This window comes from Lepidochelys kempii, chromosome 2, assembly GCF_965140265.1.
Source record: "Lepidochelys kempii isolate rLepKem1 chromosome 2, rLepKem1.hap2, whole genome shotgun sequence".
Taxonomy (NCBI): domain Eukaryota; kingdom Metazoa; phylum Chordata; order Testudines; family Cheloniidae; genus Lepidochelys; species Lepidochelys kempii.
Window position 1 is genome coordinate 55,962,707 of NC_133257.1, and position 130,268 is coordinate 56,092,974.

The following is a 130,268-nucleotide window of genomic DNA, read 5'->3' on the forward strand; positions in this document are numbered from 1 at the left end:
TTGAGTTCCTTGATCTAATTTAGCAGCTCTGTCTCTGTGAATGGCTAATCAAAGATGAGAATGGTTTCCCATGTGCATAGCTACCACACCAATTGCTGTGGTATTAGATAGCTATCTATTGTATTTAGATGGACCACTTTAGCATAGAACATGAGTACCTCACAGTCTTTATTGTATTTGTCCCCTGATGCCTTCTGAAGTAAGGCAGCATTATTATCCCCATTATATCCAGTGGGAATTGAAGCACAGAGAGACACACTAACTTGCCCAAGGTCATCCAGGAATCCTGTCACAGAGCAGGAAGTTGAACACAGATCTCCCAACTCATAAACTAGTGTCCTAACCACAGAACCATCTTTGCTCACTAGAGAAAGGAGGGGAAGAGAAAATGTTATGGTATTCGTTTTCATTAATCATAATGGAGTTTGACTGCCTCTAATTCAAAAAAAAATGTCTTGTTATCACACTTTCACACTTTCAGGTTGTTCAATATTTATATTTTTGAAGAAAATATTTTGTATTTGAGAAAAATGATTAGTTATTTTTGTTATGGTTAGTTTTGGGGCCCAATCAAGATCCCATTGACTTCAGCAGGAGCAGGGTCTCTCCTGTAGGGTACCTTAAACAGCCTGGAACCCTTCTACCATACTGCTGCGGCATAGATCAGCAGAACTGCTCAATCTGCACTTGGAGCCTGATCCACTACCCACTGACATCAGTAGAAAAGCTCCCACTGAGTATGTCTATGCATCAACTATGCATCCACAGTTGGTCTGAGCCAGCTGACTTGGTCTGGCAGGGTTCGGGCTGCGGGGCTGTTTCATTGCTGTGTATACATATGGGCTCAGGCAGGAGCCCAGGCTCTAGGATCTGCGAGGTGGGAGGGTCCCAGAGCTCAGGCTCCAGCCCAAACCCACAGCCCAAGCCCCGCTAGCTTGAGTCAGCTAGCATGAGCCAGTCACAGATTTTTCTTTGCTGTGTAGACATACTCACTGACTTCAGTGGAGCTGCATCAGGCCCATGATATGTAAGAAAGAGAGGTTCTGGCAAGGATGATTTCTGGCCCTGATTCAGGAAAGCATTTAGCTCATGCTTAGCTTTAAGATTCTGCTTAATCCCCTTTAAAGCAACAGGAGCATTTGTTGGACTTCAGTGGGTGCTGGATCAGACCCCAAGGGAGCAGCATTGACTTCAGTGTGCTTTAAACACATGCTTAAAGCTAAGTGTGTGTTCAAGTGTTTCCCAGAACCCCTGAAGCTTTCCTAAAGCCATAGCAAGGACTTCTTGACTCATGATCTTCCATGGATCAAAATAGTTCCTTTTCTGTCAACTTTCCAGCCAAAAACGTGCTGCTCTTGTGGTTTGTTAATTATTTTTGTCCTCAATTTTTTTTAAATCAGTGGTCAGGGTACCTAGCTCCCATGATAGGAATATTCATATGTTCTTAACAGATAAATGAATAAAATAAAATATATGTGTCCACGACGGAGAATGCTCATACAAGCATGTTGATCTCTAGTGACTGGTTGCAGCTTAGAATGTTAGGGTTATTTTTGGATAGCCAACAGAGATCTGCTTTAAGCTCAGGCAGTTGAGGCCTGTGATTTTGGAGGTAGAGAATCATGGTTCTAGTGTGGTGGTGGTAAATATATTAAATAACATATGTCCCATTTAACAGCATCCCTAAAAAGACCCCATTTTAAATAATAAAGTCAAGCTAACAAAAATAATACAGTAAAACCCAGCAACAATCAGTGGATCAGAGATTAGGTTGTTGTGTTATGATGAAATCCGCATTTCTCTATACTTGAAAAGAAACATGGTTTATTAATATGGTGGCAGTGCAACACTTAGGTCCTTGACTTTAAGTGTTTATGTGCCCTAAATGATGTGATCGGTAACTGTCATGTAGCAAAAGTAACTAATTTTTGAAATATCAACACTTTAAAAATATATCTGGAAACTAATCTGCATCCAGAGAATTCTAGGTGTAACTTGCAAGAAATGCTCTTGGGTCACTGGCAATTGCATGCTGCACTAGCTGAAGTTTCTGAATGGCCTTCAAGGGTAGTCCTATGTAGAGCGCATTGCAGCAATCCATACCTGTTGGTGAGAAAGGCCTGGATGACAGTGGTGAGGCTCACATCTAAAGGGAAAGAACACAACATCCTTGCAAAATGAAGCTGGAAAAAGAACATTCTTGACTACCACTTCTGCCTAGAAATCCAGGAACAGCAAAAGAATCTGACAGGACTCAGAATTGCAAATCTAATTAGCAGATCGCAAACTCCAGGCTGCATTACCTTTTTCCCATAGCCTGCCCCCACCCAAGACTTAATTACCTTTCCTTCAGACACTCGCCTCCCCCCAGTCTCACAATCAACACCCTCCTGGGGAGATCCCTGTGGCAGCCTGACTTCAGTTGAACTCTGCAGTAGTGGGAAGAGCTGCAGATGTGTTACAGGTAGCCCTGACTTCTGATGGACTCCAGGATCCAAAGAATTTGGGGGCTGAACCCTGTAGGAAGGTGAAGCAAACCTTGACCTCTGGATGAAGGAATTGCTGATGGGGAAACTTACAGTTTCCATCCACCCAGAAACTCTCCCATGGGTTTTACTGCAAGAATGAGACAAGTCAGATCACAACATTTTGTATTTCACTAGGCTGTTTGGCTACACATTTGATGCTATGGACCACAACATCCTTCCTAATAGTCTGTTATGGTCCATTGGTGTCTTAGCCATGATTCACTTTCCTATCAGAGCCCATCTGTAATGTACAATAACTTAGGCTGGAGGCGGGAAGTACACCAAATTGCTTATGTTTTATTTTGGAGTAGTGGAGGTGCAGGTTTATGGTTTAAAAAACCCTAATTAATATCTAATGATAGGAATGGGATTTGCTAATTTTCACATCAGTGTTAATGCAAAAATTTCTGATGCTTGTTCATTGCTATAGGGAGTCAAGTTCTGTTGATTTTAGTGTAGATGCTTTAATTATCCTATTTCAGTGAGGATGTGATAAAGCATCATAAAATTTTAGTCTACATTTACCATAGTCATATTTCTACTTTAACATCTCTTCTGTTCCAAAAAGCAGAGTTTTCTAAATTGCTAAAGGCACTAATACCAAAGAGGCAGCCAGATTATTTGGTTTAAGAACCACACTAGACTCCTAAGTCCAGTTATCATCTTTTTGACAGATTTTGAAACAGACCACCAGAGCTACACTCAAAACTGTCAAAAAAGTTGTGTTTCAATACTGTTGCTTCCCCAAGGCCTGATTACTGTTTGGTATTGTTAACTTACTTATTGAATTTTCCCTCAAGAAGTCTTTGTGCTTGAAAATTGTTGAGCTGTTCCATCACATTAGCAAGAAGTGCTTGTTTCCAGCCAGGATAACAAAGCTCAACTAGTGCTGTGTCACTTCATTCATATTTCACCTCTCTTCACTGCTGCATTTCATCTCTGACAAGATCTTCTGCGCCTTTTATGATCAAAGTCAGGAAAGTTCGTTTTTGGTACACTGAATACAATTCAAAGAGTTTTTATCTGAAAAGCTTGCATTTGTTAAAATCAATATGCATATTTTATAAAATGTTGCAGTTTAGTCTCAGCTGCTGTTTGGGTCATTCTTCAATAAAGTGTTTATCACGTGTTACAGAAAATAGAACCCCTCAAATGGGGAAAATAGTAAGTTGGCCACCCAATAAGCATCATATGTGTATATTTGTCCAAATGCCTATGGAAGTTCTCCAAAACTACTCCTTTAAGAGCAGTAAACATCTTTTCTTTTTTTCTTATTTTAAAAAAGAAGAATGATGAATGTTCATGAAAGGTACCAGAGAGCACTAAAAATCAGAACCTTTGCAATACATGGAAGAAATATATCAGAAAGTTTTCACTGTACAATACACCTCAGCTGTGACCCTGATTGCTTTTATAGGTGAGAAAATCACCACGTTCATTCAGTCCTTGTTCTTCACTGATCCTGCGAACAAGGATATCAGTTTTTGCTAGCTATATCAATGGGTTTTCAGGTGTGAATAACTAGAACTGGTGCTGAGCTATAAGTACCTAGACAGAACTGGACTGAGACCACCACTAACTCATTTCACATATCAGACAGCAATCTGAGGTAATGAAGTTCGGTCACTAACAGCTCAGGCCAGGTTCAAACCAGTGACCTAGAAATGAATGGCTCCAGATTTCATTACCTCTTTATACAGTTTCTTGTCCTTTTCAGAAAATAAAAAATGTGTAAATAAAAGAGCATGCTAACTGGTAGTGTACCACGTTTACTAAGTTCATAGACCAAATCCGGTTCTTTGATCCTCATCTGTGTGAGGCCCATCGTATGTACTGTGTTCAGTTCCTGCAGCCTCACTTGAATAAAAAACCCTACCATCTAGTTTGGAAGCAGCATTCCAAAAGGAGCTTTATATAGCCTTCCTGCAGTGTAAGGTTTCTTATTAGGTGGCGATAGGGTTTTAAATAATCCTCCAGAGATTCCTTATGACCTATATCCTGGATACTGTGATCCTGACCACATTAACTGCTTTCAGAACAATTCTACTACTGGGGGTAACTTCTAGAAGAAATACTCAGCCTATAGTTATCTGAGGTCCAATACTGGGAGTAAGAAATATTGAATCAAATCAACAACACCCTGCTTTTACTGTGTTCTATTATGTTTAAAAGTAATAACAGGCTAGCACGATCGTAATGAAAGCATGCCAAAGGTAATAGTTATCACGTAATGTGCAGTACTTGCCAGGACATGGAACGCAGCATTGTTTCATTAAGATGTGAAGATATGAATGTTGGATCAACTTTTACCATAAAAATTGCCTCAATTTCTTAAGCCATAAAGTAAATCTAATAAATACTTACTTGTCAGGGATATTGGGCGAATCAATTATTTCATGTTGGAATATTTATGTATGCAATGTTTGAACATCATCAGTGTTTCAATCATGGAATAGTAAAAGTGTTATATAAATGCTGGTATTTATTACTGTTTTATATAAACACTGAATCACTGTCATGGCCTTGCCCAATGCACTGGAAGTTAAATTTTCAGAAGCATCCTCTGATTTTGTTTGCCTCCATTTGTGGGGATTCTACCTGAGATACAGTCACCTTTATTTTTAGAGGTTCAGAGTAGCTGCTGTTTTCATTGGGTTTGGTTGGAGGGGGGAGGAATATAGTAGCCATTCATCTTGAAACACAATGGTGTAAGCGTCAAAGCAGTTCAGTTACTGTGCGTCATGCTTCCACATTGTGAGAGGCAAGGAAGTACAATTCTTGAGCAACCCTCCTTATCACAAATAGCCCTGAAGTATTGCACAGAACCAGAGGATGAAGCTGGTGCACTACTGTCACTTGAGGCCTGCTGCACTTTCCTCTTCACTTTCTTCTTTCTCAAACACCTCTCTTCAGCCTCTTTGACTCTCTGGTGCAGCCCTCTGTTGTGGCCTGTTGATAGCTGCACCTTTCCAGCTTCTAGTGTCAATGGTAAAAGTTTTCAAATCGCTTTTGAATACATCCTTGAATCTGAGCCAAGGTCAGTCTAGTGGCTTTGGAACATCCATAAGTTTTCCATACAGGAGAGCCTTTTGAATCTTCAGTGCAGATGATCAAGCCAATGGAGATGTCTGTTCTTGAGAACAGTGATTAGATTTGGCAGTTTTGCTTTCTCAAGTACTTCAGTGTCAGAAACTTTCGTTTCCTGCTTGATATTTAGAATATGGTGAGGACAGCGAGGGTGGAAGTTGTTTAGCCTTCTCTTATGCTTGCTGTAGGTGGCCTAGGTCTCACCACCATGCAGCAGTGAGCTCAGGACACACATTTGGTAGACCCATACCTTGGTGTTCAGAGTCTTATTAGTTTCCTGTTATTGCACACACACTTGTTCAGTTGACCTAAAGTGTTAGCTGCCTTTCCATTGTGATTATTAAGCTCATCATCTAGAGCAGTAGTCCCCAAACTGTGGGGTGCACTCCCACAGGGGGGTGCAGAGGAACATCCCGGGTGGCGCGGCAGGGCCAGGTCAGCCCCCTTGGGGGTGGGGAGACAGGGAAGGAGTGCCACCCAGTTCCGCTCTGCTCTCAGCTCCATTCCGGCCCTAACCCAGCCCCAGTCTCAGCTGCCACTCCCCACCTGGCCACAGTTTAGGGTTGCCAGGTTACCCACAGTAACCGGCCTCTGCCACCGGGGGGTGGGAAGAGCAGCAGCTGCTGCGGAAGCCCCGATGAGCACTCAACAATGGCTCCAGCGGAGAAAAGTACCCACAGCTCTGCTGTCCTGTCCCACTAACCCCCACCCCCAGATCACAGCTCCTCCTCCCCTGTCGTGCCCCCCCGGTGGGTGATCAAAAATTTGGGGACCATTGATCTAGAGAGAAGATATCCACTACAGTTGATCCTAGATGTCCCAACTTGTGCACAACTTCTAGCATAATATTAACTATTGAAAATTCAGGCATAGTCAACACACCTTGTGCTATAATCATTGTCTTCTTTAGACGAAGTGTTAGTTCAAATTTATCACAATCTAGTGCAAAGCTATTGTAAAATTGCTGAAGCAGTGCTTCATTGTGTGCATGTTGCTGTTACATTCCAACAAACAGAATATTTACATATTTTACATAGTGCTACTGACTCAGAAAACCAGAGGTGCTTGACTTTGCTTTTTGCTCTTAGATGTGCAATGGTGAAAGTTTTCAATCTGATCTCATTTGGAGGTGTATACCTTTGGTGCTAGATGAGAAAGCATGATGACATGGAGAGAGAATAATATACAGAGAGAATAGTGTAGGCACCAAAACACATCTCTGTTTGACACCACTGGATTGTAGCCTTCATGTCATCATGGACAGATTGAATGAGACTGAGGAGAATTGTGGAGTACACAATTCTTTCTAACACTCGGAAAAGGCCCATTCTGCTGACCAGGTCAAAAGCCTTTGTGTGATCCATGAAGGCCATGTAGAGAGATTTTCCTTGCTCTTGACACTTTTCCAGTAGTTGCCTTAGTATGAAGTCCACATAAATAGTTGATCTACTGGCATGGAAGTCCCACTGACTCTCTGGATGTACACGTTCAACAAGAACATACAGTCTTTTGAGAATGACATGTGAATGTCTTGCCAGCAACTCAAAGGATGGAAATTCATCTGTAGTTGTTGCAATCACTCAGATCTCCTTTGCTTTTGTACAAGTTATGATGTTGGTATCCTTCATGTTTCATGGTATCCCTCCATCCCTCCAGGAGGTAAGTATGACATTGTGCAGATGTTTAAGCACAGCATGTCATTGTTTCAGTACTTCCGCTCGAATTCCATCTTTTCCTGCAGTCTTTCCTGGTGCTAGGGGTTTGATTGCCTTTTCAAGCTCATTTATAGAAGGTTCTATATCAAGACTTTGATGGTCTGGAGTCTGGGTATCGAATTAGCACTACTTCAAAAACAATGGTTTCATGTAAATAGAGTTTGTGATAGTATTCTACCCAGAGATGCATCTGTTTCCTTCTGTTAGTGATGATTGTCTCCATTGAGAGATTTGAATAGGGGAATCCTCTTGGCTGAAGGACCTATTAGTTTCTTGATTCCATCATATATATATATTAGATATCCATTTTCAAAAGTCATTTATGTCTTCCTGCACAGATCAAGCCAATATGACTGAGCACGTTGCCTTGTTGTTCATTGCGATGAACTCTTGGCAACTCTGAGGATAGCAAATGTTTCAGGAGAGAGGTTCATGTTCTGGTAGAGATGTGCTGTGTGTTTGCTTCAGTAACTGGAAGCATTTCTTCGGAATATTCTGCAAACCAGTCTTTACCTTATACTGTCTTTCACCAAAAAGCTAAGGTGGCAGCTATGTGGATATTTATTATGAGTGTGTTCCATGCTGCATCAGCCTTCAGGAGAGGTGCAATGGATGACATAGCTTTCCTGAGATTTGCAGTGAATTGGAGACACCTTCCTTGGGTCTTTTGAATTGTTGATCTTAGTGAATGGGCAACAGCTTTGTTTGGTATGATGGAATTTCTCTAGTAAAATCTTTATTTTGCAGCATTCAAGCACAAGGTCTCTGTGACACTGCACTGTGAAAATGGAATACATCCTATAGATGTTTTCTCTGAGTGACAAATAAATCCAGTTGGTGCCAGTGTACAGACCTGGAGTGCGTTCATGAGACCTTCAGGTGGTGACCACCTTGGAAGTAGGTATTGGTAATCCACCTGGTTGCTGCAGAGCTCCAGCAGTCTTTGCCCTTTGCCATTCATTTTTCCCCACTTCATGGTAGCCAAAACCTAGCAGTCACATCTCATAATCTGAGCCAACTCTTATGTTGAAGTCTCCTGTATATATAGAGTTGCTCACCCGGTGGTAGCTTGCTGATGATGCTGTTGAGTTGCTGATAGAACAATTCCTTCACTTCATAAGTAGAGGGAAATGTTGCAGCACGTGTAGCAAAGACACCTGTGGTAGATATTTTCAATGATGGTTCTGATGTTGGAATGGGACATTCAGCTGTGGATGCTAATGAAAGTTTGACTGCTAAACTCAACCCATGTTTGCAGTGGTCCAGTTTTCTTTTTCCATGCCAGGAGAAGGTATGATGCATCTCTTGTAGAGAGACTCTGTCAACTAATCTGCTTTCAGAGAGGGCTCCTACGTTGATTCATAGATATTAAGGTCAGAAGGGACCATTATGAGCATCTAGTCCGACCTCCTGCACAATGCAGGCCACAAAATCTCACCCACGCACTCCTGCGAAAAACCTCTCCCCTATGTCTGAGTTATTGAAGTCCTCAGATCGTGGTTTAAAAACTTCAAGGAGCAGAGAATCCTCCAGCAAGTGACCCGTGCCCAATGCTACAGAGGAAGGTGAAAAACCTGCAGGGCCTCTTCCAATCTGCCCTGGAGGAAAATTCCTTCCAACCCCAAATATGGTGATCAGCTAAACCCTGAGCATATGGGCAAGATTCACCAGCCAGATACCCAGGAAAGAATTTTCTGTAGTAACTCAGATCCCACCCCATCTAACATCCCATCACAGGCCATTGGGCCTATTTACCATGAATATTTATAGATCAATTAATTGCCAAAATCATGTTATCCCATCATACCATCTCCTCCATAAACTTATCGAGTTTAATCTTAAAGCAAGATAGGTCTTTTGCCCCCACTGCTTCCCTTGGAAGGCTATTCCAAAACTTCACTCCTCTGATGGTTAGAAACCTTCGTCTAATTTCAAGTCTAAACTTCCCATTGACTAGTTTATATCCATTTGTTCTTGTGTCCATATTCTCCAACTCTATCAATGACGACAGTCTTTCTAGGGCCATTGACCTCCTCGAGATTGTTTGATATACCCACACACGTTGTACTCACATTCCTACAAGCACATTTAAAGATGGTTAATTTCAAGCCTGACAGGGCTGCTTGGTCACTCGGGCTGCCGCCAGGCTCCCAGCATGCACCGTATGACTATTGTATCCAAATCTTCAGCACATACACCTAGGAGGAAAAATAAAGAGACAGAGGCTTGCCTTAGGACCAAAGCCCCCCTCTCATTGGTACTGACTGGGTCCAAGGCTTGGAGGATCAAGAATGAGTTGCAATGCCAACTGCCTAATGCTTTCTCTGCAGTGCATTTGGTTAAGGGTTTTCTCCCCTAGCCTTTGTTCAACCAAGAAATGGCTGGAAAGCAGTAGCAACAAATAGCATTACCCATTGGAATGAAAAAATATCCACAAAGGAGTAACTGGCATAGCCGCAACTACTTGGTGAGTGGTGGGGTTCCCAGTTTAGTTACCAAGCAGCCGATTTGTAGTCGGTTGTGCTGGTTTGTGTGGTACCACTAACAAACCTTACATGCCTGACCTAACATCAGGGTGGAGGGATAGATGTTTCTCAAAAGATATGAAAAGAGGAAATATCTCAAGGAAATTCAGCTGCAGCTCTGAGCAAAATCCAAGTGAATTGAATTTGTTTGGGATGTTACCATTTGTGCACAGAAAGGTGGTTTTTTTTTTTTGTTATTTATGACAATTTCTACAAAAGTAACTTTTCATCCATATTGCATTTATGTGCTCTCTCTTCTACATCAGATTTTTTTCCAGGAGATCTTAAAGCTTCCCCTGGTTCTCTGAACGTTCAATATTCAAATTGCTCCTCAAAATCTAGAACTTGGATCTGTGTCCACTGGCTGCAAAACTCAACGATACTAAAAAAAGCAATTATTCAGAGTGGTGTGTGGCTACTATTCTAATATACCTTGTCATCTAGTTTTTATTCAGCTGCACGAGTGTATTGTAATATGGATAGTTAGATATTCACAGAGAATGTGACTATTCTAATTAAAGTGTGTAAGGTCAAATAACCAGGATCTTTGTCCATTTTTAATATACTCTTTTGAAAATATTGTCCTTTAATATCAGTATTTATGGTGAAATTTATTACAGAAATAAAAGTGAATCTGCCATTGCATCCTGTTAGCTTGGCCAGAAATATCTATTGGAGTGTCATTTCAAGGATTCCTTAGAACTATCTTTACATGTCAAGTCTAGTTAAACCAATAAATTAGGAGGATGTTCCACTGTGTGCTACCTGTTTATTGTATAATTACTAAGTAAGGGCCAAATCCTTCTCCTATTAAAGTCAATGGGAGTTTTGACATTGAGTTCAAAGGGTGCAGGAACAGACCACAGAACCTACTTTGGATAAGGGAAGATCTGCTCCACTGCCTTCTTACAGAATTTGATAGCAGCATAGTCGGAAGTGCTAAATGTCCATGTTTATCCAGAGAGAATGGGAGGGAGAGCCTGTTAAGAGCTCATGTGAAGAATATACACACACATAGACTCAAATGTACACCTCTCCTTCAGCAGAACTTTTTCCATGAAGGGGCTGTAATTCGGAATGCTCTGCATATCAACATATTCCATAGTTCATCTGTAATATTCTTCCAAGTAAATGTGAAGTGGCTTTTATTTCCCTCTTAGTTTGTTTTGGCCTCCCCTAAAATGGGTATGGGCTGTGGGGCACTTTTTGTGTAGATGGGAGAGTTTTATGTATGAGAAATAAGATAAGACTAATGCTCAATTAATATTTTTATGCAACTCTCCAGTCAGTGGAAGTATTAAGGTTTGCAAATAGATTATGAATATCCAATCTGAATCATGTGATGGGAAATTCAATGTACCAAAGCCACCCTTCAGGAACGTTAACATACAAAAGCCTCCCTCTTCACTCTGTTTTAGACATAAAAAGTGAAAAGAAGTGGAGATCATCAAGGGTTTTTTTCCCTCTGCAAGTGACACTAAGCTAGTGAATTGTGCAAAGTCATAGTCTCATCAGAAAGCAGCATCAGGCTACATCCCTTTTACTACTACTTTGTTGACATGCTCAAGAGAATTCTAGTAGAGTAGGCCCCAGTTCAGCGGAGCACTTAAGCACATGTTTAAATCCCACTGAAGCACATACTTAAGTGCATCATTGAGTAGGGTCTTTAGTAAGGCATGATTTCCTTTTCAAGAAGCTATGCTGATTTATCCTTGTAATGCAATGTTCATCTAGATTGTTTATAATTCTGTTTTTAATAATTGTTTCATCCAATTAGCCCAGTAATTCTAATTGGCCTGGATCACTCCTAGCATCTATAATCCTTTTGCCAGTAGATAACAAATAGCATTAAAACTAACAAATTCCTCCAGCCCCCTCCCAACTTGCAAACACGTAGTCTGTGTATGAAACAGAGCTATTTCATGTTCTAACCATGATCCAAAACCCTCTTCACCAGGTATTGTGACCTCATCCCAGATAATACTCCTTAACTTTCAATTGGAGGCTGATTTAGGATGGGGCTGTACAGCCTTCTTTACTGATGGACAGGGCCCTGGCCCACATAAAGCAACACAGCAGCACCAATGGGTGGGGATTGCAGGTTAGGAACTAATCATGTTGGCATGTCAGCCATAGTCTTTCCCTTTTTCACCAAAAAGGCTTGCATCTTTTCTAAAAATTCATCATTTGGTGCAGGTGTAGGGTTGGCTTCCAGAGGCAAACAGTTTGCACAAGCCACCTTGCACCGCTATTTCATTTATAACTTCTGAGGCTTTGTTGCAACTAGCAGCACCCACAATGCTGCATAGGCATCGTTCTCTCTCCTAAACACAAGCTCCCATGTCTGGCACCTGCTCATGCATTCCACGCAGTTTTGCTTGAGCCCTCATAGTATGCCTCAGATATCCCTGTAATTAAAAGCAATTTATTGGGGGCTATATGCATTTTGTGCACCAATCCTCCAACACATTTATTGCCATTTTTCAAATTATATTTTTCCAAAATATGTTGCTTTCCCAAATTAATAGTTTACTCAGGATATACTTGCAATGGGTACTAACCCAGACTATCTTGAACAAGTCCCCCACATCTAAATCTTCTATCAGGAGTTTCTGGCAAAGGCCAGGTTCAATTAGCTCAGGGTCCTTCTTAAAAGTAACAAACACCTCTAGCCCCACCCAGAATTTCTGTGATGCCTAAATACCTCCCTGGGCACACTTAATAGGCAGTACTCCCCCACTTCCAAGAATGGAATCTGTGTATGAAACAAGGAAAGTTTTTTGGGGAAAACGGAACACAGCGTCAACTTGGGATAACCCAGCAATAATCTATCTATATGAATGATAAACAAAACACTCCCCTGTGCTAACTTTTATAGCATCCATTAACGTAGCTCCCCACCCACAAATAGGCAAGTGTTCCTTTACCACATCACTTCCCCTTTGTCCATCCACTAAATCCCACTCATGGTTTGGTGTCCATAGGTAGCACAGTCCAAGAGTCCTGAAGTGCAATCAGGCAGGCCTCTCTCCAGTCCTCTGGGAAATGCTGCTTGGTCCTGTTCTGAGGCTCCACCACCTAACTCAGCTATAATGATTTTAGATTTGTTTAGTGGCTGAGTTGGAGAAGGCCTCACCAGGCTTCATTCAGCTCTGCTACTGTCCTCTGCTTTGTCTCCCATCAAAAAGCCCTTCCAACAGCACAGCATTCTCAGCACTGGGGAACCAGCAGCATAAAATACCCTTGAGCAGGGATACACTCCTCCCTATTTCCCCTCTTGCTTCAGTTCCACTACCCAACCAATTCTGACTTGTGAAAAAGTTATGGTGACTCCCAAAGTGTCTCTGAAAGAAGTCTGAGTAGAAAGGTTATGCAAATGAAGCTCTCCGTAACCATAAGTTCCCCCTTTTCACCAACAGATGGGAGCAGCAAGCTCCTTAGCCTCTAGGGAGTCTAGCCACAGAGCTTACACATCTTTTTTTAAACATAGGTACAACATGGAGTGCCTCTTAGGTATAGAAGCAATTTTGATGGTGCTGAAGACATCCACTTTCAGGGGGCTTCCTTAATGCCCAGAACTTTGGGCATAATCTGCCCCACAGGTAACTTCCTCACTCTGCAAATTTTTATTGCCACATATGACTGGATTACCTGGGTATGAGGTGCTCTTTTCCTCAGTTTCCCTCTTCCAGCACCAGACTTCAGTCTCCCATTCTTTGATGGGCTAGTTACAGGCCAACTAAAGATAGATTAGCCCACATAACCCGTATAGGCTACCCCCTTTCCCAGGGCAAGGAAACGTCCAACAAAATATTTTCAACTCTTCATCCCCAGCTCGAGATTCACAGGTTTTATTTCTCCTCCAAGCTTCCCAATCATCAAGGTTTCACAGTCCAATAAATCCCTTACTCAGGGATTCCCAATTACTCTTGTATCTGAGCTTCCAGCACCAACTTTCTCTCAGCTCCCTCTGAGCTGGGAAATTTTTCCAGTCCCACTCCAGACCCCTGGCCTCTCTGGAAAGACCTCCCCCAGCCCTTTTAAGCCCTTTTTGGCCATTTTTTTAGGCCTTCTGCCTAGCCCACTGCAGAGAATCTCCTAACAGTTCTTTACAATTACCCATCTGTCTCCACTGCAGCAAGTTTTTCTTCCTCCCTATCAAGCTATCCTTTATTATATAAGTGCCATGGCAGACTCCGTCTTACAGGAAGCATGGCACCCAGTGTACTATCATGTGATGCTTTATCACCTGACCCAGGTAACAGTCCAGACATAAATCTGGGAGGTGGATAATTAGGCACAGGGCATTTCCTGATGCCAGCTCCCTTAATGGGTCAGTCCACACTATGACTCAAAGAAATATGGTTTTAAAAATGCAAGTACCCAGCTTATTTAAGACTCCGAATAAAAAATCAGCAACAGGAAAGGATGGATACTTCCAGTAAGAATATCAACATAGGCAATGGAAAAGTAAACCGACTAGTGGACTGGGTTTTCATTAAGTCCTACAAGCCTTCACCGTGTCCCTTTAAATCAATCCCCTGTTGCTTTGTTAACTCACCTTTAAGGCATTTTGGGTTTTAGTAAATCATTGTGAAGGAGACTATAGTTTTTGTCCTGTTACTTTTTCATTACTAGCATGAGCCAGGGCATTTGAACGTGCAACCCACTGAGGAGCATTGTTTCCAGAATAGATTGTGCTAGGTCCTGATTTCTGCTTATTTGCATTGGTGCCCTGCAGCATCTCTTAGTTCTGTCACTTGAAAGGACCAACTACGGTGCTCTATTTACCTGTTCACTTCACCATAGCAAATTCAATCAGCTGAACCTGTTTTGGAGTCACTAGCTTCTTGTTAGTGTGCCTGACAATTATGCAGGAGACTGCATGGGGTTGTAATCCCTGACATGGAGGACAAAATTATATTTCTGCTGGCAAGTGGCTGAAGCTCAATTAAGACACTAATAATCTGAAACCAAATTGAACAAGTTTCAGAGTAGCAGCCGTGTTAGTCTGTATTCGCAAAAAGAAAAGGAGTAGTTGTGGCACCTTAGAGACTAACAAATTTATTTGAGCATGAGCTTTCGTGAGAAGTGAGCTGTAGCTCACGAAAGCTCATGCTCACATAAATTGGTTAGTCTCTAAGGTGCCACAAGTACTCACTATCAGGGTTGGGGAGGAGATTGTCAATTACGTGGCTAATAGAAAAGGAGTACTTGTGGCACCTTAGAAACTAACCAATTTATTTGAGCATGAGCTTTCGTGAGCTACAGCTCACTTCATCGGATGCATACCGTGGAAACTGCAGCAGACTTTATATACACACAGAGAATATGAAACAATACCTCCTCCCACCCCACTGTCCTACAACATTCTGCTGGAAATAATCTTGGATTTGCAGAAGGATCTATCTGCTTAGCTAGGTAGTTTTAGGTCTGCTTTAACCTATGCCTGAGGGCTGGCTCTACACACAATAACCCTAGGATCAGGGGAGGGCTTGGGGAGTACCTTTGTATTCCCTCCACTCCAACTTGCACTAGCCACACTAGAGGATCTGATCCACATAGATACCGATACCGATGCTTAGCCTCCCAGTTGTTTAAGTCTAATGCACTCGAAATATAGAATCATATAGATATCTTGACTTTAGTAAGACTTTTGATACTGTCTCACATGACCTTCTCATAAACAAACTAGGGAAATACAACCTAGATGGAGCTTTTATAAGGTGGGTGCATAACAGGTTGGAAAGCTATTCCCAGGGAGTAATTATTGGGGCTCACAGTCAAGCTGGAAGGTCATATCAAGTGGGATCCCACAAGGATCAGTTCTAGGTCTGGTCCTGTTCAATATCTTCAGTGATTTAGATAATGACATAGAGAGCACACTTATAAAGTTTGTGGATGATACTAAGCTGGGTGGGGTTCCAAGTGCTTTGGAGGATAGGATTATAATTCAAAATGATTTGAACAAACCGGAGAAATGGTCTGAAGTAAATAGATGAAATTCAATAATGACAAATGCAAAATACTCCACTTAGGAAGGAACAATCAATTGCACACATACAACATGGGAAATGAATGGCGAGTACTGAGGAAAGGGATCTGGGAGTCACAGTGGATCACAAGCTAAATATGAGTCAATAGTGTAACACTGTTGCAAAATAAGTGTGCATCATTCTGGGAGGTATTAGCAGGAGTGTTGTAAGCAAGACAAGAGAAGTAAATCTTCCACTCTACTCTGCGCTGATTAGGCCTCAATTGAAGTATTGTTTCCAGTTCTGGGTATATTTATATATATCCAGAACTGGTTTTATATATATATATACACACACACCTATTATAAAAATAATGTAGACTGTGTGTTAATATCACCTAGTAAATATTAGATGTGATGTGGAATCAAGGAAAGGAAAAGAAAAAAAAATTCCATTTTTTTTTCTGGAAAATATATCATTACTACTATAAAGATTTCAACTTACTCTTTTCAATGATTTATAACTGCCACTGTATGAACCTTTTTTTGTCCATATACAAACTATAAATGGTAGACACATTTTTTTCAGATATGACAGTCTCATGAAGTAAGTTATATTTTCCATTAGAACACAAGCCATTAAATCCTTTATTCATTCTTGGGGTTTTTTTTGGTTTTTTTCGGTCAGTACAAACTGTCGCTTTGCTTTGCCAGTGTTAATTAATATTTTCCTTCGTTTGTCCCTCATACACTTTTAAAGTAAATGCAGAGCTTGTGAATGTTGGCAGCTCCTGGGAACAAAGTACTTATCCGCAAAACAGGTATAGTAAAAGTAGTGGCAGTGCGAAGTTCTCATTAGTGTGGTCTGTTTTGAGAGGGACTATGCCCAAAGTATGAGGGCATAGTTTAGTTTCCATTCTCCATTGAGTCCTTGGCCTCACTGACAGGATGTCAGATCAATGCCAGTTTGAGATGGGTGCATGATGGCTATTCACTAAGAATTTCACATAAGGAAAAAAAACAAAACAAAAAACCCTCTCACCACCACTAACCAGTTCTCTATTTGAAATGGTGAATGGTGACCTGGGGTTGAAAGGCTCTATATGCTATTGCCAGTCACCCGAGCCACACAGCTAGGGTTTCTCACATTTGTGATATGTCAATAAACATAAGAGACAGTGAATGCATCAAAACTATTTTTCAGATTTTCCCAATATTCTGTATTTCTAGCTGTCATTACGCATGGATACCTTGTTATCAAAATATTCCTTCTTGTAACCTACATCAATTAGAGCATCAAAACATAGCCTTACTATTTTACTTTATAGGCTGTATATTTAGTATTCGGTTTATTTCCAGTACATTTTAAGCTTGAATATGTATATATTATGAACAAAAACCAAAACTGGGTAGATATGAAGGAAACATCAAAGGGCTAAATTCTGAGGCAACAGTCAAAGGAGTCATGGTGATAGTAGTGGAAATATTACCAGCATAGCAAGGCAGGATGGCTCAGAGTGGACAACTGCAATGCATGGAAGTTGTTATGCTGGTTTTTGTCTGTTTATTTTGAGAAGAGAACAATTTATGCATGGATTCTTCTGAAGTGTAGTTAGTGCAACCAATGGTACTGTGAGCTCCATTCTGCAAGTTGGTGAATAATCTTACTTTGATCCAGTCCAATAAAGAAATCAATGGGACTATTCATGTTCTTAAATTTAAGCATGTGCTTAAATGCTCTATTGGAGTCAGAGTCAGAGTGTTCAACACTTGGCAGGATATGAGACCCAAATGTGTTAGTCAGCCTGGGGGGTAGCCCCAACTTATACCCAACAGGCCTATTTCCTTTGGGATGTGTTGTTCACCCTACGCATTACCTAGGCATAACTCCTAGTGCACTTCTGTGAACTATGCAGTGATCCATCCTTACTATACATGCAGGGATAAAAGGGCCCTTACTTCTTTCCTCCATTTTTGCTTATGACATTGCAGAATTTAATTTAACCCCACAAGACGTATATCTTTCCATAGCAGTTTTTCTCCCCCAAATAATTTTCTCTCTCTCTCTCTCATGTAAATTAATGTCTAATTTGTAAATGGGACATATCTATGGGAAAGTTGCCTAGTGCGTGCTGGGCTCCACAATCTGCTGAGTTCTTCAGCTAAGTAGGAGAAAGTAAACCTATTTAGGTGATTGTGAGGGTGAATTAGCCACTCACTAGCAATAATAGAATGTCTGAGGCGGTGTTTCACTCCTACTATATATTCTCCTTCCCTACAGCCAGAGTCACAGACTCTGCTTAGTCTGAGTGCCACACAGGACAGCAAGGGGACTCTCTGAGCATTCTTACTTGAATCCCTGAACATCTTAATCTAAAAAATATTAAAGGAACTTGACATTCTATTTTAAAGGTCAACAAATAACTCTCAATGGGTTCTACCCAGAAAGAAAATTATATTAGAGATAGGGCACAGCTTTGTCTCTTGCTCTTGTTGTAGTGTAACTCTCTGTGCCATGAAATAATGGAGTTTAAAGTGGTGCATTGGTTTGTGTATACTGTGGATTAACCTGTAATACACAGTGCACCAAAATAAACCTTTATACAACTTCAGACAAGAACGGTGATGGGTTGTAGTTATACTTGTTTGTCTTCTAATGATACCATTATTGCAGGGTTTCCATTCCACTTGACCATGACATAATCGAATATCACCTTCATAAATTAAAACAAGAGGTCATCTGATAATAAAATGGCATGGTACTACTGGATCAAACCTCTGTTTAATAAATGTGGTTTTATAGGGTCAGATGTTGATTTACATCAGCTGAGGATGTGACCCACAGACAATATTTTTCATCAATATTTTAGCAGATACATTTATAAATTCAATGAATGTACAAGAGATATAGGTTAATTAATTCATTTCTAGTTTTAAAACAAATAGTTCTCTCGAAAGACTGTGATAATTATCCGCTTGCAAAGATGAATTATACATATGGTAAAATCCCACTTCCCCCGTCAAACCTGAATCCATGGTCTTTGCACTGGTGAGGTGACAGTAGTCCTTGCAACACAAAGACCCACCTGGTAGCTGCTACCATGCTCCCAAAGCTGCAATAGTCCCTATAGCCAGTGTTCAGCAGCAAGTATCAGAAATTACAGGGAAAGCTGCATAGTTGCATATCCACTGCCCTTCTCTCTTACCTTACCCTGATGATCTTTCCAGCTATTGTCGCCAATCCTGTCTTGCCCTAGCAGGCCTGAGCCTCAGCCTGTGTGAACAGTGGTGCAAGAAATTGGTTAGTGCTGGCAGCTCATACGCAGGGGTCACAAAATAAACAGACCCATTTACTCTCAGTCTAGGAGAGATAAGGTAAGACATAGCTGAGAGAGAATACAGGGTAGTTCCATTAAAGAGGTTACACTAAACAACATTAAAAAATAGTAAATGACATTTTTAGGACATAACAACAATAGTTGTGAATGCTAGAAACTTACCTATTTTAAAAAATGAAAGTTGAGATTCTCACATAATCACATGACTCCAGAAAGTGGGGCTTGAAGAAAAACATCACAAGACTCACAATAAAATCACAAGAGATAGCATCATTTCTGCAACAGTCTCTTGGGTGAATCTTCACTCCTTGGCCCCCCACTAACCCCCCCAAAACCTTCTTGAGCACCCACCTGGCCTCTTGGCTATCTCTAGCTGATAATAGGGTTTTCAGGAGACTTTCTTGCAATGCTCCCCTTTCAAGCAGTTTTTCCTTTATTCTTGGCCCCGTTTTCAAAGTGAAAAGTTCTTTATTCAGGCTTTTCCATCCTAGGGCTAGATTCTTGGAGCTCCCCTTCTCCCCTCAGGACCAGAGAGATGCTGCTTCACACTCCTGCCTTCCAAAACGGCTCCTGTCACTAGTTCCACCCTCAGAATGATTTGTTTGGCTGAGGGAAAGGGACTCAGCTGTCAATCTCTGACAGTTCCCAGTGCTGCAGCCTCTCATAGAATCATAGAATATCAGGGTTGGAAGGGACCTCAGGAGGTCATCTAGTCCAACCCCCTGCTCAAAACAGGACCGATCCCCAATTAAATCATCCCAGCCAGGGCTTTGTCAAGCCTGACCTTAAAAACTTCTAAGGAAGGAGATTTCACCACCTCCCTAGGTAATGCATTCCAGTGTTTCACCACCCTCCTAGTGAAAAAGTTTTTCCTAACAGCCAACCTAAACCTCCCCCACTGCAACTTGAGACCATTACTCCTTGTCCTGTCATCTGCTACCATTGAGAATAGTCTAGATCCATCCTCTTTGGAGGATGAATCCATCTCCCAGGTGGGCAGAGCAGAGGTAGTAATGGTCCTTTAAGGGTATATTAGAGTATTTCTAAGTCAGCCATCACTGAGATATCTAGGAACTCACCTTATGGTCACCTTCACCTTACATATTATCCCTTTATGGAAATACCAAAAAGGGAGACCCTTGAAATACATATCTGCCATAGAGGGGTAGAAAGTGTCTAAATTCCCTTCACATGCTCCTGGCATCTTGTCTCCCTGTGCATCAGAACTGCACCACTTCCACTTTTCTAAAGGCCCCACATGTCAATTAAGGAGATTTATTTCTGTGAAAAGGACAGAATCTAAATTAAACTTCTAACAAGAATTCCCCCAAGTAAACTTCTCTACCCTTCCTAGCTACAGGATCACTACTAGATATGGCTGCACTATTTACAGCAACAATTTATTTGACTAATTATCCATGAATAGACTTATTTTTGTTTGTTATCTGAATCAACCTTTTCTCACCTTGAACGCTACAGGTACAGTCATCTGCCAAATTAGCCTTTTGTAATCTACTTAATTGATTTGTGTATAGAGTCTCAGTCTTTTTCAATTGGCAGTTTATTAACATTTCTTCTTTCTTTTTCTGTGTAGCTTTCAGAGCTACATGACTTCTGTAACATTCAAAAATATTTTCTTCTGATTGTTTAATAATGTTCCATCGTCAATTTCATCTTTTTAAGGAGTCTGTAGGGGTTTATATATCTAGCTCTACAACCCTATAGTAAAAAAGGGTAATTCCCTCCAAATTTCACTCTGTGCTGCCCGCCCCCTAACCTCCCACTTCACCTTTCCTCTTCAGGGACCCCTCTGATGAGAAACTGCTCATAGATGACATTTTATCCCTCCTCCAAACAAGAATCATAGAAAAGGTTCCACATAGATACAGCAGGAAAGGTCTCTTCTCATGCTACTTTCTCAAATTAAAAAGAAAAGGTGGTTACATTGCATAATGGATCACAGACATCTGACCAAATCTATTAGTGCGTTAAAATTTCATATGGTGATATCAGCAACCATAATCACTTCTGTGTCTCCAGGAGGGGTTCACTGCATATTCCTCAGAGTCTGTATGTGAGACCAAAACTATCAGCACTAGGTTCTGCCATTTGAACTCTTTGCAACCCCAAAAGAGAAGACTGGGCATTCTTTATTTTGACAACTAGCTGTTTATTTCAAGGCAAATTCAGACATGCAGAATCGTGGAATGTACAGGGCCCTGTTAATGGCACATCATGTTTCATAAAGCTCAGGTGATATCTCAAATTCTTATTAAAGTTGATCTATGATTTTCACTTATAACACTAACCTGCCTGTATTATCCCCCAAGACCTATTCATTACCAGAGGACGCTAAGCTACACTCTTGAGACGTTAAAAGGGTACTAAATTACTCTCGAAACAGCCATTCTATAAACCCACCTAGACTATCTGTAGTAGATGTGGACACTATTCAGATATTGTCCAAGTGGATTCCTCTGCATAGTCTCTTGCTGTGAACTCACAAGGATTCTTATCAATAGGCACATTCCAGGAGGTCTAAAAGGGTCCCAACTGTATGTGCCAGAAATGTTTCCACAGCTGAACTATGAAAAGTTGCTACCTGAAGTTCTAGCCGTACCTTTACACAACATTAAGCCTGAGATTTGGCCTGTACATTGGATTTTCAGTTTGGGAGAGCAATCCTGCAACCTTCGTTTAAGTAAGATTGCTCAGATCCTCCTCCTTTAGGTATATAACTGATATATATAATGGAGTATCTGGTTCAATTTATTTAGTTATATGATGTAATTTAACCAAGATGCAAAAAAAAGGGGGTTAACAGGGAACCCAGATTATGAAGTAGGTTAAATTATAATTTTGCTACTGAGATAAAATATAGATTGTTAATTTGCATATTGCAAGAGAAAAATCTACTCCAAAGTATATAAATTAAGCATATAAGTATGGCTTATTTTATAGTACATCTGTCTGCATATTTTAGATTACTGTTCTTTATACTGCATTTCAGATCAAGACTAATTTCATTACAAAATTTTAATAAAACAATGAAAAATTCTATATGGCAATTCTTTATCAACTCTTACTATTGCTATCCACTCCACTTTTGGAAACCACAGCAAATTAGTCTCTGACTACGGTCATCTTAAGTATATCTTCGAATAGATGATGTTGGAAATATATTGAATAAACTCTGTTGGAAAGACTGCCATTGCCTCCTAATGCAAAATCTCTATGTTCAGATGCTCATATTATTTAAATTACAAAAAGGCAGGCATCAGAAAAATGGAATTCTTTGTTGGACAGTCATTTCCATGAAAATGCATTCAACTGTGAAGGGGGTCAACGAAATAGAAAGGAAGAAAAACTGCATGCTGTTAAAATATCAGCATAGGCTGCAACATTCTATTCATGCAGTAAGGTGCATGGGCTAAATTAAAGAAATGCCTTGAAATGTTCTAAAAGCTGAAGGCTTTCTATATATTTTAAAAAATGTCTAGCTGGATTTCAGTGATAACCCTTTCCTTTTTAGTTATGTTATTCAAACAAGAAAAAAAAGGGGGCATTATAAAGGAAGACAGCAGTGTTCCACAACATTAAATAAAAATGTACTTAACTATTGCTAATATTGTTTTTTGGGTTGATAGGTCATAACAGTGCCAACCTTAGGGCTTCTCTGCATTGCCCCTAAGTTGAGTCCCATCCATACACAAAAACTCTCAGCTGGAGCATAGTGCTGCTTTTTAACTCGGGTTGGCTGTCCCGCTAGAGGTATAGGCTAAAGTTGGAGCAAGCACAGCTCATCAGCTGCTGACATGACCACTCTGCAGTGTGGACTCAGGCAAACTCCACTTGAGAGCCTCTAGTCCTCCAACACCTTTCCACAATTCCCCGCGTGTGCCCAGAAAGGACAGTCAAGCGCTCCCACAATCACTGGGAAAGAATTCAAAGAGAGGCTCAGCTTAATGCAGCACAAAGAAATAGGAGATCTACATCTCAAAAGTCACAGTTCCACACACAAGTGAATGGAGTGCCAGTGTGGACACAGCAGCTTGGGTGTGATTTTACAAGGTGGCTCCTCTCACTTGAGCTAGGCTAACTCAAGAGAAGTAACTCAAGTGTACAAACCTCTACTTAACTCTGCAGTGAAGACATACCCTAAGAGATAAAATTTCACCCTACATGACCCTGCTTAAATGCTGTAATCCCAAGGGATGTCAAAAATTAGAAGGTCTAGGCTTTCTTCCTTATAAGTCAGAACACAGCTGGAAACTGGCACAAGCTTAAACCAGAAGACCCAGTCCTGATAAAAGTGGATGAGGAAAAATATAGTAGAACACCCGTTGTTGTAACTGGATGTAGTGCACCTCTACATGTAATCATAGAACTGAAGGCTGAAAGGGACCTCAGGATGTCGTTAAGTCCAGCCTCCTGCACTGAGGCAACACCAAGTAAATCTAGACCATCCCTGACATGTGCGTGTTCAACCTGTTCTTAAAAACCTCCAAAGATGGGGATTCCACAGCCTTCTTTGAAAGCCTATTCAAAAATTTAACTACTACTATAGCTAGAAAGCTTTTCCTAATTTGCAGTAAGCGTTAGCTATTCAGCCCATTGCTTTTTGTCCCGCCTTCAGTGGACATGGAAAACAATTGAATACCATCCTCTTTATAACAGCTCAGAACATATTTGAAGGCTGTTATCAGGTCCCCTCTCAGTCTTCCTTTCTGGAGACTAAATATGCCCAGTTTTTTAAACCTTTCCTCACAGGCCAGGTTTTCAAAACTTTTTATCATTTTTGTTCCTGTCCTCGGGCCTATCTCCAATGTATACACATCTCTCCTAGTTCTGGTGCTCAGAATTAGACACAGAACTCCAGCTGAGGCCTCACCAGGGCGGAGTGGAGCAGGACAATTATCTCCTGTGTCTTACATACAACACTCTTGATAATACACCCCTGAATATTACCTTTTTTTCACCACTGCATCATATAATTGACTCATACTCAATTTGTGATCCACCAAAAACCCCAGGTCCTTTTCAGCTGTATTACCACCTAACCAGTTAGTTCCCATTTTGTAGTTGTGCATTTGATTTTTCCTTCCTAAGTGCAGTATTTTGCACTTGTCTTTATCGAACTTCATGATGTTTGGTAAACAAGAGAAGTATGAGACTGGAAATCAATGAACCAAGATTCGTGTGTTGAAAATTAGGCCTAATTCGTTGTAAAAATAAAGAGGAGATGGGCTATTCCACCTATCGCTCCGCATTGGGGTCCTCAAGAAGAGGATGTAGAGCAGAGATTCTCAAACTGGTCTGCAGACCACCAGTGGTCTGCAAGGTCCATTCAGGTGGTCTGTGGATAGTTCCCTCTAAGGTGCATGGCTGGGCGGTCACACATGACAGAATGAAGGGCCACCCACCTAATTAGTGCAGTCACACAGGGGGTAGGTGGGAGGGGCAGTGGGATGAGAAGACAGGGTGTGGGGAATTTGGGACTTGCAGAGCTGTGGTGGCCAGAGAAAGAGGTGACTTTCCCCAGCTCCAGGGCTATGGCTGTTGGGGAGAGATGGCCCTCCTTCCCAGCCTCGCTCTGTGGCTGCTGTGATGGTGAAGAGACCCCCTTCCTTCCCAGCCCTAGCTCAGGGGCTGCTGCAGTGGGAGAAGACTATTCTCAGTCATAGCAGATGACAGGATAAGGAGTAATGGTCTCAAGCTGCAGTGTGGGAGATTTAGGTTGGATATTAGGAAAAACTTTTTCACTAGGAGGGTGGTGAAACACTGGAATGCGTTACCTAGGGAGGTGGTGGAATCCCCTTCCTTAGAAGTTTTTAAGGTCAGGCTTGACAAAGCGCTGGCTGGGATGATTTTGTTGGGATTGGTCCTGCTCTGGGCAGGGGGTTGGACTAGATGACCTCCAGAGGTCCCTTCCAACTCTGATATTCTATGATTCTAAAAGAGAGCACATCCATCGCATTAGAAAGGTAAGACTACTGATATTAAAATATGAGTTGTGTGCTTTTATTTGTAGAACAAAAAATAGTTAATTATTATTACTTTTTTATATATAGCGTTTTTATCCAAAGTGCTTTACAATAGTTAGCTAACGGTACAAACAACATTTGGAAAGATCATTAAGTCGTCCACCGAGACCCTCAGAAATCTTCAAGTGGTCTGTGAAGAAAAAAAGTTTGAGAACCACTGCTCAAGAGGGTAAAAATTATCAGACAGAGGGAAACATAAAAGCTGGCTGACTGAAAGATGAAAGAAAGAGAAGAAGCAGGCTTCACCATCATGGCTACCATCCTCACCATCTTTTCGTAACCCAGGATCCAGCCTGCCACCACTGTGCCTTCATCATCCTGATCCTGAGATATGTCTTGACCAGACTGGGTCAGACAGAGGGACCCTGATGACACTGCCATCTTCATTGGCTCCAGCTGAATCCTGAACACCCACCTGGGGTGTGAGACTTTGTCCCCCTCTTCATGTGTCCTTTTCCTTCTCTACCCTATTTCTTTTCTTTCCTATCTCTTCTCTTTTTTCCTTCTGTCTAATAAGAGTCTGGGTTAGCTTACCAAGACTGCACATTTTGCAACTTTTCTTTGAGCCTGTGACCAGAAAGAGGCAGCAAAAAGCAATGCCTTGAATAGCCCAATGTTTGCCAGGACTTGGGTTGCCTGATAAGTCTATGTCCTGTGCCTTAGATTTTCTAGCAGTGAGGTTGCAAGTGAGAGTCAACACCAGAGAGACGCTGCATTTTCTGTATTTGCTGTTCTTTTCTTTCTCTTTTTGTGTGTCTTTGTCTTGTTTCACGGTCTAGGAAACGGGATCAGACTTTAACAACAGTGAAAACAATCATTCCAGCACATCTCAACTGACTTCTTTTGTCTCCCCCAAAAGACAGCTATTATGATCTTTAATACCATCTAAGAGACTGTCAGTTCAGGCAGTTTCTTTCCAAAAGCTCTCTCCAGCTAAAGGGAAAGGGAACAAGGGATGTGGTTAAAATGAAACCCTTATTTAACACTTTACATTTCAAGTGTTTTTACTGTCTTTCCTTATTTTTCTGTATCTTTAATAAAAGGTTAAAAAGAATGTTTATGGTGTGTTTGCCATGGTATTAAAAGGATGAGGTCACTGTATACCAAACCCTGAAGTTTGTTTAAACGTATGTAGGAAAGTTTCAGGGTCATGTTAACACCTTTGATTCTTTTGGTCCATTTATTCCTTTAAATTAATATAACAGAACCCTACAGGAGCCTGACTGAAAGGCCATTAAAGTCAATGGGATGCTTTTTATTGATGTAACCCAACCCATGTCTGCTTGGGGTGTCACTCTGTCCCCCTCTAGTGGTGGTCAGAATGCTAGTGATGGATGAGCTTGCTACAGCTTTGGCTAAGAGAGATGTGTCTTTTAGTTCATGCAGCAGTGGCTCATGCATCCCCGGTTTGATCCTGGCTGCCGGAATCTGTCAGCATTACAAGTGGGGGTTCATCTGGGATATCAACTGGGAAGTCTCTGAATCTCAGGATGTGCCTCCTCAGCTAGAGGAAGTATGTAACCCACGCCTGCTTGGTATGGTGCTCTGTTCCCCTCTAGTGGTGGCTAGACCAGGTAGAGATTGATAAGCCTGCTACAGCCTTAGCTAAGAGAGAAGTGTGTCTTTTAGCTCGTGCAGTAGTGGCTCATGCATTAAGCTCCAGGGATCCCAGGTTTGATCCTGGCTGTGGATGACCAGGGTCTGTTAGCATTACATTAACTTCAGTTTGGATTTTGGATCAGGCCTTACTGTAGTGTTTCCAGCTAAAAAAGGGAGAACATCTCTCTTGTCCAAATTACCCCCTCCTTGCATCCAATTCAGCATTGCAAGTAAAGGGCTCAGAGATTCCTAAACTGGAATCATCAATTGCAGACAAAGGTTGCTCAAAAGGCCTAAAAAATCTTCAACATCAACATCAGTCAACACCCACCCACCTTATAAAGAGACAAACAGTTGAACATTTGGCCCAAGGCAGAACAGATGCTGATAATATGATAAAATACATTGCAAGGAATCTTAAGGGGAAAAAAGAAAGAAAGAAAGAAAGAAAGAAAGAAAGAAAGAAAGAAAGAAATCTACTTCTAAACATTCAAGTATTACCAAGTTTCAACTAAATTAAACTGTTTAAATAATTTGAAATCTACAGAATTTCAAAGGCCATGATTCAGGAAACTATCCCAATCCAAGAACAGTAGTTACTTACATGCTTAATATTAAGCACAGACTTAAAGTTAAGCCTGGGTTTAAGTGATTTCCTCAGTAGGGACTGAGCTAAGTGTGTGCTTGAATGATTTTCTGGGTCAGGATCAAAAACTGAAAACTGTTGCTATATAATACTAAAACAATGCTACAGAATGGCAAGTAATGTGTTGCTATCGTACATTTTCCATATGATTTTAATATAGTGAAGATGCAGATTTGTAACTTTTTTGTACTTATTTATATGACAATATAAAATTACATCAGTCTTTTCATGCAATTATGTAAATGGCCAAAAAGTTACCACAGAGCGTATTTGACATACACATAGTTTATATATCTGTTTATTGAGCATTGATAATTATGATGATTGATGGTTATTTCCAGCAACCATTTTTATCTTGAATGCTCGACATACAAACATGACATCACAGTTCAGACATATAGATTTCATTTTAATATAATTTAAGGTTTAACAAAGCGAATCATTTTTGATTTTTGCATAATTAAGTTTACAAAAATAATGTTACGTTTATAAAATAAATCAGCATATCCCAATAAATTACAGTAGTGTTTTCCTTATTTGAAAAAAATGCAATGTACTGTATAAAACAGATAACATCCTTTAGCAAGATATCATACTACAGTATATGATTTTATCCAGTACATTCTGGCAGTTTGTGAAAACATTCTGTTGTACATTCTCTGTCTAAAATACAGTGTAAGATCCAAATACAATAAGCTGTGCTCTGCGTCAGTTATAGAGGCATTCACAAAGCGTACCTGGGAAAATTACAGAATGAACCCAAACAGGGTGAGACCTCAGTCATGAAGTATTTGGTGCATTCAAGTCAGTAGGCCCGAACCTGGTCCCACTGAAGTCAATGGAGCTCTGCCATGGACTTCAGTAGGAGTAGGAATAGGTATAGTCACTTAAATGGGAGTTGCATGTGCTCAGCACCTAAAAGCTACATTGTAGTTTCAAAAAAGACTCAGTTCCATACAGAGGTGCCGACTTCGTGATTTCCCCAGGAGTGCTGGACCCCCACTCCACCCCAGATCCTGCCCCTGCTCCTCCTCCTCCTCCATGCTGCTGAACAGTTGATCACTGGCAGGCAGGAGGCACTGAGGGGGAAAAGGTAGGAGCTGATCTGCGGGGCTGTTGGTGGGTGCTGAGCACCCACTATTTTTTTCTGTGGGTGCTCCAGCCCTGGAGCACCCACAGAATCGGCGCCTATGGTCCAATTTGCATACAAGGGATACATCCCTGCTTTCACTGAAATTAATTGCAAACCTCCCCTAGGCATCAAAGAGAGTATGATCAAGATCATCAAAAAGTGAATCATACATATCATAAAGGAGATGAGAAAGGAGACATTATTGCTCCACAGAGTAATGCAATATATGCTTATTCATAAAAAATACAAAATGACCAATAAAAAGGAAAACACTTTTTAAAAAGCAAAAGATGAACATTAAGAGCTATTGTATGCAGATTTAACCACAAATACAACTATTGCAGAATACCCTAAAGGAACACACATACTGCTCGGTGTTATGTGAATTCTCATTAAAGCATTCTGAGTTTACAAGTCAGCACTCAAACTTTTTCTAATTGTTTTACATGGTTTTGTGGCTTTATGTTTGCAAAAAAGGACAAAAAGTTCTTACAGTTGTGTGTATACCACTTTAAGAGTCAGGGAGTTAGCTGCCTGTGATGATTGTATGAACTTATGATGTTATAATAAACCAAGGTATTTGGGCCAGGTCACATCTCTTTGCTGAATCTCTGACTCCAATGTGTTATTTCATTAAAATAACCCAAGAGACCACATTATTTGGCACTTTTTAACAGCTTTTGGGGAGAAAGTCTCCATTAAAGGAAAAATCATTCCTCTTATGAACAACCAGACTGTGCGAAGTAGAAATTTTCTTGTGATGTCAATAATTCATGAATGAAAGCATAGCATGAAAACCTCTCTCTGAGTCAGTAAATAGATCATCATAACAAATTCCAACTGTGAGCAAACACAGTGTGTGTGCATGATCAAAGTCATTCCCTATACTCATGTTTCATTTTTAACACACAGCTGCATGTTGCGGGTTCTCTCATTTTACCGTATTCACATAAACTGATAGGTAAACATGACAGCTATCATTCTACACGCTTAACTCTTCTGGTATAGTCATACTTCCAGATCATGGTATCCCCACATTAGGATTTATTTTAATGAAACAGACCCTCCTATCCATTATGTATTTTCACTCTAAATGTAATACGTCTGTTTTATTTAACAACCTCCTCTTTTATTATTTATGAACTCTTGGCTCGTGTTAATCCATGTCTTAAGTTCACCATTCATAGCTAAACAAGCACAATTAGTTCCAAGTGACATTTCAATGAAGAAATTACTTACAGATCTAAAATAAACAATATTAAGATGACAACTACAAATGGGAAATAAAAATGAACCTGTTCAATTCAATGATCCAAAGGCATTACCAAAATATACACATGCTGTAAGACTACCAGTATCCCCAAGTGTACGGCAAATTCATCATTCATAATAGTGTACCTTGCTTTCTGAGTTTTGAAACAGAAGAATTATAAGAACAGCCCCCTGTACTTCCTTGGGTCAAGGGGTGGCCTTATTTGCTATCCTGAGGTTTCCACCATCCAGGTGTCCTAACAATTTATACAGTGCATGTAAAAGAAAAGAAAACAAAAATAAAAATAAAAAAAAATTATCACAATGGTTTTTGTTTTAAAATTGATTGCTGTGTTATGACTGTAGCCTGGTTTGTAGACATTTTGTAGTCTTGTCCAGAGCCTTGCGGAGGGGAAGGTAATGGAGTTTCTGGAGTTGCTGAAAAAGAATTAAGGGGAAACTATGTATTATTATGTTCTTGACCAATCTAAATACATATTGATGATATACATACTACTGTATCCTAAAAAAGTAGCTGCGTTAGCAGCTAAAGGTAAATATTAATTTTTAAATATCAGAAGCCCTGTGTATTGTTCACTTTTAAAAACCCACATTTGTAACCAATGGTAATATCAAAACAGTGTCATGTGTTTTCAATTCATGTCAAACCAGAATGTATTGTTTAGGAGGTTGTTTCTGTGTGTGGTGTTTTTATTTATTTAGTTATTTATTTATTTTAAGTGCATGACTATTTAAATCTCAGAAATTATGATGAAAGAAGTATACACTAACTTTGATAGGTCACCATTTTAATGAATTTGCCAATTAACTAAACATAACAGTCAGATGTTATGATAGAAAGGTAATGTGCAATTGCTTACAGATCTGTTCTGTATGTACAGGAGCAGACATTGAACTTATGAGAATAGTTTGGCCAGTTAATGGATCCTGAGCTAAATGAGGATGTACTGGATGATGAAGATGACTGGCATCATTAGACGTACCTGCAAAAATTAGAAGAGCACATATCAATTCAAATGAACATGTTGCTACTAGCAATTTACACAGCAATAATTACATTCCCTTAGAGCAAATATTTTGATTGGCAATTTGAATAATTGCCTTTTGCATATTCATTAAACAATTTAACAAGACTTCAACCATAATAAGTATGACATTTGTTTTCACTGCTTGGGTTGCATTAACAATGGATTTCATCCTTACAATATCTATAAGGGTTCCCCTGTCTGTCTCTTTGGGGAATTCTATGTCCAGGTACTCAGCTATGGCTGTGGACCATACAGTACACATTGGAGGTGGGGGGACAGGACAGTAGCCATGTTATCATGACTTTAACACTCCCCCCAAATTGGCACTGTCCCCTGGTAACGGGGGGAGGAGAACATTTTTTTCCAAAGTGCTTATCAAGTTGATATGGTGGAAAATCACAGAAAAAGAATGACACTTACCCCCTAGTAACATTTCCTGAAGCAAACTGTCAATTTTAACCATTCCAAACAGTTTGACCAACTGTATTTGCTCAATCATTTGCCAAGTGATGCTCTGGAGCGTAGGCAATAGAAGCAGAAGTTCTCCAAACCTCCCTCTGGAGTCATACTGACGGTCATTAATGTAATCCTCTAAACTGATTTGGACTTGGAACCGCATGTTCTTAATCTTTAATGGGTCACTCAATCCCTTTGCATCTTGAAAAAATGAAAAAATACTTCAAGTCAAAGCATATTCTTTCAGTGAAAAATTCTTTGTTCAAATATGTAGACTGTTAATGAATGCTACATCACAAAAGGTGAATTTCAGTGTATTCATACAGTAAATCTGAAAGACTTTTTGGAAAATGTACCTGGATCAAAAAACACAATTGCTTTCAAGCAAGCATACTCATTGTCATCTATTTGAATTTCCTGGAATGGTCGGACTAGCTCATCTAGAATCCGGTTTGCCACTCGGCTGATCTCGACTTCAGAACTGTTGCGATGGATGATATAATCGTTACCTTGAGGAGAAAAAAAAACAGAATACGGACTGATGTTACACAAAGGTTTAAATTTACAGATCCAGGTGAACCAAACCATTTTTAATTTTGCATAATCAGATTTTTGCATGTTGAATTTTTCATACAGTAACATTCCCTCCTGCAAAACTAAGTTTCTTTACAAGGAAAGCATATGTGCAAAACAAAGTTCTGATCCTGTAAGTACTTAGGCATATAAGTATTCCCATATGCATAGTTACTGATTAGTATGGCTGCAGGTTCAAGGCCTTTTGTGTGCACAAACTGGGGAGTTATCCAATTAGCCATCTAACTATATAGTTTGGGCCCACAAGTCCATTTTGACACATTAGATTTGGCACGGGCAATTAATCTTAGGAAAAGTCAGTGTTCTGTTTTAGAGGCTAGAAGGAGGCCACTTTGAAAATGTGGTCCTCATAATTATTTAAATTGAGTGTAAAAAATATAAGTCCCCATTTCTAATTTATTTGGTTTAGAATTCTAAACCTGTCTAAGAGAAAGAGAGGAACAAAATGTAACTTCCTAACAGACTGCTACTATTTATGGTAGCATAATCTTATGTACTTTATTATATATATATGTACTACCATAAACCCTGGGAATCCTACTCATGGACCATGACGCCACTGTGCAAAGCACTATATAAACACAGGACAAAGATATAGTCTCTGCCCTGAAGAATTTACAATTTTCAACTGGCTCAGTCACTACAGATGCTATTGAGCTTATTCTAGTAAGAAAAAGTTAATAGGTGAAATCATTGCCCCACTGAAGTTAATAGGAATAAATGGTTGAATAGAAACAAAATAAGATGTAGCTTTAGAACGATGAAGTAATGTAATAGCAGATGCTTGTGTTATATTATATGGGGTAGTATGCAGTACACATTGATTTAAAGGAATAACAGATCCATTTTGTTGGCTAAGATATTTTAGCTATTCATATAATTTACACAAAATTAATATTTCTTTCCATCATTTTACCCAAGCAGGGAATTCTTTGGAGGCTTGCCAGGCAGAATATTTGGAGTAAGTAGGGGGATTATGTTTATAAAGAAAATTTATAGGGTATTAAATGGGGTCAACTCCCCAACAAGTGCCATATTCTGGGCTAGATTGTCAGAATCATCAGTAGAGGGAAAGTATATCTTCCTTCAGAGAAGGTTGATGGAGGTACTCTTTACTGGGAAGCCAGTGCTTCGGCTACATCTAGTAGTGGCAAAACCCAGAAACTTCCCATCCAAGAAACAACTTCTTCCATGGCTTCCACTTCTGATACATCTTGCCTGACAAGTCCTCAACTCACCAGCTGACGAGAAGCAGAGAAAGCCTCCTCTAAACAAGAGAGAGAAGGGGAAGCTCTCCATCTGCTTTTAGCAGAGACAGAGGAGCTGCCTACACCGGCAATCTACCTTACTTTAACTTCTGGCCAAAAGTTATCTGTATATTAAAATGACCTGTGAGAATAATATACAAGGGTAAGAATTTTGTCATGACAAAAGATGATGATAATTTCCCACTAGGTCAATGAATCATCAGCTATACAGAATTCTTCCTCAGAGAGCTAGAGTAGCTGGTCCTAAATTGGTCCTTTCTGTGGGATATACTTACCTTTGTCATGCTAACCACCACTTTCATTTACACCAGTTCTGCTCATTACCTAAGTGTCCCAAGAATACAGCAAATACTTATGTCTTTAGTAATTTAATGGGTATGATGAGTCAGTTTTACACTTCACTAGGCAGTTTATTCCAGTAAAATTGCACTCAGGAAAAAAATTGGACCAGAAACAGGAAAGAGCCTCTAATGTGAGTAGCATCTCTAGAGCAAGCGCTCTCCATTCCCTGGATGCTAGGGTTGGTACAATAACATTCAGAATGAATCATATTGGACCACAGATAGCCAGAGCCCAAGTATGAGCATAGCAGGCCGTGGAAAGTCCCCTAAACATGATGGCACAAAGTTGATAAAGAAAGGCTGATGGACTGCCCCTAGACCTTACACACTTTATACCCCTGGCTTGCATTAGGTGCTTCTGTCCAGGGACACCGAGACAGTTCCTTGCAAGAAGGCAAAAGTACCGGCACAGATGGAACCCGCTGGTGGGTTGTGACATGAGTCAATGTTGCCACACAGGGTACCAAAGTATGTAGATCCATTTGGCAAGGACTTCCTATGTGGGTTTAGGTTTATGGTGTCAGTAGAACTGGAGCCATTTTAATTTGCAAGGGACTGTACATCTGCTTTTGCTGAAACCTGGCACGTGACAATAAGGTAGGCATACCATAAGTACAGTGTTAGGTATGCCATTAGTGCAGTGTTTAAAAAGACAGTGGAGTGCATTGCACTCATTGTGCTGTGGCAATTGTCCCAGTTAAATGAGGGCACTGTTTATCAGGATGCTGATTATATGGTTGTTAGTGAACTATAACATGGCAATTATTAATTAAAACAAAATAAATGTTTACCTAAAAGTAAAATGTCCTTATACGCCATGGACCGTTTTGCTGCTCCAAGCAAGAGGTGTTCCCCAGCATGCGCTCTTAGCAGGGCAACCTTAAAAACAGGAACCCCCATAAACTAACAACATGAATTATAACATCAACACAAATATGTGATTATCTGTAGGGGACAAAATGAATCAGCGGCAGCAGGCATCAGAGTGCTGTTGCTTGCAATTACACCAGTCAGACTACTACAAGTAATTTTTAAGGTACATGGTTCCATTTTATAATAATATCTTACTATTTCAATGTAGTTGAGTTAAACTATGTCACTTTGTCACGGTTATCACTTAGCAATATGAACAAACTGAATTTTGAACATAATATGATTTCACAAATAGTTTATCATTGAATATATTTATGTGCACTTCATAGTTTCCAATTCCTTTTACATAAAGTTTGTTCTTGGATTTTAAGTCAACATGGAAGGAACCGGTGGCAGGAAGGCTATCATAACTTATTATCGTGAATTTTGCAATATCCAGTACAGTATTTTGTTCAGCCTGATCCAGTAAAACACAAAGATATTTGAGATGTCTCTTTCCCCCACAAAGCCAACCTTCTGGACATTGTTGATTTTTTTTTGGCTTAGAACAAATTTTCCTAGTGCCATACCAGGCCCACCTATTAGCTTTCAGAAGACAGTATGTTACTGAGTAATTCAACCAATTTTTTTAAAAATACCTCTCTTCTAATAAGTGAAATAAAAGAAAAAACACCATGCACAAAATTGAAAATAAAAATAACAGAGAAGTACTCCATTTTGCTGTCAAACAGGCAGTTTCACTATGAAATACAGACAATGATATCCTTGCAAAATATATAGAACAAGGTCTCTTTATGATAGTCAATAAAGAAGAAACCTGATTCATACCAGGAAAGCAGTTAAACAATTTACTCACTAGTTTATCATTTTACATTTTTTATTTACATTCCATTGTTTATAATGCCCTCTTAGAAGCTTGGCAATGAAATCTATTTTCTTGGGGCTTTTGTTTGTTTCCATTGTGCAAACACGAATTTTTCTCTTGTGATTTTTATGCTGGGATTTTCAAAGCCAGCTAAGAGAACTGAGCAACCAAATTAGAAAGCTTTCAGAATCTCAGCCTTAACAGAGCTAACACATTTTTTTGTTTACCTTGTTGTTCATAAACCAGGTTGACTCCGAGGTCAGGAAGAAAGTGTACAAAACGAGGAAGCTTATTTGATAAGTAAATGCTAGTTGCCAATTAGCAAGAGGTTATCATACAAAAGTAGTAGCCATTACTTTTAACTTCTCAGTAACAAAGCATCAGGTTTTCCTTGGAGTTTGAGGAGTATTTCTCACTTTATGTTCTAAGTACTGTAGGTCAAATTTTCAGCATAAAATTATTGGCTAGTGACCCTCTAAAGTGCACTTATATTCAGAAAAGTGTAAAGTTGGTATGTTCTTAATCAGCAGGTCTGTTCTTTTTCCTGTTCCATCATATCAGCTTAAGTGATGAAAGCAAGTTTTATTGCATCTTACATCTGTGGCCCCTACAGTACCAACACAACTAAAGACCGATTTGATTCCATTCTTCCTTCAATATCGTCAACGGAATTGTTTGCTACATTTGTGCAAACCCAGTGTAAGCACAGGTATCACGGAAGCAATAATTTGAAAGGGCATGCTTTGGCCTGAAACAGCTTTACTACTGGAAAGATGCAGGAGGAGGAATGTCCCCAGCTTCACTCTCAGATACAAGGCTGGGTTTGCAGTGCTGAGAGAACCCTTCATGTCTTTTTACTACAAACAGAGAATGTTTGACACTGAGGAGACAGTACAGAGGAATTCCACAATGACATTTTTATAGGGTCACTTTCAGAGTAGAACTACAATTTAAAAGACCAAAATCAGGACCCTCTGAGCAGCGAGTTAACCTCCCAATCAGTTGCTTGGTGACAGTAATGTGCAGAGGCATGCACAAGGCGGGGGGGGTTGGGCCAGAGAGAGAGCTCCTCTGGCTCTGAGGCCATGGCAGGAGCTGACAGCTCCTCCAGCCCTGGAGCCATGGTCGGGAGAGAGCTCCTCCAGCCCCAGGGCCATGTTGAAATGGTGAGTGTACTGCTGTTTATATCTATGCGTATGATATATGTGCATGTGTTGATATTAATCTGTATAATATATGTGTGTTTAACATGCCCCTCCAAGAGCGGTCAAATTTAAATTCCTACCTACTCCCCTGGTAATGTCTATTACAACATGAAGACCTGGCATTTGAATTAGCTTTAGACATCTCACTCAAAGTTATTTTGTCCCTAAAGAGAACTCAAGCACCGTTGACATGTCAATTTAGAATAAAATTTACATAAGCACATTATAAATGAAATTTTGGATCTTTTATTATATTATATTCAACAGCAAATTATTTTCTATGGTTTGGGATCAATATAGGTTTGATTTCTTCTCAAGACTGTCATACTTATATTTCTTGCAAGGATAAGAAAACTGGTTCAAATTAAATAACAAGCCACCTCAGTCTTCACAAACAGTTGCAAGTGAACATGAACCAAATGTTCTGAAAGGTTCAAAGGAGTTTGGATGTTTTTTTTAACCGTTATTATTAATTTTGGCATGCCTTTAAAGTTTCTGGTTCCAACAGAACATGAAAGTTGCAAAACATTGTTTCTGAAATTTCCAGTTTGTGAATCTTTACTCTTTTTTCCAACAGCTGAAACACACTTCAACCTCTACTATCTCTTTGTGTGATGTCTCAAGATCTGCTTCAAAGCTGAGATCTAGCATACAGGGCAGACAATGAATTGTTGCACAATATTTCTACATGACTGTAAAAGGAGAATAATCATTATTCTCCAGTTCATTTGCTTTGTACCTGATCGTCCAATGGTAGTTCACAGAAGGCTGGAATATATTTAGCCCACTCTACAAGGACCAAGAGCTGTTGCTTCATAGATTCACAGACATCGCTAATACTGGCAAGTTTCTTTACATTTATGTCAGTACTAGCACCAGGACTCGAGACAGGGATCTAGCCATGTTAAGCAAAAACAAAAAACAAAACAAAAAAAATACAGCCTGTTAGTATTCCATATTTGTTACTGTTTCCACTGGTGAGGAGTATATTTAACCAAAACACATGGAAGTAAGCATGCACATTAGTGCCGAACTCCCCGACAATATATAGATGACCAATATGCATGTAAATGATAATGTTTGTCCCTCATTGTTACTAGTATGGTGTACTTTACCATGATAGTGGGATTTTTATTATTATATTTTTACAAGATCTTCTCATTTCAAGAGATGACTATTATTTGTAACATTTTTAATTTTAAATTTTTTTTGCCTTTAAAATGGATGACATTTACCTCACTTTAGAAAGAAAGGAATGGGAAGGGAATGTAATAAAGTTCTAGGCACACAAAGATAAGAGGGAAATATGTATTTTCAGTGAAAAGATAAGTATCATTAACTCTAGAAGATGAAACAGGATTTTTAAATGCCTAAAGCAGAAAGATTTGTAACGATGAGAACCAGTATGGATAGAAGCTGGGGATGTTTCAGAAAATGTACTAATAGGAGTGTATATAAGACCACCTGCAGTGCACAGTGTTCTGTGAAACAGAGAGAGAGGAATCTTTCTGGGCCTGGTGCTAGAAAGCTTTTGTATGATTGCTGAGCCAAATTCTTAATGACTTTCTAAGGAAAGGAACAATACTAAACTTGCCATTAAGCAATACAGGCAAGATGACTGAAGACAAAAGTAAGGCTGAACTAGGAAAAATATCTCACTTAGACCTATGGCATCCATCACGCTAGAAAAACCCGCACAAGAACTAGGCAACTGAGTTTCAAAACACAGAGTCTCCCGTTACTCTCCCCCTTTGGAAATTGGGGACAGTGTGGTTTCACTACCAAGGAGGGAGTAAAGGAATTGGGTCTCTAACACTGCAACTACCAAACCCCATCATGAAATCCCACTATGTTGCAGAGCTCACAAGATTTTTATTTGTTAATGTCAGTAAACTTTGATTTCACCACACACAAAAAAAAATATTTCCATTGATAATAAGTAAAATTTACAGATAGACAAAGTAAGAAAAAAGCTGCTTGAGAACTTACTGTATTAGGGTTTGATTTAAGGATATTTACTTTGAATATTTTGACATGTGGTGTTGACAATTTGTGTTTTAACAGTTATAAAGCTTTAACTTTTTGAATCTCAGTGTCTACTGATATTCAATAATTATTGGTGGTACCCTCCCTGCCCCCCAATATCTGACTCCTCCAAAATTTCCTGCAACTGTAAATCAATAAAAATGGAAAGAATGGTGAAAAATAAACATCAATATTCTATTGCATTTTTTTAAATGAATTCTGTCAAGCCTATAGATAACCAGCTGCATATCAGCTCCCAGTCCAATGCTGTAGCTAAGGGGGTGAATACAATTCTTGGGGGAATATTCTGGGGAATATCAATTAGGAGTAGAACGGTAACCTCTGCATATGGCCTTAGTGAGACCATTGCTGGAATACTGAGTCTAGTTTTGGTGTCCTAACTTCAAAAAGAATGTTGAAAAATTGGAAAGGGTTCAGAAAAGAGCCACAAGAAGGTTGCAAACTCTGGAAAACATACTTTATAGTGAGAGATTTAAGAAGCTCGATCTATTTAGTTTGTCCAAGAGAAGGTTAAGAAGTGTTTTGATAATGGTCTCCAAACAGGTAAATGGGGAAGAGACTTCCAGCAGAAGATGGCTCTTTAATCTAGCAGGAAAAGGCATTAGCAAGACCCAATGGTTGGATGCTGAAGCTAGACTAGAAATTCAGACTAGAAATAAACTGCAGATTTTTAAGTGAGGATAATTAATAGTCAAAATAATTTATTTAGGGACATAGTACATAGTACATTCTCCATCACTCTACATCTTTAAATCAAGACTGGATGTCTGTCTAAATCATATGCTATAGCTCAAAGAGAAGTTATGGGCTTGCTGCAGAAATTACTGGGTCAAGTTCTAAGACCTGTGTTATGCTGGAAGTCAGATCAGATGATCACAGTGGTTACTTATGGCCTTAAAGTATATGAATCTTTGCGCTCCCAGAGGTTTCACAGCTCCTGGCTATGCTACCATGACCTTCCCTCTCTCCATTGTCCACTGTCCCACCCTCCCTCTCTTTTAGCATACAGCATGGAAGGGTAAGTAGGGAAAATCATGCTGACAGGGTGAGAATTATCTTGTGGTACTGTGTCCCTGATAGTTAGAGGGAAGGCAGATGCTACTGAGTCTCACTCCTACCTGGCCCTTCCACAATGGTGTAGCTTTAACCCTGCAGATTTGGGGCAGAGGAGCTCTTACAGGATTGGGGCAAAGGGGACCATGCTCTTCTCTGCTCCTCCTGGAATCATTTATTGTATAAATAATGGAATCACTAAAGTTAAAAGGAGAAGGATTAAAACATCTTTGTCCCTTCCTCATTGCTTCTTACATGTGAAAACTCTCCCTGAACCGACCTGTTATCCTACTCTCTTCTCCTTCAAATCTCTCTCTGAAGCCCATATTAAATTTGCCACATGTTTGACTGAGGGTCACATGATGCTATCTGGCACTTTATTGTCACACCTTATGTGTTTCACTTTTTAGCTCTTTGGGGCAGGACTGTGTCTTCAAATGTGCTTAGCACACTATGGAGCTGATTCTTCTTGGGACCTCTAGATGCTATGGAAATTTGGACCCAAACTTTCCAAAGTGAAGGGTATTTGGATTTAGGGCTTTTATTTAGGACATTATGGAGAAAGGAGAAGCCACGAAGTATGGGTTAGATAAAGATGAGAACTTTTCCTTGAGTTTGGGGTTGTTAACATACTTCCTTCTGGCCTGTCTGTAATTATTCATCTTAGCATCTACCAGAGAAGGAGAAGGCATTATCCTTAAATATTTATCTTTGTTTACTTGTTTGTTTGCCTATGTATTTTTAAGGTGTCCATCACTGTGGCTTCTGAGCATGAGCCCGAGGTGAAATATTAGTTTATTTGTTTGTAAACATGAGTTTGAAATATGAAATATGAATTAATTTGTACAATAGATAAACAACAAATCACCAGACCTGGCTAAAAGTTACCTAAAGCCTAACATTCTAAAATATAATAAGGGAAATTCAAATACCTTTGAAGAGGCTTTTTCATTGACTACTAGAGTCAGATGTAGTACCAAAGTACCAGGTCGCCCATTCGTACCAGCCTAGCAATATTAAGTGGCTAATTGAATTATTTTATTTAAGTAAGGAACAAAGAAGGATCCAAGAAATTTTACAGCTTATGGGTATTTCTTAGAGACAGTTCCATCATATGAAAGCTTCTGACAAAGGACAAGATTACAAAACTTTTGGGGATGTATCACTCAGTATAAAACAGTCAGCATGAAATCATGAAGTAAAGATGGCAGCAGTTGCCCTCCGAGTAAGTTATAAAGAGGTAAGGGAGTGTGAAATCAATTATTATGATTTATTTGAGTTACAGGAAAGCAGCAGATACTGTTCTACTTAACAACTGATTAGATAAAAAAGAAATCAGAGGAAAATGTAGTTCAAACCAGACAAAGAGAGTTCAAAACCAGGATGTGAATAGGTTCAGCATTTGGACCCCTTTTGTTAACCTTAATACGGTTTATAAAATCCAAACATTAAAGTTGTGATTTTAAAAGGAGCCTAACTAAGGGAGTTAGGCACCCATTGACATTTACTGGATGTCAGACATTTATCTCTGCTAAGCTCCATTGAAAATCCAGCCTCAAGGACCAGACAGATGCCACTAACTGCTTGAGAAGTACTTAATTTGAAAGTAAGGGGATCATAAAGCAATATTAAGGAAGAAAACTGGGACATATTGTACCTAACACAAGATGAATTTTCTTAAGTGACCTTCTTTACTGGCTTCGCCATCAGAAATAGATGTATGTTCTTTATTATTGAGTCTTACATTAGGAAGAAGCAGCTGGATTTCATTTTTGGAAGCAGATAGAACATTGGTATTCTCAATAATTATGCTTTATATAATGAGAAATAGGGAATATTTAACTATGAAATAATCTAAAAGGGTGTTAAATAACTTCATGTAGATCACTGTACCTGCCGAGAAAGAGCCTCAGCTTGTGACAATGTGTTAATAGAGGGGATGTTGCTGCCATCAAATGTGCTCCTTCTTGTGCTTATCCTGTCCCGTTCATTTTGTACAGCTAGAAAAGAATAATCATGTCATTTATTTGCTTGTAGGCAGTGCGGTTGAACATAATTTCAGAGGGCTGTTATATAACTATATGAATCACAAGGTATGACATCCAAAGAGGACCTTGAAGTTTCAGCTCTGAGAGAGTCATGAGAAAGAGTGACAAGAAATCTTGTACATTTCTTATTCATATAATATTGTTTGTCACTAAAAATTATTCATTTCTAATTGTTGTTAGACACAGCATTTTTATGATCGGCTTTATTACAGTAGATTTGCATACTTTCTACTTTGAACTCAACAATACTCTGTAATTTGATTGGCTGGCCTCTCTTCCATCCTTAATTAATGAAGCCTAATGATATAGAAATCCCAGTCCTGTTGAGTTAGGTCAAGGGGTGTACAGAACAATCACTGACAGAATGTCTGAGTCACAGAAATTCTGATACCTCTGTTCATGCTTTCCTGTGAGAAACACTGAAACAAGAGTGAATAATGAACTTAATCCATTTGTAAGGTAATTTTGAGCCTGCAATATTGGGCTCCTCCTTAGAGACGTTAATTCCTGCCAGTTTATAGAACATTAACTAAGCAAAAATATTCCAAGCAGGTGGGTTGTGTCTCATGAGGCCCAGGAAAGGTGGTATAAAGGGCTTTGGATAAGGAACCTTAATGAGCACAGACAGGGCTTATTAAGTAAAAAGGCTTACTTTTTAATTCAGGAAAGAAGAGAATAAATAAAACTATCAATCAGATTTCTTAAAATCTCAATCGTATCCAAGGTTAGGCCAAGGAGAAAACAAGCATTGTGTTAATCAACATCTTTCTTTATTGCACTAGGAGTCTCATCATCTTTTAAGAGTACCAGTTTTATTTCCAATCATGTGTTTATTATTTTGAGGGGGAGGATTCTGCGTTACATTGGTTCAGTTGTAGCATGAAAGGCTTCAGTAAAATATTCTTTCGCTACACTGCACAATATCCTTTAGTTTCTATGATGAATGAACACACTTTATTCCAGAGATACACTAGCTTTTTTGCCAAGGACATTTACTGATGTGCCTCTTATTAAGTCATAATAAGAAATGTCTTGCAGTGTTAAACACTAAGTGTTATATGTTCATGTAGAGATGAAATATGATGTGTGTTTTTTTTTTAAAGTGGAGAAACAAAATGCCCATTCATTTAGTAGCTCAAAAAGTAGGGTACTAAATACAAAATTAATTAAAATAATGTCAACATTACATGCGACCAGAAGAAGCAAGACACTGATGGTCAAATACTAAAGTTAAATGTTGGCATACCATCTGCTGGCTGAGCATCGAATTGCCAGTACTCCCTGCCTCGGTTTCCTTCCCCAAGATGGGTCTCCTCAGCGTCCCCACACTAGTCTGTGTTGGAGTTACCTCTTCACCCAAGTCACAAATAAATATAACCCCTTCAATGGTAGCAAAAGTGCGAACGAAAAAGTCCTAAACAAACCAAAATGGTTTCTCTGCCCTCCAGGGCTTCACTTCAGCCTGCCCTTTGGGCCCTCTTTTCAGCCCCTTTCTAAGGCCACGTCTACACTACCCGCCGGATTGGCGGGTAGTGATCGATCTATCGGGGATCGATTTATCGTGCCTAGTGTAGATGCGATAAATCAATCCCCGATCGCTCTGCTGTTGACTCTGGAACTCCACCAGGGCTAGAGGCGGAAGCAGAGTCAACGGGGGAGCGGCGGCCGTAGATCCCGCGCCGCGAGGACGCGAAGTAAGTGATTTTAATTCGATCTAAGCTATGTCGACTTCAGCTACGCTATTCTCATAGCTGAAGTAGCGTATCTTAGATCGATCCCCCCCAGTGTAGACCAGGCCTAAGCTACTTTTGAATCTTTCCCCACTCCGCTATATAGCACTCACCAGCCCCCAAGGCTGGTTCCCCTGCAGTACCCAGTCTCCTGCAGACGCTGGGTAAGGACCTTCCACAAGAGCCTTCACACTCCCTGTGGTACTAACACCGTAATGGATCTCTCTTTGTCCTTTTATAAGGCCCAGGTGTCCATTAAAGTATCACCTGGCTGTCCTGTCCTGCCCCCCCAGGCTGGGAAGCAGCAAATTAATTATAGCACAAGTATGACTGACCCCATCTCCTCTTACAGGGGCCAGTCACGGGGTGACAGGGCCACTTACAGAATCAAAAGGAAATACCTTTGTACTGCATATGTACAGGATTCAATGGACTGGATTCACCAGTCCAATAGAGTTCTTTGCTTACTTAGGCTAAAGCATCCTTAAGCAGGATGGAGATTCCCAACAGAAAATTCACTCTCTGTAAGGGAAATCTTTAATGGTGTAGGACTGGCATAGCCTCCATCAGCTGATTTTTCCCACCTCTGTCATAATGAGGGGAAGGTGACATGTTGAAGGCAGGCTGGGGATGTGACTAAACTGATCTCTGTTCTGTTCAATCCTCCCATGATGTGCGGGACCATATACCATCAGCACACACAGTGTCATTTAGAATAGGATCCCTCCAATTCTGATTTATGCTGCAGTTGGGCAGCTCTGAATCAGCATAGCTCAGATGTAGTGGAGAACCAGGACAATATGTTTTATAGGAAAAATGGTGTAAAATTGGTAAAAAAAAGTTATGCACATTTTTTATCTATTCATTTTATAAGGTTTGAGTGTCCTTGAAATTCTGACTTTTGCAAAATGTTGAGGGCCACAACAGATGATTCAACATTTTTCTTACAAGGATCCTGCAGTGTATTCAAATCACTATGGATTTTAATGGTCTGAATGCTAGAGGCCAAGTTCTGCACCATTATACCAGTGTAAATGCAGAGCAACTCCAGAGACTTAATGGAGTTATTTTAGATTTACAAGTCTAAATAAGAGCAGAATTTCACTATGTGACTGCAAGAAGAAAATACATTTAATCCTCTCCTACAAAAATGTTTGCCATTAGCAAAGCCAAACAACATATAAGACTACACAATAAACCATTCTTATCCTAATAAGGTACTTGCAGAAGCACACTGTAAACCCACTTCACTACAGTAAAGTTACAGAGTCGTGCTGTAAACTGGCCTTATGATGGATGCCAAACATGGATAACATGCCAGAACAAGTTGTAAAACAATAAACATAAGTCTAGTAATATGGGAACCACAAAAGGCTCCATTTTTAGCTGCTTATTTGAACATAGACAGGATGCCAACCAAGCCATATACTCTTTTGTCCTCACACAATGATCCCTCCCCAACGAGGCCTGAGATAGACTCTCCCATGGCACCCCACTTTGATAGAAGGACCGTTCACCTCTCCAGCTTGGAAACTGCCCCATAGGGTCACTGTACCCCATCAGTTCCTTGATGGTCTGTAAGGGACAATCCCACACTCCCACTACATAGGAGAGTAGCCTTGAATTACTCGCTGCTGCTGCTGCCAGAACTTTATTATCTGACTGCCTCAGTAAAAGCACAGAAACTGCAGCCACCCCATCTGAGAAAAGGAGTCACAAAGAGCTTCTGTCAATCCCCTTGACCACATGGGGTAGACTCAGAGCCCATAATCAGTATCACTTAACTTGTGTGAGCAATAACAAGCAACCAACTTTGAAATGTGAAAATCTGGGCAGCAACATTTTTTGCAGTCAGTAAATTGCTTGAATTTCACCAACATTTCACAAATTTAAACAGGTCTATTTTGAAAAAAAAAAAAGTCTGTGTAGTTTAGCCATCTGTTGTTAGAGCATATTTGGTATCTTGGATAAACAGATATCATGAACTTTTAATGTATATAATTTTATCTCTCATTGAATAGCCGAAGTGTGTCTTTAATAACTGCAAAAAATTGTTGTCACCTTAATAACCAGAGAACTACACACACACACACACCCCACACACCTTTTTCTGATTTATGCACCTCCAAGTTTTAAATTAAATTAAAGAGTTAACAGATTGACACTGAAAATTATTACTAGAGGTAGTCACCAACCAAAACCCTAGACACAAATTTCATATCTTTATAAACGAGTAGAACCAAAACTCCAAATCTGAACATTCCTAAATTTATGGATTCCAAACTTAGGTCTGATTTCAGATTTTCACAATGTTTGAAGTGTTGGGACTTGAAGTTAGGATTCACATACTACAAAGATATATTCAAGCTGCAAACTCAATTCTGAATCTGTTAATTTGTTATAGGCACAAAATACTATAACTTCAAAACTTAACGAACTTCAAAAATTAAATGAAGTATATAATAGTAAAATCACTCTTCCTTTGTGAAGGCACTCGAGTTACCTATTCATTGAGTTATTCTAATGTGACATTCTTTTAGTTTTATACTAAGTTTTAACACTCATTCAGATTAAGTATTTATTTTTCTTTGTACGTTAAGTAATAAATCAATCTATTACCTTCTTTTTTCATTCCTGCTCGAAAACACTTTTTTAAACGACAGTATCTGCATTGATTCCTCTTGTCCTTGTCAACAATACACTGTCGGTTGAATCTATCAGATATAAGAAAGGGTAAATATATTAAATAATAAATATTTATAAATAATAATAATAAAATAAATATTAATAATAAAGCACAGTCCTGATTAGCAAGCAGGACAACAATTAATGTGGCCTGTCAAAACAATGTCTCCAACTATCAGCCTTCACTGATCTTTATCTTTAATTCAGCCTTGAAAAATGTTTTCCATCTGTACATCTGGCAAGACTAACTTCTAATGGGCAAGATATCATTAGTCTTTTCATCATCACAGCTAATATTTTGTATGAAAAATAGTTTTTAATGTCAATATTTGGTTTAAATAAAAAACAAACAAACATAATTTATGCCAGAAGCCTTAGGACACAAGACGTTGATAAAAAGGGCTTAAACCAAATGATAGCATGAGTAGCAGAGATCTCTATAACCTGGAGAGGGGTTCTAGGCAGCCTTGTTAAGGATAAAGAAAGAAAAGAAAAGAAAAGAAAAGAAAAGAAAAGAAAAGAAAAGAAAAGAAAAGAAAAGAAAAGAAAAGTGCCAGAGGGCAGTCAATAATAAAGATCTGGCAGCCCTTTAAAAATAACAGTGGGGAACTATGACTAAAACGGGGAGCATAAAGTCAATGAGGGACCTGGAAGCATATATATATATATATATATATATATATATATATATTAAAGTCTGATGGTCCTCAGGACAGGACAAAATAATTTTGGAAAGCAATATTTGCAGAACAAGAACCAAGCTGCTGTCATTGCAAATGGACACAGAAATTTTTGGTCCCAGAATTTCAAAAGTCCAGGACTGCTGGAAGGTGTAGTTCAACTAAGTACTGTGCAGATGACCGCCCAAGTAAAGGTCAGAGGAGGTCTCCCTATTAGTCTGTATACATTATGGCACACCACAAAGGAAAGGTACAGTGTGATTAGAAGAACAGTAGAACACCACAAAGCTCCTTACAGCACAAAGCTCCTTACAGATAAGTTTCAGAGTAACAGCCGTGTTAGTCGGTATTCGCAAAAAGAAAAGGAGTACTTGTGGCACCTTAGAGACTAACCAATTTATTTGAGCATAAGCTTTCGTGAGCTACAGCTCACTTCATTGGATGCATCCAATGAAGTGAGCTGTAGCTCACGAAAGCTTATGCTCAAATAAATTGGTTAGTCTCTAAGGTGCCACAAGTACTCCTTTTCTCCTTACAGATAAGTTATCTCTTGTATGTTCTTCAGATCAGGGTTTATGGGTCTTAAGCACTTTTTAGAAACTCTCTTTCATCATAGAAAAACAAATGTTTAGTGAGAAATCTCCAAAATTTTGCTTATCAAAAACCCAGCAAAACATTTTTTTTTTTTAGGAAATTCTCGATATGTTCACATACAAAAAATGGCGAGCCAGTTCCTTAGCTGGTGTAAATTAATCTAGCACTAATGACTTTAACAGATCTATCCCAATGTCATCCACCTGAGGATCTGTCCTGGTGTATTTCACCTGGTGCTGGTACCTGAAACAATCAATAGCAAAAAGTAATCATGATAAAACCTGTCTCTAGTGGAGAATCAAGGTAGGTCGTTCTAAAAGATACTATCTTAAATGTGATTATCTAGATGCTTATTAAATACTTGTAATATTTATTTTTATTGTTTTTCCTATGTTGGATCATATTAAAGAAGTTCTGTATTAAAATCACAAATAAGTTTGATTCCCCATAGTTTAAATTCCAGGGTATTACTAATTAAGAGGTCTCTTGGTTTTTGGTGCTGTTTCTCTCCCTCTCTGTGTGAAACTTGCAAGCTGTTAATTGTGTTAGTACATTCTAAGACAGAGTCTATTCTCAAAGCAATTCTTTGTAACAACAACTTCTCACACAGAGAGAAAGACTCAAAACAATACTCTGTAACAACATAAATAGCACCCAGAGACTCCCCGCGCTTTTGTTGTATTCATCTTGCTTTGTTAACAATTGTGATTAAAATAGAGATAGAGGATATATGTGGATGGATGCTTGGTGTGGATAATAACTGAATGATCAGGGAGGTGCCAGCCTAAGAATCCAGTGTCCATCGGCTGAAGAAGGCGTCAAGTGGAAATAACCAGAGGACCCCCAGAGGGCAGACTGGAATCCACCCAACAGCCTCAAAGATGGGAGAACCAACGAACAAGAGAACATCTGGCAGCACAGAGCTGTCAGGAATGTGCCATCTGCTGATTGACTCAGCAACAGCATGATGAAGCAATTCCCATAGACTGGCATAGGACGAAATTCCTATAAAAATGGACTCTAGGAAGTGAGAAATTTGGGGTCTGATTCTGCAAACCAAGTTCCAGGAGCATCAGATGAGCATCTGACAAGGCCCTGCTCCCTCCTCATGTCCAGGCCACCAGGCCAGTGCCTTGGCATGAGCAACTCTAAGGCTGGTAACGATGATAACAACCTTGCAGAACCTCTGTGTATGTGTGCGTGTATGAATGAATGTGTGAATAAATATGAAATTGAATGGAATGTTATAGCTATAACTAACTGCTTACTATGATCCTTTCTGTATTCACAATAAATGTGGCATTTTGCCTTTTCCCCTTTAATAAGATCCTGCTGGTTTTTATTTTATTGGTATAACACCTACACATCATTTAAATGTACCAAAGAGTTTCGTAGCAATGAGTATGACTTCCCTCATGAGAGACAGGTAAACATTAATTTTTAATTTATTATGTTTGGGGGGGGGGTGTTGGGTGTAGACAATTCTTTTCAGTGATTTGTAGGAAAGTGATTTTTTTCCAATTATGTTAACAAACCAACAATCATACGTTTTGTCCACTGTGTTGTTTATTCTGTTTGAAAAAGAAAGAAAATATCCACTGTATAAATTACATCCGAAAGTGATTTGCCACCAGCTTCATGAATTAAGTTCTTCAAGCTGAACATTTCAAATACCTGCAGGTATAAACATGACTCTTCCGTATGCTGCGTCTAAAGAAGCCCTTGCACCCATCACAACTGGAGGCGCCATAATGTTTGCCAGTTGCTCTATCGCCACATATTGCACAAAGTCCACTGACTCCATTGTCTGCAGTGTTCATGTTGAGTGGTTCTGCTGAAGAACTGTCTGATGAGGAACAAGAACAACATATGTAGTTATGGTTAAAACCTTCAACAAACACACCACCATGACTAATTTACACTCACATGGAGATTTAACTGGCCTTTTCTCTTTTAATTAGCATTTTCCGTTTAGAGATCATACAAAGACAGCATGTCTAATTACATCTGGTTGTTATTCTAATGAATCCTTTCAAACCCATCACATCTGGTTATCAGAATGTATGATGCTCATAACAAGAAATACTTTTTGTCCAAACTATTGCAGATTCAAAGATGTGGTTTGAAAGTTAAAGTGTACATGAAATACCTAACTTTCTATTTGTGTGTAACTATTTAAACATCCTTGCTAACAGAAATCATTAAGAGGGACGTTGGTACAAAACAACATTTTTCGGTCAGCTGGTAAAACATCCATAAATTAGTTCACATGACATAGCAATAGTTGGCTATTATCATTGCTTTCCTGAAAAGAATCTCAGTTATTATTGGCATAGGTATTTTTTAAAAAGTTCTGAATTAAATTTTATGAAAAAATTAGTGAAGAGGGTTGGCGTAGTGTTATTTCCCCCCCACCGCTCCCGGTGGCTTTCATCTGAAATAAAATTCTGGTGAAATCAACTCAATTTTGTGGTTCTGGTGAAGCTTCTCTGACCAGCTCTGATTAAGATACTTGCTCAAGTTCACAGAGGAAATACATAGCAGAGCTGCAAATTGAAATCAGATCTCCTGAGTCCCCATCAGTGCATTAACCGTAAGACCATCCTTGTAGACTGATTCTTACAGTTACTTAAGATAAGCTCATAAATGAATTGCAACCAGAATAAGATTACATTTAATAAATATATGAATTAAAAGTTGCCAACTCATCATTTTCACTTAATAATTCAACCATCTGCATTACCAATATAAACTTCTCTTGCCTAACTTCCCTTTCCCTGTGTATATATGTGTGTGTGTATACCTTTAACAGATCCGTAAGAGTTATTTTAAGCAAAAATAACTAATTACCAAGGAAATCCCCTTTCTTAAACCAAATAAGTGGAGAAACCGTCTAAAGCTCAAATAACGAATGTTTAAAGCCTCAGAATCACTTAAGAAGAGGAAATTTTTCTTTCATGACAAATGTTATTTTTTCTTCTTCTAGGCAGAATCAATAATTAAATCTACATTTCTGTTCACTATTCTGGCTGTAAAGAAATTGAAATCGAAGCATCAGAAATCGAAACAAATGTTTCAAGACACACCTATACAGGCCCACTTAAGCTCTATATTGTGAGATATGCAGAATGAACACTTTTCAGTTATATGGAACAAAATACAAGTACAAATGAACTTTTCCACAAATGCTGAAATATTTGCTCTGCCTTTTAAAAAACAAACTACAGACAGCAGCAATGGGTCTACAGGTTGAGAGTAGATAAAAATAATTGTTGAGCTAGTGCTAAATATACTTTCTTTATCCTTAATGAATTTCAGTTCTAAACTTTAAAGTAATTCCTTGAAATTAAAACAAAGACTAAAATTTCCTTTATGTCTGTGGTAGAATATTCAGTTATGGTAAAGTTAAATACAGCATGCTACATGTTGAGGCAATATTTTTATGAATTGAATGTCACAAAAACCCATAGCATAACAACCCATATCATAAACAATTCTAACCTAAGTTAAAATGTTACACTCATCAAATACCGAACGCCTCTCCCAGCTAAACATTAGCCTGTAGAAGTCAATGTGATTACAAACTCTCTCTGGTTCACATATATATAATTTGGAAAGACTGGATTACATTATACAAATAAAATATGAGCCAATCAATTAGAAACTAGGCAGCAAGAGCAAGGAGATCATTTTCTCCATAATCAGTAAAATTTCCCAAACCTCTGGATAATTTTGTTCTGTCATTTTAAATGTTATGTACAAAATCTACCTTCATGCCCAAACTGTCAATACTAGTTATTCATTTGTTTTACAGTAAATAAAACAACTGCTGAAAGCACTCTTTTCTTCCTTTGATTAATTGACTGATGACAGTGGAGTTCACTTACTTTCTTACACATAACTGGTATTATATTTTCTTTAACATAAAAAAGTTATTTTATTAACTTAGATTTAGTGATGAAGTGTAAAAGAGCAGATTTCTTGCCATAACCCCCCCTGCCCAAATGCTCTATTCATAAAACACTTAACTAGCACCTTACAGCATTACTCAGTTTTACTTTTTCCCATTAACCCACAGCTTGATTTTGCATCACTGAGCAGATGAGAACTCACCATTGCCATTATACAGAATCTGCATAGTTTCAAACTCCAAAGTAGTATAAGTTGGATCTAAGACTTCACTGTAGTTTGCCATGTCCATGTCCAATACTGGTTCCGACAGCCTCATCATTGAATGGGAAAACAGTAAAAGAAAGCTACTCAAGAGTACAAATGCGGTATGATGAGATCTACTCTGTTTTGCTGGCAATCAGTGATTGATAATCCAAAGTTAACTGTAAACGGTGCCACTTATGTGCAGCGATGGGAGGAGCTGTAAAACTGCTTCTGCATGTCATATTCTGCCTATATCTTTTTTCTTTTATGGCACACCAAAGCAATTCTTGTGATAATCTTAGAATGTTCCATAGACAAGTCTTATCAGAAGTCATATTGGCTTGAATTCTGAAGGAAACTAAAAAGGTTGTCCAGCAGCTGATTCTGCTCATTTTAACAACATAGTGCCAAATGCTGCCCAGTCCCTGGATCCCTGCTACACAGTCTCTGTGAGCATGGAAGGCCTTAAACACATGCAGAACCACAGAGTAGAAAGACTTCATACTCGCATTCCCAATTGCTCTCAAAACCAATGTCCTGCACAAGTGGTAGTGAACTGGCTGCATAGAGTGCTACACCAAGCCACTATGTTAAAGGGAAGATTCCTTCTCCTCAACCCCGATGTAAAGCCACTGTATGCAGGTTTTGCAGTGAGGAAGGAGGGCAGCAGAATTTGGTCCATACACATGCTGCTCTTAAATGCTGTTTTGCAGGATTCCATACATTTATGAAGATCCCAGGAGTTAATTATGAAAACCCACTCTTTGTACAATACAGTTACATTAAAGATTTCCAGCAGAGAACTGTAAAACTAACTAGCAGGTGTTTAATTAGCTACATTCAATGACTGGTTATATACTATCTATCACAGGTTGGCCCTCTAAGGCAAGTCAAGCTCAGTGTAGCCTGTGATCAAAGAATTATCCGCTGCTGAGTGTGATGGAAACCTAATTATAATGGTGACCCAGCTATGGGAAATCAGGGAGAGCACTTCTTAAACAAAATTGGGAACTCAGTCTAAGAGAGGAGACCCAGAAAAGAGGAGCAAGGGGAGTTCCCTTCTGGGAAAGGATTGGGGAAGTCAGGTTTGATGAGACCCACAGAGAGCAGGTCAGGCTCCTATGGCAGAGGGCTCTAAAAAAGGGCCTATAAGGAACAAGGACGGTCCCTGAGGAAAGCTGCCAGAGTCCCTAACACGGGAAGTACAATAGAACCCCAGGGATATGAACACCAGAGTTATGAACTAACTGGTCAACCACACACCTCATCCTGAATTGGAAGTATTCAATCAGGCAGCAGAGACCAAAAAAAAAGTGAATGCAGTACAGTGCTGTGTTAAATGTAAACTACTAAAAAAAGGTAAAGTTTAAAAAAAAGATTTGACAAGGTCAAGAAACTGTTTCTGTGCTTGTTTCATTTAAATTAAGATGGTTAAAAGCAGCATTTTTCTTCTGCATAATAAAGTTTCAAAGCTGTCTTAAGTCAATGTCCAGTTGTAAACTTTTGAAAGAACAACCATAATGCTTTGTTCAGAGTTACAAATATTTCAGGGTTACGAACCCATTCCCAAAGTGTTCATAACTCTAAGGTTCTACTGTAGAGGGAAAACCCTGCTGGGAAAAACCAACATAGGGGAACACTCTACAGGGACCAGAAGTGGGGACCAAGAAGCAGATAACTTCAGCGTGGCCCAAGATGGGCAGAAGAATAATTTCTTTAGATGTTTATTTGGAATTTCAGATGGACTTTTTGTTATCCTGGCAGAGGATTGAACCTTAGGTGACCTGGACAGAGGATGAAGCCATGGAAAACTCAAACACACACAGGCCAACAGGGCCATGGAAATGGCTACTTGGGGTACAAGAGGTGAAGTTTCCTGCAACAGCACTACCTGATGCCAGAGACACTCCAGCAGTAAGATCTACCATTCACAGTATAATAAAAATGAAAAGCTATTTGGAGGTGGCTGTTCTTGCAAAAATAGCCATCAAACAATTCCTTTAAAAGCCCCTTTAATTACAACAACAAGTCATGCGGGGTGGGGGGAGGGGAGTGGCACTATATGTGAAAGAAAATGCAGAATCAAATGAAATAAAAATCTTAAATGAATCCACATGTTTCATTGAATCTCTATGGATAGTAATTCCATGCTCTAATAAGAATATAACAGTAGGGATCTATTATCGACCACCTGACCAGGACAGTGATAGTGATGATGAAATGCTAAGGGAGATTAGAGAGGCTATCAAAATAAAAAACTCAATAATAGTGGGGGATTTCAATTATCCCCATATTGACTGGATACATGTCACCTCAGGATGAAATGCAGAGACAAAATTTCTCGATACTTTAAATGACTGCTTCTTGGAGCAGCTGGTACAGGAACCCACAAGGGGAGAAGCAACTCTCAATCTAGTCCTGAGTGGAGAGCAGGATCTGGTCCAAGAGGTAACTATAACAGGACCGCTTGGAAATAGTGACCATAATATAATAACATTTAACATTCCTGTGGTGGGAAGAACACCCCAACAGTCCAACACTGTGGCATTTAATTTCAGAAAGGAGAACTATGCAAAAATGAGGAGGTTAGTTAAACAGAAATTAAAAGGTACAGTGACTAGAGTGAAATCCCTGCAAGCTGCTTGGACACTTTTCAAAGACACCATAATAGAGGCTCAACTTAAACGTATACCCCAAATTAAAAAACACAGTAAAAGAACTAAAAAAAGACCCACTGTGACTTAACAACCATGTAAAAGAAGCAGTGAGAGATAAAAAGGCATCTTTTAAAAAGTGGAAGTCAAATCCTAATGAGGTAAATAGAAAGGAGCATAAACACTGCCAAATTAAGTGTAAAAATGTAATAAGAAAAGCCAAAAAGGAGTTTGAAGAACAGCTAGCCAAAAACTCAAAAGGTAATAACAAAATGTTTTTAAGTACATCAGAAGCAGGAAGTCTGCTAAACAACCAGTGGGGCCCCTGGACGATCGAGATACAAAAGGAACACTTAAAGACGATAAAGTCATCGTGGAGAAACTAAATGAATTCTTTATTTCAGTCTTCACAGATGAGGATGTTAGGGAGATTCCCAAACCTGAGCCATCTTTTGTAGGTGACAAATCTGAGGAATTGTCACAGACTGAAGTGTCACTAGAGGAGGTTTTGGAATTAATTGAGAAACTTAACAGTAACAAGTCACTGGGACCAGATGGCATTCACCCAAGAGTAAGAACTCAAATGTGAAACTGTGGAACTATTAACTATGGTTTGTAACCTGTCCTTTAAATCAGCTTCTGTATCCAATGACTGGAAGATAGCTAATGTAACGCCAATATTTAAGAAGGGCTCTAGAGGTGATCCTGGCAATTACAGACCGGTAAGTCTGACGTCAATACCGGGCAAATTAGTTGAAACAACAGTAAAGAATAAAATTGTCAGACACATAGAAGAGCATAAATTGTTGCGCAAAAGTCAACAGGGTTTCTGTAATGGGAGATCATGTCTTACTAATCTATTAGAGTTCTTTGAGGGGGTCAACAAACATGTGGACAAGGGGGATCCAGTGGACAAAGTGTACTTAGATTCCCAGAAAGCCTTTGACAAAGTCCCTCACCAAAGGATCTTATGTAAATTAAGTTGTCGTGGGATAAGAGGGAAGATCCTTTCATGGATTGAGAACAGGTTAAAAGAAAGGGAACAAAGGGTAGGAATAAATGGTAAATTTTCAGAATGGAGAGGGGTAACTAATGGTGTTCCCCAAGGGTCAATCCTAGGACCAATCCTATTCAACTTATTCATAAATGATCTGGAGAAAGGAGTAAACAGTGAGGTGGCAAAGTTTGCAGATGACACTAAACTGCTCAAGATAGTTAAGACCAAAGCAGACTGTGAAGAACTTCAAAAAGATCTCACAAAACTAAGTGATTGGGCAACAAAATGGTGAACGAAATTTAATATGGATAAACGTAAAGTAATGCACACTGGAAAAAATAACCCCAACTATACATACAATACGATGGCTAATTTAGCTACAACTAATCAGGAGAAAGATCTTGGAGTCATCATAGATAGTTCTCTAAAGACGTCCATTCAGTGTGCAGCAGCAGTCAAAAAAGCAAACGGGATGTTAGGAATCATTAAAAAAGGGATAGAGAATAAGATGGAGAATATCTTATTGCCCTTATATAAATCCATGGTACGCCCACATCTTGAATACTGCGTACAGATGTGGTCTCCTCATCTCAATAAAGATATACTGGCATTAGAAAAGGTTCAAAAAAGGGCAACTAAATGACTATGGGTTTGGAACGGGTCCCATATGAGGAGAGATTAAAGAGGCTAGGATTTTTCAGCTTGGAAAAGAGGAGACTAAGGGGGGATATGATAGAGGTATATAAAATCATGAGTGGTGTGGAGAAAGTGAATAAGGAAAAGTTATTTACTTGTTCCCATAATATAAGAACTAGGGGCCACCAAATGAAATTAACGGGTAGTAGATTTAAAACAAAAAAAAGGAAGTTCTTCTTCACTCAGCGCACAGTCAACCTGTGGAACTCCTTGCCTGAGGAGGTTTTGAAGGCGAGGACTATAACAGGGTTTAAAAGAGAACTGGACAAATTCATGGAGGTTAAGTCCATTAATGGCTATTAGCCAGGATGGGTAAGGAATGGTGTCCCTAGCCTCTGTATGTCAGAGGGTGGAGATGGATGGTAGGAGAGAGATCACTAGATTATGACCTGTTAAATTCACTCCCTCTGGGGCACCTGGCATTGGCCACTGTTGGTAGACAGGATACTGGGCTGGATGGACCTTTGGTCTGACCCAGTATAGCTATTCTTATGTTCTTAGGAGGAACCTTTCAAAACATCCTCAAAATTCATCCATCCAACCCCAAAGTCCTATGAATACATCAGAGGCACTGGTCTATTCACTCAGAGTCCTGTGTCTCCTCAGTACATCTGGGACTCCCATCGCAGGGAAAGGTATAACACAAGACAATGCCTGCAAGTTGAAACTAGACAAATTCAGACTGAAAATAAGGCATACATTTTTAACAGTCAGGACAATTAACCACTGGAACCATTTACCAAGGGTTATGGCAGATTCTCCATCAGGAGCAATTTTTAAATCAAGACTGGATATTTTTCTAAAAGATTTGCTATAGTAATTACTTTGGGAAAATTATATGGCTTGTTCTCTACAGGAGCTCAGATTAGATCAGTGGTTCCCACACTTGTTCCGCTGCTTGTGCAGGGATAGCCCCTGGAAGGCCACACCGGTTTGTTTACCTGCCGCATCTGCAGGTTTGGCCGATTGCAGCTCCCAGTGGCTGTCATTCGATGCTCCAGGCCAATGGGAGCTGCTGGAAGTGGCAGCCAGTATGTCCCTCAGCCCGTGCTGCTTCTAGCAGCTCCCATTGGCCTAGAGCAGTGAACCGCGGGCACTGGGAGCCGCGATCGGCTGAACCTGCGGACGCGGCAGGTAAACAAACTGGTGCGGCCTGCCAGGGGCTTTCCCTGCACAAGCGGCGGAACAAGTTTGGGAACCAGTGGATTAGAGGATCACAATGGTCCCTTCTGGCCAAGGAATCCATGAATCCTCTTGTCTGGATCCCAGCAAGCATGGCATCACATTGCAGGGTATCCCACAGAGCAGGGTGCCTCTTGAATCCGTCTCCTAGAGATGTTTTCCTACTTATACAGATTCTCTGCATTATTTGGCAGAGGTGCACCATGCATGTCCCCTACTGTCCCCACCACTTCTTCCTCTTCATCTTGTTACATGGATCCTGGAGCTTGCTGAGAGATCTGTATTTTCTTAGGAATGGGCAGGGAAAGTGAAACACCATAGTCGAAACAACTGATCCCACTATTATATTAAAAATGTATGCATAGAAACATTCCATATCAAACATCTAAACTATTAGCCTGACTCAGAAGACAGCCAGTGCAGCAGATCTTTAGAAAAAGGCACAAGAACCCCACAGTGGAAAAGTGTGAAATAATTTGCCCAAAGTGGAAAAATCTCCCCCCAACCAGCAGTTAGTGGCTGGATTATGCCCTGAAGCAACTTCTCTGTTAGATGAACCATGTGTGGCTCTCTTCAGACCAGTGACCTGCCATGGATGGGACAGCACACACACACGGCTGGTCCTTGATCCCCAGAAGCTGATGACATCTATTTTCTAGACATCCTGCTCCTCAACCCAACACCATGCTGCAATGTGTGAGTCCCCTGCACTACATAGTGTCACCAGGCCAATCCAGTTGCATTATGTAGTCTGTTGGGGCCTGATCCAAAGCCTATTGAAGTCAGAGAAGCCTATTGACTTCAGTAGTCCTTGAATCAGGCCTTTTAATCACAATCAAAACAAAGCTTCATTGCATCTATCCAGAAACCAGAATATTAGGCAAAGTATACAATGTGTTACCTTTTATTTAACTTCTCCACTTTCACTCAAGAATCAATATGACTTTCTGAACACCACAAACCAGAAGAGAAGACTATTATGATATCTGGGAATTCTACCAAATTCTTGGGATTGGGATCCCAGGCATTAAAATGTTTTGTGTCTAGAAACATGAAAGACTTTCTCTCCTAAGGGTCAGATTTTTAAAGGTATTTAGGTGCATATAGACACAGGTAAGTGTTTTTGAAGCACCTAGCTGTCTAACTTCCATTGAAATTTCCTATCTGAATCTCAGGTGCTTAAATACCTTTAAAAATTTGACCCTAAGAGAACTGTTCTACATTTATGATATGGTACTTGGATTTCTGCTTTTAACCATACTTACTTTTCCAACAAAGCCCAACTTTTTAAAAAGCAGATATAGGATTTTCTTGAAAGATTTAGAGGGAAAAAATCTGTAGCTGAAATACCACATTTGTTTAGCAAAATTCTTTGAAGTGTTTTCATCATGCATTAAAATAATCTGATGTTTTCTAAGCTTTTCAATTTGAAAGTGATTTTCAATAGTTGTACATTTGCAGTGAGATAATTGCAAATAATTTAATTATTCACCAAACTGGTAGAATAAACATGCTACTTTAAATAGTACATAAAGGTTTGAATGTTAACTAAAATGATTTTTCAGTTCTGATGCCTAAGCTTTTGAGAAGATTTTGAATGAAGTAATATTTCTAGAAATGGCCACTAGCTTTTTCACACAAAATTTTAAATTGCCCAAGAATCAAAAAAGGATACAACACTAAGCAAGTTTTTGGCCATAAAATAATTGTATACAGCTAGAGTACACGCTCAGAGCCCCAGGCTACAAGGACTTGGGTACTGCTTAACTTTAAAGCGTGGAGGGAAAAGAACTGATATTTTCTGTCTTATTATCTCTTTCCTAATGATTTCCAACATTCTGCTCACTTTTTTGACCACTGCTGCCATTGACTGGATGTTTTCAGAGAACTATCCACAGTGACTCCAAGATCTCTTTCTTAAGTGGTAACAGCTAATTTAGACACCACCATTTTATATGTGTAATTTGGATTATGTTTCCAATGTGCTTTACTTTGCATTGCAAACATGACATTGTCCAACATGACATCTGTTATTGAAGCCTCAGGACCGCACATCCAGCTGGTGCTTTTGCCCTCTTCAAGGAGAATTGTCAGTATCTCTCCGTGCCTGAAGATCCTGCTCCTTCTATCCTCGCTCTTTCTCCCACAATCCTCCTCATAGGCAGGGGCTCAGGGAACCCTTCCTGAACAGAGCGCTACAAGATGAAAGGTGTATAAAATGACCAAGCCCTGCCTTCCCCAATAGAATCTCATCCATTTTGGTTCATCAGAGTCTTCACTGACTACAGAGGAGCAGGAAGCACTTGATGCTTTGTAGTGATGATTTAAAACCCCATTAAATAGATTCCTTTTATATAACAAAAAGTACAGCCCAAAGTAGGGCAGTTATTTTTATAATGTCCTTTTTTATGGTTTTGTTACATAAATCACAATAAATTAAGTCATATATTCATGAAATTTTACACAAACGTGGATTTAGACATTTAGTAGAGATATGACCTTTACAGTCAAGATACAATTTGGGCTAAATTATTCTCCCATCCAGGGTTCATATATTCATACATGGGATCAATGCAAGCTAGCATTAATTCTACCTTGTTTCTCGTAATTTGACTAGTTTCATCAGCTAATCTGGATGTGATCCTGGGAGCTCTGCCTGATTAAGGAGAGGAATTTATAATGAATCCTCCATTGTCATTTGCTGGAACTCAGCTGTCCACCCTGGGTTAAGTGATAAAGTGTGGGGGAAAACAGCATAGTATATATGTGGTTGAAATTATGGGGTGAGATTCCATATTCACATTGAGTAGCACCTTAGGCTTCAAAGTTACACAATGAGACTACTTAAATGTCTAAGATTAAGTATGAGCATAAGTCTTTACAGGACAGAGTCCTTAGTATGTAAGTAGCCCTACTGATTTGAAAAAAAAAATATTAACTCCACTGGGGCTACTTGCAGAGAAAGGCACTACTCATTGTCCAAAACAATGGCAAAATCTGGCCATGATGTCATCCCAAACACTGTATCAGAACAACCAAAATTGACTCAAATTATTCATTCAGAAAGAACTTTCGGTTTTTTCTAATCCAGTCATCAAATTTTCAGCCACAGAAAATGACTAAATTTTGTCACAGACAATTAATACAATCTAAAATTATGATTACAAAAATGTGAAAAGGTAATCACTCTGTTTTGGGCTGGATTCAAATATGGACCTGGAACCAGAGGTGCTGAGGATAGATGCATAGCTCCAGATAGACTGCAAGCTTCAACTCACTGTCAGTCCAAGCTTAATAAAGTTTAACACCATTCAGACCCAGCCACAGTGATATTCTTTTCACATTATTAGACACCTGTATTGTTTTTCAAATTCTTTATGACCTTGCAACTTGTAGCCTGAGATGTTCTTTCACATTCTGTGCTAAGCCATGTACCCCTGACAGCAGGGAAGTACTAACCTCAGATAAGCAGAAGTTTAAAAATGGCATGACTAGTCCAGCTAAAAAATGTTGCTTTGAGAGAAGTGATTCTGTAAACCAGGGTAAGAAATGTGATTAAAAAAAACATTCTGCATAATTCTGAAGGAAGAAAAAAAGAAGTACATTTTTTTAAAAAAAATCTGAACTCATTATCAACTGACACAGGCACTAGGAAAAAACAATCCTATCTTATCTGTAGGACTATTAAGCCTCTTAATTGTCCTTCTGCCTATATTAGATTTAATCGTTCTTTCTGATCATGGTGTAAAATAGAACACAAGCTAATAAAATCAAAGTTATTTAAAATCAAACCACAATGGACACTGAAAGCATGTCTTTAAAAGCTGCAGATGGAAAAGTGTATGCACTATTATATCCTCTTTTAGGCATATTCCAGATTGACGAAGTTAGGTCCCTAAAATAGTGTCATTTCTGGGGCTAGCTTGTGATTTATCCATTTGCCCTTAGTCAGAGGCAGTGAGTCACAATCTCCCCTCCCCCTGGACCCCGCCGCTATGGAGAGAGAATAAACTGCACCAGGTCTACACCCAATGTATCACATCCGCCAATGCTGCAGCACACCTCTGTTGCCCGGTGTGTTGGTGGTGATGGATGCTTCACTCTGCCCCTTTCCATTCACGTGTGTGAGGGGTGGGACACAGTGATTCTGCACAGCCTGCTTTCTCCCCAGTGCTGTGAGCAGCTTTATGCACGTCTTGTGCAGCCATGTGAGTGGGGCCACAAACTTGTTCTAAAAGGATATATTAATTCAGTGAAAGATGCCAGATCACAGTGCCGCTATTTATCTGCTTAACAGTTACTGTACGGAAAGCAGTGCAAATTTCCTCGCCCCACCAGTATGTTTCAACCCTGTCTTGGAGGGACAGCCCAATCAGCAGTAGGAGAGAGAAGTCCAGTGTTTTGCCAGTGCAATTACTTGCCTCTCACCTGAAAGACAACAGGATCCTAGTTAAGGACAATCAAACAGCATGGTTGGTAATGTGGACACTTCCCACTAGGAACGGGATTCAAATCACCAGCTCATTTTGCCTAGGGAAACAGCCAGGGAGATAATGTCTTTTGGCCACAACTGACCTGGGCTATATTAAGAGAGGTGACATAGCTACGCAAAAGAATAAATGGACACAAATCTGACATCAGGAATCATAACATTCAAAAACTGGCAGAAGAACACTTCAACCTCTCTGGCCACTCAGTAAAAGATTTAAAGGTGGCAATTTTGCAACAGAAAAGCTTCAAGAACAGATTCCAAGGAGAAACTGCTGAGTTTGAATTAATATGCAAACTAGATACCATTAACTTGGGTTTGAATAGAGACTGGGAGTGTCTGGGTCATTACACATACTGAACCTATTTCCCTATGGTAACTATCCTCACACCTTCTTGTCAACTGTCTAAATGGGCCATCTTGATTATCACTACAAAAGTTTTTTTCTCCTGCTGATAATAGCTCATCTTAACTAATTAGCCTCTCACAGTTTGTATGGTAACTTCCAACTTATCTGTATGTAATATCTATCTATATCTATATGTTCCATTCTATGCATCCGATGAAGTGGGCTGTAGCCCGTGAAAGCTTATGCTCTAATAAATTTGTTAGTCTCTAAGGTGCCACAAGTACTCCTGTCCTTATAGCAGTAAAAGACTCTACATCCCATGATCCATCCTCCCATGGACCACTCAGCTTCCTTATTGCTGTGTGTTTTGCAATAAACGGATACAGCACAGGACCTTCATCATGGATGTCACAGTGCCACTTTGCCAGCATTTAAGTTCCGATTACAATGTTTAGGGAGGGTGTTTCCATCAAGGTTAATCATCTTGCATGTGCCAACAAACACATTCAACAGGCATAAAAACTAACAATGTGTGAAATTCCACACCAGTAGGGCCACCTACTTAAAAGAAAAATAGGAATTTGTGCCTCATTTTAAGCCCATTTTAGAATGGAACTGTAAATATGGGGTTGTTACCACCCATTATTAACTTTACATCTGGCCTCAGGACTTGTACCCCAAACATAGTCATCACAACATGATACTGTTTTATAAATAAAATAGGGAGAAAATCAATTAGCCACTTCAGAACCCAATGAGGAGTAACAGTTCACGTTTATGACAAGGAGAGTGATACCTCTAGATACCAACATCCGCCAGCACTGAAGGCACGGGAAGGCTGCAACTCCCAATTCCCAGCCACGTTTTGTAATGGGGCCCTATATTTAGCATGTATTGAACCACGACCACGGGTGCTATTTCTGAACTTTGGTGACTGAAATCCAGATTTGTGGCTCAGGTTCATCCCTAATTATTATATAATTAATCAAAGGGAAAAAGATTAGGTGGAAAATTGTTAATTTGTACCACATATTAGGGTTGGCTGTAGTAGCACAGTGAGTTGATGCAGAATTACAACCTGTTTTGTAATTAATAATTCAAATTTCAAAATTTGACTCTTAGGTCTTAAAAGAGCTGTACATCCAAGACATTACAGTATTAAATGTATTAGATTTGTGCAAAATAATGTTTTTTCTTGTGCATGAAACTACTGTAAGGACTTCTCTTTTATGGCAGGAAAATGTCCACAGGCTTCTCTCAGTTCTGAAACATTACAGAAAATCTGCAACGTTATAATGCAAAAATAAATGTTCTAGAGCCAAACAAGGACAAGGCTGGCTTCTGAGCTGGTTAATGTTAAAGGAATTTGCAAAACAATTTGACTCATGGGATTAAATACAGAACAACTGCTCCTACTAAACTGATCAAAGGTAGTAAAAACAATGCAAACCTCTCTATATAATACCACCACTAGCTTACTTTAGAGAGCATACAAGCATGTTGTATCTTCATTGTGAGTTTGCCCTAAAAGTTGGTGGGGGGAGGGGGAGAGTTAAAAGAAAAAAACCACCACAAATCAGAGCTAGTCACTGAATTTAATGAAATATTTTCACAGCTCACCTATTAAGCTAGGCAGTAAGATTAGCTGTAACAACCATGCCAGGTAAAACATAAGGACAAATCTTTGTGGGAAATAAATCTACGCTGAGCCTATTTCCATTACATACATTTTTAGACACTTAGACCACCCTCATGCATTCTGCAAATGCTAGACTCTTGCAGGTGTTGAACTTACTCCTACTTTCATCAGAACTGGTGATTCATTACATAAAGCTCTATTGTATCACATGACAAAAATAAATAACTTTTAGTGCAGAATGATGAGCTTTTTCATTTTGGAGTAACTGGGAACAGACTAATGTTGCATGTTTCTGAACTAGACACCGAAATTGTCTTCACATTTCTACCTTTGGCTTAATAATAAATCAATTTTTGAGATCTTTCCACTGTAACCTCCAGAGTCACGAATAGAAATATATGGAAACCAAAGAATCTGTATTACCTGTGCTAAGTCACATTTTGTTAACCCTTTGGAGACTGCAGACATGCCCTACTGAGCACTAATTTGGCTGGCAGTCTGAAAAATGTTGCCAGCTAAATTCAGGGGATGGCAATATATGTAGGTTCCATGAGATTTTTCAAAATTGACTATGAGATTTGGCCACACAATGCCCATTAATTTCAATTTACAATTTTCAACTGATGCCAGCTGAGGGCCTAGTCCTATGTGTAGTCGAGAGGCTGTATTAAAGGAATATGATCCAGGTTTTTATGCTCCACAGGGTTTTCCGGCCAGATCTGGGTAGATACAACATATTCTTAGTGTAAAAGTTTTATAAATTTTATATCAAACTATTGATTACCTTGTTACTGTTTGTGACTGACCTAGAGTTTTGGCAACAACAGTATATAATAGTAACATTATATATGTTACTATTATGTATATATATATAATATATTGGAAAATGTTACATCTGCTAGGTAAGGTCAAGATAAACAAAGCTATCTGTCTTACCTGATTTTATTGATCACTTACACACACAAAGCAGTACATAGAATGTCTGTTAAGCTACAACTTGGAAAGTACAAGTCATGTTTTGGACTGCATGATCTTTTTTGCTGCTATCTTGCTGGGTTTTTTAAATGTATGAATCATTTGTGATTATGGACTGTTTTGGTTTTCATTATAAGGTATCCACCCAAAGTTCTATATAAGCCGAAGCTGTGAAAATAAACCCTTTTGCTGCTGCTCATTCACTGACCCATACGCTCTCCTACCTTCATCAACCCTTCACTGAAATCAGTGGACTGTTAAGAGTGAACCAGCTACATTCTATAGTCTAGCAGTTTCCTGAACCACTCCAGAACACTTGGCATTGTAACACTGACTGCTGCTGGACAATATACTTGTGTGGGTTTTTTTAATTCCCCAGAAACTTCTTTTCCACAGTACCAAGATGTGTAGTATTATAACAATCTGTATTTAAGATGAAATGGTAGGAGTGATGTCTCTACTATCTCCATGGTAAGGAGTGGTCAGAGGCATCCCCTGACTACCTACCATAGTCTTGAAGATTTTCTGGGGTGGGGGGAAGAGGGAAGGAAGGTATTATTTCTTTCCTTTATCACCCTCATGTTTCAGTGACTCTCTTCAGTCAAAAAGATTCAGTCAACTTCCACCAGAGCCTATTACAGCACACCTTGCTTTAGCAAGAGGGGAACAGTCAGAGAGGGGTGCAAGGTGCTCTCTCTTTACCAGGGCTAAGAGAAACTGCTAGTGAGGGACCGAGCTCAGCATTCAAGCCCTTTATATTACCACTTGACCACAAGGTAAGCTCCGGTGTCATACTCTCTTCAAATTTTAACCCAAATAATCACTAAGCACATTACCATTACTTCAGTATGCACAGAACACCAGATATTTCCTTTGGAAATTTATGTAAAGTATTTACTACAACATTAGCACATCCTTTTGTGTTTCACTTAGCAGCTAGATTATATACTATGAACCAAATTATCCCTTAAATGTTTATATCACCATAAAGATAGGAGTAGTTTTTCTTGAATATAATGGAAGGTGGATCCTTATTGCATTGACTACACCAGAATCTGATGAGCTCAGCAACCAGCACTCAATGAGATATTAACATTTTAAGTTTGTGACAAGAAGGGAATTTGAAGGATTGGAGGAGAGATAATTGCACGTCAGCGGTTAAGACTGAGAAACTTTTACCTGAGAATGCTCATCTCCATCGCAGTAGAGGGGGAGGTACAATATTTGGCAAGACAAGCTTGACAATGCCCACCCCTGGGGTCTTTCTGTGAAGGGAGGAGGGCATAGCCATCTGATGACAGCCTCCCATCTGTCCCACTCACACGGTCAATACGGGGAGTGGGGAGAAGCAAGGGGAAGCAGGACAGAAGTCTTCTCCTCCTGCAGCTGCTCACAGGCCAGTGTGGTGGCGGTGACTCAGATAATTGGCTCCCTCTTCCCCTTCTCCCTATGCGTAAGGCCATCTCAGGCATGTGGCTGCCATTGCAGGCATTTCCAATAAGTTCTAATAGTTTTTAGGGCTGGGTTTCCAGATGGCCAGATCACTTTTTATGGGGATCAGTAAGAAATTTTCCCCTGTGGACGAGATTGTGTGTGTGTGTGTGTGTGTGTTTCCTGTGTCACAAGTTCACTGAGGCCAGGTTTGCTAGGACAAAAAGGATACCAACATTTGGGAACTGAATGGTACTAAAAACAAAACAAAAAATAAACACCTGACCGGAGGAGGTAAGCATCAGGATAAACGAAGATATTGCTGAGGTCACAATTTGTAGCCTGTCTCCACAGCAGCTAAGAGTGGTTTTAGGTGGTCAGCTCCTTGGGTAATCCCAAAAGGCAGCTGGCGTAGCTGCCTCTGAACTGGGAGGCAGTAGGAGGTCTTAACTCTCACATAGATTGACCACATACCCCTCCATTATATCTACATTTTTCTTTGTGCATGCTGTGAAAGGCCATTAGATTCAGCAGTGGGGCTTAACCCTGTGTATGCGTATGGGTAGATTAGACTGAATGAGCTGATCTGTCCTGTCCTGGTGGCCATCTCACCTTAAGCAGATTAATCTTGCCCTAGATCCAAATGATTTCCCCACCCTCCACCCCATTAGTGGTTAATGTTAGTAAAGTTGCACCCTGTCACTTCATTCTATCTTGAGTCTTCATTTTCATGTGTATCCTGATCAATCATAAATTTGCTAACCCCATCTATTGAGCCAGGCACAGGTAGATAATTATAGATTGGAGGGGAGGGGTGCTTAGAGGAACTCAGTTATATTTCCCTGTACATATGGTAATAGACAACAGTTATGTATGCCTTGGTATCTAATATTAAAATACCTGCCCTTTAACATCTCTATTTTTATGTAATCCATGAAGTATTTTCTGTCTGGAAACAGCCAAGGAGTTTTTGTGTGATATAATTTTGCAGTGAGCCTAGGATAGATTTGCTGAGTTATAGTTAAATGACATGTGATTGGTGAGTTTGTTAATTATTTGCTTAGATCAAGTAACTTATTCTTTTCTGATACACATTGAAAAAATTAATCAGAGACTCACTCTGGAGAGTAGATTGAAAAGAGGAGAGAGTTCAAAAGCAAGATTAAGAACAACTACATCATGGTATTGATAAGAAAGATAAAAAATCCTAGTTTACGAATATCTAGGTAATTAGTAGTTTGAAAATAATCCTTCTCAGCAGGCTTTTACTCATATCAGCTCATAAACAATGTTTTATATACATGGCTAGATAATGTTTACATGCATCTTATCCACATTTACCTTGAGAAAAACAATGTAAGAATGTAATATCATAATGCGACACATTTTCCTTTTTCCCCCATAGATAAGTAAAATAACTTGCTTTTGCTCTACAAAACAACACAGATCTAAAAAGGTGAAAGCAGGGGAAGGTGATTTTATTAGCCTCTCTAGAAGCTCTCTTTCCTGTGTAATAAATTAATCATATCAAGTTGTATGAGTTCTGTAATTCATCCTTTGCAAAATGCGTTAAAATCTGTTTAAAGTAATGTTCCAAAACAAATTCAATAGAATTCTATTCAATGTTAGTAACTATATAACTCTGGGTCTTATAGAACAGTCAGCTTGAGTCACTGAGTAGGCAACAGAATCCATTAGTTCCAGTTACTATGCTTAAAATTTTTAAATTTTAACTAGTGCCTGAACTGACTCATCACATTCTTGCTTAAATAATTTAATCTCACCACTGACCACTTAACTCCTACAAAGACCAACTGAAGTGCAGTTGTCAATAATTTCAGAGCTTGTCCTTAGCTGGATAACTTCTCTTAGTTTTTTATTATCAAGAAGATTAATAATGAGAAGTTACAGTATTACTGAGACTATAAGTTTAAGTGAAAGTACCGTAAAGGAATAGAAAATTCAAAAGTTTGTCACTTAAACAAAGGAACATGAAAGCAGGCATAATCCAAGCATAAATTTAATAAATGTTTAGGACCAGATTTTCAAAACCACCCAGTAGTTTCCATGTAAGCACCCTAAATAAGTGCCCAGATTTTCAAAAGAGCTCATTTCTCAAGTTATGCAGGTAAATACAGTGGCCTGATTTTCAAAAGAGTGCAAAACCAAGCAGCTTCTGGTGCAATGATAGCTCAGCATTTTTGAAAATCTAGCTCTTAAAATGCTGCAGTGCTCCCTAAGAAGCAAATGCACTATTACCAACCTCAAATGTTCAAAAATCATAAATTAGGCTCCCAAAATACCATGAGATCAAAACCCATTAATTTTCATAGAAAATGGACATTATTTACCCATAGCTAATAAATATGTAACAAAGTAATTTTCGTTTTTATCGGACGTGTAACCTCAGCAAATCTATATCCTCTTGAATGTTCAGAGAAATCCTATTAACTTTAATGGATGTTATGCATGCACTTAGAAAGAACAAAACCCATAATGCTCAACTTTACAATGTAAATATTTAGAAATCTCAATGTGCATTTAATTTAGCTGATCCCAATAAACAACATTAATGTTCATTTTAGTTAGTTCAAAATCAGCAAAAGTTTCTCTTTAAATGTTGGTAGGGATGTGTTAGAAATTAAGATGACTTACATCACAGATTAATAAACCACAGGCTGAGAAATCTCAGACTAAACTGCAAGCCTGGGAACTTCACTGATGTGGAAACTGTGGTGTGAACAACGGAGCAGAGAAATTAACCAAAATCTACTCAGGGGAAACTTGTCAAAGCTTCAATGTGGCAATAAAAGGGTCGAACATAGCATTAATCACTGAGTTACTATCTGTGTTCATGCTTAAATAGCCAATGGTGAAGGCAAACAGGTCAATTCTCCCCTACATGGGACATGTCACCCTTCTATCTGGTATGATGTTTTGGACAACAGAAAGGGACACATCCAGATGTTGACATCAATATCCCCTTGGTCATACTCCATCTAAGATACTCATGTGGCCCCCATTACCATAGTATTTGAGGACCTCACCATCTTTATTCTAATACCCATGTGTGGTAGGGAAGAATAATGATCCTTATATTAGGGATTGAGAACTAAGGCACAGAGAGATTAAGTGTCTTGCCCAAAGTCACACAAGATGTCTATGGTAGAGCATGGACTTGAAGCTTTGTCTCCTGAGTCCCAGGCTAGTGAACATCCTGCCTCAGTTTTCCTTGCGTACTTCATAACTGCTGACAATATACACTCTGCCTAAAGACACTTGCTCAAAAAAACCTGAGCTTTGGGAAGAGTTTGCCTAACAAACATGGTTCTTCAGTTCAACCAATAGTGGACACTGTGTCAAGCGATTTGTAATAAAAATCAGAGCGTAATGTCTCTCAGAATAAGTTTAATAAAAACCCAAGAGAAGCAAGGTGACGTGCATCAGTAGTTACAATAAGTGACAGGATATACACAGATTGAAATGTGAACACAGTGATGTATGTATTTAACAGGACCAGTTTTCATCTAGAAAATAAAGCTATCCTGTTAAAGGTACCTTCCACCAGTAGCAAAGGGGGGGGGGGAGAATCACACCTAGCTAGTTTAAAGTGCCTCTGGTTGGACATTCAAAAACTGTAGCACCCTACATTTTGGCAACTTTTGAAACTGTGCTATAAAGACGTATGAGTAATCTTTGCTGTATAGAGGCCACACAGTTAAAGAGAAGGGGCTGTTGTAAGCTGTATTCTCAGTCCACTAGCTGCCTTCTTAACTATTTCTAACTACAAATTATGATTTCCTCTGAATAACAAAACCCAGCTTCAACCTGACATTTGAGCAAGTACCCATTGTAACATAACACATCAAGGGCATTTACTTCTGTGAATGCACAGGCATTTAAATACTCCAGATCTGTTTTGGGGGGATTGTAAAATATCCTACTTTGAAAAAAAAATTGTGTGTTTGAACTTCCAAAAATAAGAAAAGGGGCACAGGCAAATAACGGTCTCATCAGCAAGAACAGCAAAACTAATTTGTTTGCTTAGCAATCAGGAAGAGTTGAGTGAGTAGGCCTGAGTGCAAGAAAACTGAGATCACTGAGCCTAGTTAGGTGAAAGGAGGGTCACTACTGGGCAGGGCCGGCTCTAGGCACCAGCTAAGGAAGCAGGTGCCTGGAGTGGCAAATCTGAAAGGGGGGCGGTGCTCCGGCCGCTCATGGGGTGGCGCTCAGATTCTTGGCAGCCCTTCAGCTGCAGCTTCTTCATTTTTTCCTTCTTCAGAGGCCACTTTTTTTTTTTCTTTGCCTCGCCGCTTGGGGTGGCACAAAAGGTAGAGCCGGCCCTGCTACTGGGTGGGTTAGTTCATGCTGATGTTTTATTACAAAACCAGCATACTAGTCATTCAGATAGTCTTAGAAGCTGGAGCTAGACAGAGAGACAGAGAAAGTAGGGGAAATAGGATTTTCTTCTTTTCTTATAGGAGGGTTTTTTTGGACATCGTACAGACAATTTGGAGGGGGCACCACAATATGTGTTTTATAAACTAAGAAATACTGAAGCTATCTCCAGTCTAGATTTGGCTTATCTAATTGGTTCTGTAGTGCATCATTCAAAGGCAGGTTTTGCTCTCAGCAAGCTGTGACATGACTGCTGGTTTTGGTGATCCTTCCACCATCACAGAAAAGTAGTCTACAGAAAAAATGAAATAAAAATACACAACTTTGGTGGTTATTCAGAAGCTGACTGCAGAAAAAATAAGTTAAAAATAATCTAAGGGCAATTTCTAAATTATTCTTATGAAATATTTACATTACATTCGGCTCCAATCCAGAACAAAGCAGATCTTGGACTAGAAGTTGTAAGAAGACATGCAGATACAATCCCTACCATGTAGAGCTTAAAGTCTAATGAAGTGTTTAAAGTCTGAGAAATATTTTTGTTTGTTACTAAAGAAAGCAGTAAAGAGATTGTGGGGTGGCGCTGAGGAATGCCCAGGCTCCTCCCATTTGTTGGCTTGTTGCTGAATAGAAGGAGAAAATGGCAGCCTTTAAAGTAACTGTAAAAGTCAGCAAAAACAACAAGGAGTACTTGTGGCACCTTAGAGACTAACAAATTTATTTTGGAATAAGCTTTTGTGGGCTAAAACCCCTTCATCAGATTCATGGAGTGGAAAATACAGTAGGAAGATATATATACAGAGTACATGAAAAGATGGGGGTTGCCTTATCAATTTTAACGAGACAATTCAATTAAAGTGGGCTACTATCAGCAGGAGGAAAAATCATTTTTGAAGTGGTAATCAGGGCGGCCCATTTCAAACAGTTGACAAGAAGGTGTGAGTAACAGTAGGAGGAAAAATTAGCATGGGGAAATAATTTTTAATTTGTGTAATGACTCGTCCATTCCCAGTCTTTATTCAGCCCTAATTTAATGGTGTCCAATTTGCAAATTAATTCCAGTTCTACAGTTTCTCGTTGGCGTCTGTTTTTGAAGGTTTTTTGTTGAAGAATTGCCACTTTTAAGTCTGTAACTGAGTGTCCAGGGAGGTTAAAGTGTTCTCCGACCGGTTTTTGAATGTTATAATGCTTGACGTCTGATTTGTGTCCATTTATTCTTTTGCGTAGAGACTGTCCAGTTTGGCCAGTGTACATGGCAGAGGGGCATTGCTGGCACATGATGGCATATAATTATTTCACAAACAGGACACCATCAAATTAGGCCTGAATAAAGATTGAATATGCCCAAATAAATTTGTTAGTCTCTAAGGTGCCACAAGTACTCGTTTTTGCTGATACAGATTAACATAGCTTCCACTCTGAAACCTGTAAAAGTCAGGTTGGCATGCTGTATTATGTCACAGGGGTATAAAATAAGTTATTCATTTGACAAGGCATGTGGTGTATACATTTTCCTCAGGATCCCAAAGTCAAACTCAATCAAAGAGAAAAGATCTGAAACTGCATTTTAGTTTTTAGAGACTGAAGGTAGTATTCAAGCAGTCTCTTTTGTCGTTCCAGGCACCTATCATCACTCCTACATCTTGGATGGATCCAAAAGTTGGTGGTCACCCACCTGGAATCCACAAATCTAAGGTTTCTGTGTCCAGCTGGATCAAGTGTTCATGGCAAAAAAATAGGTGGCTAATAACATGTTGGATTTGTATTAAACAGTGCTAAAGCATGTAGAATTTTTCTGCTTAGATATGGCACTGTGGGTGTGGATGATGCATTACATACGTGTTTCTTAACTCTATCCTAGCCTCCTATTTTGTCTCTAAAAATCATGCCACTCAAACCCACTCCGAATGGACTATGGCTCCATTGGCTATTTGTGAAACTTTCCAAGCATATGCACATAAGCTATGTAAGTTATCAGGATGGTCCTGATTTGGACGGACTGTCCTGGGTCTCAGATAGTTTTCATCTTTCACTAATCCTTCTGTGTGTGCTTCACACAGCCACTACAACTTACCCACCAACTCACGCCTGTCAGCTGTCTCTCGCCTAATCAGCTGGAAGTGGAAGTTATGTCTACTTCCAGCTCAGCAGAGAGCTGCAAAGACTGCACCTGTAGCAGGAACTCAAGAGTAGAAATGGCTCCCAGCTCAGTGAGAGGATGTTCTTCAGACCTGTGTGCAGGCCTTGATCAGAGGAATCAGAATGAGAGGAGACATGGATCAAGCTAAGGATGGGGAGGAGAGGCCTATAGGAGAATAAGGGTGGGGATGGAACAAAGACACAATACGGGATGGGAAAAAGGAGTGCAGAGAGGTGGGGTCTGGAGGGACCTCACAGAAGGAAGGAAGGGGGAAAAAAAACAAAACCAAACCACACCAACAAAATACAACAGAAGACACAGGAAGAGGATAGAGAAGAATAATACACAGATGGAAGAGGATACAGACCAAAAGTAGCAAGAAATAAGGCCAGACTTGGAAGTTAATAGATATGTGGGGGGGAGGAGGCGATGGAGGGAAAGGAAGTTAAATTTGTAAAATGACCAGGACTTACAGGAGACAGGGTCAGAAACATCACAATAATGGAGTGATGGAGAAATTAACAGGGATGTAAGGATAGATACATGAAACATCAACAAAGGGTAGCAAAGAGGCAGGGATAAATATTTTGTCCAGTTGGAAATATGATGATGTTAGTAGTTACCCAAAATTATTCATTGAGGAGGACTGAATGGTTGTGCACTCACAAGATTTGCATGTTTGTAAGATGTTGCACGTTTTTATCATGAAAGGGATTACTTTAATGTCACAGCCATGATTTTACCTTTAAACATCCCAGTGATAGTTTCCATTTTTGTGTAATATAGGTTGAAAGCTGATTTTTAAAAAATAGTCAGTGAATAAAATCTTTTGTGAATATTCCCATTGACAATTAATCTGGAATGACTCACAAAATGGCAGCATTGTGACCTCAGTTTGATTTGCAATTAACCAAAATTATGCTGTTATTGTAGCTGATATGTAATTAACTGGCGTAGCAAGATATGCTATCTAATGAGCCTAGATAGGGGCAGCATTATTCTTACGCATATTTAGCAGATTCTGCAGTTAAGCAATGTGCACTTCAGTGGAGTACACTCTCCTTCTAAATTCAACTTCAGAAAAACACTTATTAGAAATGCAAATAAAATATATACCACCAACACGTCCTACTTTAATCATTTCTTCCTCTTCAGAGCCACCTTCAAAAGAAAAATCAAACTGCAACAAGTCCAAAGAATGTTGTACAAACAGAGTTAAAGGATAATAGACAGTAGTTACACAAAGTTACATGCTTATTTGGACAGAAGCTGGCATATTTCAAACTAAATACTTAAGAGACACATATACAGCCAGCATAACTGAGTGTAGCTCTGCCGATGTCAATAAATGGATATTTAAGGCCCTGTACCTTCAAGATTCTGATCACTCAACTCCTATTAATATCAGGCACTCAGCACCTCTCAGGATTGGTCCTTAAAGAAAACAAGAGCAAATGCAATGCAATTCATGGTTTCAAAGCCCTTAGCAACTGAAAAGCAACAAGTTAAATAAAGCTAGATACATAGTGAGACTGAATTTTGGAGAAGCTAATCACTTCTGGGTTGAAATTTCTCTGAGGAGTGGAGGAGGATTTTGGCAGCAGGAGGAGGAAAGGACTAATGCTCAATGGGAACCCTTGTGTGGCAAAGGGTTGTTGGGAGACAGTAATTGAGTTCATATTCCTTCAGCCAGTCTGTTGCCAATCTCATCAGCTGAGATCACCAGCAGCTCCTTCACATGTCTTGTCCAAGAGCTTTCAAAAAATATGGGAGAAAACACCCATTTTCTGTCAAACTGAGACAATGGAAGAGGACTTTAAATGGGGATATTCATGGTTTTCAGGAACACATGGTGAACCTAACTGCATCCTGACTTTAGCCTTCACACTAAATGCTCATTATCTTCAGGGGGAGAGCCACATGTGGGTCCATGGCAGGATTGACAGTAAGTTGTCTAGCTTCTAGTAACCAAGTAGGTTATTGAAGCTATACAGCAAATAATCAGGGTTCATATATTCAAGAAAAAAATGACAGAGGGCACTAGATTCAGTTCAATATGCACTGATTATGGAGGGCTGGTATAGTTTTCTAAGGCCCACCTTGAAAGATAATACTGGTAGCCAATTATAGTAACAAATGCTAAACTACAATTTTTCCATGCTAGACAGACCAACTATGCTGCTAATGTAAAATCCTGCTATTTCATTTGGATTACAGAAGCTAAGAATGCAGCATTTCCACTCTGGTATCAGGTTATAAAGGCAATGCAGAAGATTAATAGAGAAATTTAAAGAAAATGGTTAAGTCATCACACAATGTCAGATTTTCTTCCACTTGGGGAAAAAATGGTACAGAATTTCTGCCATGCCTTGAAATACTATCTGGAAGGATTATATGTAGTGAAGAAGAGGCAAAATATTTTTTAAACCGCAGAACTGTTGACACAAAAGAGAATATGAAAAAAAGAACCCTTGCTCTTTTGAAGACTGTAATGCTTAGATGCTAGGTAATCTACATTCTCAAGCAGGATTTGCAGTAGTAAACACTCAATGAAAAAACACGTTTAATTTATATTGTGTACAGGAGGTTTTGAAATTTATAAAGTTATCAAGGTAGATCATAAAACCATTTCCCTTCTTTTCAAAGATGAAGGGGCAGTTTGTGATACCTCTGAGTAATACTTTACAGCTTGTGCAGTCCCACTGGCTTCAATGGGACTGCTTCTGGTGTAAATTAATATTCAGCATGAGCAAGGGCATCACAACTTGGCCCTATGTGGAGAAAACATTTTGAAGCAGTCGTACTGTGTATTTATCTGCATTTTTTAACAGAGACAAAGGACACACAGATTACTTCTAAATTTCTGAATAATCAATCCTCTTTTACATACTAAAACAACCATCATACTTTCTACTAATAACCAAATCAGAATAAGTCAGTTTGGGGCTTCCCTAGTAATAACAATCCTCTAGGTTCAACTAATACAATATCCTTCCTTAAGTATTTAAAAACTTCTTATTTCACTAGAAATCTTATGCATCATTCATCATTCTCTCCCCCTGGGAAGTCAATGACACCAGAGAAAATCACAGCTGGATGTCAGGGACAAAAATAACTTCTGTTACTTAGGTAGAACAGGACTTCAGTCAGGAACAGATATTTTTATGTCTGAATTGTAGGGCCGCTGAGAAACTATATTCTTTATTGATCTGCTAAATTTTACTGCATGCGAAGTAGAAAGCAGTAAAATTATCAGCCCCATCAGTGCTCTCTGTCCTCAGAAGTGAAGCTACTACACCAACGTCCCAGATTGATTTGAGCAATATCAGAGATGAGAGGGGTTTTATTTAAGAGTTAAGATATAAAGTTAATTCTTTGCTGCATATTTTCATACACAGAGCATGTACCGTCTGGGTAATTGTGGGGGGAAAAAGCAGTAGTTGTAATAACACAGTCTCTCCCACTGGAGCCACTATAAAGTCGCATAAAAATCATCAGCTGTACCAAAACGAAGATAAAACCCAGAAATGGACTTGCTCTTTAAGTCCCTCTGGGCCTCCTTCCTGCACCCCCTCTTATCAATGCAAGGTAAATTAGTCTCTCCATCATCCATGGTTAGGAGAAGTTAGAATCTCTGTGGGAAGCATGCACTTTTTACATGCCTATTTGGTTTGTACATTTTGAGAACTCTCTTACACACCTAATCCTATAGCCATTAGTAGGGCAATAAAAGGACATAAAATGAATGAACAGCAATAAAGTGATCATATCTCAGCATGTTTATTTAGTTGTGGTTCTTAATGACAGAGACCTTCGTACCTGGTGATACCTGGAGCTCAGCTTCACTGCTAATAATTCTCCCCTGCCTCAGATTCCAATATTTTTGCTAGGACTTCCAATGTCATTAGAAGCCCAATACTTCAAACCCTTACTCACGCAAATCAGATGACTCACATATAGGAAGATATTCTATTAATGATAGATTCTGGAATAATATCACAGTGAACACAACAAACAGTGCCCACTATTTTTCTTTAAAACTTGAAATTCAACTGTCCTTAAAATACCTTGAGAAGGGAAAAACAAATTGTTCATCTGATTCATAACTGTGATGTGAAGTACTCCACTTACCAGTAAGAGACCAGAAAAAGAGAGAGAGAGAGGGAGAAAGAGAGAGAGTTACATAGCTCTATATGGAAAATCCATATTGCCTGAACTTGTGTGAGGAAGGGCTTGCAAGTTCGGGCAGTACGGATTTTCTGAAGAGCTATGTCTCTCTCTCTCTTTTTTTTTTCTTCAGGTCTTTTACTGGTAAGTGGAGTACTTCAAATCACAAGGTGTAGTTCTGAATCAGATGAACAATTTGTTTTTCCCTTCTCAAAATATTTTAAGGAAAGTCGAATTCAAGTTTTAAACAAAAATAGTCGGTACTGTTATGTTCACTACGATGTTGTCCCAAAAGCTATCATTAACATAATATCCATTGCTCTCTGATTTAAAGGGCCACATTTACCTATTAACTATTTAGGTTCAATTTTGCTACCTTCATTTCACTGTTTATAATATCCACCAAGACACTTTAAATTAAAGTTCTTTTCTTCCCAATTCTTTCTTAACAATTTGTCAGACATTGATATCCTAGATTAATACATTTTAAAACCAGAAGGGACCATTATGATAATCTAGTCTGACCTCCTGTGTAAAATAGGCCATATAATTTTACCCAGTAATTCCTCTGTTGAGACCATTAACTTGTGGTGGTACTACAGGATATCTTTTAGAAAGATCTCCAGTCTTGATTTAAAGACAAGTGACAGAGAATCTACCAAAAATCTATATCCTTTGGTGAGCTGCTCCAATAGTTATTACCCTCACAACTTAAAACTTGCACCTTATTCCAGTTTGAATACTTCTAGCTTCAGTTTTTGGCCTTCGTCTCTTTTCCCATATCAGTTAAAATTAACTTAGTTCATCTTTGTCTGGAATCTGGTCTTTCTTCACCAATATTACTCATGATATAATATTCCTGCAAAATCATTTCACTTCAACCTCATTCCACCTTCCCTTAATGATCCCTTCTTTCCTTCCCTATCTCCTTCTCCCTTTCTTTCCTGCCCTATCCCCTCTTCTTCCTTTTGTCTTTCTATTTACACTTTACAAAACCCCATTAAAAATAATCACGGAGCTAACATGAAATTCAAACCATCACTCGTTCACTCTACTTGTATGTTATATCCCTTTTGTCGATCTTGTCTCTTTAGAGGTTGTAAGCTCTTTGGAGCAGAGACCGTGTTAAAATATGTTTGTACAGCACCTAGCACAGTTGGGGCCTCTAGGTACCACTGTAATAATACAAAGTAGTAGCAACAACAACACATATAACAATATTTGGGAATTAGGTAGAATTCAGGCCTTCTCTTGCATGTGTTTCTGAAAAGGAGTGACCAGGCACAGAACTTTTGTACCACTTTTCCCACACCTCCTCACAAAATGGAATTTACCCTCCACAGGTTCTCTGTGGCCAAACCTTCCAAGGATATGTTCCAAAGTAGGTTCTGTGGTCAAGAGGTATGGTCCACATTTTTTAGCACACACATATGCTAGCTTCTTTATGCAGTCTCCGCTGCTGAGAGTACCCAGGCTTCTAGCATGACTATATTTCCCTGAGATCTGTGCCTCGGCTGTATGTACACTCCCAAGATGGCCAGAAGCTGCTCTTTCTAACATACTTCAGCAGCTTTAATTGTCAATATTTATATAAAACCTGTTATCATACACACAAACCTTTTCAAAGTCCCATAGATAGGCCAGAGGATCTGGATAAAGCCTGGAGAGGATGCTTGTGGATATGCAGATGTTTTAAGAGCCTGCTTCTGCTGCCCTTACTTGTGCTGAATAGCATGTTACTCTGTAGTGGTGGGAGTCTGCTATAGACCACCGGACCAGGGGGATGAGGTGGATGAGGCTTTCTTCCGGCAACTCGCGGAAGCTACTAGATCGCACGCCCTGGTTCTCATGGATGACTTTAATTTTCCTGATATCTGCTGGGAGTTCAATACAGCAGTGCATAGACAATCCAGGAAGTTTTTGGAAAGCGTAGGGGACAATTTCCTGGTGCAAGTGCTAGAGGAGCCAACTAGGGGGGGAGCTTTTCTTGACCTGCTGCTCACAAACCGGGAAGAATTAGTAGGGGAAGCAAAAGTGGATGGGAATCTGGGAGGCAGTGACCATGAGTTGGTTGAGTTCAGGATCCTGACACAGGGAAGAAAGGTAAGCAGCAGGATACGGACCCTGGACTTCAGGAAAGCAGACTTCGACTCCCTCAGGGAACGGATGGGTAGGATCCCCTGGGGGACTAACATGAAGGGGAAAGGAGTCCAGGAGAGCTGGCTGTATTTCAAGGAATCCCTGTTGAGGTTACAGGGACAAACCATCCCGATGTGTCGAAAGAATAGTAAATATGGCAGGCGACCAGCTTGGCTTAATGGTGAAATCCTAGCGGATCTTAAACATAAAAAAGAAGCTTACAAGAAGTGTAAGGTTGGACATATGACCAGGGAAGAGTATAAAAATATTGCTCGGGCATGTAGGAATGAAATCAGGAGGGCCAAATCACACCTGGAGCTGCAGCTAGCGAGAGATGTTAAGAGTAACAAGAAGGGTTTCTTCAGGTATGCTGGCAACAAGAAGAAAGCCAAGGAAAGTGTGGGCCCCGCAATGAATGAGGGAGGCAACCTAGTGACAGAGGATGTGGAAAAAGCTAATGTACTCAATGCTTTTTTTGCCTCTGTCTTCACTAACAAGGTCAGCTCCCAGACTGCTGCGCTGGGCATCACAATATGGGGAATAGATGGCCAGCCCTCTGTGGAGAAAGAGGTGGTTAGGGACTATTTAGAAAAGCTGGACGTGCACAAGTCCATGGGGCCGGACGAGTTGCATCCGAGAGTGCTAAAGGAACTGGCGACTGTGATTGCAGAACCATTGGTCATTGTCTTTGAAAACTCGTGGCGAACGGGGGAAGTCCCAGATGACTGGAAAAAGGCTAATGTAGTGCCAATCTTTAAAAAAGGGAAGAAGGAGGATCCTGGGAACTACAGGCCAGTCAGCCTCACCTCAGTCCCCGGAAAATTCATGGAGCAGGTCCTCAAAGAATCAATCCTGAAGCACTTAGAGAAGAGGAAAGTGATCAGGAACAGTCAGCATGGATTCACCAAGGGAAGGTCATGCCTGACTAATCTAATCGCCTTCTGTGATGAGATTACTGGTTCTGTGGATGAAGGGAAAGCAGTGGATGTATTGTTTCTTGACTTTAGCAAAGCTTTTGACACGGTCTCCCACAGTATTCTTGTCAGCAAGTTAAAGAAGTACAGGCTGGATGAATGCACTATAAGGTGGGTAGAAAGTTGGCTAGATTGTTGGGCTCAACAGGTAGTGATCAATGGCTCCATGTCTAGTTGGCAGCCGGTGTCAAGTGGAGTGCCCCAGGAGTCGGTCCTGGGGCCGGTTTTGTTCAATATCTTCATAAATGATCTGGAGGATGGTATGGATTGCACTCTCAGCAAATTTGCGGATGATACTAAACTGGGAGAAGTGGGAGATATGCTGGAGGGCAGGGATAGGATACAGAGGGACCTAGACAAATTGGAGGATTGGGACAAAAGAAATCTGATGAGGTTCAATAAGGATAAGTGCAGGGTCCTGCACTTAGGACGGAAGAACCCAATGCACAGCTACAGACTAGGGACCGAATGGCTAGGCAGCAGTTCTGCGGAAAAGGACCTAGGGGTGACAGTGGATGAGAAGCTGGATATGAGTCAGCAGTGTGCCCTTGTTGTCAAGAAGGCCAATGGCATTTTGGGATGTATAAGGAGGGGCATAGCGAGCAGATCGAGGGACGTGATCGTCCCGCTCTATTCGACATTGGTGAGGCCTCATCTGGAGTACTGTGTCCAGTTTTGGGCCCCACATTACAAGAAGGATGTGGATAAATTGGAAAGAGTCCAGCGAAGGGCAACAAAAATGATTAGGGGTCTGGAACACATGACTTATGAGGAGAGGCTAAGGGAACTGGGATTGTTTAGTCTGCAGAAGAGAAAAATGAGGGGGGATTTGATAGCTACTTTCAACTACCTGAGACGTGGTTCCAGAGAGGATGGTTCTAGACTATTCTCAGTGGTAGAAGAGGACAGGACAAGGAGTAATGGTCTCAAGTTGTAGTGGGGGAGGTTTAGGTTGGATATTAGGAAAAACTTTTTCACTAGGAGGGTGGTGAAACACTGGAATACGTTGCCTAGGGAGGTGGTGGAATCTCCTTCCTTAGAAGTTTTTAAGGTCAGGCTTGACAAAGCCCTGGCTGGGATGATTTAATTGGAGATTGGTCCTGCTTTTGAGCAGGGGGTTGGACTAGATGACCTCCTGAGGTCCCTTCCAAACCTGATATTCTATGATTCTATGATTCTGTCAATATATACTACTCTTATTCTTGAATGGATCTTGACCAGTTCTAGAGCTGGGCAAATACTAAACTAAAAAGAAATGTTGAATATGTTACTCAATATATAAGAGTTTCAAAGAAATCAAATAATATATTCACTACACACAATTCACCCAGACCTGGATTGTTTTAAAGTTAGATGGTTTCTTGATTGGAACCAACTTTCAGGCTTATAATTTCATACTATCCCTGTGCTAGAAGAGACTAAATCTTCTGAATCATCTAAATCCATCCTGGAGCACGTGACAAGATTTTATTTAATCGTTCCCAAAGCATTCCTGATAAATGTTTATTCTAAAGGTGCTTGAATATTTCTTCTGATACACTGGCTTTGGAGTTTACCATTGTTAACCTTCTTCTGATTTTTAACTTACATTTTTCCCCACTATATTTTAAATAAATTATTACTTGTTCTTCCCTTATTGATTAATAAGCATAATTAAACCCAGTTCTCATCATAACAACCTTTCACATCTCTCTTCCATCTTTTCTGGAGTAAATTTGTCCTGTTCCCTTATCATTTCCTGAAAGGTCATCCTTAGGACCTTCCAAGGGTTTTTTGTTCCTTTTCTGAGAACTCTCTAAACATGCCTGTCTCTTTCAAAATGTGGCAATCTGTACTGAGTGCAGTAAACCAACTGGTACCTAACGAGTATTCAGAACAGATTAATTATCTTAGTTGGTGAACATGTATTTATCCTTTTAATAGGTAAGCAATGACACACTACAGGCTGAGCATTAATCAGCAAATATACTTACACCTTGGGAAATCATGTGGTTCCGTAATACAGCCAACGTGTTGCAAAGCTGGTCAAAAACTATTTTGCAAAAAATCAAGTCAATTTTTCATCCAAATATTCAACTTTTCAAAGTTTTCCAACTAGCCCTACCCTGGAGTATGTTATTGTGCATATAACATGGTTTGTTGAAATAATAATTAATACTAAATAAATAATCATAATAAACCTACCCCCACTTCTCCCTGTGAGCTGAATATGTCATTCATGCAGAGCCCAGAGTAAAGTGTTGTGCATAATTTGGCACACCACCCAAGGAGGCACTGTGCTTCAAAGGAGGAGAGAATGAAAGATGGAATATGAGAATTGAAGGGGCACTGTGTGATTGGTCTTTATTTTACCGAAACGCAGGTTTCAAAGGTTTGGGAAACACTGGGCTGGTCAAAATCAATGTTCTTTTTGTCAATATTCCTTGTGTAGACACAGTTGACTTACTCTCTAACTTGCACTCTTTTGTAATAAAAATAACAATCAAGCAGGTGTTCGATCCAAAATATGGATCTAGTTTTCTTTCATAAAGAAAGAAATCTGTGACAATAGGCCAGATTCTGTGCTATGTCTTTCAGGAGATACAGACACAATGTGCCACATAGGCTGAAGTGGGATCATGTGTGTAATTCTGTCATCTTTGTCCCTCTCTAATTCTAGACTGCTCAGGAGAATCAGGTTAAAGTGGCTAAGGAGCAATCAGGAGAACCAGGACAAAGTGTATGGATAATGGAGTTGAAACATTTGATCAAAACCTAATTAAAAGCAGTCTTAAACTTAAATATAGTATTCATAACGTTAATAATGTGAATGAAATTTGACTGGCAACAAAAAAATGAAATGATTTTGTTTTGCAGCTCACTACCATAAAAGGAATTCTTTTTAAAAAGACAGTGTGCATACATACAGTAGCTTTATGTTTGCCTTCATATTTGCCCTATTAAAACCATTCACAGTTAAAATGAAATGCTGGCAACATATACCGCAGCTAATCTTAACAGCAAATATTGGCACTGGATTCTTGGGTAAGCAGATTTATTCACATAAATACTATGTAATTTTGTGAATAATAATTTGAAGTTATGTATTTACATGTGCTGCAATTTACATGGGAGTTAAAACAATAGTACTGAAGTATATATAAGAATGAGTGCTTAAAAGTTTATAGTAGGACTATTTATTTTTAACAATCTATGTGGTTGTACAATTTGGATTTATGAATATTTTATGAAGGAATCATGCTGTAAATTTTTTGCATAATGCTTTTTTAAAAGAACACAGTTTTTATCAGCATAAATGGAAAAGAGTGATATCCAGAATGTTATATAAAGTTAATATATGTACTTCTGGGCTTTCTATTCATACAAGTCTGCAGGTAAGCAGGGAAGTTCTCTAGTGTTCTGTGAATTTTTAAAACACTAATTTCATTGGTCAGCAAAGTATTATTGCCATGAATATAGGGAACTATGCCTAGATTGAAGAAAGAAATAACTGGCAATAATTTTATGTTCTGAGTTATTTCAGTCAAGATAGAAATAGACCATAAACTGTTGGAAGCCACTGTGCAAAGCACTGACTAGTCTTTAGAAAATTAATATGAAACGGAAAGAGTACTCTTTATGTCTGAAATGCAGGCCTGGTAAGGAGCATGTTATACAGGACATTCTCTCACTACAGCCATAGATACTGAAATATGAAATATAATAAAAAATAAAAATAGTGAAATTTGACATAAATTTGACTCAAGTTCTACCCAAAATTTGAGAAGAAATGTCTATGAACTGGAAGTCACTAACACATTTGTAAAAGCTGGTGTGGACAATCCTTACGGCTCAGTCTAGGATAAAGAATAAATATCTGCACCCTGGAACAAACATTTGGGAAGCCTCCACCCTAGTCTTTACAACATTACTCAATTAACTGGATGTAAAAATATCTAATGTAGATATACCCTATGAAAAGAGCCAGTCATCTTTTTCTGGACAAGCGTGGATGTTTCCTTCAAGGATAATGTATCCAGTTAATAAATTTACAATAAATATAGGAAAGGGAATTCAAAAGATTTACTGTTGGTCCAAGGCTGGTTCAGACCTATTTGAATTAAACAGGAAAGATTTTATTTTCTTACTGGGCTACAGCTCATATGTCTTTTAAACTGAGTTATTGTACAACATATCAAGTAGCAATGGAAATACCACATTGTAAAAGGCCATTTGTTCACCATGGAATTCCAGAGGAGTTAACGATAGATAATGGCCCACAATTCATTTGTGACTTATTTTAGCAATTCTCTTTTATATAGAAATTCAAGCATACCACATCAAGCTCTTGCTATGCATAAACAAATGAGTTAATTGAAAAGAATCAGTACAAATAGAAAAGCACTTGATAAAAAAGGAACTAGCATGCTTAAGATAACTCTTATATAGCACTGATTATTGCAACATATCAGTTTTATTAGGCTCTCCACTTCACAGACGTACAGGCAGACGAACCAAAACCTTAGTGCTAAAATTTAACAAGCTTCTTGAACCAAAGACAATTAACCTTGAAGTAGTTACAAAAGAATTCTATATAATTATGATGTCAGCCATTTTGGCCAATGCCAAGGACTGAACCAGTGACCTCCAGAACTAAAAGCATAAGCAGAGACTGCTTGAGCTAGAGAGACAGTCTAGCTACTGCAGCAGACTTACATCCTGTATGGATTGGGCACAGAGGGATACACATAAACGTACAGACCAGTGGGTTATACCAGGAACTTAAAACAGAACTAGAGTGAGAAAACTGACCAAATACCCTCATAACATTTTTCCTGCTTGCACACGGAGTAGCTGGCAAAGTACTAAACAATAAGCGATATCCTCTTTACCGAGGCTGCATGTCACAACCTCCTAAGGGACAGTCTGACAGGGGGGTCAGGGAGAACACTGGCTCTCTGATTCTTGAATGCGGGCAGAATATTCCTGCAATGACAGAAGTAACACACACCCAACACTCATAATGGAGAGCATGAAGAGCAGCAACCTTGGCTCCTGGTGATGGATCCATCTCAGCAGCCAAACAAGCCATGGCACAACAAACTTTGAAACAGAAAGTGGGTATGTGACCAAAAAGCCATTGTTACAGATGTCCAGTAAAATAAGCAGAAACAATCCTCTTATCTGGATGTTTGGGTCACAAACCATGGTCTACTTCCTAGGTATCTCTCCTTCTGTGTTTCACTAATTGCCTGCATTTGTTTGTAGCTGCTATGTTGAGATGTGTAATTTTAGTTTGCTATTTTTGCATAGAAAAAAAGGCAATTGGAAGGACTTCAGTCTTGTGCTAAGAAAACTTGAAATTATTTCATACGTCACTAGCTTAAAAATTGCCTAACTTCACACTGAAGACATTTTTGTTCTCTGTGCAAACCAGTCAGACGTATGTGATGATAGCAAAACAGAAACTCTGCTGAAAATGACCTTTCTAGCTCTTTGCAAAAGCCATTAAATTTTAAATGTTTTTCTTTTCTTTTTTGTTGGCAGCAGCAGTGCAGGCTTCTCTTCACTACGCACCATCAATTGCATTAACTCACTTCCTGTAAGTGCAAGAGGATAAAATTAGGCTGTGAGCAAGGATGCCAGTTGTAAAGGTGGTTTCTCCACTAGGAACTAGATTGAGACAACAAATTAATTTCACATACTCCAAGAAGCAGCCATCAGATGGTAACAAATTTATGTGTGTCGATTATGCAAAAATTAGATAGGTGAGAAAACTAAACAGTAAAAAAGTAAATGCTTTAGATCAGTGGTTCCCAAACTTGTTCCGCCACTTGTGCAGGGAAAGCCCCTGGTGGGCCGGGCCGGTTTACCTGTCATGTCCGCAGGTTCAGCCAATCGCGGCTCCCAGTGGCTGCGGTTCGCTGCTCCAGGCCAATGGGAGCTGCTGGAAGCGGCGCGGGCTGAGGGACGTACTGGCCGCCACGGCCCTCCAGGGGCTTTCCCTGCACAAGCAGCGGAACAAGTTTGGGAACTTCTTTAGATTATGTTTTGATGTGTAAACAGGCTACCAGCTTTCTGGAGAGCATCTCAGTCTTATGACCTTTAGGCATGATCTTGTGTCTCCTGGCTTGAATATCTGTGTTTTTCTGAGCAAAATATGTCTCAAGTTCTGTATTTTCTATGTAGGTCTCCAGTGGGTATTTTTCCTTTTTACTGTCAAAATACAAAAATTTTGAATTTCTTGTCTTTTTGTTTTCAAGCAAGAGTGCATAGCAGACCAACATTAGCACAAACTAAACATTTGTTTCAGCAACGTATAAGTCATAAAAATATGCAAGACAGAGGAGTGTTGGTTGGTTCTGAGAACTGGTAATGGAGTATGGGGATCACTTGTTTGATTTCAACCCATGTCAGTAGTGACTAAAGTTCGGTGCTGGACAAACTGCGTCCCATCAGGGTATTCTACTGGCTGACTACAAGGCAGTTTGTTTACATTGACCAGCCGCAGGCACGGCTGCCCACAGCTCCCAGTGACACGGTTCACCATTCCTGGCCAATGGGAGATACGGAAACAGTGGCCAACACGTCCCTGCAGCCTGCGCCACTTCCCGCAGCTCTCATTAGCTAGGAACGGCGAACCGTGGCCACTAGGAGCTGCAGGCGGCCATGCCTGCGGCTGGTCAATATAAACAAATTGTCTCGCGGCCCGCCAGCAGATTACCCTGATGGGCCGCATATGGCCCATGGCCCACAGGTTGCCCACCACTGGGTTAGACAAACACCAGTTAGGAATAGTCGAGGTACACATGGTCCTGCCTCAGTATTGGAGGGACATACTAGAACGTCCCTTTCAGCCCAACAGTTCTATGATTCTAGACCCTTTGCTGAGCTGCAGCAATTTCATGGTTTTCAGGCTGGTTTCCTGTTAGAGGAGAAATTAATTACATGGAATCTGGGTATTTTCTTAGTATAATTTTATTTATTTATATATACACACAGCAGTCTTGGAACAGAGATGGTCCCTCTCAGCCCCAACAGCAAAGGCCAATTCTCAGGAACTGTCCCTAAAATTGACTTTATCTAGAGATATTAAGGCAGAGTTTCAACTACCTCGTTGTTTGCAACAGCTTCCCTTAATGTAATATGCATCACAAATCTAACAACAATACAGCATTTCTTCAAAGACTGAACACTGCTTGCACCCCAAGAAAAATAACTTGTAAGATGTTATGTAACAGTGCCATCTGGTGACTCCACACCAGAACAATATCACAGGTGGTTTCAATATTAAGGTAGGGTGCACAGGTAGATCGTGTGTCAGCGCTTGTAAGTGTCATAACAATCTTGAAGACTGAATTATAATTTTATTTTAAAAACTGGTATAAGGAAAGTGATTTATTTTGAGATTAAAACTATTTTATGTAATAAATTCATGCAGTATTTTTATATTCAAGATTGCATGAGGAAGAGACAGTAGCCTTGACTGGCTGAAGATTTATGAGTGCTTTAGACAGCATAGCTACTTTTATGGCTGAGAATGTAATAGATCCTAAGCAAACACTGATAAGTCCTCTATTCTTCTGAGAAGTTTCCACCCACACAAGTATCCTGTCATTGGAAAGCCCCACTGTTCTGATAAGAATGAAGACAAGCTAACTGTGGAAAACAGTTTTGCTTTTAAAGTCAGTTGAAAAGAGAGAAACATTCATCATATTAAAGGCTCTTTGGGATAAAGCCTGTGTCTTCCTGTATGTTTGAATAATGGCCAGCATAGTGAGTGCCACCACAATACAAAAAAATACATTTTTAAGATAAAGTTGTAAAGAAAATTATCAAACCATAGAGTAAAATCCTGCTTTCAAAATGTTTATTCATATCTAATAAAACCAGTGCACTTTCATAAAGAAAACCTAAGTTTATAGTAAATTGTTATGGTCAATTGACCAGTTGCTAACAAAATACTGAGAAAATATTGGATGACCCAACCTAAACTATAGCAGTTTGTGTTTGACAGCACAACCTAATAACAGTAGAAAGACTCACAGAAATTATCAGGGCTGTTTGTGTCTCTGATGTTTGTACAGGATACCAATAACAAAGTGTTTCACTAGCCGCTTAATAAAAATACTGCCGTAATCAAGTTATATATCTCCTATAATGATCACTACTTTCACTCATACTAAATATGTTTCATCACCCAGTTGTGATACTCAGGAACTAACTCAGGATCTAATTAACTTCTACAATGGCATGATTTTCAAGGAAGAAACTTGGCTGTCTTGCTTAACGATAGGCGAGAGACAAAGTGGATGAAGTAATATCTTGTATTTTACCAACTTCTGTGGGTGGAAGAGACAAGCTTCCGAGCATCATAGATCTCAACTTCAGGTCTGGAGAAGGAAACCAGAGTGTTCAAGCTAAATACAAGCTTGACTGTTAAGCAAAAAAGGGTTCACACATGTTGTAGAAGACCACTTAAAATGTTGGAGGCGAGCACCTCAGTCATAGAACAATGGAAGGTTAGTAGGCAGCAAGGTGTGTTACAGGTTCTTGTAATGGGCTATAAAACCTGTGTATCTGTAAAGTCCATGTTTCTTAGTGTCCAGCAAAGTTATGAATTTAAGTTCCCAGGCCTGTCTTTTGAAGATGTCATACGATGAGATAAATCACCTGTTGTGATAGTTATGTATAGGACCCATGGAACTTGAAAGGTGGAGGGTACTGATCATTGTAGCAGTGAAGATATGTCTGCAGGTTTTGCATCTGTTGTTCTGGCGGGGTCTGGTGCTGCTTCAGAGTTGGCGTGTTCTGCTCTGTGGGGAACTTGCTTCTGATGATGAACTTGGTGAGACTGAGGGTCAGGGGGGTTGTTTGAAGGCCAGAAGAGGGGGTTCAGGAAAGATTTATTTCAGGATGTGGTTCCTATCAAGTATAGATTGTAATTGTTTGATGATACCACGCATGGGTTCCAGTGTGGGGCGGTAGATGACAACCAGTGGTGTGTATTTGGTGTCTGTGGTATTTTTTTTTCTTGAAGCAGGTTCTCTTGGGGTATTTAAGTGGCCCATTCTATGATATAATCTATTTCTTTAGTGGAGCATCCTTGTTTGCTGAAGGCAGTCTTCCATGTGTTGAGATGTGTATCCTAGACTTTTTCTTTGGAACATATTCTATGGCATCTGAGCACCAAGCTGTATATAACAGATCTCTTGGTGGTTACTGGTGGTGTGGTGATCCAGGGGTTTCTGGTACATAGTTGTCAGTAGGGGTCCATTGTTGAAGCTTATTGTTGTGTCCCAGAAGTTGATGCAGGTGAAAGTGTTCTAGGGAGAGAGTTGGATGGATGCATGGTGGTTGTTGAAGTTATGGTGGAAATCTATGAGGGAGTTTAGGTCATCTGTTCAGAGGATGAAAATATCACCGATGTTTCAGATATATATAATCTATTGCTTAACTATATAACAGATAAATAAGTGTCCATTGTGGACTCAAAACAGTCATTTCCTGTCAGATACATAGTGGGCAGATATCAAAATCAGAAAAACAGATCATCGTGTGGTACCTGTCACAGCAAAGAGCAAGGATTCAGTAAGAAGTCACCAGAGATCCCGAAATCTGCAACGCCCAGTAAATTATTATGGACATTGTGGTGGCCACATTGGACCAGGCCGATATCAGAAGATCTGGAGTATACAGACCTCCAAAAATATGTATAAGCCTCATCTAATATATTTAAAAAACATCTAAGCACCAGCTTTTCCTGAGGAGAGGCACTTGTCCTTGTCATGGCCAACAGATTAACTCCCAATTTTGAGTGTTCATATCCAACCATATGATTTGCTATGTGACCAAATGAGTTAGAACAATTTTCAAAATCTCTCATTTCCCAAACTGTCATTAGTTAACTCGGATTTTGAAAAATCCAATCCCACTCTGGCATAAGAACACAAATGTGAAATGTGAGGCAGATTCTATTTTTTTTTTTTTTTTTTGGTAAATAAAGGAGGGGAGGGGCTGTGAAAGTCAGGCTTGCAATGGAAATCTTAATTTTGCAAATAGCACCATCACTCACTAAAGTTCTTTGAGGCAGGAACTGCCTTTTCATTCAGTGTATACATAGATTCTTGACTGGAGTCTCGAGACACTAGTGTAAAACAAATAAAGAAAGAATAACAACAGCCCCATTCTGTGCTGCTCCAAGTTCTGTTTGGTGTATGGTGGAAGGAGAAAGCAGCAGTCAAGTCCAGTCAAATTACCCAGTGTAAGTGGTGCTTAATTTGTAATGAAAGAGGTGCCGGGGCTCAAGCAATTTTTTTACTTTCATAACTAAGGCTATGATTTAGTCACAGAGGTCATGGCAGTCATGGATTCCGTGACTTTACCAGACTTCTGTGACTTCTTTGGCTTCAGCTGTGTGCCCCCCTTGCAGCTTCACAGGGCCATCCCTCCTCACCCCTCTACCGCCGTTCCCACCGGTTGCTGACGGGGCTTGGCGGGAGCTGCAGTCAGGGTTGAGCACCTGTCATAAATATAAAGGGAAGGGTAAACCCCTTTGAAATCCCTCCTGGCCAGGGGAAAGCTCCTCTCACCTGTAAAGGGTTAAGAAGCTAAAGGTAACCTCGCTGGCACCTGACCAAAATGACCAATGGGGAGACAAGATACTTTCAAAAGCTGGGAGGAGGGAGAGAAACAAAGGGTCTGGGTCTGTCTGTAGTCGTTTTGGCCAGGGACAGAACAGGAATGGAGTCTTAGAACTTTTAGTAAGTAATCTAGCTAGGTATGTGTTAGATGATGATTTCTTTAAATGGCTGAGAAAAGAATTGTGCTGAATAGAATAACTATTTCTGTCTGTGTATCTTTTTTGTAACTTAAGGTTTTGCCTAGAGGGGTTCTCTATGTTTTTGAATCTAATTACCCTGTAAGATATCTACCATCCTGATTTTACAGGGGGGATTTCTTTATTTCTATTTACTTCTATTTTTTATTAAAAGTCTTCTTGTAAAACACTGAATGCTTTTTCATTGTTTTCAGATCCAAGGGTTTGGGTCTGTGGTCACCTATGCAAATTGGTGAGGCTTTTTACCAAACCTTGTCCAGGAAGTGGGGTGCACGGTTTTGGGAAGTATTTGGGGGGAAGGACGCGTCCAAACAGCTCTTCCCCAGTAACCAGTATTAGTTTGGTGGTGGTAGCGGCCAGTCCAAGGATAACGGGGGTAATATTTTGTACCTTGGGGAAGTTTTGACCTAAGCTGGTAAAGATAAGCTTAGGAGGTTTTTCATGCAGGTCCCCACATCTGTACCCTAGAGTTCAGAGTGGGGGAGGAACCGTGACATGGTGGCACAGTGGTGGGATTAACCTGAAATCATTTTGAGATCCAGTTGAGATTTTTTGAACTAGAAATACAGATTTTAAAAAGGAATTTTTAGGAAGTCCAGAAAGCAGCTTTGAAACTGAAAGCAGCTTGGTTTCTCTCTGCTTTGTGGCCAAGCAGAGACAAAAGGGGATTATCTTGTGAATTGCAGGTTTTCTTTGCCTGGAGGCAGGGTACTTAACTCCTGCAGGGAAATTCACAGTCTTCCAACCCAGAGGTTTTTTTTTCTTTTCTTCCTAAAAGTAAATAGGGGGTGTGTGCTCTACCCATTTGCCTGGAGACAAAAGTGGCAGGGTTTTTTTTAGGATTTTGATTTTTTTTTGTTTTACAAGGAGCACAGGTTTGAAAAGAAATTTTTTTTTCTTTGGGCTGGGTAAGCAGGTTTCCAAGTAGTTGGAGGTTTTTTGCTTTAATTTGGGCCCAGAGCAGAGACAAGGGAATTCTCTTTTTCTGTAGGCTGACAATCACTATCAGAGAATAGGTATTCTATTCCAGCACAGCAAAATTTTACAGCCAAGTTTTGTTTGTTTATTTCTAAACCTCGGGTGTAAAGTTAGTTAAAAACAGAGAAGTTAGAATGGCCAAATCCTCGGCTCGACTACAGCTGGAATTAGCCAAATTTCAGGCTGAGGAAAAACAAAGGGAACATGAAAGACAGATAGAACTCATGCGGCTGGAGAAGGAGGTACAGGAGGCTGCCCACAAGAGGGAAATGGAGGCAAGGAAGCATGTGGAGGAGATGGAGAGGATAAAGGCCCAGCAGAATATACCAACAAACCCTAGCAATCCTTCTCCAGGTACCACTTCCCATCCCAGAAAGTTCCCCACCTACAAGGCAGGTGATGATACTGAGGCCTTCTTAGAAAACTTCGAAAGGGCCTGCCTTGGGTACAACATCTCTACTGACCAATACATGGTAGAGCTGAGGCCGCAGCTCAGTGGACCCTTAGCTGAGGTGGCAGCTGAAATGCCTAAAGAACATATGAACAAGTATGAACTGTTTAAATCCAAGGCGAGAGTCAGAATGGGAATAACACCCGAGCAGTCTCGTCGAAGGTTCCGAGCCCTAAGGTGGAAACCAGACATGTCATTTACCCGACATGCCTACCACATTGTGAAACATTGGGATGCCTGGATATCAGGAGCAAGTGTTGAATCTCCAGTAAATTTGCCCTTCCTAATGCAAATGGAACAATTCTTAGAGGGTGTTCCTGAGGAAATAGAAAGATACATCCTAGATGGGAAACCCAAAACTGTAATCGAGGCAGGAGAGATTGGAGCCAGATGGGTGGAGGTGGCAGAAAGAAGAAAACTGGTCGCAGTTGGAGCGGAGACCAGAAGGGACCACCCCAGACCACACCCTATTACCGGGGGCCGCCCAAAGCCCCACCTACCTCCCAAAGAACCCTCCAGACCCCTTATCGTCCCACCACCCCGTTCTCCAGCAACCCACCTCGCCCCGGTGACCCGTCAGCTGGACGATGTTTTAAATGTAACGAGCTGGGGCATGTAAAGGCCAACTGCCCCAAGAACCCCAACAGATTACAGTTCATTGCACCGGAATCACACCAGAGGTCCACAGGCCCAGATACCTCCCAGATACCCTTGGAGCGGAGGGAAACTGTGAGTGTGGGCGGGAAGAAGGTCACCGCGTGGAGGGACACCGGAGCACAAGTGTCAGCTATCCATGCTTCCTTAGTGGACCCCAATTTAATCAACCCAGAGATCCAAGTGACGATTCAACCCTTCAAGTCCAACTCTTTCAATTTGCCTACAGCCAAGTTGCCTGTCCAGTACAAGGGCTGGTCAGGAATGTGGACTTTTGCAGTCTATGATGATTATCCCATCCCCATGCTGTTGGGGGAAGACTTGGCCAATCACGTGAAGCAGGCCAAGAGGGTGGGAACGGTCACCCGCAGCCAGGCTAAACAAGCCGTGGGGCCTAGCTCTGTTCCGGAAACTTCTATCAGGGCCCGGTCAGAGGTGATGGACCCGGACCCCAGGCCAATGTCTGCAACAGCAGTAGTGGATCCAGTCCCAGAGACCCAGACGGAACCAGTCCCAGAACCGGAACCAGCCAAACAACCAACACCAGACCCCGTGCCAGCACTGAATCCAGTACTTGCAACCTCAACACCAGAGGGCCCCACCGAACCTGAACTGGCAGCAGCCGATAACCCTACACAAGAGGCTCAGCCGGAGCCTGAATCCCAACATAGTGCACCAGCGGAGAGCGGTTCACAGTCAACAGAAACAGCTCCATCCCCTATATCGCTTCCAGAGGGACCAAGCCTATGTCCCCAATCCAATGAGGAACTGATGTCTCCAGCATCAAGGGAACAGTTCCAGACCGAACAGGAAGCAGATGAAAGCCTCCAGAGAGCGTGGACGGCGGCACGGAGCAACCCACCGCCTCTCAGCTCTTCTAATCGATCCAGGTTTGTTGTAGAAAGAGGACTTTTATACAAGGAAACTCTTTCTGGGGGACACCAGGAAGACTGGCATCCTCAGAGACAGTTGGTAGTTCCAACTAAATACCGGGCCAAGCTCTTGAGCTTAGCCCATGATCACCCTAGTGGCCATGCTGGGGTGAACAGGACCAAAGACCGTTTGGGGGGGTCATTCCACTGGGAGGGAATGGGCAAGGATGTTTCTACCTATGTCCAGTCTTGTGAGGTGTGCCAAAGAGTGGGAAAACCCCAAGACCAGGTCAAAGCTCCTCTCCAGCCACTCCCCATCATTGAAGTTCCATTTCAGCGAGTAGCTGTGGATATTCTGGGTCCTTTTCCGAAAAAGACACCCAGAGGAAAGCAGTACATACTGACTTTCATGGATTTTGCCACCCGATGGCCGGAAGCAGTAGCTCTAAGCAACACCAGGGCTAAAAGTGTGTGCCAGGCACTAGCAGACATTTTTGCCAGGGTAGGTTGGCCCTCCGACATCCTCACAGATGCAGGGACTAATTTCCTGGCAGGAACTATGAAAAACCTTTGGGAAGCTCATGGGGTAAATCACTTGGTTGCCACTCCTTACCATCATCCAACAAATGGCATGGTGGAGAAGTTTAATGGAACTTTGGGGGCCATGATACGTAAATTCGTAAATGAGCACTCCAATGATTGGGACCTAGTATTGCAGCAGTTGCTCTTTGCCTACAGAGCTGTACCACATCCCAGTTTAGGGTTTTCCCCATTTGAACTTGTATATGGCCGTGAGGTTAAGGGGCCATTGCAGTTGGTGAAGCAGCAATGGGAGGGATTTACACCTTCTCCAGGAACTAACATTCTGGACTTTGTAACCAACCTACAAAACACCCTCCGAACCTCTTTAGCCCTTGCTAGAGAAAATTTACAGGATGCTCAAAAAGAGCAAAAAGCCTGGTATGATAAACATGCCAGAGAGCGTTCCTTCAAAGTAGGAGACCAGGTCATGGTCTTAAAGGCGCTCCAGGCCCATAAAATGGAAGCATCGTGGGAAGGGCCATTCGTGGTCCAGGAGCGCCTGGGAGCTGTTAATTATCTCATAGCATTCCCCACCTCCAACCGAAAGCCTAAGGTATATCATATTAATTCTCTAAAGCCCTTTTATTCCAGAGAATTAAAGGTTTGTCAGTTTACAGCCCAGGGAGGAGACGACGCTGAGTGGTCTGAAGGTGTCTATTACGAAGGGAAATGTGGTGGTGGTGTGGAAGAGGTGAACCTCTCCATGACCCTTGGGCGTATGCAGCGACAGCAGATCCAGGAGCTGTGCACTAGCTACGCGCCAACGTTCTCAGCCACCCCAGGACTGACTGAACGGGCATACCACTCCATTGACACAGGTAATGCTCACCCAATTAGGGTCCACCCTTACCGGGTGTCTCCTCAAGCTAAAACTGCTATAGAACGGGAGATCCAGGATATGTTACAGATGGGTGTAATCCGCCCCTCTGAAAGTGCATGGGCATCTCCAGTGGTTCTAGTTCCCAAACCAGATGGGGAAATACGTTTTTGCGTGGACTACCGTAAGCTAAATGCTGTAACTCGCCCAGACAACTATCCAATGCCACGCACTGATGAACTATTAGAGAAACTGGAAAGGGCCCAGTTCATCTCTACCTTGGACTTAACCAAGGGGTACTGGCAGGTACCGCTAGATGAATCTGCCAAGGAAAGGTCAGCCTTCATCACACATCTCGGGCTGTATGAATTTAATGTACTCCCTTTCGGGCTGCGAAATGCACCCGCCACTTTCCAAAGACTTGTAGATGGTCTCCTAGCGGGATTAGGAGAATATGCAGTCGCCTACCTTGACGATGTGGCCATATTTTCGGATTCCTGGGCAGACCACCTGGAACATCTACAAAAAGTCCTTGAGCGCATAAGGGAGGCAGGACTAACTGTTAAGGCTAAGAAGTGTCAAATAGGCCTAAACAGAGTGACTTACCTTGGACACCAGGTGGGTCAAGGAACTATCAGCCCCCTACAGGCCAAAGTGGATGCTATCCAAAAGTGGCCTGTCCCAAAGTCAAAGAAACAGGTTCAATCCTTCTTAGGCTTGGCCGGTTATTACAGACGATTTGTACCGCACTACAGCCAAATCGCTGCCCCACTGACAGACCTAACCAAAAAGAAACAGCCAAATGCTGTTCAGTGGACCGGAAAGTGTCAGAAGGCCTTTAACAAGCTTAAAGCGACACTCATGTCTGACCCTGTACTAAGGGCCCCAGACTTTGACAAACCGTTCCTAGTAACCACAGATGCATCCGAGCGTGGTGTGGGAGCAGTTTTAATGCAGAAAGGACCTGATCAAGAATTCCACCCTGTAGTGTTTCTCAGCAAAAAACTGTCTGAGAGGGAAAGCAACTGGTCAGTCACTGAAAAAGAATGTTATGCCATTGTCTACGCTCTGGAAAAGCTACGCCCATATGTTTGGGGACGGCGTTTCCACCTGCAAACCGACCATGCTGCACTAAAGTGGCTTCACACCGTCAAAGAAACTAACAAAAAACTTCTTCGGTGGAGTTTAGCTCTCCAAGATTTTGATTTCGACATCCAACACATCTCAGGAGCTTCTAACAAAGTGGCTGATGCACTCTCCCGTGAAAGTTTCCCAGAAACAACTGGTTAAAATCATCCTTGAGATGTGGAAAATATTGTTAGTCTTTATGTACTTGGTAGTATATTTAGAGATGCATGTGTCTTATTAACTCTGTTTTTCCTAGAGCTCCAGGAAGAAATCCCAGCCAGTGTTTCACCCTAGCTGAGATTTGGGGGGCGTGTCATAAATATAAAGGGAAGGGTAAACCCCTTTGAAATCCCTCCTGGCCAGGGGAAAGCTCCTCTCACCTGTAAAGGGTTAAGAAGCTAAAGGTAACCTCGCTGGCACCTGACCAAAATGACCAATGGGGAGACAAGATACTTTCAAAAGCTGGGAGGAGGGAGAGAAACAAAGGGTCTGGGTCTGTCTGTAGTCGTTTTGGCCAGGGACAGAACAGGAATGGAGTCTTAGAACTTTTAGTAAGTAATCTAGCTAGGTATGTGTTAGATGATGATTTCTTTAAATGGCTGAGAAAAGAATTGTGCTGAATAGAATAACTATTTCTGTCTGTGTATCTTTTTTGTAACTTAAGGTTTTGCCTAGAGGGGTTCTCTATGTTTTTGAATCTAATTACCCTGTAAGATATCTACCATCCTGATTTTACAGGGGGGATTTCTTTATTTCTATTTACTTCTATTTTTTATTAAAAGTCTTCTTGTAAAACACTGAATGCTTTTTCATTGTTTTCAGATCCAAGGGTTTGGATCTGTGGTCACCTATGCAAATTGGTGAGGCTTTTTACCAAACCTTGTCCAGGAAGTGGGGTGCACGGTTTTGGGAAGTATTTGGGGGGAAGGACGCGTCCAAACAGCTCTTCCCCAGTAACCAGTATTAGTTTGGTGGTGGTAGCGGCCAGTCCAAGGATAACGGGGGTAATATTTTGTACCTTGGGGAAGTTTTGACCTAAGCTGGTAAAGATAAGCTTAGGAGGTTTTTCATGCAGGTCCCCACATCTGTACCCTAGAGTTCAGAGTGGGGGAGGAACCGTGACAGCACCCGTGTCCCGCAGCTGCAGAGCTGGGGCTATGCACCCTCCATAGAGCAGGGCTCGGCCTTTTAGTCCCCCTCCGCCCCATGGGACTCCAGCTTTCATTCCGCCCCCCACCCCCACCTAAACATGGTTACATAGACATGGTTACATAGGGAACTGAAGAAGGAAATACAAGTGAATTTAAAAATTAAACAGAACAAAATCAAAAAGTACAACTCTTTTGGGGTATAAACCATTGGAATAACTTAGTAGAAAAACAGTTGCCATCAACAAAGTCTTTTTCCTCAAAAATTAAACTTTATGGGTCTGATCTTAAGCCCAAAGTCAATGAGAATCTTTCCATGGACTTCAGTAGGCTTTGGATCAAGCCTTGAAACAAGACTCCCCATTTTAGGATTCAGGCCAATCTTGGGAGCCTGAGGTGAAGCCCAACATTCCCAAAGGTATTCTCCCTCTGTCCCCAAGCCATCACACTTACAGCTTCTCCCTGAGTACTTGAGCAAGAGGAGGAGGAAGTTGGACTGAAGTTAATCCCTTGCTAACTGACAACTAAGTAGCTCCCCTGCTCCCAGTCACACTGGAGTGGGGATAGATAGCTAACTTTGAGACGTGCAAGCTCTGTCAGCCTTTCTGGCTATTTTAGCTCAATATGGTATGTCGGTGTCAGTACTGGAGCACAGCAATGTTTACTCCAAGCTGACTTTATTCTTCTAGTCACAAACAGGTACTTGAAATTGCTAAGATCAGTCACAATTTGCCTCAGTGATTCCAAAGGGTAAAGGAAGAAAAATAAATACATTATTATTCTCATTAAAAAACTAGCAAGAGACATTGATTTCTCAGTGTATTCCTGATTTTTATGTGCATTCCAACATCAAAAACTGTTCTGATGGCAAAGTCCCATAGTAAATAAACGAAATATATATATTTAAAATATATATATAAATATATATACACACACACATTTAAGGAAGCAAATATACACATACACACACACACACACACACACTTGTCTGTACACACATTGAATACTAGTTTTATTTTCATTGGGCTGAGGATCACAAAACTGCAGATTCTTAAGCACAAAATAATGAAAGAAAGGGTGACAAATATTTATTTCTATTTTCATCAAGTTTTATAATGTTTATGCTTTCTACATCAGCTATTGCAGTTCAAGCTAAAGCTAGTTCAGAAAAAAAAAATCCCTACCTCATTTCCCTGAGAACCTAGTTATTTTATCTACCTCAACAACCAAGCCACTCTACCTTGCCATTTCAATTTTCACATATTTTCTTTGTGTATTAGTTTGATGATTCAGTTAAATCTCATCTCTTCAGCCCACTGCCATAAGTTGCTGTCCAGAACAAAGCTCTCTCTCAAATTCAATCTCAAACAAAATGAAAAAGAAAAAATCACAAATGAGACAGTGGACCACAACCAATCCTGGGATCTAGAGGAGGATTATGCCATCTTTGCCATTGCTGAGTGGGAAAGTGTTCATCAAAACCAGACATTCTGAGGAACAGTGTGGCATCAATGCTAGTTGCAACTTGGCATAGTTGAACAATGCTGCTTGCCATAAAATCTGCAAAGAGCAATTTCCAGCTGAGATAGACATAGGACGGGTCCTTTTAACTTGATCAGGTGAGGAAGCATCCTTTTGCTCACCTGGCAAAACTGTTGCCATTGGACCATGATTATCACTAGTGGTAATTGTTTGTATTATGGTAACATTGAGAGTCCAGAGCCCTGTTGTGCTAGCCTGAGTTTTGTTTGTTATAAAGTGCATCAGCTACAAAACAACTCCAGTAACCAGAAAGCCAGTAAAAAGCATTCACTCTTAGGACTTGCTCATGTGGGTTTCCCTTAAAGAAGAATCTTATGGTTAGCTGTAAACCACTAAAAATAAAACACTTATGTGCCAAAAACTTTTATGTACTGGATGTGTGCCACTGCATGTGTACATGCTTAAGAAGTTTTGAGCAAAGGATCCATTAAAGCCCACATTACAATTAGTAAATATTTTATCTGACAGTGGTGCCTGCCATGAAGTACAGTAAAGGTCAAGTTGCTGACTCTACACCAGCGTTTCTCAACAACTGCTCCATGGACCTCCTTGCCAGTCCCTGATATTTCCCTGACACAGAATATTAATATTTAAAATATTTTTGTATGTACCCCTTCAGCCAGGTGGAGCCGGCAGCAACCAGGGCTAGGTTCAATATCTAGGAGTTCTTTTTCAACAATACAACACAGAACTGGCTCGAGCCCCCACCCAGTACCCTGGGAAAATTACACACCACCCCTGGGCGCCTCTGAGAGGCAATACATCCCCACTCGCAAGAACAGAGTCTGAGTGTAGAAAAGAAACTTTTAATGAAAGAAGGGAAGGCACCTGACATTAATTAGGGAAAATGCCACAAGAAGGATTCATAATCATAAAACTGTGAGCAGGACACCCACCCCAAAGTGTGGGGAGCAGTGCCTTCTGCCCCATGTTCTTGAGTTCTACCACCAAAAATTCCTTATCTGTGCTCCCCCTGCTCCCTCACTACACCCCACTCACAGTGGTTGTCCTTGGGCAGTGAGGACCCAGGGTTCAGAGGTACATCTGTGTGAGTTCACTTCCCACCTGGGGAAGAAGGCACATTGCTGCTCCACCATCTGAGCACTTGCTCTGGCTGGCCACCCTGCCAGCTGTGGTTCCTCTCATTTGGGACAGGTTACACATAGTTCTGTTCCCCTTTTATTCATACAATAAAGACAACAACATTGATAACATTTCACTACCACGGCATTTAGTACTTAAGTGATTTGTAACCCAACACCAGCCAAAGCTGATCACTTTGAGCAACACCACTCTATCTTCCGGATATCATGGCAGAGTAGGTGTGTTCATGTAAATATAGTTTGCTCCTGAAGTCTCTCCCCCTCCCAGCTAGCTATCAAGGTTCATTCAGACCATCCTTACATGTACTTATATTTTTCATCACAGTACTGATTCAATTATTTCTGAACATTAAAAAATAATAAATAAGTAAATGAACAAACCAACTGGGTTGACATCAGTTGCCATGGTGCTGATATGCAAAGCATGTGCACATGCATTTGTTGGAAGGAAGTAGTTAACAGAAAGTGAAATTTAAGTTCTAGTAAAACTTTTACCTCAGCTAAACCAAATAATGTCATTGTCAAAGCAGTTAACTCTGGATTGATTTTTTGGAACTAACGAAAGTTCAGAAAAACATAATAGAGATGCGAGTGACTCCAAACATGATAAGGAAGAAGGGTTAGAAAAGAAAAGGAAACGTTCGGCCTTCAGTCAATGATATGATTCATCTTAAGTATGGGTTTGTTGCAAGTGAGGATGGAGAATGCGTAAAAACCCTCTGTGTTGTATGTGGCATGACTCTGAGCAACAGTGCTATGAAACTTTCAAAAATGATTCGACACCTTGAAAAAAAGCATCTAAATTTAAAAGAAAAGCCAGTGGAATTCTTCCAATGAAAGTGGGATGAAGTGAAGGGGCAAAAGAAACTACTACACACTGCCGTAACATCAAATGAAGGAATGTTAAAAGCATCATATCTGCTGTCCCTACACACAGCTAAATGTGAGCTGTCATTTAGAGTTGGTGAAGAACTAATTGTGCCTTCAGTAATAGATGCCCATCACCAAGTCTTGGGTGATTCAGCTGCCAAAAACGTGAGTTGAATTCCACTGTCAAATGATACTGTCTCATGTCAAATCACTGATATTGCAGAAGACATCAAAGCTCACTTGATAGAAAGGGTGAGAATGTCAAGCTCATTCGCAATTTAGTTAGAAAAGTCCATTGACTTATCCAACACAGCGTTTCTTGTTGCCTATGAATGCACATTTCACAAAGATCTACTCTGTTGTGAAAAACTGCTAGAAAACACAACAGGTGCTGAAATCTTCTGGATCCTAAACAAGTAGGTGACAGGACCTGGATTTCAGTGGGACTGCTGCGCTAGAATTTGCACTGACAGAGCGACCGCAATGACACGTAGACATTCAGGTTTAGTGGCGAGAGTGATGGAACACTGCTTCATTCCTCAAAAGATCTTGGCAGCCAAGAAATTGTCTTAAGAGCTTAATGACGTCCTCTGTATGGTTGTTAAAATTGTGAATTTTGTGAAAGCGAATTGACTCAATTCTCACATCTTTGCTACAATGTGTGAAGAGATGGGGTCCAAATACCATTACTTACTCTTACACGTTGAAGTGCAGTGGTTATCCCATGGCAAAATATTAAATCGAGTGTATGAACTGCAATGTGAACTGGAAGCCTTTCTGTCTCAAAAGAAGTCTCCTCCGGCAGCATACTTTTAGGACTTACAACGGCTCGCCAAGCTTGCATATTTGGCAGATATATTTGATCACTTCAATCAGCTCAATCTCTCTATACAGGAAAGTATGTCAAGTGTCTTTGTATTGGCTGACAAGATCACGGCCTCTAAAAAAAAAAAAGCTCAAAGTCTGGAAAGAGAGAGTGGGGTGCAACTGTTATGACATGTTCCCATCTTTTGCATTTCTGGCTATTGATGACAGTAAAGATGTGGATCTGCCTCTCCTACATGAAATAATTGCATCCCATCTAAAATCAATGCTTCAAAAGTTCAAGGACTATTTCCCATCAGACTCTGATCCATGGAAAGGAAAGCAATGGGCTTGTGATCCATTCTCCTCTCTAGAAACTGAGACCTCTCTGTCACCATCATTGGAGGACAAGTTACTGGAACTGTCAAGGGATGAGGGTCTGAAGTTACAGTTTCACAAAGTGACTATCTATTTTCTGGCTCAAAGTCAGAAGTGAATACCCGCAACTCAGTGAACTCACTGTCAAAACTTTGCTCCTGTTCCGCTCCACATATCTCTCTGAAATTGGATTTTCAGTGATGACTGCAACAAAAACAAAATACCGCAAATGGTTGAGCATTGGAAAGACGCTCCAAGTATCCTTCTGAAACATTCATCCCAAGATTGAAAGACTTGTGTCTATAAGACAGGCACAAATATCTCATTAACAGAATGGTGAGTGACCCCATCTGATTTTTTATTATTTTTTAAAATTAAATCAACTGAATTATCTCTAATGTACAAAATGAGATATACAGTTCTGAGATATACAAAATTATTGGTACCCTTCATTTGAAACAATGTTTAAAAATCAGGTTAACGATTTCATATCACAAAACTGGTTGAACTGGACTTTATTTTAAAAAATAAACAGAACTGGAATAGTGGTCCTGTGTTGGTAAGCAAGTAAGAAATGCCTTACATACAGATAGTACCAAAAAATAAATGCCTGCCCCCTCCACCTGCCACTCCAGTTGGGGAGTGGGGGGAAGTCCCCGCACCCCAAACCCACTCCCCAGCAGGACTGCTGGGTGGGTGGGGGAAGCCCCCGCGCCCCAACCCAGCTCTCTGGCAGGAGTGTTGGGGGGACTTCAGGCAGAAGCAGTGGGGAGGGACCCCCACTTGCTCTTGCCCAGGGCCCCACAAATCAGTAATCTGCCTTTGCCTATGTACCTTGTTTCTTCTGATCATTATCTTACTAACTTCTCTTGGGCATTTCAACTGCAGCCATCAATGCTCTCCCTATAATTTTAACCATTGCTTTTGCTCTGTCAACTGTACAAATATTTAACACCCTTTAGGACTTCTCTCTTTCTCTCTTCACCCTCTTCCTGTCCAGTTCAAATAAATGTATGGCTTCCTTTCAGCTTCCTGTGACAAAGTGTATCAGGTTTGTGTCCCAAAACAGTTTCATCTCCTTTATTTCTCTTCTCTTCTTTTTGATTTGCTTCCACTCTCAGTAATGTTAGTGTCATGTTTGACCTTTTCTTCTCTTCCCAAATCCCTCTGGTTGCAAATCTGCCTTCTCCATTCCTGGAACACTGCACTTGAACACCAATTGCCTTGACTACATCTCTGCCTTCGTCTCCATTCACCCTGACTATTGTAATTCTGTGGCCTCCAAATGCAAGCTTCCCAACTTCAGCATGAACAGACTGCTGTTAGTCACCCTCTTACATGAACAAAGAATCACAACCACATCACTGCCATCCTGAAATGACTCCACTTGCTCCCCATTCATTTCAAGATCCAGGTTAAAAGGGTCTTCCTGACTTTTAAAACTCTCAGTAGGCTCGCTCCAGACTCTGATCTGATTTCTCTCTAATTCCTCTCTGTTTCCTATACTTGTCTACCACTGGTCTCCTTGGATCCCCTCTCACTATCCCAGACACATTGTGGCCCCTGCTACACCCTTGGAAAAGATACAATGCATGCACTTCTGCTTAGCCAGCTCACTTCTGTACTGTTGGTGCCACAGACCCACCAGTTATGGACAGGGTACAACAAATGTTGGCAGTAGCCTTGAACAGACCTTGCATTCAAAGGGTAGGGAATGAGGTTGTGACTGGAATTAGGAGACAAAACATGGAAAGAATTCTCCTCCAGCATTCCTCCTGGATCCCTTCCTTTCCTTTTCTAAAGGGAGCACTTAGCAGCAGTTCTAGTCTAGCCAGAATAGGAACAACATGGCATCCTGCAGTTTCGCATGCTGCTGCTAACACATAAACAAGTTGCTACTTTCTCCATCTTTCCTGCAAAGGCTGGCTGACTGCTCCAAAACAGTCAGGTATCTATGACCAGCTTATGCCACACAAAAAATATCCTATAAGTAACTGTACCTCTTACGATGACAGGTTTCAGAGGAACAGCCGTGTTAGTCTGTATTCGCAAAAAGAAAAGGAGTACTTGTGGCACCTTAGAGACTAACCAATTTATTTGAGCATGAGCTTTCGTGAGCTACAGCTCACTTCATCAGATGTTTACCGTGGAAACTGCAGCAGACTTTATATACACACAGAAATCATGAAACAATACCTCCTCCCACCCCACTGTCCTGCTGGTAATAGCTTATCTAAAGTGATCAACAGGTGGGCCATTTCCAGCACAAATTGCTGGAAATGGCCCACCTGTTGATCACTTTAGATAAGCTATTACCAGCAGGACAGTGGGGTGGGAGGAGGTATTGTTTCATGATTTCTGTGTGTATATAAAGTCTGCTGCAGTTTCCACGGTAAACATCTGATGAAGTGAGCTGTAGCTCACGAAAGCTCATGCTCAAATAAATTGGTTAGTCTCTAAGGTGCCACAAGTACTCCTTTTCTTTGTACCTCTTACCTATTTCTTAATATCAATTTCTAAAGTGACTGTCACACACATACAGCTTGAGTCAACTATGACAAGACTATTCAGGTATGACTGTAGCTATGTCAGTCAATGGAAAAATATTTGTAGAAAAATCAAGAGTTAACATCACATTAATTAAGGGGATTTTTTTAATTATAACCCTGTAGATTTGGGAAGTGCATGTGAACTGTGGAAAGCTCAACACTGCTTGGTACACTCAAGTGTACTAGGGCCAAATGTGGGATGCAATGTGTGACAAAATAAGGAAACACAAAAACAGGCAGGAAATTTAAAATGCTGTAGGATATGTTCCTTCAATAATTCTGTTATCTCAGCTTTATGATTCTTTATTCTCAATGTAAATAATTGTCAACAATGAAAGTCATGGGATATCTCATTTATGTAGAACATAGATCATTTTGGGATTAAAATAAATGATAAGATGAGGTAAATTTGAGAGGTATGTTACCAAGTACCAGATTATCCAACTAGCTCAACCAATTTACTTATTTTAAACTCCGATTTAAGAAGTCCCAAAATATGAGATTTTTATTGTCTCCATTGTCATTTTAGTAGAGACTCATTCTTAAAAATAAAAATCAATTGAGTAAACACAAATAGGGTTTTAATGAATTAAATGAAATTCCTAAAGATAAAACAAGGCATTTTACTGACTGACTCTAGTAAAGCATAGACATGCATATAATTTAAAAATGTATCAGTTTTAAGTAAGTTTGTGGTAATAATCAAACATTTACTAAAAATAATACTGTATCTTTTTTCTTACAAGCATAACTAGATATTCATGTATATGGTTGGGTATTTCTGCAAATCTCAAGACACTGGAAAAATAGACATCACCATATTTATAAAACATACTTAAGCCCCTTTGTTTTCTGTTTAAATTCTGGGTTTTAAGAAAAAGTATTATTTGTTTTTCTTCCAATTTTCATCCTACTTTTCTATCATTCAAATATATAAAAAATAACTTGTTTTATTAGGAAAATACAATACATTGCATGAGATAAATGTATCACAATAATACATTAGCCCGTGTATATATGCAAATCTGCTTGTTGAAGTAAGGCTATGTATTAGTCTAGATCAGTGGTTCCCAAACTTGTTCCGCCGCTTGTGCAGGGAAAGCCCCTGGCGGACCGGGCTGGTTTGTTTACCTGCCGCATCCGCAGGTTCGGCCGATCGCGGCTCCCAGTGTCCGTGGTTCGCTGCTCCAGGCTAATGGGAGGTGCTGGAAGCAGCGCGGGCCTAGGGACGTACTGGCCGCCGCTTCCAGCAGCTCCTATTGGCCTGGAGCAGCGAACCGTGTCCACTGGGACCCGCAATCGGCCGAACCTGCGGACGCGGCAGGTAAACAAACCAGCCCAGCCTGCCAGGGGCTTTCCCTGCACAAGCGGCGGAACAAGTTTGGGAACCACTGGTCTAGAAGATACACAGAATAAACAAACAGGATGCATGCAAGCTCTGAACATACTGATGAATCTCACACCCACCACATACACATTTCAAGCTGCTAACAGATAACTACAGTTTTTAAAAATCTGACACACAAAAATGGAAACAAAAAGAAAATTAGTATCAGAATAGATTTCAGAACACAAGGAAGTATTCGGAAGTTTTAAAAAAACAAATACAGGAGAGAGGATGAAGTTGTTGAGTGTATGCTCTGCAAATGGCACGGCCCAATTACTAAATATAAATGTTTACAGGGTAATAGTTCTAAAAGTCTACAACAGTAAACTGTTTATTCAAATGAAAAGTTTTATTTGGGGATTACAGATATATTGTTTTATTAAACTCAGAGGTGGCACTGCATTTTGAGTTCTGTTTTAGTTCTGCAGCACTGAATACCATTCATCAAAGCATTAAACTACTGAATACTTTTCCTCCTGTCTCTCTGTCCAGCAAAATAAACGCCAATATTTACCCAGAAAATTATTTAATTTTTTTTCCACCGATATTCACCTGTTTTTGTTGTTGTAGTCATAAACACCGATAAATTCTGGGGGGAAATAAATAAAATAAAAACCGAAAACAGGGGACCTTAAGCATACTAAACCTTATTTCTTAACACACTTATTACATGTGACACTCAAGACTTTTCTAACTCAGATAATGCCTATCTTCAGCTTTCTTGAAAGTCAAAATCAAACCTTTCCCATTTATTTTATTTAGTGTAGTTCCCCAGGGTTACGGCAAGGAATTTCAAAGATTTTCCACCACTACAAATTGAAAGTATGAATAAAAGTAGACACTTTATCCTACCATTGCTGTGCGCATAGAACTTGCAATGAACTGACTGGAAGTTTTGCACAAAAATCAATAGGAGTACTTGTGGCACCTTAGAGACTAACCAATTTATTAGAGCATAAGCTTTCGTGAGCTACAGCTCACTTCATCAGATGCATCTGTAGCTCACGAAAGCTCATGCTCTAATAAATTGGTTAGTCTCTAAGGTGCCACAAGTACTCCTTTTCTTTTTGCGAATACAGACTAACACGGCTGATACTCTGAAACCTAACAAAAATCAATGGCACTTTATCATGTCAATTGGTAAACTTTGGGGGTTCTAAATTTTTCATAGTGTGAACTATGTTTTAATAAAGAGATTGTCTGGTGAATGACTTTCCCACCCTTTATAGTTTATTCACACATACAGACCACCTACCTTCTCATGTACAATTGTGTAACATCCCTTTGACAACTATAGTAGCTGCTTACATGGAAAATAAAATAATTATTTTTACCTTCTGCTAATACAACTTAGTTCTTGCTGCTAAGGAAGAGGAGGCAGTACGTTACCCACCAGCACACTGCAGACCACCACCATGAGCTCCATGGACCTCAATTTGAGAACCTTTGCTGTATTTAATATGTAAACGCAAATGTTTTTAGACTACCAGGTGCAAGTAGTGTTATCAACATCTCTTATGGCTGGAAAACAAAAATAAATAAACTGAATACACTAACAGTAGATTGTTGAGAGGGTTCCCTCCCTTAAATTACATGACTAATGTGGCATATAAAATGGTTCTAAATGGGTTTAGGTCAAGATGTAAGGTTCCTGCTGTAAGCAGGTTATTGATTTTCAACAGGGATCTATGTCAGATACCAATATCAGAATTAAATGTTTTGTACCAGTGTGAGAAGACAGGCAACTAGCAATCTCATATTACCCACCAATTTTACCCCCAGCTATGGATAATGCAGGATTCAGACAAACACTGTCTCTCAGACATTATCTACACTAGGAAAATTTGTCATTGTTTTTCAGCACCAGTGGAATTACATTACTGCTATAAACTATGTAATTGTAACCTATGTGCAGGAACAGTAACATGCTGGTAAAAATGCCTGTGGCTAGTCTACACCAGTGCACCAACACTAGTGCCAAAAAATACTCACATATTTTCATCGTGAAAATGCATTCTCACTGGCAGGCACTGATGGTCCCTTTAGTGTTTTCACATACACATAGGTCCTTTGGTCTTCTCAAAATCTACATACATGTAACTTCTTTCTTCATATGGCCCATTAGCCTAGATTGTCTCTTAAAATTCCTCATTCCCTCACAAAACTGAAGGATGAGCCTGCATATACAGCCAGTTTCTCTGACAATGCTTGTTCTCTGCAAACTACAGTCCCTTTATAGTCACTGCGACTACAAAAGACTTGCACTGGGCATGTGTCCATCTTAGGGGCCAATCCTGTTCCCACTGAAGTCACTTAGAGTTTGGACTTCAATGGCAATAGGATCAGACCATAGGTAAGTTGTGAAGCAAGAGAATTTAGTCCCTTAAAGACACCATTATCCTCATTCAATGGGGAGGAAATCATAATTGAAAACTGAATAGTTACTGTGGAAAGTAAGTCATTATCAAGTAAGACAGCTTCCCCAATGCCAGAGAAAATGCCCTCTCTCTCACTGAAGGACTACAGGGTAAGTCAGGTTCTTCAGCTAGGTGATGATAATAGGGCTACTTTGCTCATCCACAGTTAAATGAACTGTAGTTATGGGACAAGGCTTAATCCTACAGATATAGTCTGTATATGGAAGTGTACAACATAACCCTCCTTCGGGGAATTTTGTTATTGGACTGTTTGGTCGGACATAGAGATGATTAGGGCTTTTCCCCTCAACCACATTGACCTGAGTGGGAGAAGACTTTTCCCATAGACTGATGATAAAATATAAAAACTACTACTTTGATTACCCACAGAGATCACAGCTATTGAATAAGAAAATGCTATTTTTATAGTCACTCTTCAGAGCAGAGCCACTCTTCCAGGCCTTCTCCAGCCTGTTAGTACCAAATGGTCAACAGCCTTTGCATGTCCATTTACCTACATGGTCTTGACGGATTGCTGAATCACCTTAATGTCATGAGGGTTTTAACAATTCAGCACATACTTGGCGACAGCTGTTATATGATGCACCCTGATCAGCCACTACCTTGGTGGGAAATAATGGGTCTAGCCTAAAATGTGAAGCAACTAAAGGTGTAGAGTGCCAAGGGTTAAACTATTTGCTGCAGTAGGCTGTTATTATTCTCCGAACCAGTCTGAGCTGTGCTCATTTTCTTCCTGCCAAGGATTTTGCTACATTATATAACTTAATTTTAAAACATTCATTTGACTCTGTGTGATACCATACATACTTAGAGTGATCTTTGCCAGGGTACTGGCAGCGTATTTCATTTTCGAGCTTATTTTTTTTCAACTTCAAATACATCTCAGGAAATAAATTACTTGACCTATTAGAGTAAAAGGAGATAAAAACTCTTATTAAATTTTATACGTACAAAACTCATGGTGAAATTTTTGTTAAAATTTGAATTCCTTTTTCAGCTGCTTCCTGCTTTTAGTAACCCACTTAGTACCTCCTTGTCCTTGGGCTATAAATTTACTGATTTAAAGTTTCCCATGTTTCTTCAATTTTTTAAAGGGGCCTTTATTGCCTTCCTATTGAAAAAGACATTACTAGAGTAGAATTGCTTGTTCTCAAATTTTGCCATTAGCCAACATATTGTTCAAAATTTAAATTGAGTTGCTGATCTCAGTCAAGTTTCTCGTGGACAAGTGTCCAAATCATAAAATGCACTGTTACATTTTCCTTTGTTGGCAGATACAGCAGGGTGAAGAAGGACTGACAGCATGAAGATTGAATTACCTTCTTGGCCCTTCCAGCTGAGGACTGAGGCATAGTTTGGAGCAGTATGAAGAACTTGCACTGTTCATGCCTATGCTGGTATTACCTTACAAACAGAGGTTCTCATTCTCCAAGGCTGCCAGTTTGCCATTTCCCCACAAATACTAGCATTTACCAAAGAAACCAGCAACAACAAACAAAAAACAAAACAAAAAAAACCCCTGTAGTTCTCTGGGGTGCTCATCCTCTCAATAATGTCTGATCCTGTGAAGTACTGAGTGCCCTCAACTCCTGTTTCTAATCTAGATTGGATTATTCCTCAGTGGTTTTATAATCTATGTTGCTATATTCAATGTTAAATAATATTAATAAATTGATAAAAGATAGCAGAATATCAAGTCAGTTTGTTTTAAATATGTTCTGAATAATTTAAGAGTAGGGCCTAATTCTACCACACTAAAAATAAAAATAAAAAAAGTTCACTCCAAAGTATCATTTTTAGTCCAGAAGCTAGGTAGAGTAAACAAATGGCATTCCACGTTTTCACATCAATAAATCCTTTACCCCATCCTTAACCCTCACCCCCCTGTTTTTCCAGTCATCTCTCATCTGTATCATCTTCTATGCAAATTCTAATACAGGACCTTCTGTTCCATTTTTATGTATATTCCTTTTCCTTTTGATATAATGACTAGTCATTCCTTGTATTGATTTAAGTCTTATAGTACACCTTTGTGATGGGGTTATTTATTTATCTACAGGATTCTAAAACAATAAGCAGAATCTGATGCTGAAGCTGATTGTATCTCTTGTCTTTGTTCTTATTATTTCTTTTGTCAACAGCATTGTCATGGCCAAAATTATTCCTGTTATGATATTCTAGTGCTGTGGTTTGAATTTATGTTAGAACAAGTTCTGGCAGTTCAAATCTGTTTGAGACTCAAAAAATGTGTCTCCAAGTTCACCTAAACCACATGTTACAGTTATATGTTTAATATTAATATAGAAACTCACTGAAGCTCAAAGCAAGGAGCAAGAATAATAGAAAAATATATGAAAGTCAAAAGCAACAACAGAAGAGTAAGAAAAATGTTAAAAGTGAACTGTGACAAGACACTCGGAAGATAGTGAATGCTTCTTAAAAATATAGTTCTTTATGAAAGAGTGCAATGCATTTTGGGATCTAAACATCCAAAACAGAAACCAGTAACTGATATCCTAAATAGTGACAGAGAAAACATATATACATACATATTACATAGGCACCAGCTATCAGCAATGTCTGGTCAACAATTAAAAACAACCATTGTATTTGCATAGTTCAAAAGTAAAAAGATTATTAATTCAGTTTTCCTGGTGACATTCTCAAAAGTGCAGACTGAAGAGCAACTGAACAAACATTGTAAAAAATTACTGAACTGGTAGCCAACCCAAAAGATCTCAAATCAATCTAACAGAATCATTGTATGTCTGTCTGACCAAAGCCTCCAAAAAGGAAGACCATTTCCATTAAGAGATTTTAGGAAACCACTCAGTATGATGGCCAATACTGAAATGGGATAGTAAATGATTTATGTGATTGTAAGGAATTATGGAGGCTTTCCTCTAGGCTACCAGTTCAAATCTAGCCCAGAGTTTGGAGCCAAATTTTGCCCCAGCAGGAATAGATAGTAGGAGCAAAGTTATTTGCAGGTGTCCTCTGCTGCTGGGATCCTGTTGGCCAGGGCAACCATGTAGTAGGGAATATATGGTTGAATATTCAGAAAGCACCCCTGGCACTCATATTTGGTAATTTACCAGAGCTTTCCAGACAGCTAACACAGGCAACAGCAGTCTGGAAAGCTCTGGTAAATTACCAAATATGAGTGCCAGCCCCCTTTTTAGAATTGCTGTCAATACTAGATAGAGATCCTTCCCTGTTACTTCATGGGAGATATGGGGCAGAGGATCTGGACTAAGGCTCTCTAGATCTTCCCAATGGTGTGCCACAGAGGGAAGGCTCTAGACCTGAGAATTTTAAAATCTTGTGGGATGCCATGTCATATTGTGAACTAAATTTCATACAATTCATCACCCGAGTTGCAGAAAAATAGTTCAGGACCTCAAAATAATGAATTCTGTCATTTCCAATAGAACAGTGAAGGGAGAATTATGAATGAACCTTTTAAAAATACCTATGTGGCGGGAGATTGCCCTTCTACAAAATGAAAGCAGCATGCTTGTGTTTCAATGGCCCAATCCTGAAACCAAGACCTTTCATTTTCAATTTACTTAAATTGACAATTGAAAAAGGTTTGAAAACGTAGCCTGGGCCTTTCAGTTTGATAGATTTCAGCTGTGACATTATATACGCTATCCAACCCAATTTTTTGTTGTTGCTTTTTTAATTGAAATTTTGAAATGAAAAATAATTGATTGAAACAAAGCGGTTGAAGGAAGCATTAAAACATCTCTCATGTGTCAAAAATGCTGCTCATTAAGCACACTCTCTGGTCGTAATGCAAATAATCCCAAAACTTTACATGACACAGGATACTTTAAAATAGTAAAACATGTAGGCATGATTCAGAATGATGCGCACACCAAACAAGTTCTGTGTAATGTGTATACCGTTGTTAAGTGTAACATATAGTATGTTACAAATACAATTTGCTTATGGAATGCTTTCTTATAACAGATATAAAAAATCACCATCTATGATAAGAAGTGACAATTTATCACAAAATAATATCAACCTTTACCTTCTAATAAAGTCTATATAAACAGTGGAACAATGTAGCCATCAAACATTATGTATCAGACAGCAACAAGAAGCAGTGCTGTGTAAGATACAACTCTGCCTACATTTTCCTCCTTAACGTCACTGTAAACAGGATCTCTTTACCTGCTTTTAAACTTACTTAGGAAGCAAAAGATGGCCTTCCATACAGCTGAGTTGCTCAATTAAATAACAGGTGAAAAGAAATTAATCAAAGGATCTTTAAAACCTTATAAGCTGTAAAACTAGCTAGCAAAGGGCCCTTACTACTATTGAAAATTAAGAATGTGTGATCCCTAAATAGCCTAACCAGTAAGCTATCAAATAGCCAATCCACAGGCTATATTACTGTATGATATTATGGGAAGAGGGAGTGAAAGAGGGGGAAAAGGGTATGGAATATACCATCTAGAGCACAGGTGCAGAAATTAACAAATGGAGTTCAGCTTGTCCATTTTACTTTAAAGAGGTCCAAACCAAAATCTATTTGGCTCAGAATGAATTTAATTGGGGATGGGTCCTGCTTTTGAACAGGGGGTTGGACTAGATGACCTCCTGAGGTCCCTTCCAACCCTGATATTCTATGATTCTATGATAGCATCATACCAGTGATTGAGTCTTAACTCAACTATCTGCATATCATACTTATTCTTATTCTTGATATAACAGATTTTTTTCATATAAGCAGAAATCACAATGTTTTACTGACTACTCAGAAATTCCCCAGATGGAACCACCTTTTTTGCAGCAGGTGTTATTAATAAAAATGCCAGTTACTGTGTTACTAATTTTGGATGCCTTAAAGAAAAGTTTGATTTTACTGGTGATCTCACATGTTATAAAAGAATTAATAAAAGCTTAAGAAATATTTTTGGTTTTCTCCATATCTACAAAAAAAAAAACAATGTAGAAGGACATATAATACTGGATATATAAATATGTAACATCAAAAATATGTATTGGTCCTCTTTTTCAGGTCCAACATTGAAAAATCTGAGTCTCTGCTGAGAGACGCAATGGGAGCTGAGTATACTCAAACCATTACAGGATCAGGCTCTTATACAGCAAGTCAGTAGAAGATTAAAGTAGATACTGGTTTTGTAGCTAAACAAATATATTCACCAAAATTCCGAATAAGTCACTTCAAGCAAATTGACATTCAAATTCTCATTTACATTGGTGCAAGTGCACAGCGACTCAACTGAAATCAAGTAGGATATGCCACCCCCTTTCTTAGGCATAGGACCTGAAGAAGCACAGGGGCAAAGATGTCTTTACATCACCTTTAGACACCCTCACCCGGGTCAGGATCCAGATCAACCCCCAGTAGAGATTAGAGCAGCCTCAGGGCTGATAATAATTTATGTCTGAGTGTGCACATCCATAAGGGACTGATCAGGTAATTCGGGATTGCCAGGTCACACACACACACCCCCCCCCCCAATCATGCTTCCTTTTCTCCAGCCATGCCTTCTATACTGGGGGTTACCTTTTGAGGGTGGCATAGAGCTACTATGCTGGCTCCCATTTCCTGGAGATTCCTCCTATGCTGAAAAGTATAGTTAGGAAGATGGCTTTGTGGCACAAAAGAGCTGTAGCAAAACAGTGAATTAGGTCTATTAGTTACTCTGGATTTACACTAGTGTAACTGAGCGGAATTTGGCCCAGAATCTCCCCTTTCTTATAAAGAATAAGTTTTAGGTAAAGTTATGCTTTGTGCTAGGAGCCAATGGAGGAAACTATATGCTCCATACGTGTGAGTTGCTAAAATGAAGGATAACATTCTGAACAAGATAACTGCATTACAATCTTGTCCAACACCTTAATATTTTTTATGTGTATGAGGTGAGCCGCTGGTATGCATCAGTGAGAGAGGAGGAGAGGGACAGGGAACTGAGTACCAGACAACGAATAGCCCTTTTAAATGCTTTTTTCCTGTCAAACCTTCAGAGACAGAGAAATGATGGGAAGTGTAGACTGTTACAAAAGACCATTTTAAAGGTTTTCTATCATTTCTCTCACAATAAAAAAGGAAAAATCAACAATATCTTGTTCATGATATTCTATCAACACCTGGATATAATTGAATGTTTCAGATTTCTCTTGGGCATGTTGCAAAAGCTCCAAAATAGTACTTTTAAGGGACATGGGAATTATTTAGTGCTTTATATTTTTCTCCAATGACTCTTAAGTGAATCCTAAAATCAAGAGATTCAGGAACCTGGAAAACTGTTTAATACAATCAATCTGGCTCACACAATGAGTTTTCAGAAACTCAATTAATAATATGGATGACACTTTAAAATACTTTATTAGCTTCATAATACAGATGGAAATGACAGTAACTCTAAAATACATATTATGCACTCAACAGTACAAAAAAAGACAGTGTTTGATAGCTATATAACGAAATTTCCCACATTAGCATGGAGATGGGGTATTATTGACCATAGCAAATGTGAAAACTAACTTGAAGAATTATGTTATTTTTGCTGCACAGTAGATGTTGAATAAAATATGTGAACCTATTTCTCATGCCAACTACCAGGAATGGAAGCCAGTATCATAGACTGCACCATTAATTGTTCTTCTGTTATTTAGGTTGCAAGCACCGGTAGGCCCCAAAACTTGACCTGGTATCTGTGTGTGAAATCTAGATCATTCTTTGCTCTTCCCCCCGCCTATGCGACAATGTTTTTACCTTTGAAAAAGAATCGGTGCGCTTTAGCATGCCCTGATAAGGCCCTCCATAATTCCCAAGTGTCATTGTGATCACCAACCCTACAATAACAAACCAGCCCACTTCACGTGTGGTCACGAGGTTCAGGCCCGGAACTCAACAAGGTAACACATTTCCTGTGCAAAGCTTCCCCTCTCTTGTTACCAGAGCAAGTATAGTTTAGAGTCGTGGGAATGCGTTGGCCGTTCTCTCGATATGCCAGTGCCCTGCTTTCTCCCTGCCCTCCACGTTAAACGCCTCGTGGGCCGCCTGCGGCCCGGCCCAGCCCCCCGCAACCTGCAGCGGCACCCTCCCAAAATGGATTTCTGCAGCTCGCCCAGAGGCGCGTGACCCGCCCCCCCAGGAAACCATTGTTCTCCCTCGCGCAGCCAGAGCCACTTTTTGCGTTTGCACTTGGCGCCGCTTCCAAGAAGCCCGAGCCAAGCCGGCGGCGGCGGCGGCGGCTCCTGGGGCGCTGGGCCGGGAAGCCGACTGCCCCTGTGCTAAGCAAGGGCAGCGGCGTGGCGGGGGAGGGGCGCTCAGTTACTCCCGGCTCACAAGTGAAACTTACCTGCTGCTGGCCACAGCGGCGGCTCCGTTGCCTCTCGCGTCGCAGCTCGGCAAGTCAGGGCGGCGGCGGCATCCCCCGGGAACGGCTCCCGCCAACCCCCAGGGGGCCCCTCGTCCTGCTCGGGCCGCGGGAGCTGGGTTGGTTTCGCTGGCAAAGCCTTTACCATATGCTCGAGCGGGGGATATTAACTTTGCTCAATGGCGACAGGGCACCAGGCTGAGCCCGAGCATCAGATCGATTTACTAAACAAACTGAAACGTGGGTGGGGATGTTAAACAGTAACCAGCCGCCTCAAGGAAAACTGAAAGCGGCTCCTGCTGGCTCGGCTGCTCCCACGGCCCGGGCCCTTTCCGCGGGCGGGGGCAGCCCCAGCGCCTCGGGGGAAGCGGCTTTCTCGGCCCCAGGGGGTGCTCCTGGCCGGGAGGCCGAGGCGAGAAGCGCTGCACGAAAACCCCATGCTGGGCCCGTTCCCTGGCTCACGTGGCGGGCGTGCACCTGCCAAGCGCCTGCTTGCCCCGCCGCACCGAGGGGTAGCCCGGCAGGCTTGGTGGGGAGTCAGTGGCGCCATTGTTCTGAGAGGGCACACCCCCCCCCCCCCAACTGAGCCATTCGCCCCACTGGCAACAGGGCACATAGCCATGCAGTGGGGCTAGAAAGCGATTGGATTTAAAGGCCAGCCTCGAACCTGGCACGCGTGCACTTTTCCCGCCCTCCTGGCTGGGGACTATCCCACTGCCCCCGCCAACACCTAGTCAATAAGATCCCCTTTACAAATTCAAGACAGCAGTACTGAAGGTACTTTCAGCTTTTCCTGCTGAGCTAGCAGGGCAAAGGCAGAGCAGCACTCCCCATCATGGCAGCGTGATCACTCTAAACTGGAGACCCAGGGCAGGCTGAGTGGCATCCTGCCTAGCATATAGAAAAGGGATGGATCCTAGTTGCTACTTTCATCATCCCTATATGGGTAATGGAAGTTTGACACACAAAGGTGCTCGACTTCAGTGAAGAGAAAGATGTTTGTTTCCCCAGCCCAACACACAAATAACTCATCAGTCATTTCGAGATATTTTCTCCCTTGACTGTTTATTTGCACTGAAATAAATACTTTTATTCCGCCTAGCAACCCTGGCGTGTGAGGGGAACATTCCTACTATCACAAGTGTTTAGCACTGGGACCCAAGACATCTAGGTGAAGTTTCTCCCTACAATGCTCTCTGATCTCTTTCAAGCCACCGCTGTGATTTTTATAGATAAGACACAAAAACACGCAAGCACAAACTCCTAAATAACAGTGTGATCCTCGGAATTAATCGGAACAAGTCAAACATGTTACTAACCCCGTGCAGTCATTTAATCTCCTTAAATGTTTCCCCTCCCCGATTGTTCTGCAGTAACAATGTCCTTGTACATCAAAGGGCTGAATCTTTCTCTCTTGGATCAGAAGTTTACTCAGCTTACTTCCCGTTTCATTGAATCTCTTTTTGAATGCATCGTTTTTAGAACAAATTGAGTTGTTTTTCTTAAAGAACCCTGGACAACAGTAAAGTATCATAACTAAAACATCTCAATTCTCTTTATCAAGGATACTAGTTAGATGGAACTTCAGCTGCTTACCCAGAGGACCTCGGAGAGACTGTGGCACAAGGAAGTAGCCATTAAATAACAACAGACGTTGTTCTGGGAAATTGCAGATTTATTTCAAATAATAATTAACGGCTAGCCTATCATGGAACCAAATTCTCCCTTCAGTCACACCCGTTACGGCCGCTTTGACATCAAGAAGATACACATAATCATCTTGATGCAAAATATCGAAGGTTTTCTATAGCATCGTTCATTGTGGGGTCGCACGGGTGTGACTGAAAACAGGATATGGCAAGCTGTTACCAGGCAAGAAAGAGGTCTTCTTATTGAGTTCCTGGGGGAAAAGGTCTTCCTAGGAAAGGAAGATTCGGGGCTTTCCTTTAGCTTGTCTTTGTTAGCACTTCTGTATCCCATCACAATAAATATGAATGGACCAGTGATTTTTTTATTGGCACTGTCACAACAGAGAAAACAACCAGTTTCAAGTAAAAGCGTGAAAATATGGTCATTGTTCCACCCTTTCTCTAGTATTTGAATGCGATCAAGGATTATTGGTTTACACAGTGAGGAAATCGGCAAGGTTGCTCCATGTTCTTACCGTTCGGATAGTGCCAAGCCTTTTTTCTCGTTGTGATACTAATTCATTAATAGCGTTCTGCATGAAAATCCTGAATCAAAGTATTAGAGGCATTCGACTTTTACTTTGAATGCATTGGACGTTATATGGCTATTTAACCATTTAGTAAACTTCATTAATAACCAGATATAATTATCCAGTTATGCAGCAAGGAAGATGTAAATAGCTCCCAAGAACTCGAGTGTCATTTTAAAGGGTATTTTTAAAAGGCCAGTAAAACTCACTCTGGAAGATTTTAGGCTGGTGTATGCTGTCCCTATCCTGCCGCAGACAAAATGCTAGGGATTCTGCATGCCAGGGTAATATTAACAATGAAATAAATGCAAGTGCTGCTGGTTTAAATGTAGTTTGTGGTAATCTGCAGAAGCAAGTGGCCAGTTTGAAAAGTATCTGCTACTGACTGAAAGCTGCAAACCACATCTGATAATCTAAACCAGTCGTGTGATGCCAGTTATTAATGGTCATTTATGGTATATGAATAAAAGGAGCGGACATGATTTGTTTTCTCTCCAAATTAGCACGGAATTTGTACAGTGAAGCCACTTGGTCACCAGAGGCAAATCTTTATCACAAGATAGAGATGCAAATTGACTTAATAATTGTTACGAAGTTGTAAATGAATCGAACAATTTCAGGGGATACAAACTTCCAGGGTAATCACTCTGTTGGAAAAAACAATGGAAATGGCTGCTACTTTGTATCAAAACTAAATGTCTTGTAGAAGATGAGATGGAATGTCTTTGATAAGCTGTGAATATTTGTGCACAGTGAATATTTCTCGACACACAAGGCCACATTTGATTTCAACTTAATGTCACTCACGGTTTTCATTTCTACTTTAGTTTCTTGTCAGAGTAGTTTTACGATCTGCTGCCTATTTTCGTTGCCATTTCGTTAAGAAGCTGTAGGGGGGAGGTGGAATCTTAATGGTAGCCTCCCTGGCCATTCTACCTTTACTAAGTTATTTTCACGTGTCACTTTCAAAATAAAATCATTGTGATCGCAAAAGAGCCACCGTGCCAAGAAACCGGAGCAGATCGCGTCACTGTGCGGCCTTTTTGGTTTGCCTCATAGGCCAGGCACCTGCGTCTTGTACTTATGTCGATCGTGGGGAAATTTGTGGGGAGTGGAGGCTATCGTGAGTGCAGTAGGAGAGTAAAAGTGATGATGGCAAGATATGGCCCTATAGACTTGTCATCTCCTCAAGCGTAATCCATGATCCCTCTCCCCTCCCCACTATCTCTAACTACATCACCCAGCCAGGTACGGAGGGCTTGGGAGGTTGGACTGAACGTCGGGAGCCAAGCCGCAGTAGCCCTTTGCGGTGTTACACACGCTGATGAGGGTTTTCCAGGTTCGCAGCACAGCCCCCTGGGTTAGACCCTTTCCTAGCGAATCCCCCAAACGCCCTGCTGCCGGGGGATCTGGGTGGAGGCACTTGTAGGCGAGCCGAGAATGAATGTGCAGCTCCCCGGCATCCCCTGTCCAGCAACTCACTCCATCATCGCCCCTTAATAGGGCGGCTGCCATCCACTTTTTAAAACGATCGTTTATTTTCGCAGGTCTGCCGCGAGAACTGGCTGTTTTCCTGCCCGGACAAGCGCTCGCATTTTGCTTGTGACCTCAACCGGGGGAGCTTACTGAGCTCCTCAGAAAGGGGGCAGGACTCCTGCTCACCTATAGGACTAGCCTTTGCATGGGTGCTTAGCCGCTTCTTGTGTTTTATCTCCAGGATCATTAACCTCCAGGTGAAGCTGTAAATGAATCGAACAATTTCAGGGGATACAAACTTCCAAGGTAATCACTCTGTTGGAAAAAAACAATGGGAATGGCTGCTGTCGGTGCACTGATCCTCCCGCTTCCCTGGGCTGTTTTTTCCTGTTACCGATCCATCCCTGGGAAATCATTCATCGGGGCTGGGCACTGTTTATCTCAGCGTAGGCGATTCTCTTACAAAACCTTGAGTTCTTCACAGGAGCCTCTACTATTTGTTAACACACAGAGCTGTGGAAGGAGCCCCAAGTGCCATCTAAACGGCTGACAGGAACCGCAGCTACCTAGGGTCACGGATTGCTGCTGGTTTGAAAAGTGCAATACAGGAAATGATCAGGACCAAACCGGTTCAAAGAGACAATTATTTTTGTTTAGTTAGTTGAAACCATAAATAGAAACCCTTGTTTAACCTAGTAGGTTCTTTGGGAGCGTTCAGTTTTGGTGATTCCAGAGCACTTGAGAGCCTGATACAAGCCCTTCTGTGTTTTCTTACCCAGAAAAAAAAAATTAAGTCTGGGCTATTTGTACAAATGCTGTAAACCTTTTTAGAATATAAACCGTAAGATTATGCAGCCCCTAAACCACTTTGAGCTGTTTTCAAGTACTACATTAGAAACGCTGTTTTCTGTAAAGGTCCCTTACTAAAGTATTAATTGCCAGGATCCATGAAAGATTTGCAGATTTTATGATCATTTATGGTACGTGCAATAAAAACCAGGTGATAGGAGCAGACTGGTTCAAGGTGTAATGCAAAGATGTACTAGGTGCCCTTGGCAACTATCTGTGGGTGCTGTTTGTATTTGCAGAACACACCCTTCTCTGCAATGAACACTTCTGCAACCTTACCTGGGGTTTGGGTTGTTCATTTCCAGAGCCCTAGGCAGCCACACAATGGAGCCATAGATTTCAGGCAAAGGGAATCAAATGATTCGAAACCAGTTCCAGTCCCCAGAATATTTCAAATTCAAGTTAGATCATTAAATTTGAAGAAAAGGAAACTTCAGCGTGAATTATATGATCCCCCCTTCTTTAATAAACAAGCTGTGTGTAGTAACTTTCAGTATTAAAATCTTAAGTGCTCCTTCACCCCACTTTAATACAGAAATTGCATTATTGCACTTCTACCAAAAAAAAAAACAACAACAACAACAAAAACCCCACCCCGATTATGAACCCCTCAAAGCCTAAAGACAGACTCCCCAAAGGATAGGACAATACTACAAGGATCTTGTTCTCACAAGAAAGGACGCTGGTGATCTTAAATGCATATTTTGAAGATTATGCTAATGCCTGCAGATTACAAGAGTTTATTGTACCAACACCGAAACAAAACAGTCTCAGGTCTTATGGTAATTGGTATTCGTATTTTTTAAGATTAATTTAGAATCTATTTTCCAGCATTAGCAACAGCTATGGAGGGGAAACCAGCCATTCCCTTCTCACCCTCCCCATTTTCTAACGTTATGAACTTTGAAAGTTGTAATTGTCACAAGACAGTTAATTGACTCCACTTCAACGCAGTGCAGTTAGTTAAAGTGTGACAAAGAACCAAATGTGCCAGAGCACGCAAACTTCAAGGTATTCGGAAACCTATACATGCCACCTAGTGGGCACAACAGAAAACGATATGCCAGCTTTCTCAAGCTCCCCAGATACTGCTCTATAGCTCCTCTTCCAGGCACACACATCAATAGCGTTCTGTCTAAGGTAAGTTAAATACCTGCTTAAAAGGGCACATCTTTATCATACCTTGCCATTGATTTCATTCTAGGATCAAAAACAAAGAGGAAGAAGCCCCAGTTCATAGTTTTCTCCATGGGAGAGTGAGGGGAGCAGAAAGGAAGAAGGGAGGGGTCTCTATCTCTAGAGATAGATACAGATAGAAATATAGATAGAAATGTACAAAGTCACACTCTATCTATATCTATCTATGGATAAATTTACAGTCACAGTGTGTAGGAAGGTTATACAATATGACCTACAATGTAATAGAACCACGGAATCCTGTAATTTCCTGTAATAGCAGTTATAACGGTTAAAAAAGAAAGCAAAACCCTGGAGTAGTGTAACAAAGTTACACCATTCTCCAGGGGCTGCAGAAGGAAACAGATTATTGGTCATTTAGATACACTCTCATAAATAGACTATAAAACAGACTGAGGCCTCAGACCTGAAAGCATTTAAGTGTATGCCTAACTGCACCCATGTCAGTACTTCTGTTCATTTCTTCCCCAGAAAAAAAGTGTGGCTTCAGATGATGGAAATAATGGGGTCAAATTCTCATCTAGCATAACTATCATTAATATTAATAGCAGTGAAGTACTTGCATGGAGAATAGATCCATCACTTTTTTTACTAGATGCCCCACAATGCCAAATACTGTCCCTTGGAGTAGTATTAATGAAGTAACATACCCATATAGTTTTATATAGAGAAGGACTATGGTGGAAGCAATTCTTTAAATAAAAGCAACTACAAATAATATTTAGATATAATCTGTTGATACTGTGGCTTCATCCAAGGAAGTCAATACAAACCAAATGGTATGGAGTATTTTATATAGCTGTGTGAACAATAAAATCCACAACATTAATTCAAAACATTTAGCAAAATGTATATATATATTAATTAAAATATTTGAATAGGTTTTTTTTTCAAATTGCAAAATTGCATACAATTTTGTACAATTATCTTTATTTTAAATGCTTCAATATTTGATTTCTGAAAACACTGGCAATGCCATCTGCCAGAGATTATGTATTGTTTAGCCAGTCTAAGGACTTGTAGCTTTGTGTACATACTCACACACAAAAGCGATCCAAAGAGCGTGCCAAATATCTTTTGGATTAGACTTATTTTCAGTATAGATAAATACCTAGTTTATCCAGCGTGGATTGCACTGAAATTAGTCAGACTGAAATGGCTCAGGTAATTCCCCCACTACTGTCCTACTCTGCACTGGTTGCCTTTCAAACCTCCCATGATCTCCAGCTCATAGGAGTGGTGCTGGTAACTCTGGAATACCAACCCAGAGATCACTGCAACTGAACCAGAAAAAAAACTGCACCAGCACAGAAGCATGGCAAAACTGCAACAGTCTGGAACAAATATTGTCAGGGATAGTGTTCACACACTGAACTATTTGTGCTTAAACTGGTTCCATCTCACTGGCTCAATTAGGAATGGTTCCTTATGTAGCATAGACATGCCTTAGAAAATTACTCTTTACTGACAGTCAAGTCCAGCATTGTCTACACTAGAGAAGTTAAACTGGTGAAAGACCCTAGAATTTTTGTAGAAGATTTTGGGTCAACATACAAAAATTGCCCAAATGGTCTAGTAACCAGTTAAAACAGACTGCCATTCAGTTTAAGCTTCACTGGTTCATGTGAACCATTTTGCTGCCAATAGGGATGCTACAAGTTGAAACAGTTCAATTTGTCTTCCCTAGCATTGTCTCGCAGCACATTATGAAGTCTCCCAGAATGCATTGCTTCTGGGAGCTGATCTGGGAATTGTGGGATTGGCTTTACAAGTGAAACAGTTTAGAACAATACTGGTTTGGACATGGTACAAAACAGACTAATTCAGCATGACTGGCATAGATGCTGTCAAAAATATAAAGGGAAGGGTAAACACCTTTAAAATCCCTCCTGGCCAGAGGAAAAACCCTTTCCCCTGTAAAGGGTTAAGAAGCTAGGATAACCTCACTGGCACCTGACCAAAATGACCAATGAGGAGACAAGATATTTTCAAAGCTGGAGGGGGGAGAAACAAAGGCTCTCTCTGTCTGTGTGATGCTTTTGCTGGGAACGGAAAAGGAATGGAGTCTTAGAACTTAGTAAATAATCTAGCTAGATATGCGTTAGATTCTGTTTTGTTTAAATGGCTGATAAAATAGCTGTGCTGAATGGAATGGATATTCCTGATTTTGTGTCTTTTTGTAACTTAAGGTTTTGCCTAGAGGGATTCTCTATGTTTTGAATCTGATTACCCTGTAAGGTATTTACCATCCTGATTTTACAGAGCTTATTCTTTTACTTTTTCTTCTATTAAAATTCTTCTTTTAAGAACCTGATTGCTTTTTCATTGTTCTTAAGATCCAAGAGTTTGGGTCTGTGTTCACCTATGCAAATTGGTGAAGATTTTTATCAAGCCTTCCCCAGGAAAGGGGGTGTAGGGTTTGGGGAGGATTTTGGGGGGAAAGACGTTTCCAAGCGGGCTCTTTCCTGGTTATATATCTGTTAGACGCTTGGTGGTGGCAGCAAATAAAGTACCAAGGGCAAAAGGTAAAATAGTTTGTACCTTGGGGAAGTTTTAACCTAAGCTGGTAAAATAAGCTTAGGGGGTTTTCATGCAGGTCCCCACATCTGTACCCTAGAGTTTAGAGTGGGGAAGGAACCTTGACAGATGCACTAAGCTGTTTGTAATTAAACTGGTTCAATACAACCTGTTTCATTACAAAGGGTTCAGTTCTTTGGTACAGATCAGGCCTGAGTGTCAGCGATGGGCTTCAGTGGTGCTGAATGTGAATTAACTGCAGACATAGACCAGGAAAATTGTTGTGCATAGTAACTGAGTAGTTTCCCTTTAAATAGTTTTGGAGCCTTCTAGTGGACCTCCCATTCTATTCTCATTGCAGAAGCCACCAAATCCTAACAGAACAACTGTATATAATGACTATGTCTACATTGCACATTTATTTCTGCCCTTCGTAGAGCAAATACTTGTGTAGCTCCCCTAGCATTCGTATGAACAGCTGTACAGACAGTGAGGCTTAATTTAGGTGAGTAGAGTGAAGACACGCCTGACAGGTATGGGGATGTACATGAGTGTATACCCTTCAAGGCTCTCTAGTTGCCAAAGCCACGTCTCCCTATTTACACTGCTACTTTTAGTTGTGTAGTGTTCCACTGCCTACCCACTACTGGAGCCTTTTCCAGCCTCAGGAAAAGACTCTGACAGCAGGGAAAGGCTCTAGCACGGGTCAATCAGCAAGGGAAGCAGTGTGAAAAGGCTTAATCTTTCCCTGCTGCTTCCTCCCACCAGAGCCTGTCCTCACCACAGTACAAGGCTCTGCCAGCTCCCCATATCTAGAGGTAAGGACTCTGGCAGTGGGGAAAGGCCCTGGTAGAGAGTAGGCAGCAGGGAAGCAGTAGGGAAAGACTCAATCTTTCACTGCTGCTGCTCCCTGGCAGAGCCTTTCCTTGCCACCGTGAAGCCTTTCCCTGCTGCTTCCCACCCACCAGACCACTTCAATGACATGTGCAGATGTGGTGTGTTTTTTACTGCCACATGTAACTACACGTACCCTGTAAGTGCTGCGTAGTGTAAACATAGCCTATATGTAGCTAGGCCTTGTATGTTTGTATAGTTAGCAAACAATTACTTGGAACTCAATTTTGTCCCTGGGGTTTCCTCATATTCTTAATGTTGTGTAGAAAGCAAAGACACACCACACCTGTTCATCAACATTTCACAACCCACAGTTAAGCTCTGTAGTATTATAATCTTCTGCTACCATTAGTAGTATAAAACTGTTTTAATTACTAGTGTGGATGGGAAAACACAGTACTATATAGGGGAAAGAACAGTATTTTCACAGCAGCATCTTGGTTTAATATTATTCTTTAACACAGATTGATGGGGAGCACACTCCCAGGTACATGGTCTGCTCCTCAGGTCTAACCCAGGAACGTAGGTAAGCACTTGGGTCTGAGGTTGGGGTCTGTGTGCGGAAATAAATCCTGACATATCTTTTCAGGGTCCTGAAATGGAGACCTTTTGAGACCTATTATTCGTGCAACCTGTATGTATACAGCTGACCCACTGGAATAGAATGCAATCCCAGATTCTTCATCTGTTATCCTGCCTGACTCTAATGACAGAAGGTTGCAGTAAGAAATGAATTCCATTCTTCCCTTCCCCTGCTTCCCCTTTGAAAAGCTGAATATCACAGCATCATCTCCTGGCTCCCCACTTCATGTAGCCTTGCATAACGTAGGGAATGGAAAAGTGAGGCATGTGACCCATTAACTGTAGCTGCCTTGCATGCTACTGAAGCTAAACCTTAGATGTGATCCAGTGAAATGGACTTTTGATTAAGCTTTTCAAGGAATTTTCTATTTTTAGAAGGTCTGATGTCCTAAATACTAAACAAAAGAGACATACAAGTTACTGATCATATTGAAATGGGAAGAAAAAATATGAGGGAAAGACAAATTGTATTCATGGTTTCCTAAGAGTGTCACTTATGATGCAAATAAGTACCTTTTGACTAGTATTGCTATATCATTCATGCATCTTCTGCTGCCTGAGATAACTGATTACTTTTCAATAATAGAGAATGTGTGGAACAAATTTTGAAATAAATATATAGGACCTTGTGTGTGTCTAAACTAAAATGGTGACCATAGTCACAGAGTTAGGACACTTCAGAAAGCCATTGACTATTGGTGGGAATTGATCTATGAAGCAGATAAGACACTCTTCATCTCTCTGCCCAAAAAATGTAAAATTAAATCTAGGTTCATTTGGTGGACTTAAGTAGAAGAAACTACAGGAAGAAAAAATACACATTTTCCTAACACCATCCCTTTATATGCAGTAGCTTTGATAATGAAAAGTGACTTACTGTGCAATAATTTTCACATCTTATATTTTGCTATAGAGTATGCATAATATAAACTCTATTTTATTTCTCTGTAAATGTCAGGAAAGCATAAATCAATAATAGAGTGGTAACTATACAATTAACTCACGTCTCTCCTATACCTTCACATTAGCATCACTGAGAGCGGTATCATCTTTTCAGTGACCTCAGTGTAAGCAATAACATCCTTTTCTGTTAAAATTATTTTTTTTAAGTGAACGTAATGCTCCTGAAAGGGGATGGACTGACAGCCCTGGAAACTGAAGTTTGGGCAGTAGTAGTACACAATTCTCCAAGCTGTCCACCCAACTCTGTCTCAGAGGGCTGCAAATGAAGTTTACCATCCATTTTCCTTCAGTAAGACATAGAAGCATCACTGGCATCTTTGTTATGATATATCTATAGTCAATTAGTAACTAAAGTAAGAACTTTTAGATAGGCTCCCACATTCCTTTAATTAGTAGTGACATAAGTGATATTTGAACCATAGTCCTAGAGGTGAAAGAGTCTTTATCCCATTTCCAGTCCCCTGAGCCACAATTTGTAAGAAAGTGTTGTTTAACTAATACCAGTTCACAAGGACCTTGAATATGCAAAAGAATTAAGGAAGTTGTATGGTAAATATGATATAATGAGAGGCCTCTAACAGAGTAGTGAGATCCTAGAAGAGTTATGATTTCTATGGAAAGTGGAGGAAAAACTATTCAGTGAATAGTTCAAATAGAGTTTCTTAAAAAATAATATTATTAATATTACAAGTACGTTTTCATGTGTGTGTTTTTCAACATGGTACAGTACTAATGGAGTCACCGTGGGTCTAGTGAGGGAAGGATGGTCCAGGGATAGCCTATGATTCGGAGATTTGGGTTTAAATCCCTCACAGATTTGCCATCTGTCCTTGGGCAAGAGTCTCTGTACCTCAATCCCCCTCTCAAGTGGGAGATAATAGTACTTCTTTTTGTCACAAGGGTGTTCTGAAGATAAAGACTGCGAGGTGCTTGGACACAATGGTAACAGGAGAGCTGTACAAATACCTAAAATACGGTTGTTCCTGGATATTCCCCTAAGCATAAGTGTTTATAGGGTGCTTCCTTCTTCAAATATGGCTGCAGGAAAATGTTGGGCAATTTCTTAGAGGGGGGCTCCTATTCCGACTGTGATTTTTGATGTAAATGATCTACTACTGTAGGTCCTGATCCTACTTCCACTGAAGCAATGGCAAGAGCAAGTGGGGAGCAGTGATACATTTCCCCTTCTCCCTCTGCTTTGGGTACAGTGCTCCCCTACACGTCCTCCTTTGCATTGACTGGTACGAGGAAGGCGCCCCCTTCCATTTCAGTGTACTCTAAAACCAGACAAAACTGTTGCAGACTTGAATAGGAGCAGGGTTAAGTCCATAGGCATTTTGTAATGCTCCCCTCGCAATCATTTTAAAAAAGATAGACCTTGTGATCTGCAAATAGATTGTTAACTCCCATTCTCCCATGGCTGATACAGGATATTTTGTAATGTGCTGGCAGTACATAGTTAAATGACAGGAACAGGGATTAACATTTGCAATGCTGTTTAGGGGATTTAGACAGATATCCTTCATTAAAGCAATTGGAAGATGTGAGCTAAAGCCCCTGAATGGTTTTGGAAATCTCAGTTTTTCTTTGTTTTGATGTAACCTCCTTGTGACAGGGTGACACTCCTATCTTCTTCTCTGTCTACACAGACTCAAAGACCTTCAGTTGTTAGACACCCCAGTGCAGTTTTTTTTAAGCTGGCTCCTCCCACCACCTTATTGAACCATACACCATAATTATTGACAGTTTCAGTTTTACCGTGGTTCTCTGCCGAGAGAAGAAGAGGAAAGGAAAGAGCTATCTCTACCTAGAGATCTGTGCTGGCTCTGGCTCTACAAGCCTGCCTGCCTCTCCCCTGCACTTCCTTCCTTTGTAGGGTGGGGCAATCCCCTTTTTAACCTCTGTCCCGGGTGGCCAATTTTTTTTGGCAATGCCCAGTTTTGCCAAAAAAGTGGGGCATGCCCCCTTAGTGGGGCACAGAGAACCATTCGGGAGCGGGGAGAGTTGGCAGCACCAGCTCTGCATGGTGGGGTTCGGGCAAACCATGACACCAGGCAGCTTGGGCCAGCCCTTGTGGTGTGTGGGTGGGTCCCCTAAGGTCAGCCTCACATGTTGGAGGGGGCTCAGGCAAACAGCTTGTGCTAGCCCCATGCATGGGAGGGTGGGAGGATTGGGCAAGCAGCTTGAGCTGAGGAGGGCAGGGACTTGTGTGAGCCTCAAGTGGTTTTCCCTTTTTCCCTTTGGGAAATATGGTCACCCTATTCCTGGGTCTTCTTATACCTCCTTTGTTAATGGGACAATTTGCTCATTAGTCCTGCCCCAGCCCATTCTAATTCTCTAGTCAGGCCCTGTCAGGTTCACCCTGTGCAGAATTAATTGGTGTTTAAGTGACCAGAGTGGTGGCTCAGCTATTGGTTCCCAGCACTTTGCCATACACCTCTATTTTGGAGAGGGAGAAAGTCTCTGTAAAGAAAGTCCTCTCTAAAATATACACGTTTCTTATACCCACTTTTCCATCCAAGGTAAGAACAGCCTGCCACATGAAGACCAAACCATTGTTATGTCTCCAGGTCTGCCTCAAATCACCTTTCTATACACCCAGATAATTGATCACATCCTGAAAAGCTCACTAGCACCATAGTCTAAAGTCACTATCCCATTAGCTATTAGTACTCCAGGCATCAAGTGCATCCAGTTAGGTCAATCTTCTGAAATACCTTTTGCTATGCCACCTGTATTTCCTCATTGTGGTCCAGCAAGGACACCACTCTGAGGCTTTCAGTTCCCCAGCCATTACCTCTCCTGAATGGAGACATGTAGCTCTCCCTTCTGATCGTGTTATTTCTAGGCTGCACAGTTCCCCTCCAACACTGTGATATTCCCCAGCAAGACAGACTTTCTAAGCTGAACTGCTTTGCCTTCTCTTCAGAGGCACTATACAGCATAATTACTACAGTTATAAGTTAGCACACAGCCCTTTCTAAGCAAGCACATTTATTTTTAAGGTAAAGCATTTCAGAGACATCATATTAAAATGAAGAGCCATAGACATGCTAATAAGCTTACCAGAGATCAGCCCAACCCTGAAAAGGGCTCTGGCAGGTGAACGGTCCTTCAAATCCCACCAAGGGATTTTTGTGTGGTTACAAGTACATAACTGCTTTGGCTCAGAACAAGCACCCTCCTCCCAGAGAATCTGTGAGTTCCTTCTTTATACAGTGGTGGTGAGGGGCGTTGATCTGTCCTCATGTAACAAGTGATCAGCAGAGAAAAGGTCCCCTCCTCATCCCCACTTTACTTTAAAAAGTTCACTTTGCTTAAATTAGTCTTTTAAAGATGATAACACTTCCCAGGGTTTACGTTAGTCAGGTCTCCTCCCTAGAGTGGTTACATATAATTCTACAATAATACATACACATTTTCATTCTTAATACAGTGAATTCCTAAGATATTTAAACTTAATTAAATAAGGTTTAATTTAATTCAATAAGGTTTGTTCAGGATATTGCAGGAAATTGCCATATCTGTCACACAGATTTCCTCCAAGGTATTCTCATGAGTTGCTATCTCCTCTTTCTTTTAAGTCTAACCACTGCTGAGTGTGTCATCTAACTAACAACATACAGGAAAACATAGGGTATATCTACACAGCAACTCGACATCGATGGCTGGCCCGTGCCAGCTGACTCAGGCTTGGTTTGTGGGGTTGTTTCATTGCTATGTAGACCTCTGGGCTCAGGTTGGAGCCTGAGCTCTGGGATCCTCCCACCTCACAGGGTCCAAGAGCCTGGGCTCCAGCCTGAGCCTGGAAGTCTACACAGCAGTGAAACAGCTCCGCAGCCGGAGCCCTGTGTGCCCAAGTTAGCTGGCATGGGCCAGCTGCAGGCGTTTAGTTGCTGGGTAGACATATCCAGAGAAGTGACAGCATAGTGATCTTTGTATGTTTTTTGCACTATTTAGTGATGACCTGGGAGATG

At 40.3% G+C, this 130,268-nt stretch overlaps 1 protein-coding gene across 2 annotated transcripts; it reads right to left on the reverse strand.

Moving 5' to 3' along the window:
* Nucleotides 1-28,644: 28,644 nt before the first annotated feature.
* HNF4G (hepatocyte nuclear factor 4 gamma) lies at nucleotides 28,645-115,801 on the reverse strand. 2 transcript variants are annotated; one of them, XM_073330768.1, is made up of 10 exons: nucleotides 115,578-115,801; nucleotides 49,001-49,172; nucleotides 45,987-46,081; nucleotides 41,483-41,589; nucleotides 37,230-37,385; nucleotides 34,339-34,426; nucleotides 31,701-31,853; nucleotides 31,309-31,545; nucleotides 30,721-30,843; nucleotides 28,645-30,277 (listed from the first exon to the last, which is right to left on the reverse strand). In XM_073330768.1, exons 1-10 carry the CDS (start codon nucleotides 115,741-115,743, stop codon nucleotides 30,159-30,161), a joined length of 1,416 nt encoding a protein of 471 aa, XP_073186869.1. In that variant the 5' UTR covers nucleotides 115,744-115,801; the 3' UTR covers nucleotides 28,645-30,158. The 2 variants fall into 2 exon arrangements, with proteins under 2 accessions (XP_073186869.1, XP_073186871.1); XM_073330770.1 differs by lacking the exon at nucleotides 115,578-115,801 and adding an exon at nucleotides 51,440-51,624.
* Between the last annotated feature and the right edge of the window lie 14,467 nt (nucleotides 115,802-130,268).

What these genes read in the sequence shown, in the direction of transcription:
- HNF4G (XM_073330768.1), bottom strand. Translation starts at nt 115,743, where the DNA reads ATGGTAAAGGCTTTGCCAGCGAAACCAACCCAGCTCCCGCGGCCCGAG. An exon ending in AATTGTGTTTTTTGATCCAG is followed by an intron (nt 31,546 to 31,700) that starts GTACATTTTCCA and finishes CATTTTTTCAAG; the next exon opens with ATGCAAAGGGATTGAGTGAC. An exon ending in TCAGGAAATGTTACTAGGGG is followed by an intron (nt 30,844 to 31,308) that starts GTAAGTGTCATT and finishes TAATTTTTGCAG; the next exon opens with GTACGTCTAATGATGCCAGT.